This window comes from Dendropsophus ebraccatus, chromosome 2 (genome assembly GCF_027789765.1).
Source record: "Dendropsophus ebraccatus isolate aDenEbr1 chromosome 2, aDenEbr1.pat, whole genome shotgun sequence".
Lineage (NCBI taxonomy): Eukaryota > Metazoa > Chordata > Amphibia > Anura > Hylidae > Dendropsophus > Dendropsophus ebraccatus.
Window position 1 is genome coordinate 175,127,527 of NC_091455.1, and position 127,143 is coordinate 175,254,669.

A 127,143-nucleotide genomic window follows, 5' to 3' on the forward strand; every position below is an offset into this window, starting at 1 on the left:
TAAATAAACAAGAAAAAAAGAACAACATAAGTTTTATATATCAATATATAAAGTTTATATGTACATCTGCAAAGTTTGTCAGATTTTTTTTTTTTTTTTAAGTGACAGGGACACACCAGTAATAGCACGTAATGGCAACATGAACACCACCGTAAATATACATCATATATGCACAACTCAGTGGCATAGCCTGAGTTGGCAGCACCCAGGGCTTCCCTGTTTTCTGGGTTGTTGCCCCCCCCCCCCCCCTAAAATCCTGCACTGGCACAGTCCTTATCACCCCAAGTGCATGCACTGGGGGCAAGTAAAACTGACTGTGTAGGAATGTACTCAGCGGCCTGGTAGTAAAAAATGAGCTGCATACTAGAGGCAAAGGGGGTGTTTTATTCACATCATCACAAGGACAAACCGTGCTGGACTTTTTTATTTCAGAGGAGCACCCCCTGGGCTTTATCCCCTATTTAGCATATCATCTCTAATTCTTTTATCTCAGTGCAGGAATGTTGCATCATAATATAAAACTGGTGTCCACAGATTTAGGGCAAGAAGACTTCATTGCTGGGTTACTGCCATTTATTTTCTTATTTCTGCTCACACAGCACTCTGCAAAGCCTGTATATAAAAAGGTAGATCACTAAAAAAATTCTTTGAAATCAACTGGTGCCAGAGATTTGTAATTTACTTCTATTTAAAAAAATCTTGCGTCTTCCTGTACTTAGCAGTTTCTGTATGTCCTGCAGTCTCTCCAGTCTGGACAACAGGAGAGGTTTTCTATGGGGATTTGCTACTGCTCTGGACAGTTCCTGACATGGACAGAGGTGGCAGCAATAACTACCCCTTTAAGGAAATATATAAAAGATATAATCTGTAAATCTAAAGGCAGGGTACTATTATAATCCAAACAGAAATGCTTGAAGAAATCTCTCAGCCACCCCAAAAGAATTAGATGTTACCATCATAATATATCTTAGGGTGTCCTGATCACACACCTTTTTTTTACAGTTTCTTCATACGCCTAAAGAGAATAGACTAATTAATCCACCACTTCCTGCAAGACATACAGCAGCTGATAAGTACTGGAAGATTTGATATATTTAAATAGAAGCAACTGTATAACTTTCCCACACCAATTGATTTAAAAGCTTTTTTTTCACCGGAGTACCCCTTTACTGTAATAAAAACTTTTAGATTTTAAAACTCCTTTGAAATGACAGGACAACTTTTGGACTTGTCTCTGTGACTTGTTAAAGTTTTTTCAAATGACAGGGACACTTTGAAGGCTAGCTATCATTTTTTATTGACTTCTCACATGTTATGACTTGTCAGAGGTTATGAACAGGTGCTGAGACGCCTACTGGTCTCTAAAACAAAGGGGCAGAAGCGCTGTGCGGCTGAGCATTGTGCGCCTGTTTTTGATCAGCTTTGCTCTGCTCTCCTCTGAGACTGTCTCTGAATCCTGACACCGCACAATTGGCTTTTTGAGGAGATCCAAATAGAAACAAAGGCACAGCGCTCAGCAGAATGCTTTTGTCTGCTTTAGCAATTGTTGGGATCTGAGCCCCCTCCATTGATCGCAACTTCTGACATGTAAAAATCATAGCTATCCGTGACTTCACTGTCCTGAGATGCTCTATGTCGGGCTCTATTCACACCTGTGGTGGACCCCACCCATTGCAGATTCTGACATAGTGAATAGATAAAATGGTACATTTGCAACAGAATTTTTTTTTTCCAGTGAAGCTACAACCATCATGATGGACCCTGTTAGAGGACAACGGGTCCCCTAAGTCTGATGTGGCCTGGGGCTCTGGATACTCTGATGCTTTGGGGCAACTTGTCCTGGTGGCCAGGAATGGACCGTTCTGCGAGGTAGTACAAGTCCCAGGCCTCTGTCTCTGGGTGAAGCCAGCTAGTGAAAGTTTTCCCATGTAGTTGAGCGTAGTCAGTAGAGAGCGGCTAACTTGCATTTGTGCTCAACTGCGGATCAGTCCTACTGCCTTTTCTCTCTATGAGGGTGACTGTCCTGAAGTGAAGATCCATGGCGTAGGCAAGGGTTGTTCCTCTAACTCCGGTTACCCCAGGGTTGGGTTTTCAGTGCATGACTGCTGTTGTCTTTTAGGGTACAAACACATACACACCGTATACGCAGCCTATTTACTGCTGCGATACGCAGCAAATACGCAGCAGATTAGATCTAAATAACTGAACACAGCATCAAATCTGCACCACCAAATCTGCTGCAGATCTGCTGCGTATTTGCTGCGTATCTGCTGCGTATACGGTGTGTGTGTTTGTACCCTTACCCTCTGAACCTAGACTACACAAGGACTAGAAACTCCCTGAACAGTAAGCCATCTATCTTATATAGGGCCCTGTGGCAGGAACTGTGAGTGCAAGAGAATGTGTGAACAGGCTAACCTTACCTCCTGAACTGCAGCTATACACAGGGAGGGGTGAGACACCTAGTGGCGGGAGCAGGGCACAGCAACTACATAACCTAGCTGTGGCACCTGAGTGAACTGGTTTTACCTAGGTGTGTAAGGCCCCGTTCACACTACGGCATCTTGCCTTCTATCAGTTTGAATGGGAGGGCATGCGCGCCTCTACTCTCCGCGCCTCTCTGCTCAAAGAATTGACATGAAAGACAAGAAAACCACCCGTAGTGGGACACTACAAGTAACCAGTGGTGTCCATTGCGTAGTGGATCTCACATTTTCCAGTTGTCTGTCACTGTCTCAGAATGGAGATGTGAACAGAGCCGAAAAGAGGGCGTTCCAGCGGGTCCTAACAGGCCATTTAGCCAAGGCATGCCCAAATACGACAACCACTATATATTAGTTTAAAGGTTTTTCACCACATGCAAACTACGTTGTGCCTATATGTGGCGGTCAATGACTTCACGAATTTCACTGGAAAAACAGCAGTTTTAGTCATTACATACACCAGGGATGAGGAAACTACCGCCTTCCAGCTGTTGCAAAACTACAATTCCCATCATGCCTGGGCAGCCAAAGCTTTATCTTTGTTTGTCCAGGAATGATGGGAAATGTAGTCTTGCATCAGCTGGAGGGCAGAAGGTTCCCCCCTCCCTGATACAGACATGGTTTCATCTATCTTGTCCTTGGGTCTATATCACTAAAAATGATGATGTCACTGGTTTGGTTTGTTCCATTTTCAAAATTTTGGGGGTTGTAAATCCCATTCCATGATTTCTGTTTATCTACTTTGTTACCACACAGTTATATTGAGTGTAGATGAGACATCACGTGTGCCAGGTATCAGCACTCGCCATACTGTGACACTTGTGCTGTTCTCCATCACATGACTCATTATTGGTTTATTACTTGTCCTATGTGCACAGTGTCCCCTCAGGTCACCTCTCTCCCCCGCCCTCCCCCTCCTCCTTTCTCCCTATCTCCTCCCGGCTGTTTACACGCTGTGGCCTCAAGACACTTGAATACACACAGAGCGCGCGACAGTCCCGCCTTCTGCTTTCTTCCTTTACTGACACGCCAGATAGCCAATAGCAGAGCAGCTCGGCCTCACCTTCAGCCAATCAGAGCTCCGGAGTTCAGGGAGCGCACAGTGTGAAGACACTGAAAGGGGAAGCGGAGCTGGTAGTGCTGGGAGCGGAGAGGGGTGACAACTGCTGAGCGCAGGACACACGGGGCGGCAGGTGAGCTATGCCACAGGCTCTCATGTGCACTCACTCTTGTCAGGCATCCCCTGTGTTTGCGGACTCGCTGAGTCACTAGGACAGCGGAGCACACAGGACAATGACTGCTGGTGGTCTCCCGTCATATGTGACGTCATGATTTAAAGGGGGTTTCCACTTTTACTAAAACTAAGCAGTGGGCTATGCACGCTTGTTGTGCAACTTTCTTTTTTCTTTTTTTTTTTTCATTTGCAGGAGGAATCTATTGTCGTTTAACCTCTTAGTGACCTAATTATTTTGAATTTTACTTTTTTCCATCTACATAGCCATTGAGGACAGCTTTTTTGTAGAGCAAGTTGTACTTCATGGTGGTGTTCCTTTTTTTTTTTTTTTTTCATTTAAAAAGGGACTATCGTTTAAAAAAACTGACAGTCAGATAAAAAGTTTTGATCGGACTGGTCTGGGTGTTCAGACCCCAACTGATCGCTAGAATGCCCCTGGAGGAATGAATGCTAAGGACATTCTCTCCTCTCAAAAAGATGTGAAAAGTTTTGATTGGACCTGGTTTGTGTGTTTAGATCCTGACAGATTGGGAGAACACGCTCAGTACGGTCCTCTCCCAGCACTGTGTTACACAATGAGTCAGAAACATAATGAAAGTCTATGATTCTGACACAGAGAAGGGTGCAAACACACTCCTGTCCCCCCCCCCCCATCTGTACTGGTTTGAACACTCAGACCCGCACTGCTCAAAACTTTTGACATATCTCTATGACGTATCAAAAGTTGTTTTTTTTTTTTTTTTTTTTTTTTTATAAGGACGGTGACACTGTAAAGTAAATCTGTTGTTGCAATGCCGGTTCCAAACTGCTGACACTGTTAGATCACTGATAGGGTAAGGAGACACATGGCACCTGTCATATATTCCTCTGTGCTTCCATAACATACAAAAATGTTTTTATTGTCAGGTACAAAGAGTCAAAGAGGCTTTCCTGAAGTGCTGAACACCTCCTTGCCCCCCTTCTATCCCATTCATGACTGACAGCCAGATGCTGGGCCCCAAACAGAGGGATGGGAGGTGTTACAGATGCTGGGCCCCAAACAGAGGGACAGGGAGGTGTTACGGATGCTGGGCCACAAACAGAGGGACGGGGAGGTGTTACGGATGCTGGGCCCCAAACAGATGGACAGGGAGGTGTTACGGATGCTGGGCCCCAAAGAGAGGGACGGGGAGGTGTTACGGATGCTGAGCCGCAAACAGAGGGACGGGGAGGTGTTACGGATGCTGGGCCCCAAAGAGAGGGACAGGGAGGTGTTACGGATGCTGGGCCCCAAACAGAGGGACGGGGAGGTGTTACGGATGCTGGGCCCCAAACAGAGGGACGGGGAGGTGTTACAGATGCTGGGCCCCAAAGAGAGGGACGGGAGGTGTTACGGATGCTGGGCCGCAAAGAGAGGGACGGGGAGGTGTTACGGATGCTGGGCCCCATACAGAGGGACGGGGAGGTGTTACGGATGCTGGGCCCCATACAGAGGGATGGGGAGGTGTTACAGATGCTGGGCCCCAAAGAGAGGGACGGGAGGTGTTACAGATGCTGGGCCGCAAAGAGAAGGACGGGGAGGTGTTACGGATGCTGGGCCCCAAACAGAGGGACGGGGAGGTGTTACGGATGCTGGGCCCCAAAGAGAGGGACGGGGAGGTGTTACAGATGCTGGGCCCCAAAGAGAGGGACGGGGAGGTGTTACGGATGCTGGGCCACAAACAGAGGGACGGGAGGTGTTACAGATGCTGAGCCGCAAAGAGAGGGACAGGGAGGTGTTACAGATGCTGGGCCCCATACAGAGGGACGGGGAGGTGTTACAGATGCTGGGCCCCATAGAGAGGGACAGGGAGGTGTTACAGATGCTGGGCCCCATACAGAGGGACGGGGAGGTGTTACAGATGCTGGACCCCAAACAGAGGGACGGGGAGGTGTTACAGATGCTGGGCCCCATAGAGAGGGACAGGGAGGTGTTACAGATGCTGGGCCCCATACAGAGGGACGGGGAGGTGTTACAGATGCTGGGCCCCAAAGAGAGGGACGGGGAGGTGTTACGGGTGCTGGGCCCCATACAGAGGGACGGGGAGGTGTTACAGATGCTGGGCCCCATACAGAGGGACGGGGAGGTGTTACAGATGCTGGACCCCAAACAGAGGGACGGGGAGGTGTTACAGACCAGCAGGTCAGGAACTTTGGAAAACCTCTTTCACTCTTTGCCAACATAAAAAAAAAAACATTTCTCTAGGCGCACAGCTGGATATATGATAGGTACCATGTGTCTCCTTGACTTAATAACTAGGAAACAAAAAGAAAGACAGCGCTCCAGTGGTGCAGACTCCTCATATAGCAAAGTGGGTACACAAAGTGTGATGGAAACGCTAACCTTTGACAGATGTGCAAAGATAAGGCACAAATCTCCACAGCGCATATACAGAGGTACCTCGGTTTAAGAGTAACTTAGATTAGGAACAAAAAAAAAACTACGTGTTGTGTGTTGTAATAAAGAGCTTTTACATTTGATACCTGGTGTGACCTGCACCCGACTTTACCTATGATTTGGAGTGGACTGAAGTCTAATGGGTATCTAACAGTGTCAGCAGTTTGGAAGGCAAATTGCAGCAGACAGATTCCCTTTAAAGGCCACATTGATGATTTGACTGTGGCATGTGTGGCATAGCCATGTACATCAGAGAGAGCTGCTCAGAACTGAGTGGTCAGACATATAAGGGAAGCCCTGATTTACCTTTTCTGCACAGTGTGGATCCTCTGGAGGAGGCAGACGGGATCACATATCACAGGTACAAAACCCAGACCTTCTCCCTCTCTCCTGCACATGGCAGTAGCTAAATCCTGCTCCTTTCCTGTGTTCAGTCTTGGTCTCTCTGTTACTAGAAGTGTATTTCAGACAATAGATAGCTGATTGCAAATGGAAGTTGTTTGAAATAACAGGGACCATTTAAAGGGAACCAATCACCCAGAAAATCAATGTAAAGACAAGGATATGTGCTGATAGATCACCCAGCACACTTCCCAAATATGCCCCTGTAACCTCTGTGCCCCCCTCAATTAGACAGTAATCTTACTAAATGCACATGGACTTGAAGTTTCATTGTGTAAGACCTTGTGTAGATTACAGTACCAGGAATGGTATTTTATATCTCTCATTAAAAGGCTGCAGATTGTTTCATTACAGAAATTTTAATTCACAGGCAGACAATTTACGACTTGGATCTTTATGTCCCCTCTTTTAATACAGAGGACTGTTATGTATGCAGATTCTGTAGCGGAACTGCCCCATGTGCATCTCAGCCTGTATTTTATACATTATAGCACATAGTCTATTCTATAGTAAGTATATAGCTGATGCATAGTATTATCAAGGTGTGAGTGTGTTGCACAATCTCATCATTAAGTAAAGTACAAGTATATATAGCTGCTAGTCACATGTATTATTGACCAGACCACACTTCTATACACCCATTGCATAAATAGAATTCTTAGTATATCAGGACCAGACAAATACCAGGGGCCAAAGGTGTTTAGAGATCTGCTGCTGATGCCTACAGTAATCTGCCCCCTTCCTCTTTCCCACTTCCCTCATCTGAGATCACTTCTCATTTTTGGCACAAACCACACGTCCAGCTTTTAAAGAAACCCTAAAGTAAAACACTGGACAAACCCACAATTCATAGACAAAAAGGATCAAGTTTATTTAACTTACCAGTAGGGCTGGGCGATATGGGCAAAAAATAAAATCTCGATTTTTTAAAATTTTTTGACGATTCTCGATTTAAATCTCGATTTTTTTTCCTTTTTTGCTAAATAAACAGAACATTTTCTCCCTGCAGCATCAGATACTATTTTAATATTTTAGACAACAACTGTATTGATTTCCAGTGTAACAGAGGCCCCATATAGTATAGGAAATCATGTTTGTGCCTCCATCTACGTTGGGTGTAGTAGTGGAGGTATAGTGGATAGGGGGTGTAGGAGTGGAGGTATAGTGGATAAGGGGTGTAGTAGTACAGGTATAGATGAGGGGTGACTGGGGTAAAACTGAAGGGGACTGGGGTGACACTAAAGGGGACTGGGGTGACACTGGGGGACACTAAAGGGGACTGGGGGACACTAAAGGGGATTGGGGTGACCCTGGGGGACTGGAGGGACAATGGGGGACACTAAAGGGGACTGGGGTGACACTGGGGGACACTAAAGGGGACTGGGGTGACGCTAAAGGGGACTGGGGTGACACTGGGGGACACTAAAGGGGACTGGGGTGACACTAAAGGGGACTGGGGTGACACTAAAGGGGACTGGGGTGACATTAAAGGGGACTGGGGGACACTAAAGGGGACTGGGGTGACACTAAAGGGGACTGGGGTGACACTGGGGGACTGGAGGGACAATGGGGGACACTAAAGGGGACTGGGGGGACACTGAGGGGACTGGGGGGACACTGAGGGGACTGGGGGGGACACTGAGGGAACACTGAGGGGATTGGGGGGGGACACTGAGGGAACAATGAGGGGACTGGGGGGGACACACTGAAGGGGACTGGGGGGGACACTGAAGGGGACTGGGGGGGGACACACTGAAGGGGACGGGGGGGGGACACTGAGGGAACAATGAGGGGACGGGGGGGACACTGAAGGGGACTGGGGGGGACACTGAAGGGGACTGGGGGGGACACTGAGGGAACAATGAGGGGATTGGGGGGACACTGAAGGGGACTGGGGGGGGACACTGAAGGGGACTGGGGGGGGACACTGAAGGGGACTGGGGGGGGGACACTGAGGGAACAATGAGGGGATTGGGGGGACACTGAGGGGACTGGGGGGTGACTGGTGCAGCTGGAGGTGATTGGAGCAGGAGGGCACATACATCTCCTCCTCCTCTCACCTCCACACACACGCTCCCCTCCCGGCCAGATATGGAGGTCCCGGGTCTGTGGAGGAGGAGGCCGCAGGGACTACAGTAGGTGGTGATCGCATAGCTGCGGGTCACGGAGCTATACAGCGGGAACGGGGGTCTGCACCAAGCCCCCCGATCCCGCTGTATAGCTCCAGGACGAGCAGCGCCGCGATCACCACCTACTGTAGTCCCTGCGGCCTCCTCCTCCACAGACCCGGGACCTCCATATCTGTCCGGGAGGGGAGTGGGACGCTCAGTGCAAGGGGCGGGGGCAGATCAGCGGCGGCGCTGTCAGTGGCTGGAGGCCGCCGGCACTGCACCGCCCCTCTCCAGCCTGGCCACCCAGCATCTTCTCCCCGCTCACCCACACCGCCCCTCTACGGCTCTCCCGCCGGCCTGCACCGCAACCCCCCTTCTCTCAGCTCCTCCCCGGCACCGCAGCCCGAAATGATTTTTTGTGAAAATCGAATTTACGATTTTCACAAAAAATCAAATCGATTTCAACGTTCTGGACGATTAATCGAATTAATTCGATTAATCGCCCAGCCCTACTTACCAGAGTGCCTCTTGGGATCCTGATATAGAGTGTGCACACACGTAGCGAGTGAAATCTGCTGCGATACTCAGTACCACTATAGTCCAGTGGCTAATTGGCTGAGCGGGACGAGCAGACGGCGAAGCAAGCCAGAGCAGGGAGGAGGTGATGTATGCTCCAGCTGGCGGGGGGGGTTAACTTACATACACGCAGCGGGATATAATTAGTTATGAGCGAGCATGCGCGTCCGAGCTTGGTACTCGATCAAGTATTAGGGTACTCGATGGTATTCGTCACTTGGGTAAAATCGAGTAAAATCGAGAAAATCTCATCATCCGTTTCCTGTAAGTTTCGGCGCTATTTCTCAGCCAATAAACATACAGGAGACTCTTTGTTACATCCTGCGATCACGTGGGACCCATACATGTCGATAGCAGCGATTGGTTGACCAGATCAGATGACCCTGCCATATAAAACGTACAGCCGGCAGTGCTCACTTCAGACGCATGCTGTGAGAGATCAGGGACAAAGCTGCTGCTTCTCAGGGAGAGAGCCAGTGTAGGATTTAGCGTTCCAGTAGGCAGGGTATATACTAGCAATACAAACAAACAGCCCTTTTCAGGGCTTCAAATCGTTTTTTAATACTATTACTACAGACTGCTGGCTGGGACTTGCAGTGCTGCTACCGCGATTTAACCAGCACACTGTGGTGATCGGCTGCAGGCAGAAAGGGGGCTTTAGGTGTTGCATACAGACCCCCTAAGAAGTGCTCAGTGTACTCCTTTTTTGATTTTGGGGCTGGTGGTCCTGCTGTACTACATTGGATTGGTGGGATTTGTAGTACACCTGCATAGAACTTCACTGCTCATTGGAGGGGGGTGTCACAGCGTTTATCTAGGTCCAGCCAGTACCAGACAGTACCGTACAGCCCCCCCCCTAAACTAGTGGGTACTACACTGTATTGCTGGTATTTGTAGTACACCTTTATAAAACTTCACTGCTCATTGTAAGGGGGTATCACAGCGTGTATCTAGGTCCAGCCACTACCAGATAGTACCGTACAGCCCCCCCCCCCCCCCAAAAGTATTTTTCCTGATTTCTGTATTTCATACGCAAGGCCTATCTAAGTTCCATACTGTGCAGTGTCCATAAAATGGTGAACCCCAGGGGGCCGTGTTTCAGGGCAGGGTGACACAGCAGCACCTGTTGAGGAGGTAGCAGTGGCACACCGCAGACGTCCACTCCCTAGCTTCTTTGCCCAACTTACGGGGTCTCATGGTAGACCGCTATTGAAACCGCAGCAGTGTGAACAGGTGATCACGTGGATAGCGGATAATGTGTCCAGAAACTTATCCACCACCCAGTCTTCCATGCAGTCCACCCACGCTACTCAAGGGAGTGGAATCTTTGCTCCATTAGCTCAGCCTCCTTCCCCACAGCCTGGCCCCTCCAGGGAAAGAAGGGATTCAGATCCACCACCATGCTCCCAGGAACTCTTTTCTGGACCCTTCCCTGAGTCAGAGTAACAGCAGTCGATCTGTCCTGATGCCCAAACTATGCAGCTCACGCAGTCAGTGGGTGATGAGAGTGGGGACTTGTAAGCGGGGTTGGAAGAGGTGTCTGATGATGACGATGAGACCCGGTTGTCAGACAGTGAGGTTGTTGTCATGGATGTAACTCAAAGTGAGAAAGAGAGTGAGGAAATGGAGTTGACAAAAATGATGTTTAGGATACACACCGCCACAGTTAATAGTTTGTTAATGCTGTTTGTGCCTTAAAGGGGAGGGTAACTATCACTTCATAGAACGATTGACGTGACTATAACTTTCATATTGACATGTCAGCCTCCTTACCCCCGACAGTTGCCAAAATAGGGCAGAGGTGGTCAGGTCGTCACCTTTTTGTTTCTGTTTGTCTATCCGGGAAGTGATGATCAGGAAGAAACAGATGCCGCACTCTGCTGAGGGCCCTCTACCCCTTCCTTTAAGCAAGTAGGGTTAGGGTCAGCACTTGGACCCTAACAAGTTTGGTGACATGTCATAAATTTGGAAATGATGGTTACTCTTCAGTTTAATATGTATATACATATTGTAAGTTTGCACAGTGTGAGAGAGAAATCTATCTAGCTGTGCTCATGCTTGTTTGTTAGCACTTAAACAAGTTAGCACATAAAATTGTGACTTGTCACATTAGTCAACTAGGGAATGGGATGTCACTACTGATGGGTTCATAGTTTTCAGTTCATAGTTCACATTGTAAAAGTTTAAAGTTCTGCACTTATCTCACTTTTCATTGGTTGTTGTTTGATTGCACAGTTTGAGTTCACTTTTACCACTTTGATAGTTTAGAAGGATGTGTGCTTTCCCCCCCAAACATTTGCACTATGATGTACCACACCACCCCTTACTAAGACACCATGTATAGATATATTGTACTTTTTTCTTAATTTAATATTTTCTTATTTTTTCTTAAAAGAGAACTCCGGATCGAGGCAAGAAAAAAATGAAACTTCTGCAGAAGCATATAGCATTAGCATTATTTATTACCTATCTATCCCAGTTTTGAAACTACCAAAAATCCATTTGTTTTGTTTTTTTTGTTGTTCTGTTTTGTGTTTCCTGGTTTAGCAGATGTATTCAGTACTACAGGTTCCAGAATGCATTGCTGTCCCTCTGTTTTAACCAGACTGTTGCACAGAATTAGGCATAATGGTGCCATTAGGCAGCCTCAGAGGCATGCAAACATGCTGCCCTTGCTGTTTCCTGTCCATCTCCATTGTGTTTCCAACAATTTCTGAGGTTGACAGGTTTTCACACGACCTTCCCTCTACCGAACTTGAGTCTCCTGCAAAAATACTAGAGTCTCCCATTGACTTAAATTGGGTTCCTTACTCGAAATGAGTACTCAAGTATCGGGAAATACTCGTCTCGAGTAACGAGCACCCGAGCATTTTATTACTCGATCATCACTAGATATAATGTATTCTCATTGTGATGAACGGGCACTGGATCCACAGCGGATTTCGCTGCAAATCCGCTGTGAAATCCGCTGCGGATCCAGTGTGTGTGAAGGCACCCTAATTTCTCGCTGCGAATTTGCAACGAGATCCGCTGCGGATCCCTGCCCTGTACAATATGGGCAGACAAACTTGCAGCGGGATGGGCATCACATCTTCACGCCCAGCAAAGCCAAACAGTGCGCTGCGGCGGGGCAGCACAATGATTGGCCGAGCGGGATGGCCGGGAGCCCCGAAGCAAGCCAGAGCATGGAGAAGGTGATGTATACCGACGGGGTGGGTTAACAGGGCGGGCTGCTGACATACAGTGGGATGTCCATCCCACTGCGAGTTTGTCTGCCCATAGTGTACAGGGCGGGGATCCGCAGTGGATTTTGCTACGAATTTGCAGTGATAAATCCGCTGTGGATCCGTTACGTGTGAACGCACCCTTAAGAATTAAATAATTATACCCTGTGTATAAGGTATTATCACAGGTGTTCTTTGTATGGGATATCCTCCAGACATGACCTGTTGGTGGAACATGAGGACTGGAATTGAAAAGCACTGCTATAGTCTATGGCCCTGCATTCATTCAGCGGATTTTCATTTGGCTGTGAGAATGTAGTGACAGCCATATTTAATTATGTAGCTGTTGTAGCAGTAAAAATAACAAACAGCAAATGCTTACCTGCCTGCACTCCCTCGTCGTGCTCATACACGAGTCTCCAGGTCCCTGCTCACTGACGGCCCACTCAGCCAATTACTATTTTTATCCCCATTGCATTTAAATAAAGAAGGCCATCACCACATTCTCGCAGTGGAATGAAAGTTGGATTCTTGCAGTGGGAAATTTGCTGTGAACTTGCTTTGTGTGAGCTCCCCTAAATTTGTTTCTTTCAGGGTATGTCTTTAGTGGGCAATTCGGGTCAAAATGGTCATACTTTTCAATTGGGGATTCTCCCTATGTGTTGTTACCAGCCATGGATATATACATCTAAGGGGTATTCCAACCAGGACCCCTTTTTGGCAATGCCCAGGGAGGGTGGGTGAAAACAATAACACACACCTCCCTGGCTTCAGCGCTGCGGTCTGTAGTTTGCTTCCCGGTCTTCCGGTGTGTGGCTGCTTCCTGGTCCTGAGACATGATGTCGCAAGCCTGCTCAGCCATTCAGTGGTTGAAGCGGGACACCCTAAGGGGTCATTCACACGTCCATAGAATTCCGTCCCCACACAGACGGTGTTCAGCGGACTGGACCTGATTGCTCCCAGCATCTAATTAATTATGATTTTGGGAGTTCCTATACTGTTTCACTAGGGTACTGACACAGCCGCGCTGCTGTGTTGGTACTCCAGCGCAAATTTTTAGTCTGTTCAGGAGCTCCCAAAATCATTCTATGGACGTGTGAATGACCCCTTACATCCACTGAATTTGTGAGCGGACCTGCGATGTCAGGGAGGTAAGTGGATGTAATTGTTTTCACCCAACCCCTCCCCTTAAAAAAGTAGTTTATTATTATATAACCATTTCTAGCATATGGTTGCTTTTCTATATATCCTGCCATCCTGTCCTGGCTCTGGGAGTGCAGGCGTTACTGTACACCAGACATCTGCTCCTCTTTGTGGCCTATGACTCCGACATTCCTTGGCTGCTTGTTGTCTGACTGTGTCATTAAAGTATGATGGCAATATGCACCACGTGCTTCTTCATTAGTATGTGTTTCTAATATGTTCTGAACTGTATGTTTTCTCTTTATGTTTTAGGTGACTGCATCATCCAAGATGTTTGCGAAAGCAACTAAGAATTTCCTGAGAGACATTGACGCTGGTGGCGAATTGATATCCATCTCCAGTCTAAATGACTCGGATAAAGCTCAGCTTCTTAGTGTGGTGGCAAAGAAGAGGCGATTCTGGTTCTGGCAGAAGCCAAAGTACTACTTCTCATCATGTGCTTGTCTGCTGGGTGATGTGCTGACCGAAGAAGAAGCCTTAAAACCAGGTATGGCTCACACCAATCACTTTACAACTTCAGGAGATTGTACATGCAGTGTGGACTGCTGCTATCTGATGACTATATGACACAGTTACCTGACCTTTGCACTGTCATGTGTACTGTCATTGACAGTCATGTGTTTATGACACATTCTGCAGTGTATTCACCTCTCAGGTCAATTTGAGTCTGAAATAAGGCACTTCAGCATATCTACAGGACATCCTATCTGGATTGATAAAAATGTAGATTAGGAAAGGTACCAATTGTACTGGCAGTTTTCAGTCTTTTGAGGCTATTATTGCATTCTTAATGCAGTATTACACGGCCCGATGTTCTGGGGGAAGTGAGCGCCGACCAGTCAGCTCAGCGCTCGCTTCCCCCTAATTTCTCGCTCTTTGCCTTTGCTATTACACGCACAGAAGCAAGTGGGAAGTAACGAACGGGCCGCCTGAATGATCCTTAGATTGTTCAGGCTGCAAATTGAAGTCAGTGTTGATAGCTTCTGCTGCTGCTGTCCCTATTACACGGGGCAGCGCACAACAGACCGTCACTTCACAAATCGGGATATTTCAACATGTTGAAAGACCACAATCAGATGATATTTTGCATGCCAACATTTGCTATAAACGATTATCAGCCTGAACGGCCGGTAGTTGGCCAAGTAAAGCCGATAATTGTTTAGTGTAATAGGGCCTTTAAGACCCCCATACAATAACTGGAAGACAAAATGATTGTTCAGCCGTCAGTTATCTCTCCCATCCACCTGGCATACTCCCCATACAAAGGGACATTCTGAACGACTAAACGTTCCTGTGATCACTGTGAGGAGGGGAGGGGTAAACCTGCAGCTAGAGAGCTCCCAGAACAAAGGGGTTGGGTGGTGATTTTCTATCATTCCCTACCCCTTTCACCACCAACATTATCTGTCAGTGGTTGTTCGGGAGAGTTCCACACACTTTACACCGGCAGCCGAACTCGCCACGAGCGGCGGATATAGGCAACAATAGTATAAGGTGTATGGGGACCTTTAGCTTCAGGCTATTATAGTTAGTCCTTGCTTTCAATAACACACCCAACATATCCATTCATAGGATTAATTTAGAATTGTGATGTGAACACAGCCTTAGCAAGTTCCATTCACCGCAGGTGCTGACTGTTGGCTACAGCTGACACCAACCCAAGCAGAGTAGCCATCCAATTATGGATACAGTCAGATCTGCCCATTTTATCATGTTGAAGAATATAGAAGGCTCTGTTCACATTGCTTTTTACTACTATGTTCAATGTAAGAATAGACATTGAACATATCCATAGGGCTTAACTGACCTGACATATCCCTTGTACTTTTGCCTTTTGTCGAAGGGGCATGCATCTACCATCTGGTGGTGCTTGTACTGCGAAACTTAAAGGGGTACTCCGGCACTGATAAAAAAAAAAATCAAACATAGTTATTACATTTACGATCCCTCCTGAGTCCGTCCCCATTTGAATTTCCCGCTGTTTGCAGGTCCCTGAAGCTCCAGTTGTGACTTTATTTTTTCTTTGCTTCCTGGTTTGGGCTTTCCCATGATGCACTTTGTCTCCTGTGATGTCTAACTGACTCTGTAAAACTATTAGATGGCTTACAGCTTGTTTAGCCAATCAGAGCTGAGCAACTTGTGTCATCTGACAAAGGGAGGCTGGCCTAACAGGGCTTAGACCCGCCTCCCTCTTGATGATGTCATTGTCACAAAATGGCTTCCTGGGGTCAACAGTCATTAGATAAGAATGAGTTTACTTCACTTCCTGGTGGGGGATTGAGGGGGGAAAAGGATAGGGAAGGGGGGCAGATAGGTGATAGAAGCATATTACAAAGTTATATAACTTTGTAATGTGTTTCAATTACTGGGAAAAAGCTTTTCGCTGGAGTATCCCTTTAAACCATTTACATTTCTACAGTGTGTGTGTGTGTGTGTATATATATATATATATATATATATATATATATATACACTCACCGGCCACTTTATTAGGTACACCTGTCCAACTGCACATTACCACTTAATTTCTAATCAGCCAATCACATGGCGGCAACTCAGTGCATTTAGGCATGTATACATGGTCAAGACAATCTCCTGCAGTTCAAACCGAGCATCAGTATGGGGAAGAAAGGTGATTTGAGTGCCTTTGAACGTGGCATGGTTGTTGGTGCCAGAAGGGCTGGTCTGAGTATTTCAGAAACTGCTGATATACTGGGATTTTCACGCACAACCATCTGTGGGCGGAAATGCCTTGTTGATGCCAGAGGTCAGAGGAGAATGGGCAGACTGGTTCGAGCTGATAGAAAGGCAACAGTGACTCAAATAGCCAACCGTTACAACCAAGGTAGGCAGAAGAGCATCTCTGAACGCACAGTACGTCCAACTTTGAGGCAGATGGGCTACAGCAGCAGAAGACCACACCGGGTGCCACTCCTTTCAGCTAAGAACAGGAAACTGAGGCTACAATTTGTACAAGCTCATCGAAATTGGACATTAGAAGATTGGAAAAACGTTGCCTGGTCTGATGAGTCTCGATTTCTGCTGCGACATTCGGATGGTAGGGTCAGAATTTGGCGTCAACAACATGAAAGCATGGATCCATCCTGCCTTGTATCAACGGTTCAGGCTGGTGGTGGTGGTGTCATGGTGTGGGGAATATTTTCTTGGCACTCTTTGGGCCCCTTGGTACCAATTGAGCATCGTTGCAACGCCACAGCCTACCTGAGTATTGTTGCTGACCATGTCCATCCCTTTATGACCACAATGTACCCAACATCTGATGGCTACTTTCAGCAGGATAATGCGCCATGTCATAAAGCTAGAATCATCTCAGACTGGTTTCTTGAACATGACAACGACTTCACTGTACTCAAATGGCCTCCACAGTCACCAGATCTCAATCCAATAGAGCATCTTTGGGATGTGGTGGAACGGGAGATTCGCATCATGGATGTGCAGCCGACAAATCTGCGGCAACTGTGTGATGCCATCATGTCAATATGGACAAAAATCTCTGAGGAATGCTTCCAGCACCTTGTTGGATCTATGCCACCAAGAATTGAGGCAGTTCTGAAGGCAAAAGGGGGTCCAACCCGTTACTAGCACGGTGTACCTAATAAAGTGGCCGGTGAGTGTATATATATAATATATATATATATATATATATATATATATATATATATATATATATATATATATATATATATATATATATATATATAAAAAATTTCCCCTATACCTATACTGTGCAGTATACACCCTAATGACTAAGTATGTTTATACATTTACATGAAATAGAATCCTATGAAAGAGGTATACATAAAAAAAATACTCCCTTTGTATAACTTTGACTAAAGGCTCTGATGTGATATAAACATAACACAGAACTTGGGGCCTGTACAAAATAGGATACTAGGTAATACTTTTGTTAGAAGCCTCAAAGTAGCTGAGGCTAAAGTGGGAGCTGAGCACAAGAAAAGCCCCCAACAAGTCACAAGTAAGAACATCACATATTCATATACAATAGCATGCAGTCTATGTCTATGGAATCTCACCCCTCACAGTAAGACGTGTAGTCAGTTTTGTTTTTGCATTTTCATTCTTTCACCTCTACTCTCTTACTGATACTTTATCTCTTCTAGTTGTAGTTGAATCAGAATTTGTCACATATGAAGAAAAAAATGTTGGCCTAATACAGGGTAATGTGGATGCTGATTTTGTCACAATTCATGGCAATGTCGGCGGGACTGAAAAAGTGGAAAGTCAATCTTCCTTTGGAACCCTAAGGAAGCAAGAGGTCGACATGCACCATCTTATGAAGAACGTACAAGACAGGTAAACATATTTATAATACGTGTTTGCTGGTGACAATGTGTTCTGCTTTTACATTAACGGAGTAGTCCGTCATTTTTTTAAATTTGACAGCTGGCAGGGGCACTGGGGACATAATATGCAACAACACCTTACCTCTGCTTGTGCCCGCGAATCGCCACGTCAGAAGGTCCAGGACCCCCACAGGAAGGCAGAAAATGCCTGACCTGGCTGATGGATGCCCCATCAGCCAATCAGTGACTGCAGCAGTGTCCTGCCCCAGTCACTGACTGGCTGAGCGGGGCATCCATCAATCAAGTCTGTTGTTAAAGAGCTGAGAGCTGGAGAATGCCAGCGGGTAACCTGGAGTAGAACATGGCACATGGCGGGCATGGGGAACAGTAAATATGCTTTCTTTATTATGACAAACTGAATTTTTGTTTTCCTGCTGGGCATCTCCTTTAACTGTTTAATATTATATTGTTATGCTTTTTAATATTTGGTGTTTATCTGTACGAATTTACACTTGACATGATGAGTAACCTAGGATAAGGACATCCATGCTTTTAAACCAAGGTCTCTGTCACACAAGTGCATTTTGCATCTGTGCTATGTCTGTTTTTTGGGGACACTCAGATAAATATAAAATACACAGGCATTTTAAAAACGCAGCATGGTCTACATGTATCCATCTTACAAAAATATGCCCTCCAGCAGTCTTATATAGTACAGGATGGGAGATGGAGGTGCACTGACTGTACTACTGTACTGTATATGCACTTTAGCAGTCTTATACAGTACAGGATGGGAGATGGTGGTGCACTGACTGTACTACTGTACTGTATATGCACTCCAGCAGTCTTATACAGTACAGGATGGGAGATGGAGGTGCACTGACTGTACTACTACTGTACTGTATATGCACTCCAGCAGTTTTATATAGTGTTATACTGTACTGTATGTAAAGCCTCTCCAGTGCTAAACTCACCAGGTACAACCCACCATCCACGCTTGCAAAAATGTTCCGATACAGAGCAAAGTTTACTTCCAGGTAAATTTTCGTTCGGATACAATGTGCCTGAAAAGTGTTTGAGAACCGAGCAAGAGTTTGAGAACCAAAGCAAACTTTTCTCGAAAATAGTTTTGACTAGTTTCAGAACCGAGGTAGTACTGTATGTGTAATTTTTTTATGTATAATTAGTAGGCTCTCTAGCAATACCCCTAAAATATTATTTTTGAGACAAATGTAAATCTCAAAGTATAATTAAATCACAAGTAGGGATGTCACGATACCAGAATTTTGAGTACGATACCGATACCATCTTTTTTTTCCCGATACTCAATACCATTTCGATACTTTTGAAAAAAAGCACTTAAAATACAAATATAATGACATCCCCCCCCTCACCCAGACTGTGGGTATGATGCCCCCATGCACCACATTTTTATTTATGTGACTTTTTGATCACTTATTTTGTTACTTTTAATGGTTCGGACAATTCCGCATGCAATGATGCCAAATGTTTATTTTTTATGATTTAAAGCCTAAGGCTAGAATACCATGCTTGCCCAGAAGGTAAAACTTAACTTTTATTAGTATTATATAAAACGTAGAAAAAGAAAACGTGGTGACTGTGTATTTACAGTGCTAATTAAAATAGGCGCACACTGCTGGGTTCATAGTACTTTGATAATGTATAGTCAATATATACGTCCCTGGGTTATCTACCCCTTTGGGATCTTTGTCTATAGATTGACTTTGTAAGATAATGTGGCACTTGCAGTTCAATGACAGTCAGCAGCGTTACTTGTCTAGTCTGCTGCTGTCTAGTGATAGGTATCCACTTGTGTTACTTGTAACTTTGTACTTTGATCGATACGAGGGAGATCAGTAATAATTTTTATACTGCTAGTACTATAGGGTTACTATAAGTACCAAGTCTGGAAAAGCGTACTATTAGGGAGCACTATAGTGAGTATGTGATGTGGGCGTACAGTATTATAGTTGGTAATTGTATGGCGATAAATCTCTCTGCCGGTATTGTACTGTGCACACACTATCACTGTGATTGCGAGGTGGACCACAGAGTTACAGAAAAGAACTATACGCTGCAGCGTTAGCTGTTTGAAACCTGTAGCCAGCGAGTCAGAGTTTGCTATGTCCCGCTCTTGCTATCTATAGTAGGATTGTATCTATCTGTAACAGTAGAGACCACACTGTTCACTCCCCCTGTAGCGCACGATCGCGTTTGCTACAGCGGATAGGAGATAGCACTTGACAGGTTGCTTCTATCTCCTAAGGTGCTACCGCTCACAACGGCGGATGCTATCTGGTGATATGTCTCGCAGTCACTATTACCCTCCGTATATGATCTATTGTAGCTGCTTAGTGACCAACATATACTATCACAAGTTGACCTGTGCAGTGTGCCCCTAAGTAAAATTGCCTATGCCATTTTTGCTGACTAGTTTCGTCGGCTGCACCGACTTTTTCAAAGTATGGCGTTGAAAAAGTCGGTGCAGCCGACGAAACTAGTCAGCAAAAATGGCATAGGCAATTTTACTTAGGGGCACACTGCACAGGTCAACTTGTGATAGTATATGTTGGTCACTAAGCAGCTACAATAGATCATATACGGAGGGTAATAGTGACTGCGAGACATATCACCAGATAGCATCCGCCGTTGTGAGCGGTAGCACCTTAGGAGATAGAAGCAACCTGTCAAGTGCTATCTCCTATCCGCTGTAGCGAGCGCGATCGTGCGCTACAGGGGGAGTGAACAGTGTGGTCTCTACTGTTACAGATAGATACAATCCTACTATAGATAGCAAGAGCGGGACATAGCAAACTCTGACTCGCTGGCTACAGGTTTCAAACAGCTAACGCTGCAGCGTATAGTTCTTTTCTGTAACTCTGTGGTCCACCTCGCAATCACAGTGATAGCGTGTGCACAGTACAATACCGGCAGAGAGATTTATCGCCATACAATTACCAACTATAATACTGTACGCCCACATCACATACTCACTATAGTGCTCCCTAATAGTACGCTTTTCCAGACTTGGTACTTATAGTAACCCTATAGTACTAGCAGTATAAAAATTATTACTGATCTCCCTCTTATCGATCAAAGTACAAAGTTACAAGTAACACAAGTGGATACCTATCACTAGACAGCAGCAGACTAGACAAGTAACGCTGCTTACTGTCATTGAACTGCAAGTGCCACATTATCTTACAAAGTCAATCTATAGACAAAGATCCCAAAGGGGTAGATAACCCAGGGACGTATATATTGACTATACATTATCAAAGTACTATGAACCCAGCAGTGTGCGCCTATTTTAATTAGCACTGTAAATACACAGTCACCACGTTTTCTTTTTCTACGTTTTATATAATACTAATAAAAGTTAAGTTTTACCTTCTGGGCAAGCATAGTATTCTAGCCTTAGGCTTTAAATCATAATTGTAGACTAATACCTCCCTTAAGGTCGGGATCATCCACCTTAATCAAATGTTTATTTTTTGACATGAATAAAAGGGAAAGGCGGGGATTATTAGAACTTTTATTCTGGCATTTTTTTAATTGTCATCTGCCTCATAGGGGTTTTCGCCTTCCCCTGGATCAGCACAGTAGGATTTCCCTAGTTTTTTTTTTTACACTTTTTAATTCCCTTGTACCTCCCAGCATACCTTCTTGTGCACTACAACTCCCAGCATACCTCCTTGTCCACAAAGAGGTATGATGGGGTTGTAGTACACAAGAAGGTATGCTGGGAGGTACAGTGGTGCAGCAGCAGCCTCCCAACACAACAACTCCCAGCATACATCTTTGTGCACAAGAAGGTATGCTGGGAGTTGTAGTGCACAGAGGTATCCTGGGGGTTGTTGTGATGTCAGGAGGCTGCTGCTGCACAACTGCAACTCCCAGCATACCTTCTTGTGCACTACAACTCCCAGCATATCTTCTTGTGCACAAAGAGGTATGCTGGGGGTTGTAATGCACAAAGAGGTATGCTAGGAGTTGTTGTGATGGGAGGCTGCTGCTGCACAACTACAACTCCCAACATATTTCCTTGTTTGTTATAACTCCCAGCATACCTTCTTGTGCACTACAACCCCCAGCATACCTCCTTGTGCACAAGAAGATATGCTGGGAGTTGTAGTGCACAAGAAGGTATGCTGGGAGTTGTGGACAAGGAGATATGCTGGGAGTTGTGTCGGAAGGCTGCTGCTGCACAACTGCAACTCCCAACATCTTCTTGTGCACTAGAACCCCCAGCATACCTCTTTGTGCAAAGAGGTATGCTGAGAGTTGTAGTGCACTAGAAGGTATGGTGAGAGTTGTAGTTGTGCAGCAGCAGCAGCCTCCCGATCCCAGCATACCTCCGTGCACTACAACTCCTAGCATACCTTCTTGTGCACAAGCAGGTATGCTGGGAGGGGACTGGCCGGTGTGAGGGACCGCAAAGTGCAGCGGCGGGTCCCGGGGGACAGAGGGGAGGGGTGGATGAAGGGCTGGACTGGCGGTGCAGAGGTGGCTGCCGGGGCTGACAATGGGGGGCAGGACTGGAAGGACGCAGCCGCGGCGGGGGAATAGTTAAATAACTGCCACCCGTAATATCGCGGGCTGCAGTCATTAGCAGTGGGGGCCGCTCCATATACAGCAGACTTCTGCTGCATATGGAGTGGCTCTGGGGGGGGGTTAAATGCCGCTGTCAGTTGTGACAGCGGCATCTACCCTGTAAAATAGCCGGCACTAGCGATCGCTATGTGCCGGTTATTTGAAGTTGGCACCACCGGGAGCGGAGAGCACGCAGGCGGAGGAGGGGACACCAGGGGGCGGCACACAGAGAACATGGCCGGCGCTCAGCTAGCTGCCGGCCGTGGTCTCTGCGCTGTACTTTATATTAAGCTGCGCTATTATGCAGCTTAACATAAAGTATCGATACCAGGAAATCCTGGTACCGAACCGTTTTTCTGACCAAAATATCGATAGTAGTATCGATATTTCGGTGCATCGTGCAACACTAATCACAAGTAAATATGTATATATAACACTTTATCTAAATCACAATTAAAATTCATAAAAACATATAAACAAATGAACATGTAACTACACGCTTACAAAAAAATCTCTGTATATAAATCTCATGCGGTTGCAAATGGTATAATACAGGATATGAACTGGAGAGAGTGGAACCGCTGCACATCCCATCTATGGCTGATACTAATGCCGCTAGGCCTATATTAAAAATCAACACCAGAGTGTCTGTATATGAATTGATCAAGCCATATTGCCCCGTGTACCACCGCGCAGGTCCTCTGGTCCACACGGGTCCCTACGCTAACTCCACACCGTGTCGGTCAGCGACCGCCAACCCCGCAAAGCGTGCACATGCAGGGAAGGGAGGCCATGGAACGGCCCTGCAACCCCAATGTCACAGGACCAGACCCAAAAAAGCCCCACCAAAACCCAGCCAGCACCATCGGCAGGATATACTGTAGACTTGATTATTTGTAGGTTAAAATACATATAATGCGGTTAAAATTAATATAGTATGGTTAAGTCCGCATGTAGTTGTTGCATACGGTGCGGCTAAAACCGCATGCGACTAGTGCAGGGCCCTTGCAAGTCGCTGTGGTTTATTACTACTATATTTGATCAAGTCAGTTATCACTGTTGTGTTTATCAGTTCAATATAAATTGCAACAGTTAGTGGCGCTTATTAGCGTTTTCACAGAAATATGTTAAAATAGATTCGGTGGAAATCCACCTCTCACCGGTCTGAAGACTCTGATTCTATGAGGTCTGCGGCCGCATACTGGTGGGAGCAGACAGAGGGTTATTTACTTGAAGATGTCGTCAGGAGCTCTCCTCATGTTCAGTGTTCCTCGTGTCGTGTGCACAGGGTCTTGTTTAGAGTACTGTCCGGTTTGGAGCTGAATGCTCAGTGCTCGGTTGTCTCTCCTGACATCAGATGGGTGTTTACCCTTAAGCGCTGCTCCCGTGTTCTCTGTCAGCATAGGAGTATTTGTATGCATTCACTATGCTGTGAGCTAATAAATGGTGGGACCGGTGGTAGGTGGTTATGGCAGTATATTTCTGCAATATATTCAATAGTAGTAGCAACTCTTTATATGCGTTTCAGAGCACTGCTCAGCTCTTTCCTCAGTAATGAGTTGCAAAATGCAACTCATTACTGAGGAAAGAGCAGAGCAGTGCTCTGAAACACGCTACTACTATTTAATATACTGCAGAAATATACTGCCATAACCACCTACCACTGGTAGGCCTCATCTCCCTCCGTACTGCCCATGCGCAGCGTCCTGAAGACGTCAGCACGCTGCCGACATGGAACGCAGGCCCCGGCTGACGTAAGTGGAACACACGACTTTCAATCACGCCCCTGTGGGCGTGATTAAAGCGCTTCCAGCCGCCCAGGACAATGACTAAATCTGCCCACCGTGACTACTTGGCGGAGATTTACATACAGAGCGGGACTTAATCAAAGTACGAAAACTGACTAATAGAGGGGATCACGGGGGGTACAGGGGGATGTTTAGGAAGCGTGCTGGCTGATGTACCAGCACGTTTCCTTAGCTTTATGGACGTTTTTTTCGTGATTGGTTCCCTTTAACACCTAAAATGCGGCCACCTCTAAACACAATGGATAAACACATTGTAGCAAATAATGCCATAATGTGTATGTAACAATAATATCTATAATAATATCAATGTGTAATATTGTCACCAAATATGACGAATTTGGTGCATTTGAATGGCACTCTCGCCATGTGGATAGCTGTGCCACCTATTGAATGGAAGGATATAATGCCAAAAGAAATTATGGCTGTATCCATGTTTTCCAGGCAGTCCTCGGGCTGCATCCACCTTCTCCAGGCAGCAGAGTTCAATTGCCAATGATTCGGGTTCATGTGAACCTGAACTTTCGTCAGGTTCGCTCATCTCTAATTGCAAATAATAAATGAATCTAAAAGTCTAGAACACTAATAAAGATGGGGCGTGATTGCTATTTCTTGTTTGTTTCTTTTTGTGCAAATTAGTGCCATAGAGTTCATGTTTACTTTCAGTATCTTTCCCTATGACTGACTATGATTTTGTACCACTAGAGGGCAGCTTTCACCTCTTTTACCTTTTTATTGCTACTGATATATTTTCAGCACAAAGTGGTTTGAAAATGTCCTGAAAAGTGATCTGTCTGATTGTCACAATTACCGTGCAGGACTTTGGATAAAAGCTCCTCATTGGCAACTAATGTGGCTCTTGGGTGACAGCTTCAAACCTCTGGCTGTCAAAGAGCAAAGAAGATGTGATAGGGAAAAAACATGTGAGACGAGATAATTACAGTGTAACATTTAATTGCATGTACTTTTTTTGGTGATATATAAAGGAGAAAGTCCCTAAAAAAAGTTGCTTTCAAAATGGACAAAGTACACTAGGACTTTTACGTATTTATTGATGTGGAAAGAGGAAAATTTTGTCTTTGAAAAGACAGACACAACTAAAGTACATATGTACGATTCTGCACAAAATTCTTCAAAGAGTCCTATCAGAAGACTGTACCAGTGGGGGTCCGAGTGCTGAGATCCCCACCGATTACTAGATTAAAGGGGCTGTGATGTGCTCATAGCTTTACAGAGAGTCTGCTGAGCCGGAGAATTTTTTCTAGCTGGGCATGCAACACTAATAAATACGCCACAGTCATGTGTCAGATTAATGTCAGTTTCTATATTGAATCAGGAATTGTTAATTTATTTCCATTAGGCTGAATTCAGTGTTCTACATGGGGGTTATCTACAATTGTAATTTCATCCTATGCTTTGCAAACTTAATGTGTGACATATCTGCAGATTTGGCTGTATTCCTACATAGATTTTTTTAAGCCTTCTTTAGGGTACAAACCCACTTGACGTATTTGCTGCGTGAATCAGTCTTAAAAATAAGCAGGCAAAACGCAGGTTGGCTTTATACAATTGTTCTACGTTAAAATACGCAATTGCGTATTTTTGAAGCGTGAAGCTACATGCGTTTTTCGCACAGGTTAACAACTGATGCTTTGCTAACAACAAGCTTCACGCTTCAAAAATACGTAATTGCGTATTTTAACGCAGAACAATTGTATAAAGCCAACCTGCGTTTTGCCTGCTTATTTTTAAGACTGATTCACGCAGCAAATACGTCAAGTGGGTTTGTACCCTTAAAGTCATATTGTAATCCTTCTAAGGTTATGTGCACACTACAGAATCCAGGCAGATAACCCGCTGCAGATTCCGCCACTTGCGTCCACATGCATCTCCGCCCATGCCATAGACTGCACAGACGGATTCTGCCATCCACCCAAAGGCGGAATCCGCCTGTGCATAGTATGGAGTCTATGGCACGGGCAAAGTGGCAAGTGGAGGAATCCGCGGCAAGTTTTCTGCCCGGATTCCATAGTGTGCACATACCCTTACTCTCACTTTATTTCATCGGCGGCGGACAGTGTCACCTAGGGGCTTTAAAACAGCTGGGCCCCATGTCCCAACTGGGGAGAAGGGCCCTAACTGCTGTGAAGCAACCCCCCACCAGGTGTCTTTGTCCACTGATGTAATAAAGCGATTTGTAGTGCAGGAAGAGGATGAAGACAAGTTTTATTCAGTTATATAATGAATGTGGAGCATATAAGCTTGTGGATGGTGCAGAGAACTGCACATAGATTAAGGTGGGGTGATAATTTCCCCCCCCCCCCCCCCCCAAAAAAAAGGTTCAGCTTTTCTGATGTTTTTTTGGACCTTTTTTGAGTTATAAACAGCATTTCTACAGCTTAAAAAAATTAGACCAAAATACAATGTGTAAATGTAGCCACCAAGCAGGCAGCGCCCTTAGAGACACTGCCTAGAACCCAAAGTTTAGAACAATGTTAGGCTGAAAATTGAGCAAGCTGTTTTTTGCTTTTGTTCCATTTTCTTCTCTTTGAAGGTTAAAGGCTTTAGTCTATGTTCCTACTAGTTAAAAGTGACGTCTGTTCTTCTTGGACATTCGACATTTCACAGCAAATGACGGCCGTTATTTTATAGCAACATTTTCAAATCATTTTGATGGTTTGTGAACATAGCCTTTTGTGTGTTACCAGAAAGCTGTAATTTTGAGTGAAAACAATATATATTTACAGATGACAGAAAAAAATGGGCGCATTTTGCAAAAACAGGTAGTAAAGAATGAGCAAGTTCATTATTTGGACGGTCATAACCAATTACAGCTGTAATTCTATACGGTGTGGGCACTGTTGTCCACTTACCCATTGACTTCAGTGGAGCACATTATTACATTGAAAATACAGCTGTATTTTAATCTCAGAATTATGGCCATATTTTACCTTTATTTTCTGATATGTAAACCTAGACTTAAAAGGCGTTTTAGAGAAAAGGGCCAGGAAATCTCCCAATCCATGTGTCAAACATATTTGTTAGGCTTAGCAAAGCAGCACCACAGGCACCTTGCAAGCAGGGTTGTGTAGCACATCCAGTGGTTGGGAGGAGAGATGAGTGCAACCTGAGTATCGACCTTGGGGGCCAGGAAAACATGAATACAGCCCATGGTAATCCAATGGCGAAGGATCGAATTGGAACATACTTAAATTGCGCTCCTGACTAGCAGGGATTCACTCTCAGAATTGGTGTGGAGGTCAATACATCAAATACCCATAAAGTGTTGAAATAGTCTAGCAATAAGGCCATTGGTTTATAAGATGGGAATAACCCTAAATGGTTAATAGAGCTTCTTGCAGCTCCCCAGATGCTGATTGCTGATTTAGTTTATAAGTGACGGCCTGAATTAGCTTCACATCTAACACTTCTTTCATTTCCTTGTCACTGTTTGAAAATTAATCAGGGCTGAGGTTTTCCACCCGTTCCTTAAATGAAGATAAATAGCCGCGCTCCTGGCTCATGTAAATGAGCGCGTCCCGAAACGTCTGATTAGTATTTGTCAACAAATAATTACAAAGCTATTTGTTTCCCCTCCATTAGGATTGCACTAGCTGCTGCCGCTCTTTGCCAGGGGTTACATTAACATCACTTTGATTTTTTTGCAAGACTTCTACAACTGACAGTAAAAGTAGGAAACCCTCATTATTATAATGATTGTACAAATAGTGTTTACTTTTTAGTGGAATGTGAATGATTCCTTTAAGCTAGTCTACACTTGCTGAAAATCCACAGCAATGGAAACACGGTATATGTGAATACTGCAAATCTCATTTGAGTTGCCAGGTACTGTAGGTGAACACCACAGCATTACTGCCCAACGTGGCCTCACATTAAAGTAAATCTGTAATTTCACTCCCCCCAAACCGCCGGTACAATTTTCTAGACTTCATCAAAGCATTTCTGGTCCTGGGACTGCCTTTCACCTGGTGCTAGTATTCTGGCTAACTTTTATTCTGTTGGCGGGGTGTCATTGAGGCGTGTCTTAGAGCATCCATGCCCTATGCCTGCAGCGCCTCTCCCCCCGCCTCCATGCAGTGCAGGATGTGTCAAAAAAAAAAAAAAAGAAAGTTTGGGAGAGAGGTTCTGCAGGCCTAGGGCACGGATGCTCTGGACCCCGCCTCAATGACACCTCGCCATCAGAATAAGAGTTAGCCAGAATACTGGCCCCAGGAGAAAGGTAGACCTGGGGACCAGAAGTCTGTAATGAATATCTAGAAAATTATATTGGCAGTTTGGGCTGGTGCTGGATAGTACAGATTAGCTTTAAAGATGACCTGTATGACCTCCAGGAACACACAAATTAATAGGGCTGAGTGCACACTGCATTTTTGAAGTGCGTTTAATGTATCTGCTTAATGAAGAAGAAACTGAAGCAAAACACGAAGCAACTGTGTGCCATCTGTTTGGACCAGTTTTTCATTGACTTCCTTTATAAACACACAAAAAAAAAGAACCAGAACAGATCCCTTTTTTTTTTTAATTAAAGGGGTTATCCAGCGGAAATTTTTTTTTAAAATCAACTGGTGACAGAAAGTTATATAGATTTGTGATTTACGTCTATTTAAAAATCTCAGCAACCCATATTTACAGTGGTTTGCAATAAATTAAAATTTCAACCAAAATTTTTTTTTTTCAGTATTTCAATTCAAAGAGTCATTACATACAGAGTGAACTTTTTCAAGCATTTATTTCTGTTATGGTGCGTTTACACAGACAGATTTATCTGACAGATCTTTGAAGCCAAAACCAGGAACAGACTATTAACAGGGATCAGGTCATAAAGGAAAGACTGGGATCTATCCTCTATTCAAATCTATTCCTGGCTTTGGCTTCCAAAATCTGTCAGATAAATCTTTCTGTGTAAACACACCCTGATGATTATGGATTACAGCCAAGAAAAACCCAAGTCAGTATTTCAGAAAATTAGAATAATTAACCCAAAACACCTGCAGTGGCTTCCTAAGTGTTATTAAAGGTCCCTTATGGTGCGTTTACACAGAAAGATTATCTGACAGATTATCTGCCAAAGATCTGAAGCCAAAACCAGGAATGGATTTGAAAAGAGGAGAAATCTCAGGCTTTCCTTTATGACCTGATCTCTGTTTATAGTCTGTTTCTGTCTTTGGCTTTAAATCTTTGGCAGATAATCTCGTCAGATAACCGTTCAGTGTAAATGGACCCTAATGCTACGTTTACATGGAACGATAATTGGCCCGATCGTACGATTAATGATGTCGGATTAACGGATTTTTTTTCATAACGATCAGCGTTTAGACGGTACGATATACCATACGGAAAAATCGTTTTGCGATCGTTTTGCGATCGCGTGCCCGCAGCCCGGCCCCTGACGGGGCTCCGATTGCCGCCGCCCCGTCCACGAGCATACGTTACCTGCTCCGCGTAGCAGGTCGTCGGAATCCCAGAATCCCCTCTTCAGTACATTGATTGGCTGAAGAGGAGCCGTTTGAAATTCCCGGCTCCCCTCTTCAGCCAATCAATGCACGGCAATGTACCTTCATCCTCAGCGCTATTCCCATGCGGTTTTAATGTAGTGCTCCGTGCGGTAAGGCCGTTTGGACAATTGCCCCACCCCCAGAGCGCTGATCTGGCCCATCCCCGGTTGGCTCAGTCCATTGATAATCACTAGTAGCGGCAAATTGCCCATCTAAACAAAGTGAATCGCTTAGTTTGATCAGCAAGCAGCTGCCTGCCTTTCAACTCTGTACAGCTCTTTGCCACTCCTCCCTTTGTGCCAGAAAAACCTTGATCCAGCTTTTCCCGACACCCGGGGTGGAACGTCAGGGAGCGGAACTGAATTGAAAAGCAGACAGCTGTTAAGCCGCTTGCTGATTAAACAAAGAGATTCGCTCATCTATTAAATTCGATCAATCTGCTGATAGTTTCCCTTTAATGAAACATGAAAAATACAGCGATCTTCATATGGCTCGGTTGCTCAGCTGATCATGTTGTGTACAGGCACTGGAAGTGAGTACCGATCTCACTTATCAGCGCTTGTTTGCGGCCACAAACGGTTGGGGATGAGGCCTTCTAAAAAGGGCCCTTAGGCCCTTAAAACACACAGCAATGTGCAGCCTGTGACAGATGGCCCAAGTGCTGGCCGCATGTCATGGACAGAACACTTACCTGTCACAGGACGTGCTGCATCTCATTCATGCTACTGAACTGGCACGACTTTGTAAGGGTATGTTCACACTGAGTAAAAGAGGCGGAATTCAGCCTCAGTGTGTCGTAGCATCTCTATGGGAGAGTGCACGCTACTCCGCTGCCGCCCTCTCCGCTCAAAGTGTGAACATACCCTAAGTGTGGAAAAAAGTTGGCTATCAAAGGCGGGAGGGCATTATTCATAGGTAACAGCATATACAGAGGTACCGTACAAGCTGTTGAAGTCAGTGTAACTTTCTCCAATTCATGCTATCCTCAGCACATGCATGGTAAAGGATTTTGAGATGCCAGTTTTGTGTAATTTTTTTTGCCATGACTGTTCATCCTTATGCCATTAATAAGGGAGTGCGAGGCTAGCCATTCCTAGTGTTCACACTATAGTTATCAGATGCAAAGCAGATCAGACTGCTGCCGCTACTCTGGCAGTGCATTGGTGCATTATTTGAGCAAAACCAGTAATGGTTTCCGAATAAAGGATTCATGTGAGGATCACTTCACATCATGTTTTAAGCTTACCTTCAATGGAACCCTTCAGTGGATTGATGATCATGGATAGGTAAAGAGAAGTGTGTGCACAACCTAGAGGTTATTTATACAGCTGTGGGTAAAGTGTTTGCAGAGTTTTTGGTGTTAAATCCGTATTAAGAATTCTTAACACCATCATGAGCAGCTAAGATCTAAATCTTTCCCTGGCAGATTTTTCTTGCCATTAGCAAGTCTTTTCATGTTCCTGGTCATAATCTTTTATTTAGTACGCTGCTCTCCGGGAGACACGTGCTCCTCTTAGAAAACTTCCGTTTCATGCTTGAAAATGTGGATGTGGAAGCTTCACTTAATGTAATAACTTCATACACACTTGTACACAGATTACAACCCCAACACATTTCTCAGATGCAGTTCACACTCTAACCAGGAGCAACAGTCTGATCAAACCTACCGTTGTGGTGACCTGTCTCAGGCCATGATTGGCTGAGCAGGCTTCACCTTGTGTCTAGATGGGGATCAGGAAGTGGTGAGTAGGGGGCATCGGGTACCAGCCTATCAGGATATGTTCACACTGTGTTAAAGGGAACCAATGTATAAAGCCGCGGCACGTACCAGGAGCTTTATACCGGGGAAAAATGACTTTTATTCCCGTGGCTCGTGACAGACATGGGCGGGGAAGTAGTCATCTGGGTGGCTCCCCAGCGGTGTCTAGTCACAGCGCTCTGCCAGTCAGCGCGTTCTGCGGGATGACTGACAGGCAGAGAGGCCAGTAACGCACCGAGTGTCTGTCACATAGCCTGCTGCGAGTATGTCAGCCCATTAAAGTGAATGGGCAGGTATCCACAGCAGATTTTGCTGTGAACTCGCAGCGAGAAATCCACTGCCCGGTGCGTGAAACGGTCCGTTGTCCGTCCACAAGCCTCGACTCCGTGAGTGCTGCATCTGTTACCTGTATACACTGTAAAAAGAAGTGATGTGTTACTTCTTTTGCAGTAAATTCTATGAATATAGTGTGGGGTTACATGCTACAGAAAATATACTTGAAATGGGCTTCAAAAAGCTGTTGCAAATTAAAAAAATAATAATCTAAAATACATGGGTAGTTTTCCCTTGAAATACATGCACATTCTTTCTACTTTCATTTAAAGGGAACCAATCGGCCCAATTGGGTTGATATGGTTCCCTGGAGCAATGTACAGTATAAAGCTCCTGCAGCAGCCGCGGCACGTAACAGCTGCGGCTGCAGCAGGAACTTTATACCGCGGAAAAATGACTTTTATTCCCCCGGCTCATGACAGACAACCGGTCCATTACTGGCTTCTCTGCCTGTCAATCATCCCGCAGAGTGCGCTGACAGGCAGAGCGTTGTGACTAGACTACCCATGTATTTTAAATTATAATTTTTTAAATTTGCAACTGCTTTTTGAACCCCTTCGAAGTATATTTTCTGTAGGATGTAACCCCACATATTCTTAAAATTTACTTCAAAAGAAGTAACACATCACTTCTTTTTTCAGTGTGTACAGGTAACAGATGCAGCACTCACCCATGTTAGTTTAAAACAGACCTTTAATCCATGTTTCGGTCACGGAGTGGAGGCTTGTGGAAGGACAACGGACCGTTTTATGCACCAGGCAGTGGATTTCTCGCTGCAAATTCACAGCAAAATCCGCTACGGATACCTGCCCATTCATTTTAATGGGCTGACATACTCGCAGCGGGATTGTCATCCCACTGCAAGTATATCAAACCCTGCGGGCTTGGGTCATTCTTTACCGTGTCCCCGCTCCGGCTTGTTTTGGGGGCCAGTGTGCTGCAGCGGGGGGAGTGAATGGGCATCCGTGCACGCCCGCATCAGAACCCCCCAAGGCACACTGTGTCAGTGCTCGCTCCATAGTGTGCACTGACATGGTTTTCTGCGACCGCTATTCAATGAAGAGTGGCCGCAGAAAACTGACATGTCAGTTGTTTGCGGCGCTGCAAGAGATCCCGTCCGGGATCCCACAGATCGTAAGGCAACGTATCTTTTCGTGAAAACTACGGCCATTGTTGCCGATTACAACAATGGCCGTACTTTTACGAAAAGATACGTTGTGTGAACATAGCCTTAAACTACAATGGGTGAGTGCCGCATCTGTTACCTGTATACACTTTGATTAAATGAATTGTTTTATGCTGAGCACAACCCGAAGGTATGCAAGAGCCTGAGTATGGACAAGTAACAGGTCTGTTCAGTGTCCTGAGAAGTGCAGCTGGAACTTGTAGTATGCCCTGTTTGTAGTGCCGGGAAAGTTCTTATATTACTCCTTTTTACACCAGTAAAAATTTAGTAACTGATTACAATGGAAAATACATATTCCTACTGTACATGTACACTGTGTTCACATTAAAAAAAACAAAAACAAGAAAGGATATAGTAAAAGCAATCTGACAACTCTATATCATGTTTCCTTCTAAGCACTGCAGAGTGGGGTGGGTAGAGGGAGGCGTGCATACTGCAGCTTAGCACCACCTTTATGGCACTTAAGCGTAAAGGGGAACTCCAGGTGGAGGTTAAAAAAAAAAAAAAAAACTGCTGCATAAGCATCTAGCATTGCTTACCTGTCTTACCCAGTTTAGAAACTACAAAAATCCATTTGTTTTTGGGGTCTTCATTCTGTATTTTGTGGTTGTACTGTGAGCAGTTGTACTTAGTACTACAGGTTCCAGAATGCAATGCTTTCCCTCAGCTGTTCATCACAGTCCTCCACCCTGCCCATTCCCCGCCCAAAGCTGTTGCAAAAGATCTAGGCTGTGTTCACACATTGTAGTTTTATTGTGTTACTGAATTATTTGCAGTAATTTATGATTTCATTGTGTTCCCACCCACACAGCACACTGTATTCTCTACCTGTAATATTGATATCAATTGGAATAAAGTAAAGAACTTCTTGAATTTAATTAATTTGTTTTCCTTTTCATCTCCACGCACGTATTATGATCGAGCTTCTTTTGTCTTTGAAGTTGAACCCTACAATAAGGAGTTTATCCAATACTATCTTACATGGGATATACTGTTTATGCCTAGTTTTTTGTCCAGGTGGGATTGGCAATGCCGGCTCTGATCCTCTCTGCCGTTTAGCGTAATTTACGCGTCATTTAGCGTGTTACTGCATCATTTTTGTAAAGACGCTGCTGTACTGCAATGACACTCCAATGTGTGTGAATATAGTCCTAATTTCACTGCAGAGTTTTTGGCTGGTCAGAGATGGGGTATCCAGCCAAGCCTCCTGTGAGATCACGCCCTGCCTCCTGTCTGCATCATCAGCCTGTGCTCAGCAAACACACACAATGTGAGACAGAGGCATGGAATATTTGTCTCCTAAGGGGGATAGCAGAAGGAGCAGAAGACAATGTGAATTGGCACAGAGGATAGTTTTCTTCACTTCCTGGATTTCTATTAGCTACAAGTGTGGCAGAACCGCACAGATATGGTAATACATTATATAGACACATCTATATAACTTTTAATGTACTTTTAATAGAAAATAATTTTCCCTATGCAGAGTTTATACATGATTTTATATCTTGATTTCAGCTGATAGCTGCTGCACAGTTATCGTTGGTTTTATCTCCCTATCAGCTATTTTCCAATGTTTGCAGCTCAGAGGAGCACGATATGAAGCTAAGAGATTCCTTTTACACGGAACGTATATTATCTGTTTTGATAATGGATCCTACTGGATGGCATACAGGTGCATCTGTTTTTGCATGAATTTTTTTCAATAAAACAGATACTTTAAATGGATAGCAAAAACCCAGTGTGAACCCAGCCTCAGGGTACAAACCCACACACCGTATACACAGCAGATACGCAGCAAAAACGCAGCAGATTTGGTGGTGCAGATTTGATGCTGTGTCCAGTTATTTAGATCTAATCTGCTGCGTATTTGTTGCGTGTTTGCTGAGTATTTGCTGCGTATCGCAGCAGTAAATAAGCTGCGTATACGGTGTGTGGGTTTGTACCCTTAGTTACGTGTTTTGATAACACATGGAAATACACAATAGACAGAACCTGTATTAATGACATTACTCTGCGTATTCTGTGACCCTTGAAGAGGTCACTCCACAGGGAGGGGGAGGCTGAGCAATGGCTGCAGTGTAGACACAGGAGGTTCGAAAATTCTTAGAGGGGAATCCCGGCTATCACCTGATATTTCCTCCTTTTATTTAAAGTACATTTACACCCATCTGATTGTTAACTGAATTTTCAGACAAATTATGAACCCATGTATCTCTTGAATGAGAATGCCTTTGAAGAAACTAATAAAAAGGTGTGTGATCAGGACACCCTAAGATATATAAAGATGGTAACATCTAATTCTTTTGGATTGGCTGAGAGTATTCTTTACAGCAACTCTGTCTGGATTATAATAGTACCTAGATTTACAGATTACATCTTATATATATTTCCTGGCAGCAGAGAGGACTGTGTCAGAATTGAAAGAATGCACCACTTCCTGCAGGACATACAGCTGCTGATAAGTACTGGAAGGCTTGAGATTTTTTAATAGAAGTAAATTACAAATCTCTGGCACCAGTCGATTTGAAAGAAAACATTTTTTGCAAAACATTTTTCCATTCGTAACATCTAAAATCTGTCTTCTTCATAATTCATACTGTGATTCATTACTAATATGTTTGTCATAGTAAATTTGTAACATGTTTGGACACTGCTGTCCTGGAAATATGCCCAGCATAAATATTAGTCTGTTGTCATTGTGTGGGCACAAGCCATATGCCGCCTGCAACTGCTCTGCCGAACATCTCTGATTTTGGACATTTAGTGATTGAATAATTGCTATTTTAACTGTGTCTGATGATGGATTTAATCCTGACTAGCCTTATATTTGATGAGATTATATGAGCCCACAGTAATGACTAGCAGTAATATAAAGGGGGTGGCTCTTTTGTTGCTGTTTCCTTGTAGCACCTATTGTACAGCTGGAGAAATGCAGATTGTTACCATCCACTGAATGTGTGAGATCTGTACATTTCATCTGTGCGACCATTAATGGTACTCTCCAAGGTGTCTTGTAGTCTGATATATTAGCACTGCATGTGCCTTCCTGTATACTTACCTCCCCTGCCGCTGCTGCTGTCAGATCTTCCATTCCTGTCCCTGTTTTCCTGTAGTTTCTTCTTTAGGATTGTCATCACAAGGACCGGTAGATCTGTTAGTGGCAGCAGTGGGGGAGCAGGGACGGTAAGTATGCTGGCTTTTCTTGTTTTACTGCAGGGGGGTATATACAGCATGGATATATTTGCCTGGAAAACTCCTTTAGGGTATGTTCACACAATGCAGATCTGATTTTAAATACATTGATTTGTTTTGGTGCAGAAACACTGCACATTTTCTGCAGCTGAGTGGTATTGTGTGAACATTCTAACAAAGCAAATGCCTTACTTTTCCTTTTATGTATGTTAATAGCAGTCAGAGCTTTGCTTTTGTGATTCAGAATTCCATATTGCTTGTGTTGGTATAGATGTATATTTTAATGTTACTTAAAGGGAAAGTATCATCAGGTTAGAAGTCTCTAACCTGCTATCTCCCTATAGAGCACAGGGCACTGAGGATGAAGGTAAGTTTCTGTGTGGCCGGAACAGATTGGTGCACTGGGGGCAGGACTACCACCATCAGTGCACCTATACTTTTTTATCATGCACAGATATGCTGCGTTTACACGGAATGATTATTGTGCGAATTTGCACGATAACAATCGAATTTGAACGATAATCGTACGTGTAAACGCAGCGAACGATCAAGCAACAAGCGAGAAATCCTTCATTTTGATCTTACAACATGTTCTAAAATTTGCAGATCGTTCCGTGTAAACAGTCGTTCACCGATTTTACCTATGTGCAAGATAGGCTTAAGCGATCGCAAAACGATTTTTCCGTACAATATATCGTTCTGTTTGATTGTTCTAAAAAAACCATTGTTCTTTCGATATCGTTCATCGTACGATCGGGCGAATTATCGCTCCGTGTAAACGCAGCAATAGAGTTTACACTCAGGAAATAAGCCAAACAGTCTCACTTGTAGATTACTTTTAATCTGTTTAACTCAATTGGCCCACTAGGAGTATGCTGCAATATATGTCAGCGTACATTTTTGCTGATTACCTGATGTATACCTTGGACACATCAGCAAAACGTCCTTTGAATGTAGCCCAAGTTGAATATCTGTTTTATAATAAGGCGTCACAATTCCAAGCGTCCACCAAATGGCAGCAGAAGGAGGCCTGCTCTGCTGTTTTGTCCCATATTCTGCGTCTCATATTGCTTGCATTTCTGTTTGTATTGCATTCATCATGGTTAAAGGGGTATTCTGGAGAAAACAATAATATATTGTGCTAATAAAGATATATATCTGTAACTCTGATACAACTTTGGGACTTTCTGCAGCCACCAATGTTTGTGTTAAATACAGCAGAGCTGCTTATGCTATGGTCCTCACTGGCCTTCCCTGCTATTTGTGTACTGACACGGAGCCATATTAAAGGTTTTCTTGGTTGATGTGTGAGTGTTCAAATTGCGTCCGATTAGGAAAAAGAGACGGGAAAAGTACATGCTTAGCGCTTTCACTCCCACCTCTGTGTGACCTGGATGGACTCCCAGTGCAAGTCTAAAGGCTATATTACATGACACGATAATGAGGGAAGCAAGCACAGAACAGCGGGAGGCGCTGGCCAGACGATCCTCAGATCATCCGGACTGCCCATAAAAGTTATACGAGCAGCAGAATGTCGCTGACATGATCGAGATTTTTCAAAATGAAAGAACACGATCATCCATCATTGTGCATGTCAGCTGATTGTGGTCTCTTAACTTAACCTATTACACCAAATAATAATCAGCCAAGTGCGGCCGAAAATCATTTGGTGTAAAGCGGCCGTAAAGGGCTGTCCAGTCAGAATGGGGAAAGGAGCAGAATTTTTAATTTAAAAAAAAAAACCTGATAAACTGTCATACAAGTTCATTTACCTATTTTATTTTTTCCCACTCTACCATAAAAGTCTTTAGTCATTGGTTAGCAATCCAACCCATTATCTATAGAAAATATTTTGCATGTGTTATAGTGTAGTACACACTACTTACCAGCAGAGGGGGCCATAGTCCTTTGTATTCTTCGCTAGTTTATCTTGTAATTTTAAAGAATTAGTATATTAGTAGTTGTTTATAACTGAATATAGTATATCTCACAGTAAACTGAAAGCGAGACCTCTACACCTCCAAAATATTATATTTTTCAATAATCCATGAAGTAATACCTTATAATGGCATCATGCAGAATATTTCTTAAGAGAATTATGTTTTCTAAATCTGCAAACTATACAAACTCATGCTAGATGTAAAAGTGAATGGAAAGGTCAAACTTTTCCTTTGTAATTGAGGTGAGACCTGGTCAATATCTCCAAATATATATATTGCTTTAATCAGTTGTATAACTTAAAGCTCCAAGAGCCCAATGCAGAATCAGTAACCGGACCCCATAACAGATGTGCTATGCTGATTGAACCATGGGCAGCAAGAGACAGGGACAGGCTCCCTTATTACAACAAAGTGTGAGTTTCTAAGAATTAGAATAGTTTTAAAACCAGCCAGGATCATGGTAACAAGTCATTAAGGTGGTGCCTAGCACTGGGGACCACCCAGATGACAAGTTACCCCAGAAGCACAACTCCCCATTGTTGTTACCATATGTATTACTGCCATATTGTTACTGACCAAATCCTGTATACCAAAACTGATATTGCCAATAATACCAGTATACAAGGGGCAAATATTACCACTACACCATGACCACTAATGTTACTGCAATACTATTACTCACCAAATCCAGTAAACTAAGACCAATAATAACCAACGGTACCTGTTTACAAGGGACAAATACAAGTACAAGTGATTACAGTGCAGTTACAACCAGTGACTCACAGGGAACGCCTTCTCTGAGTGAATTACAGGAGACATCTTCTCTAATTGAAGTTGCTCATTTTTCCTTTTCTTCTACATCCACCTGGGCCATCATAATGGCTTCTCCTAGGCAAACTCATCTCCACAGAATCTGCTAGACAAATACTTTAGCACCATCGTGATCCTCCACATCTTCAGTGCCCTATATAGTAGTTACTACTTGTGCATGTACTGGATATTTTAGCTATGCCCCTTTCTTGTACGCGTCCCCCGATAGCATCTTTTGGTATCTTCCCTAGTATCCCCCATGGTAGACATTTCCTCTAGTGTCACCCGATAGGCATCCCCCCTAATATTGTCCCCCCATGTTAGGCTTCTCTCTTAGGATCCCACCAATAGATAGTGTCCCCCATGGCAAGCATTTCCCTTAGTATCCCCTCTAGTAGATAGTGTCCTACATGATAGGCAGGAGCAGGCCACAGGGCCCCCTGATGCGGAGAGCCCTGCTACGGCTTCTATGGCAGTAGTTCCAGCAGAGTTATCCCCATTCCCTGCTGGGTTTCAAACTATGATTTACTCTTTTAACAGTGTATTTTGAGGTATTGACTGAGTCTGTTCCCTGTTTCAGGCAGGGCTGTGGAGTCACAGTCGTGGAGTCTGAGTCGGAGCTAGTTTTGGCTGGAGTCGGAGTTGGAAAAAATGTACCGAATCCGACTCCAGCTTTAAAAAAAATCATAGAACAGTTAAGAATTGAGTTTTGATATGAATTTTATAAGTTTGGCTCATCAATATATATTATGAGCAACATTCTAATAGGACACTGGCCCTATTAGATAAGGGGGGGCCGAGGAAAAGTTGTCGGTCACTATTTGGCAGTTTGTTTCTGAGCTGGAAGAGTCCATTGTGTGGGGGGAGATCTGTGCTGGTCTCTTCCTGGATGCTGGATGACTGTATATGAGCAGCAGTGTAATATGAAGATATCCTGTCTAATATAGAGGAGGAGGAGGAGAAGACATAAGTAGTGTAGCCTCTGTCCTCAATGTGGTGTTTTTTTTTAGTGCTCTATGGCTGCAGCTGTGTATGTGTGTGTGTGTGTGTGTGAGTGTGTGTGTGCACGTTATGGCTGCAGCAGGCTGTGTGTGTGCTGTGGCTGCAGCAGGCTGTGTGTGTGCTGTGGCTGCAGCAGGCTGTGTGTGTGCTATGTCTGCAGCAGGCTGTGTGTGTGTGCTATGGCTGCAGCAGGCTGTGTATGTATATGTACTATGGCTGCAGCATGCTGTGTATGTGTGTGCTATGGCTGCAGCAGGCTGTGTGTGTGCTATGGCGTGCCCCCACACCCACAGTGACCCCTCCTATATCGCTATGGCTGACCTCTATATCACAGGGATCTGGCATTATTAGCAGTGTTTCTGTGTGTATGGTGAATATTTAGTTAGAAACCAAGAAGATTGTTAGCAGGAAAAGACCACTTGCTCCTTCTAGTCTAGTTGTGAGTAGTTCAGGACATGGAGGCTGGAGACTGGCTGCATCCACTGCACACACAGGAGAATCTGCTTTATATCTTTCCTCATTCCCTCAGAAGTCGCCCCAGGATCATGTAGGACATTAGGAAGAAGCTGCTGAGACAGTGTGATAATAACTCCCCTGGTATATGACCGGCCATTTATGAAGGAGCAGGAGTCGGAAGTCTGAGTTGGTCCTGATAAAATTCAGGAGTCGAAATCGGAGTTGGAGTCGGAGCTGCGGCTTACCGACTCCACAGCCCTGGTTTCAGGTTACCTGTGGTGCAGGCAGCATGAAACTCTGGTTTCTTCATATGGGGCAGAGGGCTGTTTTGGGCCCCTCAGGTGTTAATGTAACCTGTGCACACCTATAATTTTACCCCCATAATTAATCCAAAATATTTGCTTCCTTCTTCATTGCAGGAAAATAAACTTGCAACATCCCTTCATCCAGCAGCTGCACGAGAACAAGAACGATATCCTGTGTGTCCTAAAAGAGAAAATCGTCACCACCCAGAAATGTGTCATATCTCAACAGTCACAAATAGAGGAGACGTGCAAGCTTGGCGGAAAAGTTGGTGTTAAAGCAAAAACGGTGACGGTAAGTGGGAATGGAACCCGCTGAGCTTCTGAAAGGCTTGTGTTTATATTAGATGGCACAGAGGAGATGATTGTTCCTGAAATGCTTTGGGCCAGACAGATCTGTGGGTGAAATAGAATGATAACTAGTAAAATGGTTTACAGTTCAGAGGCCGATTCACAGATGGGTTGTTTGAGAGTGCAGAAAAATCCATTCACCTAGAAATTGTTATTCTGTTTGTAACCTGAATCTGAAATAGCAAAGACAAACTTCAGGCTGGAAATCATGGCTAAAGGGGTATTGCAGCGTTCAAAGGAGAATCTGGGAAGAAAGCTGCAGGGTCATTGCACACCGAGCAGCAGCAGTGTTAAGGTGCCTTTACACAGAGAGATTTATCTGACACATTTTTTAAGCCAAAGCCAGGAACAGACTATAAACAGAGAACAGGTCATAAAGGGAAGACTGAGATTTCTCCTCTTTCCATATACATTCCTGGCTTTGGCTTCAAAAGTCATTACCTTTTAATTACAACACCTATGAGGCTAGCTGACTACAGTTCCTATCATGCGTTATGGTTCTTTTTTCATGGACTAATAATTTGTTTAATCAATGGTTTAACAATTTTAAAGTAACGATTTGTTTTTTTTATGGCAATAAATCGTTATGGAGATAAATCGTTCGAAAAAAAATCATTATTATCATCGCTTTAAGATCACTTAACCTCCTCTCGCAGCTGGACAGTAAATTAACGTCGCTGCAGCTTATGCCTGATGCTACAGCGACATTAATTTACGCCCCAGGATGACACAGGTGCAGCAGCTGCGCCTGTGTCATCCGTGGCGGGTCTCTGCTATCAGTGATAGCCGGGGACCCGCTGCAACTCTCAGCAACTGACAGTTAACCCTATAGATATTGCGTTCAGCATGACCGCAGCATCTATAGTACTGCTGACAGAGAATTCTCCCTACAGAGGGAGAATTCTCTGTCTGCTGTCCATCAGGGCTCTGCGAAGTAATCGCAAAACCCCCGATGGGAGCCATGGAAACCAGAAGCCTCAGGCTTCCGGTTTCCTTGCTACAGAGGCCTTCGGGGGGAGGGAGAGAAGTCTGGGCACGCGGGGCGCACACCCTTGAGCTCTTCCCCCTACCCTCTCTCCCCTGCCGCTGTCACAAGATTGTAACAGCGGCAGGCGACAGAGGAGAGGGGGAATACATAGGGACATCAGCTTATGGGATCATTATAATCCCATAAGCTGATGTCCTAAAACGACCTGGGCATTGATGCATTAATGACCCATGGTCGTGAAAGGGTTAAAGGGGTAGTGCTGCGGTAAAGAATTATTCACAGAATAACACACATTACAAAGTTATACAACTTTGTAATGTATGTTATGTCTGTGAATGGCCCCTTTCCCCGTGTCCCACCCCCCCCACCCGTGTACCCGGAAGTGTGGTGAGCTATACATGCCTGTCACGTGCCGACTCGTCACCGATCTTCAGTCAGTGATGTCATCTTTGGACGGCCGGGCCAAATCTCTCCGACCGTCCTGAGTGCCGGCCACCCTCTGCCGCGTCATCGGCTGCTCAGCCCCGATTGGCTGAGCCAAACTGTGCTCAGCCAATCGCGGCTGAGCATCTGATGACGCTGAAGAGGGCGGCCAGCACTCGGGACATTCGGAGATGTTCGGCCGGCTGCCCGAAGATGACGTCGTGGCACAAGATGGCGGACGGGCGCGACACGGATTACGTATGTTTTGCGCACCACACTTCCGGGTACACGGGTGGGAATGGTGGGACATGGGGAAGGGGGTCATTCACAGACATAACATACATTACAAAGTTGTATAACTTTGTAATGTGTGTTATTCTGTGAATAATTCTTTACCGCCGCACTACACCTTTAAGGCCATCTCACACACTAGGATGAATTTTTGAAAGACTGTTTAGCCTAAGCGATACGCAAATTATCAGCGAACGACCAGCGGTGATTTGAGAATATGTGGAAAGACCACGATGAACGATTTCTCGCTCGTCGCTTGATAGTTAGAGCAGATAATCGCTCAAATGCCATTGTTATCGCACAGATTTGAACGATAATTGCTCCGGCTAAACGGATCATAACAAGTCTCAATCAATGGGTTGGACAATTGATTGCAGGATCATTTGTGTGGCCCATTAAAGGGGTTATCCAGGATTAGAAAAAGCACAGCTACTTTCTTGCAAAAACAGCACCATCCCTGTCCCCGGGTTGTGTGTGATATTGCAAAGAAACGCTATTTACTTTAGTGAAACTGAACTGCAAAACCACTTACAAAGGAAGATCTGCATCCGACTACTACTAATTTTAATGGCTGCACAAAAGTTGCGGTCAGCTGATCAGCCCCTTTCCATTGTCCGAATATCACAATAAGCATTGTTGACAGATGATATTTGGCCTGTGTAAAAGAGTTATTAAAGACAACTTGGGGGACCGAGTTGGCATTTGAAGATTTTTTTTTTTTTCAGTCAATGGGATTAAAATTATGAGATACTTTTCTACTTTCTGAAAAAAGCTACTTTTTTATTTATTTTTGACTGTTTTTAGATTCTTGACGTTCATCAGTACAGAACAGAAGAGTTCCAATTTTTCTATGAAGATAGGTCTCTATTAGAGATGAGTGAACCTCGAGCATGCTCGAGTCCATCCGAACCCGAGCGTTCGGCATTTGATTAGCTGGGGCTGCTGAAGTTGGATAAAGCTCTAAGGTTGTCTGGAAAACATGGATACAGCCAATGACTATATCCATGTTTTCCACATAGCCTTAGGGCTTTATCCAACTTCAGCAGCCACCGCTAATCAAATGCCGAAAGTTCGGGTTCGGATGGACTCGAGCATGCTTGAGTTTCCCTTATCTCTAGTCTCTATTAGAGATGAGCAAGCCTGCTTCTGATTCCAGTAGTCTTCTCGCCTGGAAAACTGGGATACAGTTTATGAGCTATGGCTGTATCACATTTTTCCTCAACACCCTCTCCATGGAGCAGACAGACTGCGAGAATCAGAAGCTGACAGTTCGGGTTTGTATGAACCTGAACCTCGGCTGGCTCGCTCATCACTAGTCTCTTCAATGTGAAAGTGTACCTTCTTGAACAGCATTTGTGTTTTAATGGTTTAACCATCTAAGTGATCCTCTTAATACCAGACGTTTCTGGCTTACCCCTCACACACGGCAGTATTACAGTTCTTTAATATGGCATCTGTATGCCAGTCGTTTACAAGTCATTTACAGACACGGACAGGGTTTTTTATCTCATAGATTCATTACTATGTTGCATGCTGTTTTATGCAGATTGTCTCTCCTAGAACTATCGCCACAGCACTGCAGAAGCTTTTATGATGGCCATAATGTTGGTCATAAAGCATTTACAGATAAAGTTGTAACTTAAAGCCCCATTCTCAACTATATATATATATATATATATATACACACACACACTCCGTATTTTCCAGCGTTTAAGACTACTTTTTAACCCTCAATCTTATTAGAAGTCGGGGGTCATCTTGTATGCCGGGTATACGGTGGGGGAGTTCAAAAATTGCCCCATCACCACTGTATGGGGTGACCACCACAAAAATAAAAAAGAAACAGTTAACTCACCTGGGGCCCGTTCCCGGCCTCTGCGCCCCTCCTGTCCTGCGGGAATGACATCTTGAAAGTCAGGGGTCGTCTTATACGCCCAGTTACCTTATACGCCAGAAAATTCGGTGTGTTTGTGTGTGTTTGTGTGTATATATATATATATATATAATATTATATATATAGCTATAGTATACATATTTTTATATATTATACAGTATACATATACTATATCCCTATACATATACACTATATATATATATATATATATATATATATATATATATATATATATTAAGGATCTTCCCGGGGGATGGTGTGTTTGGACACAGTTCACAGCAGACTTGGACTTGTAAAATAACAGCTTGGCGTTTATTTGCAGCATAAACAGTCCATAACAGAAATATAGCAACACTGTGCTTTAAGAACAAAACAAAAAGGTCTTGCCCGTCTGGGCGCTAACTAACAAAGCAGGTTACCTCTCTGGCACTTCAGTCGGCAGTATTGCGGGGTGTGAACAGGCCCCAGCAGCGGCTGTCTTCCCAGCTCTCACCAAACAGACCACGCAGGCTGTTTACTCCTGTCTGAGAGCAAGGACCTGTACACTGAGCACACCTTTTGCCTTCTCAGGCTGATTGGGATCAGAGCTCACCTGATCCCAAAACCCATACTGGATCGGGGGAAGGGAATGGCAAGTCCCACTACCAAAACCTACCTGCCATTCCATGTAAGTCCAGGCCCGGCAATAATAAATAATAGCTCAGCAGCATAACACTGCTGAGCACCGATGCCTCCTGGACTCACCATCTCACGCTATGTATTAACCTGGGTGAGATGTACATCCCCTCGAGCACTTTTCCCGTGACATGTCCACAATATATATATATATATATATATGTGTGTACACTACCGTTCAAAAGTTTGGGGTCACATTGAAATGTCCTTATTTTTGAAGGAAAAGCACTGTACTTTTCAATGAAGATAACTTTAAACTTTATTCCTAACTTTAAAGAAATACACTCTATACATTGCTAATGTGGTAAATGACTATTCTAGCTGCAAATGTCTGGTTTTTTGGTGCAATATCTACATAGGTGTATAGAGGCCCATTTCCAGCAACTATCACTCCAGTGTTCTAATGGTACAATGTGTTTGCTCATTGGCTCAGAAGGCTAATTGATGATTAGAAAGCCCTTGTGCAATCATGTTCACACATCTGAAAACAGTCTAGCTCGTTACAGAAGCTACAAAACTGACCTTCCTTTGAGCAGATTGAGTTTCTGGAACATCACATTTGTGGGGTCAATTAAACGCTCAAAATGGCAAGAAAAAGATAACTTTCATCTGAAACTCGACAGTCTATTCTTGTTCTTAGAAATGAAGGCTATTCCATGCGAGAAATTGCTAAGAAATTGAAGATTTCCTACAACGATGTGTACTACTCCCTTCAGAGGACAGCACAAACAGGCTCTAACCAGAGTAGAAAAAGAAGTGGGAGGCCACGTTGCACAACTAAGCAAGAAGATAAGCACATTAGAGTCTCTAGTTTGAAAAACAGACGCCTCACAGGTCTCCAACTGGCATCTTCATTAAATAGTACCCGCAAAACACCAGTGTCAACATCTAAAGTGAAGAGGCGGCTGCGGGATTTTGGGCTTCAGGGCAGAGTGGCAAAGAAAAAGCCATATCTGAGACTGGCCAATAAAAGAAAAAGATTAAGATGGGCAAAAGAACACAGACATATGACAGAGGAAGACTGGAAAAAAGTGTTGTGGACGGATGAATCCAAGTTTGAGGTGTTTGGATCACAAAGAAGAACGTTTGTGAGATACAGAACAAATAAAAAGATGCTGGAAGAATGCCTGACGCCATCTGTTAAGCATGTTGGAGGTAATGTGATGGTCTGGGGTTGCTTTGGTGCTGGTAAGGTGGGAGATTTGTACAGGGTAAAAGGGATTCTGAATAAGGAACGCTATCACTCAATTTTGCAACGCCATGCCATACCCAGTGGACAGCGCTTGATTGGAGCCAATTTCATCCTACAACAGGACAATGACCCTAAACACACCTCCAAATTGTGCAAGAACTATTTACAGCAGAAGCAGCAGCTGGTATTCTATCGGTAATGGAGTGGCCAGGGCAGTCACCAGATCTGAACCCCATTGAGCTGTTGTGGGAGCAGCTTGACCGTATGGTACGCCAGAAGTGCCCATCCAACCAATCCAACTTGTGGGAGCTGCTTCTAGAAGCGTGGGGTGCAATTTCTCCAGCTTACCTCAACAGATTAATAGCTAGAATACCAAAGGTGTGCAATGCTGTAATTGCTGCAAAAGGTGGATTCTTTGACGAAAGCAACGTTTGATGTAAAAACAATATTATTTCAAATACAAATCATTATTTCTAACCTTGTCAATGTCTTGACTCTATCTATCAGCCAGATAACTGCTTTTAGAGCTGAGTGATGGTCGATAACTTGGACATCCATCTCTCAACAAGGAGAGAAGAATGGACGCATCAGGAGACAAATTTGCTAAGTAAATGTATTTGTAGATATTTAAAGTGACTCTGTACCCACTGTGCCAAACTACTGTACCCCCCCCAAACTACTTATACCTTTGTGTAGCTGCAGTCAAGTCCTTTATGGTGGTGTGTTTAAAAACGCTGGTGCTGCTTTGCTGAGGGCAAAAATCTAACTTTTGTTGGGGTCAAGCCATGCCAAAGAGGCGGGGCCTAGAGCGCTCGTGCCCTAGGCCAGCACCGCCTATGTGGTGTTGCTCTCCGCTCCCCCTGGATTCCTGTTCCGCCCCCTGGCCGATGGCACTGGGTAAGCTGTCACTGCACATGCGCCACTGTTCTCCCCAAAGGGCACATCTGCAGTGACGTTGCCAGTACTCTGCTGCCTCTGTGGTGTGTCCTCCTCACGCCACCCCTGCCCCATGGCAGTGACGTGCCTGGCTCTGCACCGCCTCTCTCACTGCCTGTTGCTGCCCCCAGCATACCATATTGACGCCCTCTGTCTGCATTTGCATCCTCTCTCCTTTACACATATGACGTTGCGACCCAATCCGGCACAGTGACGCACTAGGCTAGAATGAGAAGGCCCGCCGCGTCACTGCGCCTGCGCCGCACCGGGTCGCAACGGCATATGTGTAAAGGAGAGAGGATGCAAATGCAGACAGAGGGCGTCAATATGGTATGCTGGGGGTGGCAACAGGCGGTGAGAGAGGCGGTGCAGGGCCAGGCACGTCACTGCCATGGGGCAGGGGTGGCGTGAGGAAGACACACCACAGAGGCAGCAAGGTACTGGCAATGTCACTGCAGATGCGCCCTTTGGGGAAAACAGTGGCGCATGCGCAGTGACAGCTTACACAGTGCCATCGGCCAGGGGGCGGAACAGGAATCCAGGGGGAGCGGAGAGCAACACCACATAGGGGATGCTGGCCTAAGGCACGAGCGCTCTAGGCCCCGCCTCTTTGGCATGGCTATTCCCCCCAAAAAGTTGGATTTTTGCCCTCAGCAAAGCAGCACCAGCGTTTTTAAAGAGACCACCATAAAGGACTTGACTGCAGCAACACAAAGGTATAAGTAGTTTGGGGGGGGGGGGCTGCACAGTGGGTACAGAGTCACTTCAGCTTGCCAAGTCCTACAAGAATAACTGTTGGTTGAGATGGGAGTACCCCTTTAAGAAATTTTATAATCACAATGGGACTACATAGCTATTTGTAACAGGTAGAATTTGTGGCATAAATCAAAAATATATAGAATATGCTGGGGAGTTGCACATCCACTGTATATCTAGAATTTGCTGTGAGTTCTATTGAAACTTTTTCTACACAGCATATATATTATGGGTAAACCCTCCACAGGCATAGGCATGGAGTGTGCACATGTGCCACCGGCAGCTATTTCAACGTTCGTTGTCACTCATCAGTGGTTAATCCTGTGTTCCATGCTGACATGCTTAGATCTGTCGCCCATGTAACTACAGCTTTTCATAGTAGTAGTAAGCCCTCTAGGTTTTACATTACAGATGGACATAAAAATACTGTTTTTTGGCTGTGCTTTATTAAATCCTGATAGCTGGCACTGAGAAGACAGCAGGATGATGGAAGTGTGATAGCGGAATTATTATGTCAGACCCCAGTGATTGGAACAGATGTTCCATCCTTTTCCATTTCCAGGCATCTCCCGTGTCTTTATGTCTTTGTGTTTTCTGGAAAATGATTAGACTTTCATAGCTGCAAAGCCAGTCATAATTAGATTGGATGCAGATCGCATGGTAAAAGATACGTTATTCACTGTTGTAGTGTAAGAACTCATCAGCTTGCCTGTAGAGATACCCAACACTTCTAATGTGTATAAGGGCCTCCTAAGAGTCCCCTGATGACATTAGGGGAGACAAGGATCCGGCATGTTGGATTTCGACTTCACAATCCTAATTTTTGAGTTAAGCAGTCGAGATAAGAGTTTGACCCTACTTTATCCTCTTCTATTCAAAATAAATGAATGTTTGGCTAAGGGATCGGGAAAGTGTCAGCTAAATGAGTGATGAGCTGACAGCTATTTCCTGTGCTACCTTTACCCTTTACAAAAATAGGGCTCTGGATGAAATCCCTTGTCTATGGGGTAAATGGCTTTACTCCCTCACTTTCTGTATGCCCTATTAGTCTGTGACCATTCTATTTCAATTAAGGTTCAATGATTGCAGCTGCCATAAGGCACATACACACTGTCTATATGGACAGCATACATCATTAAAAAAGTTTATAAAAATTTTTGCTTACTTTTGCTTCTACAGTCTGCTATGTGAGCTGTATTTTTTCTATATATTTTTGCACAGCCTATATGATTATCACACAGCTATTATTATTCTCACCAGCAAACTACCCTGTATCTGCTTTCCTATCTCTCTCTAGCCTGTGTGAGCTGGCCTTGAAGGTTCTTCTCCCACCTGTCTACTCTATGGGGGGAATTTATGAAGACCGGCGTACAAGTACGCCGGTCTTATATTGGGTCCCGTCCTCTTTTCCCCGGCAGGATTCACTTACTGAATCCGGCCGGCCGGGTGCCTGAACCTGCTTCCAGCAGGTGTAGATTTGGATCATGATTTATGTCTGCGAGCAGGAGTAAATCATAATAAATGAGGCGCGGGAGGAGGCCACACCTCCTCCCTGTCTTGTCACGGCCTCCTTAAGTTCCCCCAGCCCGCCCATCGGGCGAGCAGGGCGTACGCCAGGGATAAGGGGCGAATCTGCACCTTCTCCCTGGCGTATGCCTCAGGTGGAACATTCATAAATGTCCCACTATGAGTTAATGTGTAACCCCTTCCCTGCTACAACACTAAGGACACATTCACACGTTCCGTGTTCCGCATAGAACATTGACATGGAAGGCCTGTACTGGAGTCTGTCCCCCGCAAGGCAGTATCTTTGAACTGTACGGATATGCGCCGCTCTGTAATGACAGGGCTCTAAGAAAGCAGAAAGTCAATCTATTGCATTTGCAGCTATATGATTAGAAATTTCTTATAAAGACTAAAGTTCTCTCATTTTGCATTCAGGGACCAAATCAACAATAAAAAAGTTCAGTGTAAAGGTGTCCGTAACCTTTTTAAAATGTTTTGTGCATGATTCATTCACAGGTATCGGTGGCAGAAAGTGGAAATTTTAAGGATGAGAACACTGTCTTAGAAATCCCTGCTCCTACTGCAATTGCTTATGGTGTGGTAGAATTATTTTTAAAACAAGATGGCCACTTTGGTGAGTCACTTTCTTTGTCTGTGCCATGTATGTCTAACTTTTGCTTGTGTTTCTTACAAGTACAGCTATAGCAGCTTAAGGCACTGTACCTCAACAACCACTGCTTAAGAAACTGTAATATATCTTATCAGATAAAAATGCTTCCTAATCCTGTTAACAAGTACATTCTCCCTCCCCATTCCCTGCTAGACTGTGTTACATTCTGAAAAATCTGCCTCAAAGAGGCTTCTACAATCCCTCTTTGCCTGTCAGTCACCCCTGCAGAACGCACTGACATGCAGAGAGCTGTGGCTAGTTACGTCCTGGTCTCTGCCCCCATGCCAAGATAGCGAGGATCCTTCCGATACTTATCGATACTTACCGCTGAAGTTATGTTGTCTTTCCAAACTGACACAGTGTTCTCTGCTCACAGAGGTTTGTCCCGACTGATACTGCCGCATGTAAGAGCACTATAAATCTGGGCCATTAAATGCGTTTGTATACATTTGCATAATGAGTATATTAATGATCAGCAAATTAAACAGTTCTAATAGCTAATTAAGTAACCTGGTAACGTGTTGTAACAGATAGCTTGTTGCTGTTGCGTGTTCGCACCACAAGCTGAGCCACTGGTTAGTGCCTAGTGTACATGAGACAAGTATACCAGCCTGTGAGCCTGCAGTACTGTGACCTGATGTGGAAACTTCCCACCTCTGCATTACATTCCTGCTCCCTCAGGACATCCATTCCCCTCATTTAGCAGATATGTGTCTAACTGATGAGCTGGTTAAAGGGACGGGTGGTAAAATTCTGGGTCCTCATGTTTCTCTGCTGCCTTAATGTGTTATTTCAGCACCTATTTGTGAGATCCTGGTAACCACTGGATAACATACTACAGCAACAATCTCTGCTATGGTAATTCAGCACTTGTTTCTAGCACATTATTACATAATAGTCTGCAAGTATAAGCAGAGAAAAGCAGTTAGCAGCATTTGTTGTACTATATTCCACAAGGCTTTGTGCCATTTCAAGCCAGTTTAAAGCGACTCTGTACCCACAATCTGACCCCCCCCCCAAACTGCTTGTACCATCAGATTTTAATCCAAGATCTGTCCTGGGGTCCGTTTGGCAGGTCCTAAAAAACAACTTTTAAACTTGCAGCCCTGTGCCAAACTGGAGTGGCCTAGAGTATCTTTGCCCTAACTTTGCACCACCCCTCCGTCCCTCCTCCCCACCCTCCTCATCATTAGGAATGCCACTGGAGGATTTCTCCTATTCCTCTGCAGTGAACACTGTACAGGTGCCTTAACGATCCAGCCCATGTGCCGTGCGTACACAGCAATGATGAAGAGGAGGGACAGAGAGGTTGTGTCAACCCTATTGCACAGACACTCTAGGCCACACCAGTTTGGCACAGGGCTGCAAGTTTAAAAGTTCTTTTTTAGGACAATAACTGCATCACCTGCCGAACGGACCCCAGGACAGATCTTGAATTAAAAGCAGCTATCCAAAGGTACAAGTAATTTGGGGGTGGGGGCAGATTGTGGGTACAGAATCACTTTAAATACTCTTCTGTGAGCAAACATGAATCAGGACATTCTAATCTCTACTATCTACTCCATCACACCTACAACTAAATTTTTTTTTAATGTTTTTTTTTTTTTGGGAGAGCCTCAAATTACCTGGGCGGATTTATATGTGGTCAATTTTTCAGATTGCCCATTGACTCCATTGACTCCCATTTTGGTGGACTAAAGGGAACCAGTCAGGAGTATTTAGCATATAATGCTCTTAGGTCCTAATACAGCTGCTAAAGCATTCCTTTATTATAGTGTGTGCCTCTTCCGTATTCTTGGGTATATCCAAGAAAGCGTTCTTTTATCCAGGCACGGTGTCTGGACCTTGAGGAGTCCCTGTGTGCTCTGCAGAGATGATTGCCAGGCAGAGACTAGTTACATCCCGGACACCGCCCAGATGACTAGTCACGGCTCTCCCTTTGCACCGCACACCGAAATTAAAAGAACATTTTCTCGGATACACCCTAACCCTAACCGAAGATGGCACACACTATGGCAAGGGAACGCTTTAGCAGCTGCTAACAGTGTTGTATGCAAAATACTCCTGATTGGTTCCCTTTAAATGGGTACTCTGGGAATTTATAGTTTTTGTATATTCCTGGGATTGCAGATTAAATAGTAACCCATATTCACCTAACACGCTCTCTCTGGGGTCCTCATATCACATTTTTGTGTCTGCCGCTGAACGCTCCAGGTGCTACTTCTGAGAAGGACTTCTCTCAGTAGCTTACACAATATACTTATAAAGGATGGACGTCATTTTACAAACGTTTCTATACTGCCGATCACTGAAACATACTGTATGTTTCAATATTAGGCTTTTAGGCTATGTTCACACTACATAAAAGTACGTCCATACTTTTCACATTGTGGAACACTGCATTGCCTTCTATAGGATCCCGGCCAGAGCATATACACATCGTATACGCTCCGGCCGGGATCCCGTGCGGCGCCGCAAATAACTGACATGTCAGTTTTCTGCGGCTGCAGTTCAATGAACTGCGGCCGTAGGAAACCCTGTCAGTTCACACAATGAAGCGAGCGGCTCCGGCTTGTGTGCTGCGGGAGGTTCTGATGCGGGCGCGCGCTGATGCTCCCACATCAGAACACTGCGGCCGGAAAGATCACCCGGCTGGTACTTAAGTACTTAGGCCTCCAAACTGTGTACCATTCTCTCCACTCTGCAGTTCTTACCCCATAATGTATACATCCCCTCTCTGCAGTTAGACCCCCTCTAATACTGTATACCTCCCTTCCCCCTATGTAGTTGTTTTCCCATATTGTATACATCTCCCCTCAGTAGTAAGCCCCCTACCCATACTGTGTACCTCCCTCTCCCCCTCTGTAGTTGGCCCACGTACCCTTATTTTCGGAGAAATACATTTGATTCTTTTTCTTTTTCCCTAAGTTCCTAACAGTATAGGAAGCTTTATAAAACGACGGACAACCGCTTTTTATTTATATAATAACAGCTGACCACAGATATAAGCCGTTTTTCTCTTGACACATTACATAGAAAAGGACCGCTCCAGAAGAAAATAAAAAACAAATGTCAAAAATGTAAGAAATGTGAGACTGCTCAAACCAAAATGCAACCAGTGCCTATAAGATTCTAATGACAACCTGCCACTTGTTGTCGTGAACACATACTTTGGCTTAGTATTAACATGTTTTGTTGAAATAAATGCGAAGTATATTTATATAAAGTATAGAACTCCACAAAGTCACCTGACCACTAAGTATATGCTGTATATTTTGACAAGTATTCTCCATTTACATGGGAGCTTGGTGTTAATAGCAGGGACAACTGTCAGCACTAGGTAAGAATAGGTGAGACATGTACTCTATGCAGAGGTCACAAGCTGGGAGCATGGCCAGACATAGGAGGCGTGAACTCATGTTACTAATTTCCACACTGCCTGTACTATACTACAGGCCGAACCCTACTGTGTGCCTGCGACCTCACTGTTAGGAAAACTCTTTGACATGTGATAAGTTGTTGTATCTGAGGACAGAAAGACTGCTACTCACAAAGCCAACAGATAGCATAACAGTGAGCAATAAAAGATTTGCTTTATATTTTATCCCTGGTAATAGTGAAATTGGGGTCGGTTTTTATGTCCTGAAAATTTCATTTCTTAAAGGGGCATTCCAGTTTTAGAAATTAAAGTTTATTCATTATACAATTAAATATTTTTTTCATAATATACTCTGAATCAATCTTCAGAGTGCAATGGCACGCCATGGCATCTAAGCAGCTATGGGATACTTCTGTTCATTTATTAAGGCACACCCATAAGACTTAAAGTGTCATTGTCATTATAACTTGTAAAATCTAAATCTGCAGTAGATGTAATATAAAGCGAGTTTTCAATTTACATTCATTCATTATTTATTTATTTTAGTTAAAATGGAGAACACGGCACTTCCTGTTTTCTGACTTTTTTTTCTCAAAAAACAGGAACCAATCAGAAAACAGGAAGTCCTGAGTTTCCCAGGCCATCTGAGCGCTCACAGAGAGAAGGCAGCCATGTGACTGATGGCCGGAATTCCTGTGTTTATTCCAGCAACCAGCACAAGTCTAAAAATCTGCCTTCAGGGTACGTTCACACTTACCAGATCCGCAGCTGATTTTCTGCTGTGGATCTGCAGCAGATTTCATTTAGATAACTGAACGCAGCATCAAATCTGCACCATCATATCTGCTGCAGATCCTGTAGGTGTGAACGTACCCTCAGGAGACTGGACCTGGATTTTCTGCTTTATTTTACAGCATGATAACAACAAAAAAAATAATGAATCTATATTGCAAACTTGCTTTATTTCACATCTACTGTTGAATTAGATTTTGAAAGTTAAAAGGATAGTGACACTTTAAAAAAAAGTTATGGCTCTTAGATTATGGCAACTTTTTTTTTTCATAGTTAATAAAAACTAGTTAATAAGTGCACTCCAAAATGGTCCTATTGAAACATACTACTCACCCCACATAAAATGCCTTATACAGTAACATTAAAAATGAAAAAGGCATGAATACTGGAAAGTAAAAAGTAAAATAAAAATGTGGGGGTCATTAGAGTTACAGTCAAGCTGGGACTTGTGCCTGTGGTACATCCAGGGAAAACTTTCCGAAAAACAACTTTTTAAATAAATCGGTTATTTTGATAGATTTCTGGTGCCTGATGTTCGGAATTCTATAAAAAAAAAAGTGCTGGAACAGTAAGAGAACCGTATAAACGAGATTGCACTGTGTGTTGACTTGTGAGGTTGGCAGGGCCTGGGTGACAGTGGGTGGTAGGAGTAGGTGTTGTGATGGTGGTAAAGCAGCCGGGGTACATGAGCATTTATTATCAACAGGTTGTGTGCCAAGTCTGTGCTTAGTGTATTGCATGTCTTTGGCATGAGGAGACAGTCATAGTTCATAGGAGAGGAAATGTAAAAACTATGATATTTGATCTGGTATTTTGAGGCAAAGTAATATCTGATATTTTAAGATCTTCTACACCCTTTAAGATAATTTCTGCAGACTTATGGTTCAGAAAATAATGAATCTCCTGCTCCTCTTCAAGGGCTCTCTGAAGTGGTTGTGCTTAAAGGGGTATTCTGGAGAGAGGAAGAAATGTTTTTTAAATGTACTGGTATCAGAGAGTTATACAGATTTAAATAAAAAACCTCAAGCCTTTGAGTACTTATCATCTGCTGTATGTCTCGCAGGAAGTGGTGTATTCTTTTCAGTCTTGCACAGTGCTCTCTGCTGCCACCTCTGTCTCTGTCAGGAACTGTTTAGAGCAGGAGAGGTTTTCTATGGGGCCTTATTACTGCTTTGGACAGTTCCTGACATGGACAGAGGTGGCAGCAGAGAGCACTGTGGCATATTGGAAAATACTTTCTGACACCAGATGATTTAAAAAAAACTCTTTTTCTCTGTAGTACACCTTTAACTAAAGGGGTTGTTTTATATCATCTAATGCTAGCAGTGCACTAGGACGGCATGGGAGGGAGAGGTAAAATAGATGTCTCTTTAGCACAAATAGACATTGTTGTGACACATTATTTTAACATTTTAACCCTGAGTAATAGACAGAGCAATGTGGGGACAGCTTTCTAGTAATTAATCATTTTTAGAGTGAAATATAATTTTAATGTCTGTGGTTTCTATAACTCTATTAGTTATGTCTTCTTGGGTTTCACTCTCACAGTTAGCTGCTTTGTGCGACATAATGTTGGCTACACAAGACACAGCCCAAGAAATGAATGAGATGCTTCTTTGTAATTAACCCTTGTCATCTGTCAGGCAGTGTAAGTGCTTTGTGCTACTTCTTCTGGGAAATCATTCCGCTTTCTCACATAATGTCTTTTATTAGTATGTTGCAGTCACTGCACTTCACTGTCCTTTCATTAGTTTTTTGATTAACATGCTCATTGGACTCCCCATATATATGCGGCTCATGTGACCTAAAAGGAAGTGAACTTGTGAACTTAGTGGAAAGAAAATAAGGAGTACTATTCTTTACTAAATAGCTGCATGTATGGGATGCGACTTCCCATTCTAAATTTGGAATTTCTGGCAGGTATTGCAAATGCCTCTAGTGTTATATGTGGTCGTAGAAAAAGTTAAAGGGGTTTTCTTGGGACAAAAAGTGTTTTCTATATGGCCGGGGTGATATAAAAATAAAAAAAACTCCCTTGGGCCACCACAACTCCTGATCTGTTGTCATCCACTTGACACCCACTTGTCCTTTCTTCTTGCTATTAATATGCGCTGGTCATGCACTGAGGCGGGAAACTGTTGTGGCCAGTGATGATGGACTTAGTACACAGAAATACAAAAAAGTTTGCAGTACAAGGAATACCACTATTCACACTATGCAGGTGTGCGCTGCTATGGCTAAGATACAGACAAACAGAAAAGTGCAACAGCAATGCTGCTCCACTGAGAATTCTGGGAAGAAGAAAGGATATGCAAAATAGCTCTCAAAGAGATGTCCCTTCAGGTCAAGTTTCGCTCAGTCTAGGAGCCTTAGAACATTGACTGGGAATTTTATGCCAAGCCAAACAATCTCTCCAAAAGGAAAGATTTCCCATCTGCATACAGCTGTTTCGGGGTTTTTGCACCTCATCAGTGCAGAGCTGGCCAGCCAACACCCAGCCCTGCACTGCTGAGTGGCAAAAACCCCGAAACAGCTGTATGCAGATGGAAATCTTTCCTTTTGGAGATATTGTTTGGCTTGGCATAAAATCCCCAGTCAATGTTCTAAGGCTCCTTGATTGAGCGAAACTTGACTTGAAGTTTGCTCACCCCCAGTCATATAGGAAAAATTCCAGCTTATAACACTTATCCCCTATCCTTTGGATAGGCAATAAGTGTCTGATCGGGGAGAAGGGGGGGGGGATGCCCAACCTCTGCAACCTACTGTGATCTTTAAAATCAGCAACCAATTGCCACCTTAGAACGGAGTAGTTACACATGTGCTCCATTCATTGTCTTTATCGAGCTGCTGATCTATTCAGCTAATTTTGACCGCTCCATAGACAGTGAATGGAGCCATGCTGCACATGCTCCATGCTGAGGTGAGACTGTTTTGCCAGGATAATTATGCTACCAATGGCCACCACATGTAGGTAGGTAAATTGATCCCTCAGTGAGCTAATAATCCCTTTCCTCTCCCAAGAGGCTCTTGAGCTGTTTTTCAGAATGAGTAAGGCCCCCTTCAGACGTCCGGAAAAACCATCCGGATTTCCTATCAGGAAATCCGGACGGATTTCCGGACCCATACACTTTAATTAGTCACGGACACCCTTCCGGATTTCTCCGGAAGGGTGTCCGTTCCGGAAAATAGATCCGGAAAAAATAGGACATGTCCTGAAGTACATCAGGAAAGTGCCCGTGATTCCGGATAAGTGAGAGCCGGCCGGCCCCCGCAACCACTGGCACTCCCTCCCGGCGCCACGACCCCCGCCCCCGGACAGCTTCCACCAACTCCGCCCCCTCCCCCCGGACCGGACAGCTTCCAACCAACGCCCCCCCCCCCCCCCCCGGACCGGACAGCATGCACCAACCCCCCCTTCCCCCCCTCCCACGGACAGCATCCACCCAACCTTCCCTCCCCCCCCCCGGACCGGACAGCTTCCCCCCCTCCCACGGACAGCATCCACCCAACCTTCCCTCCCCCCCCCGGACCGGACAGCTTCCCCCCCTCCCACGGACAGCATCCACCCAACCCCCCCCCTCCCCCGGACCGCAGCCGCCGGATTACCCGTACGCACAGCGCCCCCCCCCCCCCCCCCCGGAACTCACCACTCTTCGCTGCACCCCCGGACCGGACAGCAGCCGCCCGATCACCCAGCTCGCCACTCTTCTCTGCATCTCCGCCGGCCCGCCCGGGACTCACCACCAGCCGCCGACGACAGGTGAGATACAACATCCCCCCCCGAACTAAAACTCCCATCATGCAGGCCATGATGGAAGTTGTACTCCTGCTGCCTGTGGCCATCCAGGTTGCAGAAGTACAACTCCCATCATGCCTCTGCTGACAGGCCATGATGGGAGTTGTAGTTCTGCAGCCTGTGGCCATCCAGGTTGCAGAAGTACAACTCTCATCATGCCTCTGCTGACAGGCCATGATGGGAGTTGTAGTTCTGCATCCTGTAGCCATCCAGGTTGCAGAAGTACAACTCTCATCATGCCTCTGCTGACAGGCCATGATGGGAGTTGTACTTCTGCTGCCTGTGGCCATCCAGGTTGCAGAAGTACAACTCCCATCATCCCTTATGTTGGCATACTAGACCATTTTTTTTTTTACTCATCAGGAAATCCTGAAGGCTTTTCCTGATGGTTTCCTGATGGTAAAAACGGATTACTGTCAGGAAATCCTGATACTTTCCTGATGACATTTGAGGTCTCCTGATCAGGATTTCCTGACAGTAAAAACTGACACGGACGTGTGAATGGGGCCTTATAAGTATATCAGGGAGAGCTAAGCAGTAAAGTTTTTCTAATAAGGGGAGAAAGGCCTTTTGTCTGATAAGATATATTAGAAAGTTTATTTATGCACGTGCTGTTGACTATTCAAACGACAATTTTATATGTACCATTCAGTTACCGTCAGGATAGAAATAAGCTTGAGGTGAACCATTTTGCTTAATTTACAAATGGCTGAATTTCTGTGAACATGCAGTTCTAAAATAGAGATGGAAGAATTTTAGAGCAATACTTTTTTTTATGCTGACGTATAGAAATCTAGAGTACTTTATATTAGCAGTGTGCATTCATTTGTTTTATTTATAAGCCCAGCTTTGCTGTTGGTATGTTACTGTGAGGAGTAGGATTGGTGGGCATTAACCATTATGACTAAGACTCCTCTTCCTTTTTTTTTCCCTTTAAATTATTGCCAGCGTTCTAGAAAATGACTATTGTAGTAAATGTCCTAGTGATTTGGACAAACAAAAGATGCTCACTTACCACAGAAAGCCTACTGACTGACCTTGAGCCGCTGGGAGGAGTCTACTTGTCACGTCTGAAGTGGTCTGTTTGGGGTGGGCCACCTTCTCACTGTGCAGCTGTCATAGCGCATGGTGCCATTTATACCTCTGCCTGTGGTGAGGGCTGTGTGAGAACAGCGTGTTGTCTGACAGGGCGTGATGGTAATGAAAGGTTTCCTTTCCGGGTGAATTTCCATTACCAGTGTAAGAAACATAATAAACCCATCCAAAAACATTCTGTATTTGGAAATACCTAACAGTTTATCTATTCATGTAAAGAAAGCTCTAGTATAGCATTCCCTGCATAGACCTGAAAAAACTGAGGACCAGATAAAAAGCAAGGAAGATATTATACTAAACTCATTGATGTAATAGATATGATAATCCTGCTTGTCACTTACCACCAGTTCTGACTGATGTCTATTTTTTTCCCTTACAGAATTTTGTTTGTTATCTGAAAAACAGGGAGGCTTTGAGAAGAAATCTAATGAGATGTATCAGTGTTCTGACTCCGATCCATACAACGCTCGCTCTCTATGTGACTTTGACGTGGTGGATGGGTTGAGAGATGTTTCTGGTGATAGGAAACCCGTTCCAAGCAATGCCGCCCTATGTGTCTTAAAACCAGGTACCTCTCCCACTGTGAATACCAATGTTTCAAATGTCACACTATGCACATCCGTTTTAAGTAACAAGTCTGGTTTCAATCGTTTTTGGTTCTCGAAAAATTTTTAAGGACAATACTATCCATATCAACTGATGTGAGAAAGCGAGATGAAGAAGTGAAAACATTTAATTTAATGCAAAGGACATCATAATTTGCTGATTATAGGGGTTCTCTGGGCAAATCTGCTGCTTTGTTACCTGCTTCCCTGTGCATTAAAGAGTTAGGCCTTATTCACACGTTCAGTAATTTTTTTCTGGTCCCTAAATACGAACCGTACAATCTGCTAAAAATTTCGGATTGGGCATTCGTATTAAATCCGTATTTCCTTAAAGGTAAATTCACACGGGCGTATCCGCAGCGGTTTAACGATGCGAACTCGCAGCTAAATCCGCAGCGGATACCTCCCCTGTGAATTCCAATGTGATTACATACTGGCTGCAGGATTGTCATCCCGCTGCCAGTATGTAAGTGCCGACCCAATTAACCCCCGCTGCTCCAGATAATATGTTACCCGCACCACGGCTTACTAAACACTTCTGCTGGAGGTTAGCTCTAAGAATCTATAGCTATTCCCCCCCTAAAATTGTTGTTTTTGCAGATTATTTTTAACCAGACAGGAAGTAAACAAGAAGCACTGGAACAAGTCTTTTGACTCTTTATTTTATAGCTTGGAAAATTCTGTATCTTTAAGCTACTGTGACAGGACTTTCATTGAGTCCATTGGAGTTGTATTGTCATGTGTTATCTGCAAGCTTCATGTTTCCTGTGCTGACTCGCTTTAGTGATTTAGCTGTTACAAGCATCAGTAGACGGCATTGTACAGCAGAAGGGGTTTTATTAGCACGGTAAGTCAGAGGTGGTTATCTGCTATTCCGCTATACAATTGGCTGTGAGTGCTGTGAATAGCGGCTTCATTGGTAACGATGTGATTAATTACAAATAGTTAATGTAATAATTAATAGTTGGGAAGAATCCAGTGTGATGAGGTCCCTGAAGCACTGAGGTTGTTAAGTGATAAATAATGCAGATTTTATGTGCGGCATAAATTTCCTTAGAAGTGACCCCTGCTGTGTTAGAGAAAGCACTCTACCCCAGCTATTGCACATTACAGACCCGTGACATGTAATGATGCAAATAATTCTAATGTACTGTTATTCTAACTGATGTTTCCACTAAAAGCCTGAAATTGTTCCCAGAATTCAATGCGTGTTGTAAAAGTTATAAAAAAATAAATAGCACTCGCTACAGTCCAGCTCCCACCTCTTAGATTCAGAAAGAAGGTGCTGTACATTTATTGGTACTGCAATGAGAGCCAGTACCCCCCACCCCAGAGGTGTCAGTGGTGTATATACCCTGCTCTATACTGATAAGGGAAAAGAACCCTGAAATAGCTGCCTGTAGATGAATGCTTGTGGCTAGTGTTCCTGGTCAGGTTTCAAGGCTTTTTTCAAGGTTAAACATCAACTTATAGAGCAGCTATAGGTGGCACTAAAGAGGGAGGGTATCTACCTAGTTTGCATACATATATCGTGTCTCATCCAAAATAATTATACTATATATATATATATATATATATATATATATATAGACAGACAGACAGTGGTGCCTTGGATTACGAGCATAATTTGTTCCGGGACTGTGCTTGTAATCCAAATCTACTCTTAAACCAAAGCAAATTTCCCATAAGGAATCACTGATATGCAGACAATTGGTTCCACACCCCAAAAATTATTATTTTTATTCTGAATAACATGTAAAACAGATGAAACAAACATTCAGAAATAGCAGAATATGTGCAGGGAGCATGGAGGAATGAGCAGGGCAAATGTGGGCACATACATGCAGCACACTCTGGGGAGAGAGGGGTTACAGCTATGAAGAAATTACCCCCACAGTCCTGTCCCCTGATGTGAGTCCCAGCCTGAAGTGGATCTGCCATGATTTGGAAGGTGAGGGAGACTTCCTGGGTCAGAGTACAGTGCTGTAGACCCCGCTATGCAGACCATGCCCATCCTTGCGCTCCCACCCGGTACAGGGAGCTCTTAAACCAAAGCAATGTTCTTAAATATAATTTTTTATTTCTTCCCTGAAAGAAGAGCTGGAACTTATTTTCTGGGTAGGTCTCCCTTTCATAGAAACACAGTATGCCCCTACTATACATTGTAGGGTCACTGTACTCTATGCCATATTGTGTGTTCCACTGTTAGGCCCCTATACTGTAAGTTTCCTTATAGTTAGGCCTCCATACTGTATATCTTTCTCCCTCTGTAGTTGTTAGACTATACTGTATACATCCTCTGCAGGTAGTCTCCATACTTTATACCTCCCTCCACCCTCTGTAGTTCTTCCCCTATACCCCCCCTCTCTAAAGTGAGGCTCCCACAGGCTGTAGACCTCCCTCCCCCTCTATAGTTGTTCCCCCATACTGTATACATCCCCTCTCTGCAGTAAAGCCCCCCCTGTAGTTGGCCACATCCCCTCCATCCCCTCATATTTAGTGTCTCCTCCTGTGCATCTTCTTTTCTTCTTTCCACTCCTGCCTCCCCTGCAGCTTGTGATGAGCAGGTGGGGGCGGAGCATAACAAGACTGGCCCTTATTGGCTGATGCTCAGCCACCCAATATCAGGGATCTGGTCAGCTGACTGTAACTAGGGCTTATATTTCTAAGGATTGTGGCTAGGCAGTGACTTATAAAGCCACCGGTGCATCACAGGCTGGATGAACAGCGGCTGCACAGGATCTCATATCTCATATGAAGGGGCGGTATAAGGAAGCAGGGGAGGTGATGCAGCCCAGTGCCCAGGCCACACCTCTGTGACCTCTTTCTACAACCACAGACCTACAATCTAAAGACACTATTACTGTCTCAGGGCTCCAGATGGCGACCAAAATGGTCGCCAATGCGACTGATATCTTGCAAATGGGGCCGAGATTTATTAATCTGGGCGCCATTTGCGACTGGCCCCGGCGGCGGCTGTCTCTTTAAGGACTTCCGCACGCTGCACCGAAGCACGTGGCGCCTCTGCGGCCGTCCGTCCAATGAATGACGGACGTGCTGGATGACGTGTGCGGGGACACGCTTCTCCAGTGACGTCATCCCGCACGTCCTTCATTCATTGGATAGACGGCCGCAGAGGCGCCACACTCCTCCAGCGCCTCTCTCCCGCCTCTCCTCACCCGGCGGTTCTTCAAGTGCACCCCAGCGGCACCAAGATTGTGGATAGTGTGTGTGAGTACAACCGGAGGGAGGGCAGGGGTGGCGGCCGGCCACTAATCTGTGTGGGGGGACCGCGGCCTGGGCGGCTGATTGGTAGTGTCTGTTGTGATGGCGGCCAGGTGCGGTAGTCAGTGCGTGTGGGGTGCGGGGGGGGGGGTGTGTGTATGTATAGACTGCACAGTACCACTTCCCTCAGTGTCAGTATGTATAGACTGCACAGTACCACTTCCCTCAGTGTCTGTATGTATACACTGCACAGTACCACTTCCCTCAGTGTCTGTATGTATACACTGCACAGTACCACTTCCCTCAGTGTCTGTATGTATACACTGCACAGTACCACTTCCCTCAGTGTCTGTATGTATACACTGCACAGTACCACTTCCCTCAGTGTCTGTATGTATACACTGCACAGTACCACTTCCCTCAGTGTCTGTATGTATAGACTGCACAGTACCACTTCCCTCAGTGTCTGTATGTATAGACTGCACAGTACCACTTCCCTCAGTGTCTGTATGTATACACTGCACAGTACCACTTCCCTCAGTGTGTGTGTCTGTATACACTGCACAGTACCACTTCCCTCAGTGTCTGTATATACACTGCACAGTACCACTTCCCTCAGTGTCTGTATGTATACACTGCACAGTACCACTTCCCTCAGTGTCTGTATGTATATACACTGCACAGTACCACTTCCCTCAGTGTCTGTATGTATATACACTGCACAGTACCACTTCCCTCAGTGTCTGTATGTATAGACTGCACAGTACCACTTCCCTCAGTGTCTGTATGTATACACTGCACAGTACCACTTCCCTCAGTGTCTGTATGTATAGACTGCACAGTACCACTTCCCTCAGTGTCTGTATGTATAGACTGCACAGTACCACTTCCCTCAGTGTCTGTATATACACTGCACAGTACCACTTCCCTCAGTGTCTGTATGTATACACTGCACAGTACCACTTCCCTCAGTGTCTGTATGTATACACTGCACAGTACCACTTCCCTTAGTGTCTGTATGTATACACTGCACAGTACCACTTCCCCCAGTGTCTGTATGTATACACTGCACAGTACCACTTCCCTCAGTGTCTGTATGTATATACACTGCACAGTACCACTTCCCTCAGTGTCTGTATGTATATACACTGCACAGTACCACTTCCCTCAGTGTCTGTATGTATATACACTGCACAGTACCACTTCCCTCAGTGTCTGTATGTATATACACTGCACAGTACCACTTCCCTCAGTGTCTGTATGTATATACACTGCACAGTACCACTTCCCTCAGTGTGTGTGTATGTATAGACTGCACAGTACCACTTCCCTCAGTGTCTGTATGTATATACACTGCACAGTACCACTTCCCTCAGTGTCTGTATGTATATACACTGCACAGTACCACTTCCCTCAGTGTCTGTATGTATATACACTGCACAGTACCACTTCCCTCAGTGTGTGTGTATGTATAGACTGCACAGTACCACTTCCCTCAGTGTCTGTATGTATATACACTGCACAGTACCACTTCCCTCAGTGTGTGTGTATGTATAGACTGCAGAGTACCACTTCCCTCAGTGTCTGTATGTATATACACTGCACAGTACCACTTCCCTCAGTGTCTGTATGTATATACACTGACTCAGAACCTGACTTGTAGATCACCTCACACATTCTAGTGGACTGTATATTGTTGTCAAGTTGCAAGCTTTTAAGTTCAAGTTCAGAAGAGTAAGCCTCATTAAAAGGCTAGCCAAGTGAAGCTGAAGTACTGAGTCAGACTGTATATGGTTGTCAAGTTGCAAGTTTCCATGTTGAACGTTTTCAAACTAAGAAAAGAAAGAATCTAAAGGAGGAGGATGCTGCCGTGGCCTCTGCACACAGTAAGTCCCATTTAATATAACATTAATTTTACATGTTTTAAAATGTTGGCGACCAAATATTCTATTTGGCGCTTAAATTTTTCAGGTTAGGAGCTAATGGCTCCTAGGTTAATCTTTTAGTCTGGAGCCCTGTGTCTGTGCTATCATGACTATGAAGCAGAGGGCAGGATGGGGGCAGAATAAAGCGAATTAACAAATTCTGGACAAAGGTTTTAGAGATCCTACAAAAGCTTTTATACTATCTATGCAGCATAAAGTCTTATGCAGATCAATAGCCAAGACCACGTTGGGTCCATTTCTGAGTCTATACTGTAATTTTATGGCCTTAATAGTGTAGGCAGCTGCACTTTAGAATCCCACAAAAGAACAGTATACACTTGAAAATAGGGCGAATGTAGTGGCTAGTAGTGTACATTCTGTATATATAGGACAGTAACAAGTGAGGTGGTGTTAGAAATGTGAAAGTAAGTAAATGTGGACTCGCACAACTGGAAAGACAAACCTCAGGTTTGACCTTACATGAAGGGATTGTATCTATCACATGTTACAAGTGACAAGACTAAATACCAGTGAGTCCTGGCTTGGAGCTGGTATGTCGGGGCTTGACCCTGAGTCATTTTAGTACATGGGACACTGTGTTTATCACATTGGAAACATTGCTTACATACTGTCTCATGTCCCTGAACGTCAGACACATCCAGCAACCATGTATTGTTTCTCACAGTCCAATATTTTTTGTGCCTGTTGCATTCTCTAATTGTTCAAATGGGTGGATAATCCCAGTGATACTAAAGAGGTTGTCTGATTTAGAAATCTGAGGAAACACCACGTGATGTAGGTGTAAAGCAACTCTGTCACTTTGTGTCTTGAAGTTTTTACCACAGCAGTGTAACTCGGAAATGGTTTATCAGTCTGCTATGTTTACTTGTGAAAATTTGGAATATGATATGTAATAACATAATGAAATATGACATATGATATGTAATTACTCTCAGCACTGGAACCGCGCTCCGATGCTGAGAGTTAACCCTACAGATACTGCGGTCAGCACGACCGCAGCATCTATAGGGCTTGTGACAGAATTCTCCCCCCACAGAGGGAGAACATTCTGCCCGCTGTCCATCAGGCCTCTACGAAGATCCCCGATGGTAGAAATGCAAACCGGAAGCCTCACACTTCAGGTTTCCTGGCTACGGAGGCCGGCGGGGGAGGGAGGGAAGGCAGGGCACGCGTCCGTGAGCTCTGTTCTCCTCCCTCTCTCCCCTGCCGCTGTTACAAGATTGTAACAGCGGCAGGGGACAGAGGTGAGGGGGCAGACACAGGGACATCAGCTTATGGAATCATTATGATCCCATAAGCTGATATCCTAAAACGAACTGGGCACTGATGCATCGATGACCCATACTCGTGAAAGAGTTAAAGTGTCACTGTCGTTCTGACTTTCTAAATCAACAGTAGATGTGATATGAAGCAAGTTTGCAATATAGATTGATAATTTTTGTTGTTGTTATGCTGTAAAACAAAGCTAAACTTACCGAAATCCAGGTCAAGTCTCCTGAAGGCAGATTTTCTCACTTGTGCTGGTTGAAAGAAAGACTAAACACCCAGCCAGTACAGAGAGTCACAGCTCAATATGTCCATCAGTCACATGACTATCTTGTCTGTGAGCGCTCAGATGGCCTGGAAAACACAGGACTTAATGTTTTCTGACTGTTTCCTGTTTTTTTGAGAAAAAAAAAACTGTCAGAAAACAAAGTGCCGTGTTTTCTATGACAACTAAAAAACAAATAATGAATGTAAATTGCAAACTTGCTTTATATCACATCTACTGATGATTTAGATTTTGAAAGTTATAACGACAGTGACACTTAAAGGGTATGTTCACACTGAGTAAAAGTGAAGCCGCCGCCGCGGAATCCTGCCTGCCTCAGTGTGTCCATGGGATGCCGTGTGCGCCTCCGCTCCCCACGGCTCTCCGCTCAAAGAATAATTTACATGTCAATTCTTTGAGCGAAAAATACTATGTGGGAACATAGCCTAATAAGTTTATAAATTTAGGAGGGAGAGTAACTTGATAAATGGAAAAAAAAAAACATCTTCGTGTGTAGATTTTTGCGGTTTGTTGAGGCTATGGTGGCATTTAGCTTTCACTAGACTCAAGCATTCTCAAGTTGGATCACCCTGCATTGGAATACTGGTGGCTGATGGTTGGATGCAGCCTTGGGCAGTCCGGGAAATAGAGTAACATAGTTAATAAGGTTGAAAGAAGACAAGAGTCCATCAGGTTTAACCTAGGGAAACCCAACTGTGTTGGATACATCCAACTTCTTCAGCCAGCGGTAATCAAATGCCCAGCATTCCAACTCAAGCATGCTCATCTCTAGCTTTTAACCAAAAGAACAATGTTTTCTTTTATCTTTGTCATAAAAACATCTTTGAAATTGGTTCCATATAATGAATAAGGCATTGGCAGGAGGCGGCGGCATGTCACGGAGCTACATTCCATTTACCGTCAAAGCGTTTTCTGCATTAATGTGCACACTAAGCACAACGGAGGGGAAAGCAATACTAGCAAAATGTTTAACGAACATCAAATCCTCTGTACTGTACGGCAGGAACAAATCCATTAAATGGTTCAGATGCTTCTGAGAGGCTGCGTTGTTGTGTGAGATATTAATACTTTGCTTATGTCATATGGCTGTTTCATGGCAGCATAAAAGGCACTTTGATTTTTTTCTCCTTTTTTTTCTCTTGAAAGACATATTGGAGCTTACAAAGTGGTTTGCTACATTACAAGAGCTTCCTGAGCCCCAGCGTGAAGAGCTTTATAATCTGCTTTGTGAAATATTAGAGGATGGGCAAACAGTCGCTCAGATACAAGCTGTGGTAAGATCAGATGTATTGCATGTTAAATAAGGAGTCTTTTGAAGATAGTGTTTTTCAGATGCAACAGATATCAGTGTTACACTGTTACCTTGCAGCACCAGACTCACTATTATCCTATCGAGTTTAAATCCAACATATATATACAAACACATCCTAATTGGTCTAATTGAATGCCTAACCCTTTGACATGACCATACAATAGAGAGTCTGATTATAATCACTGATAATTCAAAATAGTCTACTAAAATATACCTTTTATTAATTCAGTTTAAAATGAAACAAGTTTGCTTCTCAGCCATCACCATCGCACAAAATATATGCCACCAGTACACACAATGTATCTACATGTGTTGGGAGAGGAAAAAGTTTTTGGGTACTATTCACACGTTTATTCAATGCGTTTTTTTGTCCCACGTCTCTCTTTTATTGCACATTAATCAGTCTATTTCTTTATAACACTTTAACTTGTCTGTATCCTCCATTGCACTGTATTTCCCTATTGCACATTCAATCTTACCTCTATTTACAGTACAGTCTCTTTATTGCACTTAATGTGGTACAGCATCAGTGTCATTATTTACTTTTAGTCCCTATGTACCCATATACCAAAATACAAAAAAGTATAAAAGCTTAGCTGAACACCAGCAACACGAATGTCCCATACCATGGAATAACAAGCAGCAAGGCCCCTGATGAGTAGCTGCGGAAACGCGTTGGGCCATAAGAGGATAAGTCTGAAGGGAACCCAAAAGCAAAGGGAAGTGATGTACCTTCAGTAATTTTCTATGAACTTTTTATACTTTTTGTATTTTTGTATATGGGTACATAGGGACTAAAAGTAAATAATGACACTGATGCTGTACCACATTAAGTGCAATAAAGAGACTGTATTCTAAATTGACGTAAGATTGAATGTGCAATATGAAAATACAGTGCAATGGAGGATACAGACAAGTTAAAGTGTTATAAAAAAATAAGGAAAAAATCGCAATGTAGTGTGAATAGTACCCAAAAACTTTTTTTCTCTCCCAACACATGTAGATACATTGTGTGTACTGGTGGCATATATTTTGTGAGATGGTGATGGCTGAGAAGCAAAATTGTTGGTAATCATTTTAAACTGAATTAATAAAAGGTATATTTAAGTAGACTATTTTGAATTATCATTGATTATATCTTGTGAATCTGGTCTGCAACCATATTGGAATATCAGTGGTTACTGCATACTGTTTTATTATTTAATTCAATGTGAGCATCATATTCAGTAAGCTTCTAAGCTTCCCCTACTAATGGCTGCAGTCAATCCAATATATATTGTTTAACTCTCTGAAAAGCTAAATGTAATAAATTTGGCACAGAAATTTGGAGACTTTTCACATATTTACATATTTTAAATATTTTACATACATAAATATTTTATAGCAACGGAATGCAAGAACATTGAAAGATAAAAATTGCAGATATAAAGTCAGAGTCTTATACTCTACTGATAACTTAAGTTTAGTGGGCGTTTTGGAGGTGACAGAGTCCCATTAAAGAGGTTATCCAGCGCTACAAAAACAGGGCCACTTTTTCCCCTCTCTTGTCTCCAGATTGGGTGGGGTTTCAAACTCCGTTCCATTGAAGTAAATGGAGCTTAATTGCAAACCACACCTGAACTGGAGACAAGAGAGGGGGGAAAGTGGCCATGTTTTTGTAGCGCTGGATAACCCCTTTAAGTACTATACAGGTAACATTTAGGTTGCCTACTTTAAGAGACTTTGCAACATTGTGACCAATCTCAGATTGCTCTGTGTATCTTCATCTGTTGATTTCAGAACAACACAAAGTGATTTCAAATTATGCTGTGGGTTAAAGAGGTGCTGTTGCAAATTTTTTATTTTTTTCCCCCCAGGAACTCAACAGGGGTTGTGATTAGGGATGTGCGAAGCGGCCGAGGTTTGGGTTCAAATGAACCTGAACTCTCGGCTTCTGATTCCCGCTGTCTGCCCGCTCCGTGGAGAGGGTGGATACAGTCTGAGGACCGCCTGGAAAACTGGGATACAGCCATAGGCTGTATCCCAGTTTTCCAGGCGGTGCTCAAGGTTGTATCCACCCTCTCCACAGAGCGGGCAGACAATGGGAATCAGAAGCCGAGAGTTCAGGTTCATACGAACCCGAACCTTGGCCGCTTCGCTCATCTCTAGTAGTGATTGCAAGCAGTTTTGCATTATACTTGCCTTATTTATTTTTGTTTTATGTTTTTTTTTGTTTAAACCAACATTATACATGCGGCCAAACTGCAGTCCATTCTTCCTCCGTGCTAATATTTGGTCTTTTCTTTGTTGAAAAAAAGTGACCACACACAAGAAGTTCCAGTCATTTGCGCACTCGTGAAGGGAAAGACTCCTGTTCATCATGCAGGTTGTATATCATCTGAGGGCAATTAATGTAGGCTAATTATATTATTAACTTTTGCTAATTATATTATCAATTTTTCATGCTTACCATGAGACCATCAGCCAGTATAATGTCACTGTGTGTTTACATTGGTGCTGTGTGACAGGAGAGCTGACCATACAGTGCGAGTACCCCCAGGATTCTCTGCTACTAAATGTTGGTGCGCAGCAGTGAAGACTTGTCTCGCTTCTTGCACGCTCAGAAATGGCTGTCAATCAATACCAAGCCCTGCCTGTGAGCACATTAAAAGACTGGGACTTCCTGTGTGTTTTTTTTTTTTTTTTTTTAATAGAGACCAAATATCTGCATAGAGGGAGCATGGACCTCGGTTTGTCAGTGGCCATGTGTAGAACATTGACTTAAATATAGAAAACTTAAAGCAAATATACCATCAGGTACATTGCTTTAAGATTTTAACATCAATAGACTGGTGCCGGCGCAGGGATGCTGGTGCCTTGGTCCTTTTTTTTTTTTTTTTTAACCACGGCCCGATTCTGGCGCACATCGCCAGTCTATTACTGGGCAGCGGCCCGAAGCACTGGAGACAGGCCTGCTGGTCCCCAGTGTGACGATCAGCCTTGTAATTTGCTGACTTTCCTCTAGCGATATTCAATTACTCCATCTGTATAAGGTGGTCACAAGTGAAGGAGACACGGAGAACTATGAGAACTATGACAACTGTAAACAACACTGTCCTTATTGGTAATTTTATGGAAAAGTAGTAAAGTGTTTCTATAAATTGTATTGGGTGGAGGGGAGAATAGCATATAAAACTTATCCCAACAGATCCCAAACCTTAAGCAGATTATAATGGATCATGACGGAGCATTTATCCTTTATGGATTATATAAAAACCAGGAGCCATGCCTCCAGTGTGAACAGAGCCTAATTTGTTATGTACGTCAGTATCACAGGATTTGAGCATTGATGGACCTTAAAACAGATAAATGTAAACTCTTTGCCGTACATTGAAGTTGAGAATCAAATTGCTCATCCAACAATCACAGCGAGGCCAAAAGCAGAATTATACTTTGTAGCCGCAGCGGTATACATCTAGCTGAGAGGCATAATTAACGTGCTTGTTTTTCCATTTGCATCATTGCTTTTCTACTGTTTAAATACAGCTCATTTTGCTCCAGTCTGTTCCGCTTAGCAGGGAGCTATCTGTACACAGAGATCAGACGCTAGGTTGTTTTATGCTGATTAATGTTTGGTACATGATTGTCTTGTCTCATCTCTGCTAGGTAGAAGCGATCTGTTTAGGATCTAAGCCCGGTTTGACGTTTTTGAATGAATTAAAGTCGTCTCAGAAAGAGCAAGCAGAAAAAATATTGTCCCTTATAGGATACGACCTGCAAAACGAGAGACTAAGAGAACAATCCAAAAAGGACTTCATCACAGCCTTCCACATCCTTACAAGTGCACTGGATGGTAATACTTTTGTTTTCATTTAGTTTTCTTTTTTTTTTTAGTATATTTTAAGATTCAGACAAAAATGTGGATTTATTAAATGTTTTCCTTCATTTGGCAGCAGAACATTTTACATTCAGTCATAAACAGTTTTTTTTTCATACTATATTTTCTTCCATACTTGACAGGAATTTAATAGTTGCCTATAAATATCTTCAGACACTCCAGTGTCTACTTCACATTGACGCAACAGTTCTAGAATATTTATTAGACTTGTGGTAATTTTATGTTGAGAAAAAAAAAAATATTCAGAAGATTAAGTGATGTTGAAACTGTAGCAGTGCATTATGGCATTAAAAGAGTTGCATCCTAAAGAGAACCCATGGCCGTGCTCTATTAGGGTTTAAAGGGGTAATCCAGTGCTACAAAAACATGGCCACTTTTGCACCACACTTGTCTCCAGATTGGGTGGGGTTTGAAACTCAGTTCCATTGAAATAAATGGAGCTTAATTGCAACACCTGAACTGGAGACAAGAGTAGGGGGAAAAGTGGCCATGTTTTTGTAGCGCTGGATAAACCCTTTAAGAACAATGTAAAGGGGTGTCCCGCCCAACGGTGCAAGAAAGGGCAACCATTGTATATGAGTAGCTTCCATTCTGGCTGGTTTGAGCCATTTTTGTATTATATTTACAGCTATTCATCTGGGCAGTCGTACAGGGGTATGGGTCCTGTTACATAGGATAATATTGACACAATAGGCCAACATTGCCCTTTGTAACAGAGCCAATTCATCAGCTGACCAGGTCACCTTAACCCATCAAAGAAAAAAATCATCACTTGTCAGCCTCACATCTTTCTATGTAAATGACAATAGGCGGCCAACAAGTGATGGCAGTAAAAGGCTCCACAAAAAATTTGATTCATGTGGCCCATCTTGTCTGGTGCTTAAGTCTTGTAATAGGCTCTGTAAACAAGCACTGATCTATGAGATCAGTGCTTGTTTACAGCAAACATTGGGCCATCTAATAGGGCCCTAGATCTGGCTGTGGTTACCTCTGACTAAAGGCCCTATTACACCAAGGATTATCGGCCGTGTTTGGCCCGTAATGGCCAATAATTGCTTGGTGTAAGAGCTTCTGGTCAAAAGCAACAATCAGCCGACATGCAGAATGTCGGCTGATCCTTGCCTTTTAACATGTTTCAAAAAAACTAGAACGATACCACCATGTTTACACTGCCTGTATCCATCAGAATCCATTGCAAAACAGAGACCTGGGTCCTGTGCACATAGCAGACTCTCTCAGAGGCCATGACTTACTACTTCTACTTCTTACATTTCATACAGAGGCACATAGGCAGCCATGGATGTGCCAGGAACTTGCAGATTTTTTTCTTCTATTAATTATGCAGCTAGTCAGCCAGTATGTACAATTCAGTTAATAGTACCTGAGTTAATTGTTTCTATTCTATCTAAAAATCTTTTTTTCTAAGTCAGACCATGTGTTTACATGGTGACCCCCTGGAAAATAAGTGTGTTTGTGTGCTCTCAGTAATGTTGATTATACAGGTCCAATCACACAGTTATAGTGGATCTGATGACAGGTTAGCCTCCCTGATTGCATTTTTATGGTCTCCTAGCTTATTTAGAGATATATAAAGAGATTATTACACTGTCTTCCCAGCAGGCAGCAGTGGTGCTGGCTCTGGCTGCCCATGTGATGCTGTGCTGATGCATCATGGGACTAAGGGCCCTATTCCACAGGCCGAGCAACAATGTAAACGAGCGCCGATCTGCTAGATCGGTGCTTGTTTACTGGGCCTATTCCACGACCCCGGTGATCGTTTAGCGAGGGCTGCAGGGACATCGTTACCGATGTCCTTGTAGCACTTGCAGCTTACATTACCTAGCAGGGCTTCTCCTGCACTCTGTCTTCCTCCTCGTGTCCTGCGGCGCAGCATCAGCTATGGTGCGGCCTGACTGAGCTGTCAGACTGCTCAGCCAATCACTGGCCGCAGCGGTCGGTGGTCGCCGCCGCTCACCGATATTCCAGCGTAGCGATGTGCGGGTGGCGAACGACGATTTTAGGTTTGAACCTAAATGAACGATCAGCCGATAACACGATCATTGGCTGATCGTTCTCTCTATTCCACCAAGCGATAATCGTCGGAATCGGGCCGATTCGACCGATTATCACTCCCGTGGAATAGGCCCCTAAGAGAAGGGAGAAAGGGAGAAGATGCAGAGATGCAAGTAAAGATGGTGACTGCTTAGAAATCACATGGCTCAGATATAGCAATAAGCTGACTGGATGCAGCAGAGCAGGGACAAAATAATGCAGTAAAATCTATATAGAGCCTGTAAAATTCCCGCACTGATCAGTATTGTCATACATCTCATCAGACTCACATTAGAAAGAACAAAAGGTCACAGGTCGAATTTACTAAACAAGAACAAATGACAAACATAGGAGCCGCCTTACTGTCTATTTCAAGATTCTCTTTAGCAGCAGCCAGGCCGTGTCCTCTGATTCTTATTTCCCAGATATCATAAAGCTTTACTGCACTACATGTTATGCAAACAGGACGGGTTATATGTTCGACTTAGAATTTTATAATGAAAGTCTCCATATACAAGTTATACAAAATATACAAGTTTCTAGTATACGGTTCCTCACCTTTTTGGTGATCTTTATACATTGAGTTAGTAAAGCCATTCTAGTTTACATACAGGAGCTGAAATTCTTGGGCTACGTTCACACTGCTGTTACCCTTTCAGTGGTGATAGGGGTAGGGCGCAGTGGAAAATCACAGCCAATCCCTTTGTTCTGGGAGTGATAAGTCGCAGTGCTCTGTCACTGTGGCATACCCATCCCTTTGCGATAGAGAATGCCGGAACGCTCAGCTGTGCCAAACAATCCCTTGTGGGGAACTGATGCCCGAACTATCGTTTGGCTGCCAGTTGTTGACAGTGTATGGGGACCTTAAGATTCTCCAACACCATTGTGAACATAGCCTTACAACTTTGAATCTACAAAATTTGTTTTCAGCCTTGACAATCTTCTGCACTAAGTACAGCACACACCCTCATAGCGTACTACATTGTATCAATCTTACTTTCTTTAACCTGCCCCCTTTTTTTCTAATAACTTAAAGAGCCATTTAAAAGACTGAATTTTTTTAATCGGTTGTTTTTTACATAGTTGTATAAGGTTGTAATTTATTTTTATTCAAAATGTTAATATTTTTTGGAAGCTCTGTGCTACCATAATTTCTCTAGTGCAGAGAGCCCAGACATGGAATGCATCACAAGCAGCAGGTTCAGCCAATAATAGTCTGAAGATTATTTGCTAGAGGGGGGAAAAGGGGGCTTTAAAAATAAATAATAAAATAGCGGCAATCCTGCGTAGGAGATTCTGTAGGGATGAGTCTGGACATATTTATAGAGGGCAACAGTAAGATCATATCTAGAGTATAGTTGCATAGAACTACCAGAAAATTAGCAGAATTTTATTATTTTTTTTATTTAACACTATCTTTTATTAAAATATAAACATAATAAAAATACAAATGGTACAATATGCTGAGCAATAATTCACAGACTCCCTAATGTCGGGGCAAAAACTCTTACAATTTGCTTGCCACCCCCCCCAATCCGTATTCTGGCTGAGCTATGTACGAATCCCAGACATCAAGCACATGACAGGCAGCCTATACACTGTAATTCACTCCTCTCAAACCCACTGTTATATGTACTGTAGGGCAGGGCTGTTTTGGTTAGGGGGCGCTGATAGCAACTACCTAAGTGTATGAGACAGTTTATACATTTATTTGTTATACATTTTATTCCTAAAGGACTCTGGTGGGCTCTGCCAAGTCAGGGAGGCAGCAGGTATCAGGTACACTGTACCTACAGAGCCCCAGCTCCACACTCCTTCAGGTCAGACTCCGGGCTCCTGTGTCTACAGCCCCAGGGCCCGCCATGCCTGTGTGAATCTGGGCTCAGCAGTGACCGGAGCAGCTCCCCCCCCATCCCCCCAAAATGGAGCTGACAACACTACCAGCACTGCATTATCACTGAGCAGAAGAAGTAGTGGAAGAAGCTGAAGAGTTTACTGTCAGTGCAGGACAGACTGAGGCTCACAGGGCAGGCTGTCAGCAGAGGTGGTGTGTAATGACCTTATATTTCTGATCAATGATTGTTCACATTCAAGTGTGTCAATATGGGAGGAGGGGACAGAGGCTCAAGGGGTCCATCAAGACTGGGGGCCCAATGACAGAGGCCCGATAAGCCCCGCCCATGGATTATAAGCTCCACCCCAGACAATAAACCCCACCCCGGCACCTGCCGCAAAATGGAGGTCATCCTGTCATCCTTGTGCGGTGCGATAGATATTAGACAGATAGATATGTGTGTGAGAGAGATATTGGAGATAGATAGGTAGATAGATCCAGTAAGAAATATAAATCTACCAGCTTATGACAAAATGTTGTATTGCACACATATGTACCAACCTAAAATAAGAAAGCAACCAGCTAACACCTTTTAACGACTAAAAGTTTATTACCTACAGTATATCACCATTACATGTAGGCAGAGATAGTCTGATTAAAGGGGCTCTCCAGGGTTAAAAAATACATAGTTGCTTTCTTCCAAAACTGATACAGTATGTGGTATTACAACTTGGTTCCATTCTCTTCAGTGGAACTGAGCTGCGAGACCACACACAAACTGAGGACAGGGGTGGCACTGTTTCTGGAACTTAGCAGCTATGGTTTTCTAATCCTTGGATAACATCTTTAATTTTTATGTAACTATGTATGTGAAATGTAGAAAGTCTTTTACACTGCTCTCGGTCCTTATTCACTATGAGTAATGGAGCAGAATATTGTGGTACTGTCAGGCCAGCACTCGCTTGCTCCTCGTTCCCCGCTCGCTGAAGGCGCTATTACATGCACCGACAGCAACCGGGTAAGAGCTGTGGGGATGGGGGGGGGGGCAAGTGCGGGGAGCTATGGGGGAGCTGCCTGGGTGATTGCTAGATCGTCTGGCCAGCCCATAGAAGATAGCGGCGGTCTGCTGTCACCGCTCCTATGGCATTGGGTGACGGCAGCAGATCGCTGCTATCGCGGTTGTTGATCTTTTAGCATGTTGAAAGGCAACGATCAGCTGATATCGTGCATGTTGGCTGATCGTTGTCTTCTATAACAAGAGAGGATTATCGGCCGTAACGGACCAATACGGCCAATAATTGCTTAGTGTAATAGGGCCTTTAGCCAATGGAAGTATTACACAGGATCAATACTTAAACTCTACTTCTAAATTCTAAACTAAATTGTAATGTGCAGACAGGGGCTACTGCATTCATATAAGAAAGGCATGTAAGCAAACATTTAGATATATGTGTATTAGAAATCTATAATCAGAATAATTTATCAACTGAAAAAAGGGACTACTCCTTTAATAATATATACAGCACCAGCCATCAGCATTCAGTGGTTGTTTCTTTTTCATCAGTTCTCTCAGGAAAGAATGATTGGCTCCATCTCCTCTATATAGATGATGCTGAGATGTTTAACATAAGAACCATACAGGTGGAAAGACAGATATAATATATATAGATAGAAGGAAAGCCATGAGTACAATTTTATGCACAGTGTAAAAAGCAAGTGAACATTGCTTATTACCGGCTGGAAAATCACAGTGTAGGGAAACAGCTGTGTATAACTAAATTCACTGCGGTAAATGACTCAGAGTCCTGGAAACACAGGATCACAGGGGGAATGTAATAAGTAAAATGCTTCATAAAGGCAAGGTAAATTGTGATGTAACAGTCAGTGGCAGGGTTTTACTGTTTGTCACTAAAGGCTATCCAAACCTGCATCATCATTTTACATGTGCAACGTGGACGGACAGTATTCTGTGGATCAGACCACGAAGCTCCTGGCATCACTATTCATAATGATGGCTGTTTACATCTTTGTGCTACTGTACTGACACAGCAAGCTCTGAGTTCTGGTCCTCAGAATGCTGTCTGCGCATGGACAATATTTTGCAGATGTGTGAATGGCTCCTGATGTATGATGTCACTCCTACCGCACTGAACCGTTAATGGTATTAAATGAAAGCACATAAAGCATGAAAAGAGAGATGACATGCTGTAGATATATGAATAATGATTTTAACCACTTATAGACTGCCTTAAACGAATGGGCAGTCCACATATTACTCAGCGAGGCTGTCCCTGAATGTCCTTGAATAGTCTGCAGTGCCACAAAAATTGTGCCGCTAGAGGAGAGCTGGCCTTGTCTTTCTGTTCACTGTATACACACTGCTCAATGGGCACTGTGTACACAGCCGGGTGAGAGCCATAAGGCTTCAAGGCTCCTTTAGCAGCAGCAGCACTGACAGGGAGGAAGCCATTGGCTCCCTCCCTGTCAGTCACTCTTGTGGCCGCAGCGGTCACAAGAGGCGACGCTCCCCGTCTGGTGTCGGCGCTCGAGTGACATTACTGTGCCAGCGGGGAGAGCGGCCTCTAGTGACTGCGGCAGTGCAACCACAGGAGAAGAAGAGGACACGCCGGACTCAGGTGAGTATAAAGTGTTTTTTTTATTTTTTATGCTATATGGGAGGGGGAGAGCACACAGGAGGGCTACATACTTGGGGAGAGCACACGGGGGGGGGCTATATACTGGGGGAGAGCGCACAGGGGAGCTTTATACTGGTGGAGAGCGCACAGGGGGGCTACATACTGGGGAGAGTGCATAGGGGGGGCTATATACTACTGGGGGAAAGCGCACAGGGGCTATATACTACGGGGGGGGGCTATATACTACTGGGGGAGCTAATTTTACCTAATTTTACAGGGCCATTGAGAGAGAGAGAAAATGCCAGTTTCCCCACTAATAAGCATCAGTTCTGTGTGTAAATAGTTCAACAAAGTTTGTGAAAAGTAACAAAACACGTTTCCTACTGATGTTCAGCTTGGACCTTCACCTGACAAAAGACCCCGGTACGTGGACCTTCACTAAAAGTTGTTGAGTACCCCTGGGCTAGAGATATCTGGCTATCCGTGTTTTGAGACCTGCAACTGAGGCTCCACGGACTCTTGTTTTGCATATTTAAATTTTTGGGGGCATCAGTGGAGACTCTTGATTGAGTACTTCATTGGAATTTTTTCACTGATCTCCTTGAGTTCAGTGATTACTGTGTTTTGTTGGTTTATGCAGTTAAAAACAAAACAAAAATATTACTATATAATAATAATATTTATTTGTATAGTGCCAACAGATTCCGCAGCGCTTATTTAAATATATAAATACAATACAGGTTATATTTATATTAACCCCTTAGTGACCGCCGATACGGCTTTTTACGGCGGTCACTAAGGGTCCTTATTCTGCTGCCATCAGCTTTTTACGGCAATGGCAGAGAATAAGGCTGCGGGTCCGGGACGGCCCCCGCCCCCCCCCCCACCTTACCGACGATCGCCGCTATTAACGTTATAGCGGCGGCCGTCGGTAAAGGGGATTACCGGTGCCGCCGCCTTTCATCTCGTAGATTCACGGCAGGGGGAGATGAAATAAGTGTCCCCCAGACCTCAGATCAGCCCCCCCTAGTAGGGCGATCACTAACCCCCCTCCCCCGGCGCCCATCATTTCCAAGATGGCCGCCGCCATCGCTGTGAACAGACTAATGCCTGTTCACAGCGATGGAAAAGTTAAAATGAATGAAAACCCCATGATCTCCGCCACCGGAGGTAGCGGAGAGCATGGGGCAGTGATCGGGGCCCCCCCTGTGGGGTCCCGGTACAAGCAATCAGCGGTATATACTATATACCACTGATCGCTTGTGCCACGTGCATCCCGGCACTTTTTATCCCCTGTCACCGTGAATGATTGGTGACAGGGGATAAAAAGTGATGTCCCCCCACCCACCCTGTAACCCCCGTCCCCCAGTCACCCCTGACCAATTTGGTCTCTGTCACTGAACTATGATTACTGTGATAGAAAATATCACAGTAATCATAGTAATACAGTGAAAATGAATGTATAAAGTACAAAAAGTGACAAACATACAAAAAAATAAAACACACACTTTTTATTATAGTAATAATTGCAGTTCACTCCCAAATTACCCCTAACCCCCCCCCCCCCAGATTACCCGTAACCACCGCACGTTGCCCGTAACCACCGGACGTTGCTCGTAACCACCGCACATTGCCAGTAACCACCCCAAATTGCCAGTGACCCCCTCCAGATTACCTATAAGCACTTCAGTTTATCAGTAACAATCCCAGATTGTCTGTAACCCTTCCAGGTTGCACATAACCCCCCAGGTTCCCCGTAATCACACCAGATTACATGTAACCCCCCCAGATTGCACGTAACCACCGCACGTTGCCTCTGACCACGCCACTATGCCTCTTACCACCGCACGCCGCCTCTGACCACCGCACGTCGCCTCTGACCACGACACGTCGCCTCTGACCACGCCACGGCGCCTCTGACCACGCTACGGCGCCTCTGACCACCCCAAATTGCCAATGACCCCCTCCAGATTGCGGTGCCCATGCCAGATTACAGGTACCCACCCCAGATTGCCTATAAGAACTTCAGTTTATCCGTAACCACCCCACGTTGCCCTTAACCACCCCAGATTGTCTCTAAGCACTGCAGGTTGCCCGTAACCACCCCATGTTGCCTGTAACCACCCCAGATTGCCTGTAAGCACTGCAGGTTGCCCTTAACCATCCCACGTTGCCCGTATCCACCCCAGACTGTCTGTAAGCACTGCAGGTTGCCCGTAACCACCCCAGATTGTCTGTAAGCACAGCAGGTTGCCCGTTACCAGCCCACGTTGCCCGTAACCACCCCACGTTGCCTGTAACCACAGCAGGTTGCCTGTGACCACCGCACGTCGCCTCTGACCACGCCACGTTGCCTCTGACCACCGCACGTTGCCTCTGACCACCCCAAATTGCCAATGACCCCCTCCAGATTGCAGTAACCATGCCAGATTACAGGTACCCACCCGAGATTACCTATAAGCACTTCAGTTTATCCGTAACCACCCCACATTGCCCGTAACCACCCCACGTTGCCCGTAACCACCCCAGATTGTCTGTAAGCACTGCAGGTTGCCCGTAACCACCACACGTTGCCCATAACCACCACACGTCGCCCATAACCACCCCACGTTGCCTGTAACCACCCCAGGTTGCCGTAACCACAGCAGGTTGCCCGTGACCACCCCATGTTGTCCGTAACCACCCCAGATTAACTGTAACTACCTCAGGTTGCCCATAACCACCCCAGACTGTCCGTAACCACCCCACATTACCTGTAATCTCATTTTTTTTAATTTTATTTTAGTAACTGCGCTATTCTAATAACCATTACTAGCTGCGGTTTTGTTCCAGTAAATTGGCGCTCCCTTCCTTCTGAGCCCGGCTGTGTGCCCATAAGGTGGTTTATGCCCACATATGGGGTACCGTTATTCTCAAGAGAACCTGCGTTACAAATTTTGGGGTGCTTTTTCTCTCATGTTCCTTTTAAAAATTAGAAACTTTAATCTAAACGTATATATTATTATATTATTATACCCCTAGATTAATTCTTTAAGGTGTGTAGTTTCCAAAATGGGGTCACTTATGGGGGTTTTCAGGATACCAGACTTCTAAATTCATTTAAAAAAAGAACTGGTCCCTAAAAAAATCAGTTTTGGAAACTTTCACGAAAATGTGATAATTTGCTGATAAATTTCTAAGCCCCATAACACCCTAAAAAAGTAAAATATGTTTACCAAATTATGCCAGAATAAAGAAGACATATTGGTAATGTGACTTAGTAACTAATTTATGTGCTACGACTTTCTTTTTTTAGAAGCAGAGAATTTCAAAGTTCATAAAATGCTAATTTTTTTCATTTTTCATGATATTTTGAGGTTTTTCACAAAAAACACACAAAGTAGTGACCAAATTTTGCCACTAACATAAAGTGCCATATGTGACGAAAAAACAGTCTCAGAATCGCTAGCATACGTTAAAGCATCACTGAGCTATAAGAGCATAAAGTGAGACAGGTCAGATTTTGAAAAATTAGCCTGGTCATTAAGGCCCAAACTAGCTGCAGCACGAAGGGGTTAAAGTATACAATGAATAAATGAAAATAATAATAAAAGTACAGAATTAGAGACCTGCACTTGAGAACGTACAGACTAGGAGGACTGGGGGTGACACGAGAGGCAACAAGTGCTTTTTTTTTTTCGATGTTCCAGTCATTGTACATAGAATCTCAAAGTGCCTATAGCTGATTGGGCGAGCCAGTCACACGACATTTTCTGAGCTAAGGTAGCAGGGACAAAGTAGATAGCAGCAAAGAGGTTATAGAGAGGATGGAGAAGGGATAGCAGAGAGGGAGACGAGATTAGGAAATGTTATAAGCGCATCTGAAGAGATGAGTCTTCAGGGCACCCTTGAAACTGTGGGTGTTGGAAATTAGTCTGAGCTCTTTGGGTAGAAAGTTCCATTGAACTGATGCAGCACAGGAGCAGTCTTGGAGGCGGGAGTGAGAGGTTCTGATTATAGAAGAGGTTAGTGTAAGCAGGACGCAGAGCACGGGAAGGATGGTAGGTGGAGATGAGGGAGGAGATGTATGGAGGGGCAGATATTAAATTAAAACCCCGTGTATCAGAGATAAAATTAAGCAACAATGGACTGGAGTGGAACTTACATGGCAAAATTATAATGAAAAGTTTTGCACAACTTCTGTGTTTTTAACCCACTCCTGGTTTTGGTTAAAAAAAAAAGTCTGACCAAATCACTGACAGAAACACTATGGGGAATATTTATCAAACATGGTATAAAGTGAAACTGGCTCAGTTACCCCTAGCAACCAATCAGATTCCACCTTTCATTTTCCAAAGAGTCTGTGAGGAGAGAAAGGTGGAATCTGATTGGTTGCTAGGGGCAACTGAGCCAGTTTCACTTTACACCATGTTTGATAAATCTCCCCTTATGTGTGAACATAGCCTAAAGCAGAAATGGGGTATCCTGTCGTGAGGAAGCATGGTGAATCCACACTGGTAGATCAGATCATAAATAGAAAAAAAAAAAATATGCAACTTCAGGTCCACTCTTTTCAGAAGCCACATGGTCAGCACTATAAATGAGCAAACACGAGCACGCTCGGGATCACCTGAACCTGAGAATGCAGCATTTAATTACCAGCAGCTGAAGTTGTTACTGGTGGCTGTGAAACATGGATACATGCTCGATGTTTGTTCATCTCTAGTCAGCTCACTATACTCAATTAGGGTGGGTTCATACTACGGAATTCTCGCGGACAATGTCCGCGGAATTCCGCAGTATGTCCGCGCGCCTTTCCGCCGGCTCCATAGACCCCATTCTATGGGCCAGCGTATTCCGCTATCCGCCGAAAGAATGTACATGTCACTTCAGCCCCGGCCCGCTACTCCAGTGCTTCAGCCCCAGCCCGCTACCCGTGGATAGAACTGCGTCGTACATGGGAGAAATGGACGGCGGCAGCGGCTTCGATCTATCCGTGGGTCATGTTAAAGCGAATGTACCTGATGGTACAAGTCAGCAACAAAATGCTTTCAAGTCAGCAACAAAATGAATGGGCAGCTGCAGGTGCAATACAGAGGCACAATACTAGAGGTCAAACCAGGTAACTGATGTGGGTCAGGAAGACAAGGCAAAGACCAGAACCAGGAGCTCTCGAAATCACAGGATCAGACACCATGTTCTATCAAACTTTTAAGAATATGCTCAGGAATAACAAACAGGTGGGGGAAAACAATAAACAGTAATGAAACAACACAGACGAGACATGAGAAATAGGGGGGATGCCAGCACTCGCCAGATGGTAGAATGCGCTGAAACCTGCAGGTGGTGGGTTTAAAACACCAGAGGAGCCTGATAATTGCTTTGTCAGAACAAGCCAGAATAACAAACTAAAGTTTAAAAAAAAATAGAACTAGCAAGGAAATAGATCACTTTGCATTTTATTTTCTATATTTTATTCTTTTTTTAGTTTTACTTTTGTTTGTCTGGTCTGTTTTCTGATCCAGTACATTATGGGGGTAGCCATATTTCTTGGGCAGTTCTAAAGATTTGCTTCCCAGCAAGCTAAAGATATACTATGTTAAAAAACAACTACTGTGGGAAAGTATTAGGAGCAGGCTGTGTGTTCTCACCTGGGAGGAGCTGTTGTCAGTACTTGTGCTGTGTTATCTGCACCCAGCTGTATATACATTGGGACAGGGTGAGCATTTATCTCATTATCATCAGAGGACAGAACAACACTAAATAGTAGGCTATTGGGAGCTCAGACAATTGTGAAAACTGCAATATTACAAGACCAAATCATGGATGTATTTGGGGGGGGGGGGCGTTCTGATATTACAATATGCCTGCAGCTTACACCACAAAAAACAAGCCCTCACACAGGTCTGCCCATGGATTATAAAAGGTCTGCTTAGTCGTGGTAAGACAGAACAAATACAGCATAAATAAGGTATTGCTGTCATTTTACTGACCCACAAAATGAAGTTAATGTCATCAGGGCTGTATTTATGTAATGCCAGTGGTTGATGTCCACCGGCATGCAGCATGTTCAGGCACTTACCCCTTCCAGGACACATTCTCTGCTCCATCTGCCCGTCTTCTGCCACTGCCTACCACTGCTGGTGACTCTCCTGCAGCAAAGTCCCTGCATCTCCTACTTTAAGGCTGGGTTCACACTACGTATATTTCAGTCAGTATTGGGGTCCTCATATTGCAACCAAAACCAGGAGTGAATTGAAAACACAGAAAGGCTCTGTTCACACAATGTTGAAATTGAGTGGATGGCCGCCATATAATGGCAAATATTTGCTGTTATTGTAAAACAACGGCTGTTATATTGAAATAATGGCCGTTATTTACTGTTATATGGCGACCATCCACTCTATTTCAACATTGTGTGAACAGATCCTTTCTGTGTTTTTAATCCACTCCTGGTTTTGGTTGCAATATGAGGACTACAATACTGACTGAAATATACGTAGTGTGAACCCAGCCTATAAGTGTAAAATAATTACATATATACATGCCTGTCCACCCTCCCAGTGTTCTTCTTGCTTCTGCCCGCTGGAACTTCAGGGCCGGTCTCTGAAGTTACAGGCTGCTCAGCCAATCACTGGCCAGTGATTGGCTGAGCAGCCTGTCAGTACAGAGACCAGCTCTGAAGTTCCCCCGTCAGCTGCAGACAGTGGGCAGAAGACAGGAAGATACTGGAGATCGTGAACTGGTATGTATATACATTATTATTTTCTTCACACATTCATCAGCTTGGCGGCTGAAGATTTTTAGTCCGATCCAAAAGAAACGATCAGCTGATGATCGTCGCCATCGGCTGATCGTTGTCATTATTACATGGAGCGGTAATCTGCCAAACTGGTCTGATTCAGCAGATTATCGCTTCATGTAATAGAGCTTTAAGCAAGCGCTGATTTGCTAGATCAGTGTTGACTTACCAAGCCCATATACCACTTGATAATCGTGCAACAAGTGCCACATATATATTGTTAGTGATGTCCATGCAGCCCTTGCTTTTTCCATAAAAAAAATTCATAAAATTCATCCTTACTTATTCTCCCCTAGTGTCTTGCAGCCTTTCCCTGTTCACCACTGAGGCTTCTGGCCTGGTCTTTTCAATGATTGGTGGCTCAGCCAATCTTAGGCCACAACGGTGTCCCAGGGCCAGACACGTCAGCGGGGAAAGGCTTCAAGACACCTAGGAGCAAAGGTAAGTATGAACTTTATTATTTTTGTAGTCTCATCAACTGTCAGCTGTGTACATGTAGTGATGCCAGCCACTGATTTTTTTTATTTAGCAGATTTGTGTTACAATGATCAGGTGATGATCGGCTCCTTGGCTTGTCTTTATTACACAGTGCTGTCATTTACCGAATCACGGCTGTTCAGCTGACAGTTATCTAGGTGTACAGGAACACCAAGGTTACAGGAGTGGGGATTCCCACCATAATGAGGAGAATTCCCACTCTAAACTGGTGTTCCCCACAGTGGAGGAAGAGAGAAAGGCAGGAGCAAGGACAGCAGCGGCCTTGAAAATGGTGCCGGTAGCTGGAGCAGGCTGTAGGAGCTGTTCCCCGCATTGGGGAGAAGCAAGGGCAGTGGAGCAAATTTAAACTGCTGTAAAGGAGAAGGTATTCCCGTCATAATGACAGGAATCCCCACTATAAATATGTGTTCCCTGCACCCATTTAGAGCGGGGATTCCTGTCATTATACCAGGAATCCCTGCTCCTTAACAGTAAGTAGCGGTGAAAGATGCACCGCTACATACTGCTACTCTTTACACTCCGGGGCCGGGTTCTCTGCACCCGACCCATTGAGTGTAAAAAACAATAAAGGCATTTGCATTGTACTCTATGGGAAGACACAGCTTCCAGAACTGATTAGGTTCAAGAACATAAGTATTACTATAATGGGAAAGTTTCCCTTCAGATTTGCAGCCCATGCTTATGGGCTCACCCTAATGGAGTGTATTCCAATGCCTAGGGCATCACCAATAGTAAATACAGCCGGTTATGTCATATATATGTATGTTATATCACATATTGTGTGTGTATATATATATATATATATATATATTGTATATGATTCAACAGACAGCATAGATCAAGAGCACAAGCAAATATAATAAAGTTTGTATTGTATCTTATCAGACAAAAATGCTTCCTTCTCCTGTTAGCAAGCATTTTCCCTCCCCCCCCCACCCCTTCCCTGCTAAATAGGAGGGAAGATGGGAGGGGAGTGCCTGGGTACACAGGCAGAGAAAGGCAGCTAACAGATAGCTTTGTAAATAAGAGCTGTATCCCCTTGGCTTTATCATAGCCTCCATGCTGCTGGTTTTTAGGCTGTACACAAGACAGTGCAGGATCTCCCCCTTATGTGAGCAGACATCTTAGACAATAGGCCCCTTGCTACCTGACCTGGGAGAACTGAAAATGACAGAGCAGAAATCCGCAAAACAGTGCAATGATATATGATGGCCACACATAGTGATGCTTCTGTACACACAGAGTTATAGTGCCAATGTATGGTGAATATGATAGGAGGCAGTAGAAAATTTTTGCTTTTCCTGAATACGTAAAATGTGTTTAACCAACCTTACATTAAAACCTTCAAGAAACATCCTGCAGATCTGTATGATCTTCTTGTAGTCTGGTGTCATGCATGGTGTGTGAGAGCTGCTTTTGTTCTTCCATTATATAAGCACAGCTGTTCATTATGGTTATGGTACCCCCTTTGTCTGCTGGCTTTATTAAAAATGTCCTTATTTTCCCTAAAGGACTTTTTTTGCCATCTGCTCTTGTTCACTTATGTTCAGTAATTTCAGGATTGTATAAGTAATTCCTTGTCTTTGGCTGTCTTCACACTGTGCTCAGAGTTCCGCTCAGTCATGCATCCTGTTTCTTTACGAATAGTAAGGAATTCTACTAAGGCCCTATTTAGCGTAACAAAGGATGTTTAACAGTTTCGTTCATCGCCCATACTCCAAATTGGCATCACTTTTATGTATACAAGAGGTTTACGTTGAAAAGATGCCATTATGCTCTATGGGTAATGAATGCTATTGTTATGCGTTGTTTAAAACATTCATCACCCGTGGTTCAGTGGCATCTGTTCATAGGCTACTTATGATGTATCTGTTTGATGGATGCTTATAACAGATACCATACAGTGGCATCTACCACCTGTTGAGTACTATGCTAACCCCTTAGTAGCCAAACCAATGTGGGCCTTATTGCATAATCAATTATTTGAGTTTACTTCATCATCTTCATCATACTCGGGGCCTTAATAAATTCGGCTCCACTAGTCATCTGGGAGTTTCCTCCGGCCAAAGTGGTCACAGTCCTGCCCACTGATTACAGCAGTGCCCCACACCGGGATGTGACTAATTCAGCCAGGAAACGCCTAGATGACTAGTTGATAACATTTTGTTATGTTTACAACACCAAATGGGTGTGGCTTACATGGGAGGGGTGTGGTTTAGAATAAAGAAGGTGTGGCTTCCCTATGCGGATTTAGTACAATTTACGCTTGCTAGCACATGTAAATTTTCTTTACGTTATCTTACAAAATACTGATATTTGACTTGATAAGCCTGAAAATGCACTGTTTTCTCTATGTAGGCACAAGGACAGCTACCACAGCTTGCTTATTTGTCTTACTATTGTCTAAGCAGCTTATGGCAAGTGGAGAATGATGACTCCATTCCTGGAATTGTAGCATAAAATGCGCTGACAATAAAAAAAGCTTTGGGCTTTTGATCTCCCATAGATGATAGAGCAATTCATAAAAGATGTTACTTTGGCTTTATTTAAAGCACAGCTTATTTACTCTGGTATCACAAACCAGGACATTGCGATGTCTCTGCTATAGTCCTGAACAACGTCCATTGCAATTGTTAAAACTTTGTTATATCATCCATCTTGTAAACCTGATATTATATAACAAATAAGCACAAAAAGAAGTCTGTTAAATTTTTAAACCAGATATCACTGCTGGTGACACTGCCTTCCTAGCTATACCTCAACTGGGGGCATCTCAAGAGTAAGGCCTGCTGCACAATTCCAGAAGCACAGCACTAGCTTACAAGTCAGGGACATAGTCCTCTGTTGATTCCCAACCAATTTTCCATGAAACCCTGAGGCCACTTTGCTCCTCAAAGTCAGAAGCCATCAAATATCAGCCATAATATAACATTATAAAATGCTTTATTCTCCCCCACACCAAGCTGCCCATCTCATAAGGTAATAAGGTAATGGTAATGCAGTTCCCTACACCAACACCTCATCCTTTTCATTCTCATAAAAGGTGAGGTCCCAGAGGGTATATGTACATGGAGTGATTTGTACAGAAAACTTCATGCGAAATGCGTCGCTCGCTCCCCCGCGCTCCCACTTGAAGTTCACATAGGCTCCATTATATGCTCGGGCAGATTCCATCATCCGCCAAAACAAATAAATTCTTTGGGCGCCTGACCATAGAATGGAGTCTTTGGAGCCGGCGGAGAGGGAAGCGGGAGTGTGCAAGGGTGAGAAGTGAATTCTGCTTGGAGTTTTCTGCAAGGATTACTCCGTGTACATACACCCTTAGGCTGGGTTCACACTATGTATATTTCAGTCAGTATTGTGGTCCTCATATTGCAACCAAAACCAGGAGTGGATTAAAAACACAGAAAGGCTCTGTGTCAATGGTGAAATTGAGTGGATGGCCGCCATATAACAGTAAATAACTGCCATTATTTCAATATAACAGCCGTTGTTTTAAAATAACAGCAAATATTTGCCATTAAATGGCGGCCATCCACTCAATTTCAACATTGTGTAAACAGATCCTTTCTGTGTTTTTAATCCACTCCTGGTTTTGGTTGCAATATGAGGACCATAATACTGACTGAAATATACGTAGTGTGAACCCAGCCTCAAAGCAACTATGTACCCACAATCTGACATCCCCCCCAAACCGCTTGTACCGTCACATACCTGCTTTTAATCCAAGATCTGTCCTGGGATCCGTTTGGCAGGTGATGCAGTTATTGTCCTAAAAAACAACTTTTAAACTGGCAGCCCCGTGCCCAACAGGCGTGGCCTAGATTGTGTATGCATTAGGCTGGCACAACCTCTCTGTCCCTTCTCCCCACCCTCCTCATCTTTAGGAATGCTCCAGGCAAATTGCCTCCTATTCATCACAGCACATGGGCTGGATCGTTAAGCAGCTGTGCAATGTTCAGACAGGAGTAAATGTTTTAGTGGCATTCCTAATGATGAAGAGGGTGGGGAGGAGGGACGGAGGGGTGGTGCAAGGTTAGGGCACAGATACTCCCATTAACCCATGACCAGTACATAGAGATGTCATCACTTCTCCTTTTTTGTGTAATATCCATCTATCGGGAACACTCACTAACCTACCTTATACTATGAAGTTCTGCAAAGACCTTCCTGTAGATATCCTACTTGGATATCCTACAAGATAACATGTCTTTATTCCCATGTAGCACATGTAGCTATCTTCCACCTACTTTACACAGCGTCTTGTCACAGCATGTCAGTGTTACCTTCTAGAAGTTGTCGAAGTTCATACTTTATGTTTGAGGTTCTTACTTATCTTATTTTCATTTAAGAAAATCTTCATGTTTGAAATGAACATAAATTGGTTTAACCCCTTAAGGACAGAGCTTGAAATGGCCTTAATGACAGAGACAAATTTTATGAATATGACCAGTGTCACTTTATTCATTAATAACTTCGGGATGCTTTTACCTATTCGGCTGATTCTGAGATTGTTTTCTCGTGACATATTGTACTTTACATTTCTGGTAAATTGGAGTCGATACTCATAACGAATCTTTATGAAAAAAACCCAAATAATGTGAAAAAATGTGAAAAACTGCATTTTTCCAACTTTGAAACTTTTTTGCGTATACAGAAAGTGGATATACCACATAAATTATATATTAAATAGCATTAGCAACATGTCTACTTAATATTGGCGGCATTTATTAAACGATCTTTCATTTTTTTTAGACAATAGGAAGCTTAAAACATTAGCAGCAAATTTCCAAATTTTCAGTAAAATTTCAAAATCAGATATTTTTAGGGACCTGTTCAGGTTTAAAGTGTATTTGAGGGGCCTGTATGTTAGAAAGCCCCACAAAGCACCCCATTTCAGAAACTGCACCCCCCCACACTCTGCAAAAGCATATCCAGAAAGTGTTTTAACCCTTTAGGGGAGTCACAGAAATAAAAGCTAAGTGTGTAAGAAATTTGAAAATTTTAATTTTCTGTGCAGAGATTTTATTGTAATCCAATATTTTTCATAATTATAAACCTATTACCAGAGAAATGCACCCCAATATTGATTGCCCCGTTTCTGCAGTTTATAGAAATACCCCATATGTGGCCCTATTGCGCCATTTGACGCAACCACAAGCCTCAGATATAAGGGAGCGCCTAGTGAATTTCAACGCCTCCGTTATATTTGGTCATTTCTGACTGTACCACTTCAGGTTGGCAGAGGCTCTGGGGTGCCAAAACCTAAAAAACACCCCTAAAGGGACACCATTTAGAAAACTACACCCCTCAAGGAATGTAACAAGAGGTGCGGTGAGCATTTGGACCCCACAGGTGCTTCACAGATTTTCCGAACAATATGGCGTGAAAAAAGAAAAATTTATTTTTTACACTAAAACGTTGTTCTAGCCTTCAATTTTTCATTTTCTTAAAAGGATAAGAGGAAAAAAAAGACACAAAATGTGTAGCGCAGTTTCTCCCGAGTACGGAAATACCCCACATGTGGACATAAAGTGCCAAGCGGGCGCAGGACGAGCCTCCAAAGGGAAGGATCGCCAATTGGCCTTTGGAAGCTGGATTTCACTGGAATGGATTTCAAGGGCCACGTCGCATTTACAGAGCCCTCGTGCTGCCAAAACACTGGAAACCCCCCCCCACAAGTGACCCCATTATGAAAACAACACCCCTCAAGGAATCTAACAGGGGGTGCAGTGACATATGGACCCCACTGGTGACGGGCACAAATGTGGAACAATGTGACGTAAAAGTAAAAAACTTCATTTTTTCACTTTCATGGCACAAATGTGCCCGTCATCAAGGGGTCCATATCCTCACTGCACCCCTTGTTAGATTCCCTGAGGGGTGCAGTTTCCAGAATGGGGTCACTTGTGGGGGGTTTCCAGTGTTTTGGCAGCACGAGGGCTCTGTAAATGCGACATGGCGTTCATCATCCATTCTAGCCAAATCCAACCTCCAAAATCCAAATGGCGCTCCTTCCCTTCGGAGGCTTGCCCTGCGCCCACATGGCGCTTTATGTCCACATGTGGGGTATTTTCGGACTCGGGGGAAATTGCTCTACACATTTTGTTTTTTTTCCCCTCTTTTAACCCCTTGTGAAAATGATAAATTCAAGGCTAAACCAACATTATAGTGTAAAAAATGTAATATTTCATTTTCACGCCACATTGTTCCACATTTGTGCCCGTCACCAGTGGGGTCCATATGCTCACTACACCCCTTGTTACATTCCTTGAGGGGTGTAGTTTCCATATTGGGGTCACTTGTGGGGGGTTTTAACTGTCTTGGCAACACAGAGGCCTTTTGAATGCAACATGGCCCCTCGAAATCCATTCCATCCAAATCCAGCCTTCAAAAACCAAATGGCGCTCCTTCCCTTCGGAGGCTTACCCTGCACCCGCACGGCGCTTTATGTCCACATGTGGGGTATTTCCGTACTCAGGGGAAATTGCTCTACACATTTAGTGTTTTTTTTTATCTTTTAGCCCCTTGTGAAAATGAAAAAATCATGACAAGATTAATGATTTAGAGTAAAAATTTTACAAAAATTACACTAAATGTTGGTCTAGCCTTCATTTTTTCCATTTCCACAAGGGGTTAAAAAGAAAATGAACACAAAACGTGTAGGGTAGTTTCCCCTGAGTACGAAAATACCCCACATGTGGGCATAATTTGCCATATGGGCACAGGGCAAGCCACCAAAGGGACAGAGCGCCATTTAGAGGCTGGAATGGAGGATGGAGGCCATGTCGCAATTACAAAGCTCCTGTGCTGCCAGGTCAGTAGAAACCCCTGACAAGTGACCCCATTCTGGAAACTACACCCCATAAGGAATCTAACAAGGGGTGCAGTGAGCATATGGACCCCACTGGTGACGGGCACTTACGTAGAACATGTGCCAAGAAAATAAAAAATACAATTTTTTTAATTTTCACGTCCCAAATGTGGCCGTCACCAGGGGGCCATATCCCCGCTGCCCCCCTTGTTAGATTCCTTATCGGGTGTAGTTTCCAGAATGGGGTCACTTGTGGGGGGTTTCTACTGTCCTGGCCGCACAGAGGCTTTGTAATTGCATCATGGCATCCTCTAATGGGAATGGCGGCCATACCTACTTAGCTGGGAAAAAGGGACAATTCTAATTTATTTGGGGGTATTAGGCCAATTATTAGTTTATAAGGTTGGAAATGACAGGTATCCATCAAACTCAACCTGTGTTGATCCAGAGGAAGGCAAAAAACCCTCGTGAGGCAGACGACAGTAGGCTCATCACAGGGGAAAATTCCTTCCCGACTCCATATTGGCGATCAGAATAATCCCCGGACCAACGTGACCCCTGAAATAGGAATAAGGGACAGAATTTAGATCATGTAGAACCCCAGTGACGTGTGGTGCGCCTTGAAGCGATCCTGTATGCAGAGGCCGGGGGGATCAGGACAGGCATCACACTGGAAAATGGTGTCCTTTCTGATCCCCCTGTTACACCACACTCTGCACTTCTTCTGGGGTCTCCCTTTCTCCAGTGTGGGGGACGTCACCTGGAAAATGTTCTCCTGGTGCGATACGGGGTCCCTCATATCCAGAAGCGCTGGGTCCGCTCCATGGCTGCTAAATATTAGGGCTCTATTACTACTTCTGATATTTTCGTATCGTGCCGCAAGCTACAGTAGCTCGGGCAGCGAGGGACCAGAAGAGGGGGCGCTGGTATAAAAGTTATCCCCGTACAGTGGTAACCTTTATCCAGCAGTGGGAAGATCAGTTCCCGGACGATCTTTCCACTTGTTCCGAGGATGGGGGGGGGGGGCATCTGGGGGCTGCATTCGGGTGTCCCTTCCTACATACACTCTAAGGGTACATGCACACTGCGGAATGGCGACAGATAACCCTTCGTGCATTCCGCAGTTGGCACCCGCCGGCGGAGTGATGCAGGCGCACGTCTCCACACGTGTCATAGACTCCATTCTATGCACGGGCGGATTCCGCTCTCCGTCCAACGTGTTCATTCTTTGGATGGACGACGGAATCCGCCCGTGCATAGAATGGAGTCTATGACACGGGTAGAGACATGCGCCCGCATCAGTCCGCCGGCGAGTGCCAGCGGGTCGCCATTCCGCAGTGTGCACGTACCCTATATCTGTAAGTGTACCCTGAGGTACTCTCACAGAGTTTGGAGAATTTCACACCATACCGTCATCTCTTATTGGGACTGTACTGGCGGAAAAGACGTGTCTGGGGGGCAGCGTACGCTACGCTACCCCCAGACACGTCACTGGATGATGAGGATGATGAGGATGAATGGAGGAAAGAAGGATCCCCCCCATTCATCCTCACTGGCTGTTTCGGTGTCGGAGGCAATAATAACGTATCCCTCTGACGCCGAAAACACCCTGGGGGCCATCTTTATACGGGGATTGGTATATGGGGTATGTAGTGGTGTAGTGTCAAACTTTATTCAATGTAGTGTGGTGTAATCTGGTGTTTTTTTTACGTCTTTTTTATTACAGTAAGTATAAAAAAAAAAAACCTACGCCAACAAAGGAGTTGCTGATAAATGCCGCACTTATGTGCGGCACTTATCAGCAGACCGTGGCAGTAGAATATATAAAAAAAAAACACCCTACGCCAAAAAGCAGGAGTTGCTGATTAGCAGCGCACTTTCGTGCAATGCTGATCAACACTCAGCGGCGATAGGGTGCGGAAAATAGAAAAAAACAAAACAAAACTTTTTTACATTCTGAACGTCCCTGTAGCTGCTGATAAGTGTATTACACATATCAGCCGCTAGAGGGCAGCAGAGCGCAAAATACGGAAAAAGCCGACGCTGGAGCGGAAAATAGCCGAGAGAAGCCGAACGTAACGTCACGGAGGAAGCCGAAGACCCGAACGAACACGAGGATGCCGCGAACTCGGAAGACGCCGATCAGGAGCCCGGGACAGGTGAGTAATGTACAAATACCTGCTCTGGACAGGTATTTACTATTTTATGGGACTCTGATCGCCGTGCCACCGGCCCGATCGGGCCGGTGGCATGGCGATCACCATTACTTTTTACACTAATGGCGGTCGGTGCCGTCCTCGGCCAGCACCGACCGCCATTTTTTTTCCGGGTCATCGGGTCACCGATGACCCGGAAAGGTTCCGATCGCCGCTATTGGCTGATCTGAATTGATCAGCCTATAGCGGCGATCGTAAGCACGGGGGGTGTTAATCACCCCCCGTGCCGACGAGCAAAGATGGCCTGCTATACATTATAGCAGGCCATCTTCCCCGACCGCTGTGTGTGAACACACAGCGATCGGGGAAACATCGGGCGTACCTATACGCCCGTTTGCGTTAAAGCCCACCCTGCGGGGGCGTATAGGTACGCCCGATGTCGTTAAGGGGTTAAAGTTGAAACCTTATAAAAAAGAAAGTAACATAATCAGTTATAGTGTGTTATGGTGTGCAAATCAATAGGAACGTTTTTCTGTAATCATTTCAAAGCACAGACGTGTAAATAAAAGCAGTGCAAACACTGTTTGCTTAAAGGGAATTTGTCACCAGCTTTGACCTCAGCAAAGTTCTGGGTGTTCCTAAACTAGTTAAGTGTTCTGACTCCTTGGTGGCGAACTCTTTTCTCGGTTCTGGGTTGATAGCTCAACTGGTCTTGTGTATCATGCTGCAACCTACCCAGCTTGAGACCACTGGAGCTGACAATCTGGAGGAGAGGGAAAGCTTTCTAACCCCTAAGACAGGACACTTCCCTGGTTTTGAAATGCCCAGTGGACCCTTGAAGATTTATTAGAATACCAGATGGGTGATAATAATATTTCCTTCATTATACTCTGTTTAAATGGTAAAATATGTTTGAATTAACTTAAAGCTTACCTGCCAGTATCCCTTTCTAGTGGGGACAAAGTAATCTTAGTGTTTACACTGCTGTTATTGAGCCCCGCAGAGTCCCTTCCATGGTGCACAGCTATTTCTCTTCTCCCTCTGTCACCTGTGGGGCTCCTGATCCAGTAATGTCATGGCACCACTCAGTGAGTGCCAATCAGTGAGTGAGGCGGGGCACAGCTGCAGTCATTGATTGGCTAGTTCCTGTGGGGCCACAATGATTCAGGAGCTCGAACGCTGACAGAGAGCTGATAAATCTGGCCTATGACTGACCTCTATATCACAGGTTTCTGGCATTGTTAGCAGTTTTTCTTTGTTTTTGGTGAATATTTAGTTTGAAACATTGAAGAAAATCAGCAGAAAAAGACCACCTGCTCCATCTAGTCTAGTTCTGAGTAGCTACACACACACACACACACACGAGAGTCTGCTTTATATCTTTGCCTTATTTATTCAGAAGTCACCCCAGGATCATTACACAGAAGTTTCTGAGCCAGTTCTGCTTTAAACTAGTTTAATAAATAACTCAATTGGTGTCCGATTTGTAATTTGTGAAGGAGCTGTAGTCAGAGTCGGGAGTCGACTCCTGATAAAATTCAGGAGTCGGCGTTAGAGTCAGAGCTGAGGCTCACTGACCCCACAGCCCTGGTTGGCACTATGTTAGAGAATGATTTACAGTACAGTACTATAAGTGGCATGTTAAGGGGGGAATTCACTGGGTTTGTTTCCAATGTGCTATGAATGCCAACTTGGTGAGCCCTACACGTTTAACTACGTTAGCTGAAATGCAAATACCCCTTTAAGTAAAGTTGTTAAAAATGATAGTGACCATTTGAGGACCTATTTAGCAGTTTGATGTGGTATAAAACCGCTGACACCTTACCTAAATACTATATTACATAGAATAATTAAAGAGAAAATTAGCTATGCAGCAATCACACCACACAATGGATTTAGTATATGTAAGCAGGGTAACACTTAAATTGGTGTCATTTTCTATTAAGTGAGATAAAACAAATGAGCCTTCCCTGCTTAAAAATGGATGATGTTGATACAAGGATTATAACAGCATGTCAATGAAAGTAAAATGTTATTAAGTCACAGAGGAGCATATTTTTCAAGCAGCCGTGAGAGCCGTGTTGCTATGGCACTTGGCAAGATGGACATCTGTTGGATGGCCCCCAAGTGAAATCACGATTTGTATCTGTTTCATGGCTTTTAACATATCTTTTTATTGCCACTTCTTAATATTTTGCTAATTGTTCCCACGTTCCTTCCAAAGCGTCCTTCTGCCAGGGGTATGATAGGCAGTACTTGCCAATTGTTGTTCTAATAGGGTCAAAGCACACCAGAGTTTTACAGCATTACGACTAGTACTGCCAGTATTTTATCGTTAAAACTGTGCCTTTAAAGGGAATGTGTCGCAAATTAAAAAATTTTTTTGAAAGTCTTAAAACTGAATTTGTTGATTTTTTTGTTAATTTATGTGTTTTTCATTTTTTTTTTACATGTAAGGAAATATGAAAAATTAACGATCTAATTTTTCATATTTCCCAGTGATGGCCACCAGGGGGAGCTCCACCAGTACACTGCTGGTAAAAGCAGCCTGAAAGCCGAATGCTGAAAAAAAGAGGCTGTCCCTGCTCAACTGCTCTGACATCATCACCTCCCTCCTCTTTTCACAGGAGAACAAAGAGGGGAAAGGTGATACTATGTGTACTGCTGGGCAGCACCATTTTGTTGTTGTCTGCACAGCAGTGCAGATAGAAGGAGCATGCCCCTAGCCTTTCATAATGCACCTCAGCTGCTGCAGAACCGTATACAGCTCGCCCACACTCACCTCCCTCACTTCTCACTGCCCATCCCCCGCATGCACATAGGTAGAGGAGGTGTGTGTGCGTATATGTGTGTGTATATATATATATATATATATATATATATATATATATATATATATATATATATATATATATATATAAATAATATGTATGTACAGGCTAATGCTCTGGTGTCAGTAGTGTCACACATTACACACGTAGAGAGAGTGTGTGTGTGTGTGTGTGTGTGTATATATATATATATTATATATATATATATATATATATATATATATATATATACACACACAGTGGTGCCTTGGATTACGAGCATAATTTGTTCCGGGACCGTGCTTGTAATCCAAATCCACTCTTAAACCAAAGCAAATTTTCCCATAAAAAAATCATAGAAATGCAGACAATTGGTTCCACACCCCAAATATAATGATTTATTATTCTGAATAACGTGTAAGACTAATGAAACAAACATTCAGAAACAGCAGAATCTGTGATATTGTAAGTTACTGTACAGTAATGGAGAGGATGGGAAACACAAGGACTGACAGAGACTGCAGGGAGCATGAAGGAATGAGCAGGGCAGATGTGGGCACATACATGCAGCACTCTCTGTCCGGGGAGAGAGGGGTTACAGCTATGGAGAGATTACCTCCACAGTCCTGTCCCCTGATGTAAGCCCCAGCCTGAAGTGGATCTGATATGATTTGGAAGGTGAGGGAGACTTCCTGGGTCAGAGAACAGGGCTGTAGACCCCGCTATGCAGACCATGCCCCTCCCCCTCCCCCTCCCACCCAGTACAGGGAGCTCTTACACCAAAGCAATGCTCTTACACCAAGTCACAATTTTGAAAAACTGAGCTCTTAAACCAAAACGCTCTTAATCCAAGGTATCACACACACATACATACTGGAGAGTACAGGCTATTGTTCTCTGGTATCAGCAGTGCCACACATTACACAGGTAGAGGAGGTATATATAGATACAGAAGAGAACAGGCTATTGTTCTCTGGTGTCCGCAGTGTCACACATTACAAAGGTAGAGGTGGTAAATATATATACACATACACCTCCTCTACCTGTGTGATGTGTGACACTGCAGACACCAGTGATACGAGCGAGCAATATCCTGTACTAATATATATATATATATAGACAAACACACACTTACGTACAGGCTATTGCTCTCTGATGTCCGCAGTGTCAGACATTACACAGGTAGGGCTGCGGGAGAAGCCGGGGGTAGGAGGAGCCGCTGGGGTGACAGGGGGGAGAGAGAGGCTGGGGTGACGGGGAGAAGCTGATGTGGCAGGGGGGAGAGAGGCGCTGGGGTGACAGGGGCAGAGAGGCGCTGGGGTGACAGGGGCGGAGAGGCGCTGGGGTGACAGGGGCGGAGAGGCGCTGGGGTGACAGGGGCAGAGAGGCGCTGGGGTGACAGGGGCAGAGAGGCGCTGGGGTGACGGGGGGGGCGGAGAGGCGCTGGCGTGACGGGGGGGAGAGGCGCTGGGGTGACGGGGGGGAGAGGCGCTGGGGTGACGGGGGGGCGGAGAGGCGCTGGGGTGACGGGGGGGCGGAGAGGCGCTGGGGTGACGGGGGGAGAGATGCGCTGGGGTGATGGAGAGGGGAGAGAGGCGCTGGGGTGATGGGGGGGGGAGAGAGGCGCTGGGGTGACGGGGGGGAGAGAGGCGCTGGGGTGATGGGGGGGGGAGAGGCGCTGGGGTGATGGGGGGGGGAGAGAGGCGCTGGGGTGACGGGGGGGAGAGAGGCGCTGGGGTGATGGGGGGGGGAGAGAGGCGCTGGGGTGATGGGGGGGGGAGAGAGGCGCTGGGGTGATGGGGGGAGAGAGGCGCTGGGGTGATGGGGGGGGAGAGAGGCGCTGGGGTGATGGGGGGGGAGAGAGGCGCTGGGGTGATGGGGGGGAGAGGCGCTGGGGTGATGGGGGGCACGGGGAGAAGACGCGGTAAGGGCAGGCTGGTCCCTCGCAGTACAGTTACGGGGCCGGAATGAGCTTCGGGCACGGACAGGCTGTAATACACCGTCCCGGAAGCTCACAGCTGCAGCCTCTCGGTTACCGGACTTCTCTCCTGCTCTGCAGCGCCGCAATGTCACATGGCCGCCGAGCAGGAGAGAAGTCCGGGCACAGAGAGGCTGCAGCTGTGAGCTTCCGGGACGGTGTATTACAGCCTGTCCGTGCCCGAAGCTCATTCCGGCCCCGTAACTGTACTGGGGGGACCGTACTGGCTGGCTGCTGGCAAGTTCAGTGTGGGCGGGCGGACGCGGGGGGGCGGGGGGAGAGAGCTGCACAGAGTTCTCCTGCCCACTCACTGTGCGGTCTCTCTCCCCCCCGTTCTAGTTCCTCTCCTGGACGTCAAAATAATGGCCACCCCGCCCCAGGTAAGCTGTGTACTGCGCATGTCTATGCACATGCGCAGTACACAGTGACGGAGCCTCCAGTTTGAGTGAACCAGACGGACTCCGTCGGTTCACTCCAATGTTATGGAGGTGCCGTATAGTGTCTGTGTGTGTGTCGTGAAATGACGTCACACACAGACACTATTAAAATGGCAGCCCCCTGTGCATACATTAGTTTAAATAAAAGACACTCAAGCCCAATGTAAAAAAAAAAATAAAAAATACAACACATCTATTTTTTCTTATTACTTTTCATTAAAAAATTTTCAAAAATGTGACACTGTCCCTTTAAGAAGGTAGCTGTTCCATTACTCTTCCTTGGCTCCTTTCACCTTGCGTTTTTAACATATTTAGGTTTTTTACTGTGTAAAATACTTAGGGTGCAGTAAAGGTATCCAGGTGCATGTTACAGTGGTATCTCTGTTCTCGAACTTAATTGGTTCCGGCATTTTACTGATAATTACAGACTAGAGAAAGCACAGCTATTTTTTTTTTGCAAAATCACCACCACCCCTGGCTGCCCGGGTGATCGCTGATCGTCCAGGCAGCCCATAGGATATAGCGGCAGTCTGCTGCGGCCAATCCTATTAAACAGAGCGGCGGCAACAGATCGCTGCTATACAAGTAGTTTATCTTTCAACATGTTGAAAGACAAACGACTTCAACAATCAGCCAACATAAACGATGTGGGCTGATCGTTGCTTGCCTCCTATTCCACGGGACGATTATTGGCCGTAATGGCCGATACTGGCCAAGTGCGGCTGATAATCGTTCCATGGAATAGGGCCTTAAGCCTGGATAACCTCTTTAAAGTGGTGAGTTCCAGTCCAGCCTGATAGCCACAGCCACTAGTGCCGCATGTAGGAGCAGCCTTAGGGTGATCATTAGGTTTGGTAATTTGTTGGTCAGAATTAAAGGGGTATTCCGCCCATGGTATAAAAAAAAATTATAGAGGCCGCTGGTTTTAACCCCTTAGGCTCTCATGACATAGCGGTACATCATGGGTCCTTGTCACTTAAGGACCCATGACGTACCGGTATGCCAGTGGGTCCGGCAGCGCTATGAAGTGAGCTCAGGAGCTGAGCTCACTTCATAGCACATAGAATCTAACCTGCAGCTATCTCCCTATAGTCCATGGTTTCTTACCTTCATCCTCGGTGCCGTTTCTGTGCTATTAACATTTTAATATTTACGCTAATTAGGCATCTTGGTTCACTGGGGGCGCCAGATCAGTGCACTGTGGGAAGTAGTCCCGACCCCAGTGCACCAAAACACCTAGTTAGCATAAACACTATAAAACAGAGATTTCGGGAAATTTCTTACCTTCATCCTCAGCACCCCATGCTCTATAGGGAGGTATCAGCAGTTTTAGAAAATTCTCATTTTCCCTGGCCACATGTAAAAGCACTGCAAGTGAGGGCCGTTCTCACGCACATATTAAATCCTGATCTTTATGACTATTTGCTATTACTGGCCATTCTTCGTTAGACTGCAGTAATAGAAGCTCCATGTAAATACAGATCAGGGTGTGCTTTCTTGGTAGGTGATTTTGGATCTGACACTTTCTGTTGCTTAATCTCATTTACATGTCCGCAGTGTTTCTTTGTCCCAGTCTGTACTTGCAGTACATTAAAATTGCATAAAGCGCTTTATTAGCTCAGAATTTCCGACACCATTTTTTCCATGTTGTCATAAATCATAATGTATCTTCTGCAGAGTTGTTGCAGTGATATGTACTCTGATAATGAAATGCATGTCTCTTATAGAGATGCCAGACTCTGCCCTGACAATACTTGGAGCTTGTTGCAAACTTCATCTTCTGCCAGCACTTTATGCCCTGGTGAGTATTACAGACACACATTTGTCATTTTGGAAAGTTTGGAGCCATCACTGTAGGTAAATGACTGTGTGGTTCTTTTCATTCTTATTGTGAAATCATTTTGAGGCATAAGGGGGAAAAATCAAAATGTTTCTATAATTCTTTTTCTATTTTTCCCTTATTCTGTATAATGACAGAAAAACAATAGTCCCAATATTAAACATTTGGTCATGAACCCCATATAAACCAATAAGATTAATAATTTTACATGCCTGTTAGTGCATATGGTCATCCAAAAGGGTAGTCCACCGCTCAGGACCCCCTCTTCCACTAAGATCCAGGAGCAACTCTCATTCTGTCAAATACCCAGTCATCCTTGTCTTAACAGCTATTAAGTTGAAAGGCAAACATGTAATACCACATTGGTAAAATGAGCTGTTTGCCAGGGGCATAACCTGTGGCGATCGATTGCCCAGTGGCTGCATTTTGAAACGGGCGGTCTCTAAGGACCCTATTACATGGGGCGATCATTACACAATTGCATGGTTCTAACCTGCAATAAAAATTCTTTGTTGGTTGCACATCACCATGTGTAATATGTCATGTGCAGCTTAAAAAATAGTGGGAATAATAGTGAGAAAGGGCTGCATGAATGATCTAGTCATTGTTCGTGCAGCCCTGCTCAGTTGATTACTGAGCTGTATAATAGGAACAGCAATCTAGGAGATCTAGGAGACCATGTAATACAGCCCTTGGCCCTTTAAAGTGTCAAGCTGATTTTTTTGCACATAAAATTCATTATCGATCGAAATTTGGTTCATCACTTCATCACCGGCTCCTTAAACACCTGTTGGACACCTATTATTTCCAGGGGAAGCCGCCTCTGAGTGTACATTTACTCCGATGTAGAGAAAATTACATGCCTGCCATTCAGATGAATGTCTGACCATGAACTACATGGATGGGCTAGGTCCCCGGCTCATAGCTAAGCAAGCTGGGGACTTTCCTATATCATTTCCATATGCTCTAATAGCATATAAGAAGCCCTTGAAATGATCCACATTTTTTATTAATGTAATATTTCATACTGTCCTGTGAGGGTTTCAAGTATTCAGTACTTAAAATTGCTTTTTCTAAGCGCAAGAAAGTCTGCTATACAGCTGCATCTACGGCTCGCACAGGAGTTGTAACTCCCATGCAATGCTATGGCTATCATATTGTAACTTAACCAGGCAGATGTGACATTCAAAACTAGTAGGTAACACCACCTCTTTAGCTGCACCGGTATTGAGTGTTTCCTCACATGACAGACATAAATAGTACCAAGAAAACTCCACTGATTTTAATAGATTCCATTGGGTTTCCAGTATGGTGCCCAGTATGTTTAATGGAAGCACCCAGCAGTTGTAAACCTAGCCCAATAGAAAAAGAACTGTGTGTATGAGGTTGTTTTTTTCTAGTAATAATTAGAGATGATCGAACATCGGAAAATCTTAGGTTCTATAGAACTGGAACCTTATCGAACCTTCCCCGCATTTGATTCCCGATGCATTCCGGGTCCGTTGGGAAGGAGGCGACAGCCCGGGTACCGCCTGGAATTCCAGGATTCAGCCTAGATAATAGGCTGTATCCCGGAATTCCAGGCGGTACCCTGTCTGTCTCTTCCTTCCCCATGGACAGGGAAGGCATCGGGAATCAAATGCAGAAGGTTCGAGTCCTATAGAACCTAAGACTTTCCGATGTTAGATCATCTTAAGTAATAATGTGGAATATAGACACAGAAAAGACACCTAAATTGCAGATGATTCAACCCAGAAAATATGGACTCTAATAAAAAGTGGATAAATGTGAAACTTGAAATGGGGTCACAAAGGAAATGTTACTAAAATAGGTTTGGCAGGGATTGAAAGCCCCAATAATGCTCTTTATGTTTCAGTGTGTGTGTTGTGATCTGTCTCTTTATTTAGTTAGTGCAGCGAGGCCATGCTGTCTTGGCTAGAGAACAAGCATTTAGTATGCAGAGAAGATCATACCACAGCTTGTCTGCTTATGAGATTTCCTCAAGGATATCACCGAGACAAATATCATTGTTGTCTAGAAAGGCAGACAATGAGGATATGACATTTTATCGCATGCCGTATACTGCACGCATAGATTTAATTTACTCTTTAGGTATTATGTATTAGCCTGGTGACGCGTATAGAGATTAGGCATTAAACCTAGTGAGCTGAAAGATACAAGTAATGAATAACAATTCGTAGGTTTAGATTAAGCTGCGATGAGGTATATAACTCTATCTGTATTACAACTATATATAACTCTATATCCTTTATCACTACTTAATCGAAACATATGAAAGAAATTGGGGATGACAGCATCTTATTATATACTAGGAAGAGGTAACTTCATGCATACGTTAGATCTTATACACCCGTGCATAATATGATGCTGAGTTATACGGAGCCGTAATCTGGTACCCAAAGATTTCCTTATGACTTGTACTGGCTAAAAGATTCTTTTCAGGTACCATATAAAGCCTACAGAAAATAGTGTGGCAATGTACATGGGACCTCCATACAACTGTAAGGCTCTATAGCAGTGGTGGGGATCCAGTTTCATCTTTAGCTGTCCGGGCATGATGGGAATTGCAGCAATCTAAAGCTATGAAGGGGAACAGGGTTAATATTACCTTCATAGAAATTTAGAGGGAAATCTCTTAAAATGAGCGTCAAGACTATGCCTTGCTCAAATGAGGGTTTGGGCAGAGGGCGTGGCAAAGTGGGAAGGCATGCGCCTCGCAGTAAATCCATTATGGGGCATGGGGGCAGGGATTTGATAAATACTCACCTTATCGTATATTTATGGGATATGCCATATTTATTTTATCAGAATACAGTATTAATGATAATATAATAGCAGTTATTTTGCATATCCTGACCCTATACCCCTCTAAAGGGCTACAAGAAGAAAAGATCCTCTCTCTGCACTCCCCTGATGTCCTGCTGGAGTGTCTCTGCTGTCAGCAACTGACTGCAACCCGCCACTTATGAGACATACTTGTCTCAGCAGTGACTGCCTACTCGTCACTGGCCATGGCACTGTTTCATCTCAGTCAGTGATGGTCTGGCGGGCTGTCACTCCAGAGATAAGTCCGCCTTGGCAGTGGCGGGGCCACAGTCATCAGGGACACCAGAGATGCCGCAGCAGAACATCGGGGGACCACAGAGAGGTATACTTAGGCTTTTTATAGCTATATAGCAAAAGCTCTCGCTGGATAACACCAGCTACGTGCAGATTTTTGCCAAAATATGTGCCATTTCTCCTTTTATTAAAAGTTGATGTGGTCCATGTTCCATTTTCTCTGGAGACCACACATTTCTGTCATCAGTTGCTGAGTGTTCAGAAAAGTTGCTGATTATCGGGACAATTTAGGTAAAAATCTGTGTAAACTGCATAAAAATATAGGCTAAATCTTCTTGACCATTTATTTTAGCAGGGTGTACACATGTAGCTAACTGGCTTGCCCTGCCATGATCTTCGCTCATATTTTTATTGCTTTATTTTTTTTACAAACCAGTGGAGTAATTACAAAAAATTCCAATGTCAGAAGTTCAGACCAGTCCAGCGCACGTTGTAATTGAAACTTGGAAATAAGCGGCGCTCACTTGCCGCTAGCGATGCCTCACCAGAGCCTTCTAGACTCGAGTGCTTGTTTAAAACTATAAATCATAACCTTTCGGCCTCCGGGATTAACTGTGTTCCTGTATTCTTTCTTTAATTAGCCAAACATCACATCACATGAAGGACTTTGTTCAAGGACAGAACCATTGCTGTCTGATCTCATCGACCAAGGCACATTTCAGATTGTACAGAGGTTGTTCTCTTTATCTAATGTGAGGCTGGAGATGAATGGAAATGCCATGCGTGCAATAACCTTCAAGGATCCTGGCTTTCTCCCACTTATTCTTTACATTGCATTGTCAGGTTTTTATGCATTAATAAAAAACCGAAAGTTCTGAATTATGCTGGACTTTATCCTGGGTCTGACCTAGAAGCAGAGGCATACGGATGGAAGAAAAGCGTGTGTCACAAATGTATTTTTTTGTATCTATCATATGTATTCATATATGTTTTTATTTCATTTTTCATAGACACAATTTGATTAACATTTGAAGAGTGAACGGTTTCTGTGTTTTTTTGGGTTTTTTTTGTGACTATTAATACTTGAGGTTCCTTTTTACACCATGTTGTTTCAAGGTTCAGGATTATCGGACGATGTGCTAATATTTTTTATGTATTTTTAATATACTGACTACCTGGACACTACTGGAACAATCCCACTGCATATTATGTTGTTTTTGAAATCCATGCATATATAGTAATGCTTTAAATGCTTCGACGTCATAAAAAAAAATAATCTGCAAACATGGTTTCTGTACTCACCCTCCTGGGTCCATCTGCGTTCAAATTTCCCGCAATTCGCAGGTCCCCAGAGCTCAGGTCGGCGGCATCTGTTCTTCTCTTCTGCATCTTTGGCTGTGAGGGTCAGATGACTGACAGCTTGGTCAGCCAATCAGAGCTGAGCAAGCTGTGAGTCATCTAACAACGTAGCAGTAGGGGGGCTGCTCTACCTAGTTACGCCAGCCTCCCTTTATGAGACGTCTTTGACACAAGATAATGTTTTAATTACTGTCAAAAAAAACAAAAAAACAACAAAGTTGTCCTTGAAGATCGCTCTAGTAGTAACTTTAATCAGACAAAATTTAAAAGAAATAGGACATACCGTATTTTCCGGTGTATAAGACGACCCCCAACTTTTCCAGTTAAAATATAGCGTTTGGGATATACTCACTGTATAAGACTATCCCTCTTCAAATGTACACCAAATAAAATTTTATAAAAAACATCAGACGGCAACGAGATTTATGAGGTAGAGCCGGAGGTACAGTAATACAGGTAGGATACAAAGGCTGGGCAGATGGATGTAAGAGGTGTGTTTTTCTGGGCGCCACTCTACTGTATCTTTTTTCCATATCCCAGACGCCTGCAGCTTGCTCTGCCCTTCATACAGTCGCCACATCGGCAGTGATGTAGCCGTTTTTTAAGCCCCACCACCACCACCACCATATGCGGTGAACGCAGATTCTCCAGTACAAAGTTCTTCAGCACCCGCCCTATAAAACGACACCTGGCGTATAAGACGACCCCATGACTTTTGAAAAGATATTCCTGGCTTAAACAGTAGTCTTATACGCAGGAAAATACTGTATTTAATAGCATCCTGGGTAAATCTTGTAAGCGACACATACCATATTGGAATAAACGTAGTAGGAGTAATAGGAATAAACCAATGTGGTTAACTATGACTGTTGGGGATGCAATAAATTATGATAAAAAAAAACTTTCAGACTACTAAAACAAGAAGGTAGTGAGGAAGCATTGAACAATTAAAGGCAGAAGAATAAATTGTTTTAAAAAAACGCAAAAATTACAAAGAAGGATTGGTAGAGAAAGTAAAAACTAAGTAACATGTCCCCATAAAAATCATATGTAGTTTATCACCATTGTGTTATAAAGCCGGAGGAACTGAGCAAAATGATATCATGGAAAAATATTAAGTGTAACTTATTAAATCCAATCCTTGTGCTGGGCTTTAGGAGTCCAGTGGGTGGTCTCATTTAAGATTGACATCTTTACATGTATAAGCATTAGAGATGAGCGAACCTCGGGCATGCTCGAGTCCATCCGAACCCGAACTTTCGGCATTTGATTAGCGGTGGCTGCTGAACTTGGATAAAGCCCTGTAATGGATAAAGCATCTCTAATAAGCATGTATATAGTGATAACCAGTCACTCATTAGCGACACCTACTGGACTTCTCAGACCAGAGTGAACAGGGATTAATCTTCCCTGCTCCACCTGCTCTATTACATGATGCTGGCCTATCAGATTACTTGTTAAACATGACAGTTCCCCTTTAATCAGGATATTTGTGTGTTAAAGGGGCACTAAAAAAATTAATGATCGATGTTTTTTGGTGACATCTTGACACTTCGAAAAATGCCCACTAGAAAAATGCCCAAATGGCCATTGGTTTAGTGGGCATTTCCTGTGTGTTGAGTTGTCACCAGAAAGCATTGATAAGTGAGGACCAGACATTGTTGGAACAGCAGCAGGGATTAAGTTTATTACTTATTACTGTATGTGCCCACATCTGTCCTGCTCATTCCTTCATGCTCCCTGCAGTCTTTGTCAGCCCTTGTGTTTCCCATCTTCTCCATTACTGTACAGCAATTTATCACATATTCTGCTGTTTCTGAATGTGTGTTTCATCTGTTTTACATGTTATTAAGAATATAAAATCATTATTTTTGGGGTGTGGAACCAATTGTCTGCATTTCTATGATTTCTTATGGGAAAATTTGCTTTGGTCTAAGAGTGGATTTGGATTACAGGCACAGTCCCGGAACGAATTATGATCATAATCCAAGGCACCACTGTATATCTTTATTGGTGTAATAAGGTGTAATTCACAGCATGTTGCCTTGTGATTAATGATGCTACAGAAACAGGAGCAGACAGGAAGTAAATGCAGCAGCTGCTGTGCAATAGTTTGTAGTGAGATATCCAACTTTGGGATATTTTAAGATACAGTGGTGCCTTGGATTACGAGCATAATTTGTTCCGGGATTGCGCTTGTAATCCAAATCCACTCTTAAACCAAAGCAAATTTTCCCATAAGAAATCATAGAAATGCAGACAATTGGTTCCACACCCAAAATATAATGATTTATTAATCTGAACAACATGTACAACAAATGAAACAAACATTCAGAAACAGCAGAATATGTGATATTATAAGTTACTGTACAGTAATGGAGTGGATGGGAAACACAAGGGCTGACCGAGACTGCAGGAAGCATGAAGGAATGAGCAGGGCAGATGTAGGCACATACACGCAGCGCTCTCTGTCCGGGAGAGAGGGGTTATAGTTATGGAGAGATTACGTCCACAGTCCTGTCCCCTGATGTAAGCCCCAGCCTGAAGTGGATCTGCTAGGATTTGCAAGAGGAGGGAGACCTCCTGGGTCAGAGTACAGGGCTGTAGACCCCGCTGTGCAGACCATGCCCCTCCTCCACTCCCCCTCCCACCCAGTACAGGAAACTCTTAAACTAAAGCAATGCTCTTAAACCAAGTCACAATTTTGAAAAACTGTGAGCTCTTAAACCAAGTTACCACTGTATTCTGCAAAACTTCCCTGTTGGGAAATAGGGAGCTTTGGGGGCATAAGGGAAAAGTATCTAAAACGTAACGTAAATTTAACACACAAATTGTGCCAAATTCATTTTCAATCAAGTTTTATTTAGGGTACGTTCACACTTACCGAATCCGCAGCGTATTTTCTGCTGCAGATCCGCAGCAGATTTCATTTAAATAACTGAACACAGCATCAAATCTGCACCATCAAATCTGCTGCAGATCCTGTAGGTGTGAATGCACCCTTACAATAGTAAATCTGGGCTTTTTTTTTTTATTCATTTTTCCCAAGTCATACCTTGAACAAAATGTAACCTTAGCAGCTTGTCAGACTTTATAGGTGATTTATTTTAGAGGGAATGTTTTATCTGCATCAATGAGTTTTTACCAAAACATGAGGTTTTTCTAAAGAAGTAGGATGCCATTACCGTGCGCCGCTCCTCTCGCCTCATTGCTATGCTGTGAATATCAGAGACGCTTTGGAGAAATATGTCATAATATTATTATTACTGTAGTGTAGTATTTTTAACATCTTTTACAGGAAGCTTCCAGCAAGTTGAGTACACAGAATAAAAAAACATGATGCAATTTATATTTGATGTAGCACTAGATTAGTTATGTTGCCGTGCCGCCTGTGCCGGGATTGTTTGTTTGCCCTCTATTTATGCAATCTATTTTTTATTGACTCTGTGTGTTTTTCATCAGCCTTCAGTATTTCCTTCTAACTTTTCTTGTTATCCCTTCTACAACACCTCGGATGATGCCTCATGACTTGTTTTCAGAACAGACCTCTGGCTCTAATTTGAGGTCTATTTTTACTGCTGATGCCGCAACTAAATAACAATTTTCAGGGAGCTGACCGAGCACTGATATAGAGCAAATATATTTTTCCATATTGCATAATAAATACTTAATAAATATGTATTGTTTGTTCTTCATTATGAACTTTGGTAAAGCTAATTCTGTTTTGTCTACATTGTGTTCCTAGGGACTACTTTAAGGGACTGTTTTAATCAAGTTTTTATGTTAAACATATTTTCAAAGGATTCTTGGTGATATTTTTTCTAATTTTCCATTTTGCTATCTATAATATAAAATAAATCGGAAGTCTTGCAGTTTTTATTTTCACTACTAGGTCTAAAACTGAGCTGGGACTTCCTGTTCTGTCTGTGATAAGAGGAGGCTGCTATAAGGTGATCTGTGTAGCCCCCATAATGTACAAATTAATAAATATAAAAAATTTGTCAGATTATAGAAAAACATAAGAAAAACAACATATTCCAGCATCTGTCTAATCAATTAAAAAAAAAACAAAAAAAAAAACAAGATGCCGGCCGATCCTAACAAAGCACTTTGCTTCATTCGCTCAACCCTATTACACACATAGCATTACTTAGAGAAACCCCCACAAGTTTTAGATTTTTTTTTTTTTTTTGCCAAAGCCAGAAGTAATGGGAACTATAAGCGTCTTATTATAAATTTCCTTACGGCAGAGTTGGCTTTAGCTCAGAAATCTACACCGAAACTGCAATGGCATTTTTAAAAAAAAATCTGTTTGTGAAACAATCCCTATAGTATAACAAAGAGATCCTAGACTAAAATGGTCCCTAAGGCTAGAGTTCTGATAGAAAGTATAAAGTAACAAAATCTTTTGATTTGGTCAATATGCAACATTCACTAGGTTTCAAATGGGAGAGCAGGAGAACGATTAGATAGCTCAGGGCAATATTCTCCTATTGCATAACATAGTGACCTTGCTCATAAGAAACGTGAGTGAAATTTGTATACTAAAGCCGATTTATCGGTATTGTAACTTAAACTCATAACAAAATGAGCCATTGTTTAAAGGGGTCAGCCATATATATTTATTTATTGCTGCTGGGGTATATAAAACAATAAACATGTTATCCTTAGCTGTCCGCACTCCCCTGGTGGTGGCAGTCCGCCAGATCTTAGGAAATTCAGTAGGACCTGCTTCTGTCGCATGGCAGGCACAGAAATCTAGGGGCGTGGTTTGCCGCTGAAGGGAGCAGTCGCACGCCGCTGGAGCTCCTGCACAACGGGCTACTAATTAGCTTTTTTACATCAATCTCGGACGCAGATTAAACATCGGGGACCTCCTGCCTTCTCTGGCTACCTTCCTGCACCGATGGCTACCTCCAAGAGAGCTTCAGCAGCTGCGAGAAGGAAGATTCTTTCCTACACGCCATAGGCTAGAGATCAACAAGATGGCGCCAGCACGCACATGAACAGTCAAGGAGACCGGCTCTCTCCAGGTGCCGGGACAGCGTGGTGGGATCCTCCAGTACCGGATTTGGCGACTTGTCAACAGACAGTTCTACCGGGTGAGCAATTAACCCCTATTCATCTAAAAAAGAGAAACCTGAGGAGGAAGGGAGCTGGCTCTGGCGCCAACCAGAAAGATGCTAATCCCTTGTCGCAAAGACACCAGCAGCAGCAGCCGCATGCATTATCACCATATGCAGCTCCCTTCCCGATGCTGCCTTTTTCACCTGTTGGAGATGATAGCTGTCAAAGATCCCTATCAGACTTATGTTTGCCTGCTCTATTCTCTGAAGATTTGGATGGTCCTTCAAATCCTACATCAGCTTCTCCATTCGCTGTTAACTCACAGGAAGCTAATGCAGGGACCGCCATTTCTCAATCACCTTCACTACAGGGGGTGAAGCCAACAATATTACGGGGCCCCTTAGATGATATGCTTAATGCTCCGGACCCTTCCATAGTGCCCTCAATGAAGAAATTATTGCTGGCTCTCCGGGAATTCTATTAGATCCGATCTGGTCCGTGCCATGTCAGCGATGGCAGATTCTGTCCGGGTAGCCACTAAAAAGATTCAATGCTTGGAGGACACACTATCCTTAGTTATAAATGAGCATAATTTACTGCTTGCTTCCCATCATTTGCTGGAATCTGAACTGTCGGCTATCAAACAAACGTTGGCTAATGTAGATAATGGCACCAGAGACCACAATGTTAAATTAAGGAGTCCCTGAATCGATCCCAACTTCCGATTTATCTGACTTTACCCATGGTCTTATTGGGCATATGATACCTTCCATTAAAAAGGATGAACTGTATTTTGAATGGGCACACCGCGTACCCAAGCCGGAACACATTCCGCCGCAGGCTCCACGAGATGTCATTGTAAGACTGCGCCATCTTTATGTCAAACACCAGTTTCTAGCAGTCACCAGGAAACAAGCTGCGACGTCTCCTAAGTTTGCCAACATTTCAGTTTTCTCGGATTTATCCGCCCTCACCTTGGCCGCACGAAGACAATTCGCCCCAGTTACTACAGCTCTGAGGAAGCATGGAATATTGTATAGATGGGGGAAATCTGGTGGACTCGTGATCTAGCATGAAACGGGCTCAACCCTGCTACTCGATGTGGACGCCGGCATCCAATTTTTAAAAGATTGTCATATCACTTATTGACTGTAGTGGTCACAGCGACATTTTCCCATGGAACTAGTGTAGCTTACTGAGAACGTTTCCAACGACTGGACGTGAGACTTACCCCATCCCTTGTGCAGGACCCAATATGGCGGATCTTTGTTATAACTATTAGCATTTATGCCTTCAGTTTAAATTGGACTAATTTCCCCTCCAGGTTTATTGCTGCGGAACCCCACTCCACCGGATTACCCCGCAGCGTTATGTTCTTTTTGTGCTCTGCTTATTTGATTGTTTGATTTACTGCTTATTAGTGTATTGAATATGTTGATTTTCTGCTAATTTGTTATGGTTTACTAGCTACATATTTGCTTATAGCAACTGATGTATCAACAGACACATCCTGAATCAGCACCCTTCGCCTTCATGACTTCTAAGCATTGAAGCACATTGTTAGGGAATACTCCCAACTTAGCTACACTTTACGCTAAAAAACAGCAAATCAACATCGCACTTCATTCCTCAACCTTTTTCAAGCATGATCACCCTAGGCTATAGCGCTTTGCACTTTTCACGTTACATCAATCCGCATTGACAATAACGTGTACTTTGCAAGCCTGATGTAAATTTGTCTTTGCAACTGTTTTTATGCTATCTCTTTACATTGTAAACTTATTTGCATTTGTTACAAAATTTATGTGTAAAAAAAACCTTAATAAAAAGTATTGAAACAGGCACAGAAATCTACACCTGCTCCAGAGCAAATATACATTTCTGCCATGGTTTACGCCTGTTTGCAGGCATAAACGATGATAAATCAGGCCACGCCTCCTCCCTGCCTTCCTATGCCCCCCTGCTCATGGCGGGAGAAGGTGCAGATTTGTGTGCAACCGAGTGGTTTGTGCATAAATCTGTGCCTTCTCCGTGTTTTACACCTGAGGAGAATTTGATAAATGTGCCCTACGATTTTTCACAAGTTTTAGAATACCTTGATTTTTTCTTTTTTTATTTTTCGCATGAACACAGTTCTAGTACAGTAAATAATATGAATTGGTTCTAAGCTTACAGATTAATTAAAAACCTAAAAATAAAATGAACTCTTAACGTCATATGCAACAATAGAGTTAATTTCTGTTTTCACCAGGGAAGACATCAAGGACAGCCGCTCTGTAGAGAAAAGACCTAGTATGTTTGCAGAAAATGAAGTTACAGAATATCCCATTTAATAAATACAGCTGTGATTTGCTTTAAGCCCAAGGACTTAGGCTAAATTACCCATTATAATTATTCATTGTAGAACAAAGGCATTGTATTGGGTATCGATCTACCCCTGACATGTCAGCCATCTATCAGCAGTGTTCAACCCATACATGTTGCAAATGAAGGAAAACTATTGTCCGTGAGTAAAACTGAATACTAGAGATGAGAGCGACTCCAGCATGCTAGAGTTGTTTTCATCTCTACTGAATATAATTTGGCAGTATACTGGGTGCCACTATGTGCTGACTTAACTGTGGAGTATTAGTTTGATTATCAGAACTCTGCTGCCTGTAATGGGAGGGATACTAAAAATATTTATATTCTGTTTATAAACTTATATAGTTTGGATAAAATACATCTTAACGGCTACAACTGCCTGGAAAACGTGGATACAACCATAGGCCATTGGCTGTATCTATGTTTTCTAGGACTCCCTAGGACTGCATCCAACTACTTCAACCACCAGTAATCCAATGCAAAGACTTAGGGTTCGTACGAAGGCGAGCATGCTCGAGGCTCTCTCATCTTTAACCCTAAAAGGAATCTGCAGGGCATCTTACCCTGCCGATATATACTACTTACATTTGTACGCTGGGGTGGCAATTTACCCCTCAGTACATCAATAGGCTGCACCGCCTTCACTTCTAACAATGTCCCCCAATAAATACTGAGGTCCCTAAGGGCCCTATTACACCTAATGATTACTGGCTGTTCGGACGATAATCGTTTGGTGTAATGGGTCATGTTAAAAGGCAACGATCGGACAGCCGAATAGCACAGGCAGCGAGCAAGGAAGGAGGAGGAAGCAAATGCTGATCTGACAGGTTGGCACTCGCTTCCTCCTCTATCGTGCTGTCTAATATGGCCCTAAGGAACTGAGTGACAAGAACTAAACTAGGGTGCAGACATCTACTGAACAGCAGCTCTGGTGGGGTGTTTCCTAGTATACAGTGGTTACTACCTACCAAACGTTACGTAGGAACCATACATATGTATTTCTATACTTAATCACTGTTCATGTCATGTTTTAGGAAAAATATGAGACACAGGACACAAAGGAGAGAGGTGATCGAACATCGGTAATTTTCAGGTTCGATCAAACTCGAACCTTCATCATTTGATTCCCGCTGCCTTCCCATTCCGTGGCGAAGGTGGAGACAGCCCGAGTACCGCCTGGAAAACAGGGATACAGCTAGGGCTGGGCGGTATACCGCAAAAATACCGATACCGTCACTGGCGTCGGTTAACCGACCTCAACTTAGCCAGGCGGGATCTGCGATATTTTTGTATTTTTTTCTGCTGCTCCTCCACCACTGACATGCCGGCGTCCGTCTCTGCACACAGGGACGCCGGCATCAGAGCGGGAGGTGGAGGAGCAGCAGGGCCCAGGTGACAATGCAGCCCGCCCCGCCCCCCGCCCGTCCGAACACCCTCACCCGTCCAGTCCTAGGCCCCGTTCCGCCGCACCTGTCCATCCATGCGCCCACCCGTCAAGTCCGGTCCCGTCCGGCGTCCCTGCACACACAGCACATTGACATTGCCCTCCCCGGCACCAGTCCCGCCCGTGCCCTCCCCGGCACCAGTCCCGCCCGAGCCTCCCCCCCCCCCCCCGGCCGGCACCAGTCCCGCCCGAGCAAGGAGGTATGCTGGGAGTTGTAGTGCACAATGAGGTATGCTAGGAGTTTTAGTGCACAAGGAAATATGCTGGGAGTTGCAGTTGTGCAGTAGCAGCCTCCTAATACAACTCCCAGCATACCTCCTTGTGCACTACAACTCCCAGCATACCTTCTTGTGCACTACAACTCCAAGCATACCTCCTTGTACACAGCTACCTAACTACCATGTAGAGTGGGGCTACAGTGTAGGGGAATATTGTGTGGAAAATAACACCTACCCCCCCCCCCCCCCCAAATAAGCCCTAGCCTTATATAGTTTTTTCTGTGTTATGTGGGAGAAACATAAAAGATTAAAAAATGAAAACTTGGTATAAAAATATATATTTATTAATAAATGATTAAATTGCAAAAGTCCTCGGCTAGCGATGGTCTGCTAAACTGGGGTCTTCTCTCTGGATGAGTCTTCATGAGAGTCTCAGCTGTTAGGGCTCGTTCACACTACAGAATCAGCATGGAATCCTTCCTTCTATCTATTTGAATGGGAGGGCTCGCGCGCCTTCTGCTTTGGCTGTCCAGGCATGATGGGACTTGTAGTTTTGCAACAGCTGGAATGCCTGAGTTTGACCCCTGTGTTTATAGATGGCCTTTTCTCTGGATGAGCGTTGAGGAGCCTCAGATGTTATAGCTGGTCTCCTCTCTGTTGGAGTCTTCAGGAGCCTCAGATGTTATAGAAGTTATTGGGAAACTGCAAAGAAATTAGAGAAATAAATAAATGAGTGAGAAAATGAACATTTTGTATGTGCACAATTGTGTAACAGTCAGAGATTAGAGTGTTGTAACTGTCAGGCTCTTACCTCTAGCTGAGTCCCAATAGATGTTACTTGTAGACTGATCCTCCATCTCCACATCCGCAGCCATCAGTCTACTTCCATGTCCTCCACGGCCGAAAGTTGATGTGTCGAAGAGGAAAGCTTTCTCCTCTTCGACACATCCACCATCTCCACGTCATCTGGGAATTGGCGCCCTCCAACCTCCATTGGCTCAGAGATCCTCTTATATGCCCGCTTCAGTATGCGAACTGGTCTTGCTGGAGGGGCGGGGTGGGATGGGGCAGGGTGTGGTGGTGGGGCGGGGTGGGGTGGGATGGGGCAGGGTGTGGTGGTGGGGCGGGGTGGGATGAGGCAGGGTGTGGTGGTGGGGCGGGGTGGGATGGGGCAGGGTGTGGTGGTGGGGCGGGATAGGATTGGGCGGGGTTTGGTGGTGGGGCGGGGTTTCGTGGCTGGGCCTGTCGAGATCTGTTTCTCTTCCTCGTCATCCTGAGACTCCAACACTCCTACTCCAAGAACTGCTAGCCTAGACTAACACTGATGTCAGGGTGCAGCTTGGTTTTATTGTCACAACCAGGTTCTATTGTGACATCATCCTCATACGTGTCATGATGACATCACAAGCAGTGGGTGTGGCCAGAGCACATAGAGATGAATAGTATGTGCACCTGCTTCTACAATATAACATTACAGGATTTGTTCTCTGCTTCACTTTTAGTCCCCATAGTAATTAATAGTAATAAACAGTATTCTCTGCCTGGGGCTTTATTTAGGGTGATAATTTATTTTAGAAATACACTCCCTCCCCAGGTTGGATGCAAGTTCTCCTTGTAGTTGACATTATGCTTTATGGTATATGCTGAGTGTTGTCCTAACCTGCTGGGTCCATCATGAATGAGCTCCCAATATATCTGCTAGATGGCTCCTATGTTATGGATAGTAGATGCCACTCACAACCTCCGCAGCGTATATTTACATGGAAGCTACAAAATACTGTTAAAGTCTAACTGTCATTTATAACAATAACAATGGCCGTTGTTACAGATTGCAAAAACGGCAGTTGTTTATTGCCACTGCTGCATTACATTACATTAGATTGCATGGAATCACAGCCACAGGGGGTGATTTATCAAACATAGTGTAAAGTGAAACTGGCTCAGTCGCCCCTAGCAACCAATCAGATTCCACCTTTCATTCCTCACAGACTCTTTTGGAAAATGAAAGGTGGAATCTGATTGGTTGCTAGGGGCAACTGAGCCAGTTTCACTTTACACCATGTTTGATAAATCTCCCCCTAAGTCTTTTATTCCTGTGCGCAAGACAAGCCGAGAGCCGGGAAGTAGCCATGACTAGTCACGTCCCTCTGCCGGTCAGCGTGATTGGGCGTGATTGACAGGAAAGGAGGCTTCTAACTGGCCTCTTTTGTCTAGTCTAGTTCCTGGCTCTTTGCAAGCCTTGCATGTTGGAATAAAAGACTTATGGTGGTTTTACACGGACATTGTATCGTTCGAATTTGCCCGATAACGGTCGAATTCGAACGATAATCGTACGTGTAAACGCAACGAACGATCAAGCGACGAGCGAGAAATCGTTCATTTTGATCTTTCAACAAGTTCTCAAATCGTCGTTGATCGTTCGCAAAAAATTCGCAGATTGTTCAGTGTAAACATTCTTTCAACGATTTCCCCTATGTGTGAGATATGGTGCGTTTACACAAGCAGATTTATCTGACCAATTTTGGAAGCCAAAGTCAGGAATGGACTTGAAAAGACAGGGAATCTCAGTCTTTCCTTTATGACCTGCACCCTGTTTATAGTCTGTTCCTGGCTTTGGCTTCAGAAATCTGTCAGATAAATCTCTCTGTGTAAACACACCAATAGGCTTAAGCGTTCGCGAAACGAATATTCCGTACGATGTATCGTTCCGTGTAAACGCTGATCGTTATAAAAAAAAGATCGTTCATTCAAAATCGTTAATCGTGCGATTGGGCGAATTATCGCTCCGTGTAAAACCACCATTAGGGCCCTATTCCACCGGACGATAATCGTTTGCATAATCGTTAACGATTAACTATCTCAAACGACCGCTATTGCGAAAGACCTGAAAACGTTCACTCATTTCCATGGAATGATAAGCGTTATTTATGATCGTAATTGCGATAGTTTTTTCTTCGCTATTCATTCGCTATTGCGTTCGTATCTATTGCGAACGACTGAACGATGTCTTATTCAATGCGAACGATTCGCAAACGTTTTGCGAACGAGCAACAATAAAAATAGGTCCAGGTCTTATAAAGCGATCAACGATTTCTCATTCAGTCGTTAATCGTTAACTACGGGTAATATGTGAACATGTATCAAAACTCGCTGTGGTTTTTACCTGCAGATGTCATGCAGGGAAATCTGCAGCATATATGACATGTGTAAATATACCCTAAAAAAACTTAATTTATGTAATTTTTTATCCTAAACAGTTTTATCCCCAGCAAATATACTGATCGAATTCATGCCAAATGGACTATCTTAGTGGTTGGTAAAATCTATAGTCACACCCATACCTATTTTAACCCCTTAAGGACAGAGCCTGAAATGGCCTTAATGACAGAGACAAATTTTATGAATATGACCAGTGTCACTTTATTCATTAATAGCTTCGGGATGCTTTTACCTATCCGGCTGATTCTGAGATTGTTTTCTCGTGACATATTGTACTTTACATTTCTGGTAAATTGGAGTCGATACTCATAACAAATCTTTATGAAAAAAACCCAAATAATGTGAAAAAATGTGAAAAAATGCATTTTTCCAACTTTGAAACTTTTTTGCGTATACAGAAAGTGGTTATACCACATAAATTATATATTAAATAGCATTAGCAACATGTCTACTTTATGTTGGCAGCATTTATTAAACTATCTTTCATTTTTTTTAGACGATAGGAAGCTTAAAACATTAGCAGCAAATTTCCAAATTTTCAGTAAAATTTCAAAATCAGATATTTTTAGGGACCTGTTCAGGTTTAAAGTGTATTTGAGGGGCCTGTATGTTAGAAAGCCCCACAAAGCACCCAATTTCAGAAACTGCACCCCCCAAACTCTGCAAAAGCACATCCAGAAAGTGTTTTAACCCTTTAGGGGAGTCACAGAAATAAAAGCTAAGTGTGTAAGGAATTTGAAAATTTTAATTTTCTCTGCAGAGATTTTATTGTAATCCAATATTTTTCATAATTATAAACCTATTACCAGAGAAATGCACCCCAATAATTATTGCCCCGTTTCTGCAGTTTATAGAAATACCCCATATGTGGCCCTATTGCGCTACTTGACGCAACCACAAGCCTCAGATATAAGGGAGCGCCTAGTGAATTTCAACGCCTCCGTTATATTTGGTCATTTTTGACTGTACCACTTCAGGTTGGCAGAGGCTCTGGGGTGTCAAAACCTAAAAAACACCCCTAAAGGGACACCATTTAGAAAACGACACCCCTCAAGGAATGTAACAAGGGGTGCGGTGAGCATCTGGACCCCACAGGTGCTTCACAGATTTTCCGAACAATATGGCGTGAAAAAAGAAAAATTTATTTTTTACACTAAAACGTTGTTCTAGCCTTCAATTTTTCATTTTCTTAAAGGGATAAGAGGCAAAAAAAGACAAAAAATGTGTAGCGCAGTTTCTCCCGAGTACAGAAATACCCCACATGTGGCGATAGAGTGCCAAGGGGGCGCAGGACGAGCCTCCAAAGGGAAGGAGCGCCAATTGGCTTTTGAAAGCTGGATTTCACTGAAAAGGATTTCAAGGGCCATGTCGCATTTACAGAGCCCTCGTGCTGCCAAGACACTGGAAACCCCCCACAAGTGATTCCATTCTGGAAACTACACCCCTCAAGGAATCTAACAAGGGGGGCAGTGAGCATATGGACCCCACTGGTGACGGGCACAAATGTGGAATAATGTGACGTGAAAGGGAAAAATTTCATTTTTTCACTTTTACGGCACAAATGTGCCCGTCATCAAGGGGTTCATATCCTCACTGCACCCCTTGTTAGATTCCCTGAGGGGTGCAGTTTCCAGAATGGGGTCACTTGTGGGGGGTTTCCAGTGTTTTGGCAGCACGAGGGCTCTGTAAATGCGACATGGCGTTCATCATCCATTCTAGCCAAATCCAACCTCCAAAATCCAAATGGCGCTCCTTCCCTTGGGAGGCTTGCCCTGCGCCCACATGGCGCTTTATGTCCACATGTGGGGTATTTACGGACTCGGGGAAAATTGCTCTACACATAGTGTGTTTTTTTCTCTTTTAACCCCTTGTGAAAATGATAAATTCAAGGCTAAACCAACATTATAGTGTAAAAAATGTAATATTTCATTTTCACGCCACATTGTTCCACATTTGTGCCCGTCACCAGTGGGGTCCATATGCTCACTACACCCCTTGTTACATTCCTTGAGGGGTGTAGTTTCCATAATGGGGTCACTTGTGGGGGGTTTCAACTGTCTTGGCAACACAGAGGCCTTTTGAATGCAACATGGCCCCTCAAAATCCATTCCATCCAAATCCAGCCTTCAAAAACGAAATGGTGCTCCTTCCCTTCGGAGGCTTACCCTGCACCCGCATGGTGCTTTATGTCCACATGTGGGGTATTTACGGACTCGGGGGAAATTGCGCTACACATTTTGTTTTTTTCCCCTCTTTTAACCCCTTGTGAAAATGATATATTCAAGGCTAAACCAACATTATAGTGTAAAAAATGTAATATTTCATTTTCACGCCACATTGTTCCACATTTGTGTCCGTCACCAGTGGGGTCCATATGCTCACTACACCCCTTGTTACATTCCTTGAGGGGTGCAGTTTCCATAATGGGGTCACTTGTGGGGGGTTTCAACTGTCTTGGCAACACAGGGGCCTTTTGAATGCAACATGGCCCCTCGAAATCCATTCCATCCAAATCCAGCCTTCAAAAACCAAATGGCGCTTCTTCCCTTCGGAGGCTTACCCTGCACCCGCATGGCGCTTTATGTCCACATGTGGGGTATTTCCGTACTCAGGGGAAATTGCTCTACACATTAAATGTTTTTTTTATCTTTTAGCCCCTTGTGAAAATGAAAAAACATGACAAGATTAATGATTTAGAGTAAAAATTTTACAAAAATTACACTAAATGTTGGTCTAGCCTTGATTTTTTTCCATTTCCACAAGGGGTTAAAAAAGAAAATGAACACAAAACGTGTAGGGTAGTTTCCCCTGAGTACGAAAATACCCCACATGTGGGCATAATGTGCCATATGGGCACAGGGCAAGTCACCAAAGGGACAGAGCGCCATTTAGAGGCTGGAATGGAGGATGGAGGCCATGTCGCAATTACAAAGCTCCTGTGCTGCCAGGACAGTAGAAACCCCCGACAAGTGACCCCATTCTGGAAACTACACCCCATAAGGAATCTAACAAGGGGTGCAGTGAGCATATGGACCCCACTGGTGACGGGCACTTACGTAGAACATGTGCCAAGAAAATAAAAAATACAATTTTTTTCATTTTCACGTCCCAAATGTGGCCGTCACCAGGGGGCCATATCCCCGCTGCCCCACTTGTTAGATTCCTTATGGGGTGTAGTTTCCAGAATGGGGTCACTTGTGGGGGGTTTCTACTGTCCTGGCCGCACAGAGGCTTTGTAATTGCATCATGGCATCCTCTAATGGGAATGGCGGCCATACCTACTTAGCTGGGGAAAAGGGACAATTCTAATTTATTTGGGGGTATTAGGCCAATTATTAGTTTATAAGGTTGGAAATGACAGGTGTCCATCAAATTCAACCTGTGTTGATCCAGAGGAAGGCAAAAAAAAACCCTCATAAGGCAGACGACAGTAGCCTCATCACAGGGGAAAAATTCCTTCCCGACTCCATAATGGCGATCAGAATCCCCGAAATAGGAATAAGGGACAGAATTTAGATAATGTAGAACCCCAGTGACGTGTGGTACGCCTTGGAGCGATCCAGTATGCAGAGGCCGGGGGGATCAGGACAGGTGTCACACTGGAAAATGGTGTCCTACCTGATCCCCCTGTTACGCCACACTGCACTTCTTCTGGGGTCTCCCTTTCTCCAGTGTGGGGGACGTCACCTGGAAAATGTTGCCCTGGTGCGATCCGGGGTCCATCATATCCAGAAGCGCTGGGTCCGCTCCATGGCTGCTAAATATTAGGGCGCTATTACTGCTTCTGATATGTTCGGATCGTGCTGCAAGCTAGAGTAGCTCGGGCAGCGAGGGACCAGAAGAGGGGGTGCTGGTATAAAGGTTATCCCCGTACAGGTGGTGACCTTTATCCAGCAGTGGGAAGATCAGTTCCCGGACGATCTTCCCACTAACTCCGAGGATGGGGGGGGGGGCATCTGGGGGCTGCATTCGGGTGTCCCTTCCTACATACACTCTAAGGGTACATGCACACTGCGGAATCGCGACAGATAACCCTTCGTGCATTCCACAGCTGGCACCCACCGGCGGACTGATGCAGGCGCACATCTCCACACGTGTCATAGACTCCATTCTATGCACGGGCGGATTCCGCTCTCCGTCCAATGTGTTCATTCTTTGGATGGACGACGGATTCCGCCCGTGCATAGAATGGAGTCTATGACACGGGTAGAGACACGCGCCTCCATCAGTCCGCCGGTGGGTGCCAGCTGCGGAATGCACAAAGGGTTATCCTTCGCCATTCCGCAGTGTGCACGTACCCCAAATCTGTAAGTGTACCCAGAGGTACTCTCACAGAGTTTGTAGAATTTCACACCATACCGTGATCTCTTATTGGGACGGTACTGGCGGAAAAGACGTGTCTGGGGGGCAGCGTACGCTACGCTACCCCCCAGACATGTCACTGGATGATGAGGATGATGAGGATGAATGGAGGAAAGAAGGATCCCCCCATTCATCCTCACTGGCTGTTTCGGTGTCGGAGGCAATAATAACGTATCCCTCTGACGCTGAAAACACCCTGGGGGCCATCTTTATATGGGGACTAGTATATGGGGTATGTAGTGGTGTAGTGTCAAACTTTATTCAATGTAGTGTGGTGTAATGTAGTGTTTTTTACGTGTTTTTTTACAGTAAGTATAAAAAAAAAACCTACGCCAACAAAGGAGTTGCTGATAAATGCCGCACTTATGTCCGGCACTTATAAGCAGACTGTGGCAGTAGAATATAGAAAAAAAACACCCTACGCCAAAAAGGAGGAGTTGCTGATTAGCAGCGCACTTTCGTGCGATGCTGATCAACACTCAGCGGCGATAGGGTGCGGAAAATAGAAGAAAAAAAAATTTGGAAAAAAAAAAAAAACCTTTTTCTATATTCTGAATATCCCTGTAGCTGCTGATAAGTGTATTACACATATCAGCCGCTAGGGGGCAGCAGAGCGCAAAATCCGGAAAATGACGAGGCTGGAGCCGAAAATAGCCGAAAGAAGACGACGGGGACCGCCGGAAAGACCCGAAGACCGAACGGAATGACGGAGGACGCCGCGAACCCGGAAGACGCCGATCAGGAGCCCGGGACAGGTGAGTAATGTACAAATACCTGCTCTGGACCCCTCCGCTACCTAGCTGAGGGGTCCAGGGCAGGTATTTATTATTTTGCTAGACTCTGATCGCCGTGCCACCGGCCCGATCGCCGTGAACGGCCGGCCGGCCGTTCACGGCGATCGGGCCGGTGGCACGGCGATCACCATTACTTTTTACAGTAATGGCGGTCGGTGCCGTCCTCGGACAGCACCGACCGCCATTTTTTTCCGGGTCATCGGGTCACCGATGACCCGGAAAGGTTCCGATTGCCGCTATTGGCTGATCTGAATTGATCAGCCTATAGCGGCGATCGTAAGCACGGGGGGTGTTAACCACCCCCCGTGCCGTGAAGCTATGATGGCCTGCTATGATTTATAGCAGGCCATCTTCCCCGACCGCTGTGTGTGAACACGCAGCGATCGGGGAAACATCGGGCGTAAATTTACGCCCTGATGCGCCAAGTACCAGGGCGCGAGGGCGTAAGTTTACGCCCGATGTCGTTAAGGGGTTAAAGGAGTTTTTCAATCAACTGGTGCCAGAGATTTGTAATTTACTTTTATTAAAAAAATCTCAAGTCTTCCAGTACCAGCTGCTGAATGTCCTGCAGGAAGTAATATTCTTTCCAGTCTGGAGAGCAGGGAGTTTTTTTTTTTTATGGGGATTTGCTCCTGCTCTGCACAGTTCCTGACATGGACAGAGGTGGCAGCAGAGAGCACTGTGTCAGCCTGGAGAGAATACACCACTTCCTGCAGGACATACAGCAGATGATAAGTACTGGAAGATGTGAGATTTATTTAATAGAAGTAAATTACAAATTTCTGGCACTTTCGGGTACTAGTTGATTTGAAAGCATTCTTCTTTCGTGAACTACCCCTTTAATGACATATACAATGAGTTTTTCCCAGTCATGATGTGAACCTAGTCCAGAATAGAAGCTGTGTGCTTGGCTGCTTTGCAGTCTATTAAAACAACAAACAATAAATATATAGCCCACATATGCTGTAAAATGTGAGCTAAATTCTGTTCTGGTTCCTGAAACTAAAGTTGAGTTCTCTTTTCTGAAATTAAACCTACATGTTAGAATCTTATGCATACGTTACAGTATGCATCATTGTGTATGTAACAATTTTTTTTTCCAAGTACAGGTGACAAATATTATGTGCACGCCATTGAACGTTGCATTTAAAAAAAAATTTTTTGCCCCTTTGGGGACCTCTGTATAAATGCTACTTATATGAGTTCCATACAGTCTACTACAGCTTGGGTTACTGCTTTTAATTTAAAGTAGTGTAATGTAAAGATGTTCTGTTATTATTGTATATCCCAAATCTTACTTCCTGCCCCTATTGTTGAGATCCACTGGATAAAAAAACCCTCCTCTGTGAAGTAGTGTGGCAGTGGAACTAGGGCTGGGCGGTATACCGCAAAAATACCGATACCGTCACTAGCGTCGGTTAACCGACCTCAACTTAGCCAGGCGGGATCTGCGATATTTTTGTATTTTTTTCTGCTGCTCCTCCACCACTGACATGCCGGCGTCTCTGCACACAGGGACGCCGGCATCAGAGCGGGAGGTGGAGGAGCAGCAGGGCCCAGGTGACAATGCAGCCTGTCCCGCCCATCCGAACACCCTCACCCGTCCAGTCCTAGGCCCCGTTCCGCCGCACCTGTCCATCCATGCGCCCACCCGTCAAGTCCAGTCCCGTCCGGCGTCCCTGCACACACAGCACATTGACATTGCCCTCCCCGGCACCAGTCCCGTCCGAGACGGGTGGGCGCATGGATGGACAGTTGCGGCGGGACGGGGCCTGGGCCCGGACGGGTGGGGAGGGTGGGGTTGAGGGCGCTCAGACGGGCACAGGGCACTCAGACGGGCGGGGGGCGGGGCGGGCCGCATTGTCACCTAGGCCCTGCTACTCCTCCACCTCCCGCTCTGATACTAGCGTCCCTGCACATGTTATTGTGCTGTGTGTGCAGTGGCGCCGGCATGTCATAGCTGAAGGAGAAGCTGTACCTGTTGTCCCCTCAGTACCAGTACAGGGCTGTAACATAGGAGGAATGGATGTGCTGCAGCAGGCAGGATAAGTTATTGCTGTGTGTGGTATCCTGCCTGCTGCAGCACATCCATTCCTCCTATGTTACAGCCCTCTATTGTTACTGAGGGGACTACAGCTACCAGCATGCACCTCCCTGTATAATACTCTCCTATCCACCTGCCATCCCTATGTGCCCCATGTAAAGTTACACGCCCCTATTCACCCCTCCGTACAGTCATACCCCCCTGTCCGCCCCCCTGTTAAGTCATACGCCCCTATCCGCCCCCCTATGGATAGTCATACACCCCTGTCCGCCACCCCAAGATAGTCATACACCCCTGTCAGCCCCCCCGGATAGTCATACACCCCTGTCCGCCCCCCTATGTATAGTCATACACCCCTATCTGCCCCCCCCCCTGTATAGTCATACACCCCTATCTGCCCCCCTGTATAGTCATACACCCCTATCTGCCCCCCTGTATAGTCATACACCCCTATCTCCCCCCCGGGGGACACAGGTATATGTGCTACAGCACCGAGTGACAGGGGCCGAGGATCACTGTGCGGGAGAGAGAGAGCGGTGCCCGGGGGAGCAAGGAGGTGCCGACCTATACCTGACCCCCTGCAGCCACTGAGTGACTGGGGGTAGATAGATAGATAGATAGATAGATAGATAGATAGATAGATAGATAGTAGATAGATGATATAGATAGATGTTCTATCTATCTATCTATCTATCTAGATGTTTTATCTATCTCCTATCTATCTATCTCCTCTCTCTATCTGTCTATGTATATCATCTATCTTTCCTCATCGTTTCAGGCAGCACAGAAGGGATATTCCATCCTATGGTCCCCTTTCCAGGACCGCCCACCTAGAACACTCAATTAATTAACAATTAGTGTTAGCAGGCATAAGTATCCCCCAAAACCCATAATGCACTGTGTTTTTTTCTGTCCTCTCCTTCCAGCAGGTGTGAGTTCCACCTGCTTGCCCACCTGGAGTTGGAGAAAAACGGCCATGCGGGGTCTTGGCTGCAACGATGCCAATGCGTATAATACAGTAAGAAAGTGTCAGTGGGGGTGTCCCTGGCCAGACTGTCCGGGATGTTGCTGGTTAATAGACCTGTCTGCTGTAACAAGCAGTTCCCCGGGTGAGTTTGCTTGGCGTAATAGTTACATATTGTACTATTACCTGCATACAGTGTCATGCTGGAGATTACCTGCCTCGGCCGATTCAGCGTTATGCT

At 44.3% G+C, this 127,143-nt stretch overlaps 1 protein-coding gene across 1 annotated transcript; it reads left to right on the top strand.

The window, feature by feature from the left end:
* The first annotated feature begins 3,575 nt into the window (after nucleotides 1-3,575).
* Nucleotides 3,576-106,835, top strand: GSDME (gasdermin E). Its single transcript, XM_069958775.1, has 10 exons — nucleotides 3,576-3,676; nucleotides 13,902-14,136; nucleotides 17,792-17,984; nucleotides 41,007-41,184; nucleotides 50,418-50,535; nucleotides 60,013-60,201; nucleotides 68,108-68,235; nucleotides 71,919-72,105; nucleotides 101,874-101,947; nucleotides 105,709-106,835. The coding sequence occupies exons 2-10, from the start codon at nucleotides 13,920-13,922 to the stop codon at nucleotides 105,943-105,945; spliced, it is 1,521 nt and encodes a 506-aa protein (XP_069814876.1). The 5' UTR covers nucleotides 3,576-3,676; nucleotides 13,902-13,919; the 3' UTR covers nucleotides 105,946-106,835.
* Nucleotides 106,836-127,143: the final 20,308 nt, after the last annotated feature.

Excerpts from the sequence above, each read along its gene's own strand:
- GSDME (XM_069958775.1), top strand. The coding sequence starts at position 13,920 with ATGTTTGCGAAAGCAACTAAGAATTTCCTGAGAGACATTGACGCTGGT. Across the intron at positions 14,137-17,791 it reads AGAAGAAGCCTTAAAACCAG|TTGTAGTTGAATCAGAATTT; the intron begins GTATGGCTCACA and ends TATCTCTTCTAG. Across the intron at positions 17,985-41,006 it reads ATGAAGAACGTACAAGACAG|GAAAATAAACTTGCAACATC; the intron begins GTAAACATATTT and ends TCTTCATTGCAG.